The sequence below is a fragment of the Phoenix dactylifera genome, chromosome 11 (assembly GCF_009389715.1).
Source record: "Phoenix dactylifera cultivar Barhee BC4 chromosome 11, palm_55x_up_171113_PBpolish2nd_filt_p, whole genome shotgun sequence".
Taxonomy (NCBI): domain Eukaryota; kingdom Viridiplantae; phylum Streptophyta; class Magnoliopsida; order Arecales; family Arecaceae; genus Phoenix; species Phoenix dactylifera.
The window spans coordinates 14,328,721-14,441,747 of NC_052402.1; the positions used below are offsets into that span (position 1 = coordinate 14,328,721).

General features: G+C 39.3%; 11 protein-coding genes across 14 annotated transcripts in view; 7 read left to right on the forward strand and 4 right to left on the reverse strand.

Moving 5' to 3' along the window:
• The window catches only part of LOC103715140 (protein decapping 5-like), a 15,888-nt gene extending 8,827 nt beyond the window's left edge, over positions 1–7,061 (forward strand). Inside the window, exons 5-8 of the mRNA XM_008802675.4 lie at positions 2,906–2,971; positions 5,958–6,146; positions 6,291–6,401; positions 6,483–7,061. Of these exons, the coding sequence (XP_008800897.1) occupies positions 2,906–2,971; positions 5,958–6,146; positions 6,291–6,401; positions 6,483–6,629 (513 nt within the window). The 3' untranslated portion in view covers positions 6,630–7,061. The remainder of the gene's footprint in view (positions 1–2,905; positions 2,972–5,957; positions 6,147–6,290; positions 6,402–6,482) is intronic.
• Positions 7,062–17,512: 10,451 nt separating this feature from the next.
• Positions 17,513–21,426, forward strand: LOC103715141 (auxin efflux carrier component 4). The gene is made up of 6 exons (XM_008802676.4): positions 17,513–19,415; positions 19,485–19,809; positions 19,933–20,018; positions 20,392–20,549; positions 20,778–20,854; positions 20,947–21,426. The coding sequence occupies exons 1-6, from the start codon at positions 18,182–18,184 to the stop codon at positions 21,011–21,013; spliced, it is 1,947 nt and encodes a 648-aa protein (XP_008800898.1). The 5' UTR covers positions 17,513–18,181; the 3' UTR covers positions 21,014–21,426.
• A 7,280-nt stretch (positions 21,427–28,706) lies between these two features.
• Positions 28,707–31,889, reverse strand: LOC103715172 (homeobox-leucine zipper protein HOX3). The gene is made up of 4 exons (XM_017844728.3): positions 31,749–31,889; positions 31,360–31,550; positions 30,981–31,060; positions 28,707–29,377 (listed from the first exon to the last, which is right to left on the reverse strand). Exons 1-4 carry the CDS (start codon positions 31,825–31,827, stop codon positions 29,068–29,070), a joined length of 660 nt encoding a protein of 219 aa, XP_017700217.1. The 5' UTR covers positions 31,828–31,889; the 3' UTR covers positions 28,707–29,067.
• A 10,152-nt stretch (positions 31,890–42,041) lies between these two features.
• Positions 42,042–57,630, forward strand: LOC103715142 (protein transport protein Sec24-like At3g07100). 4 transcript variants are annotated; one of them, XM_008802679.4, is made up of 14 exons: positions 42,042–42,251; positions 43,624–43,700; positions 47,976–49,083; positions 49,165–49,303; positions 50,433–50,623; positions 50,780–50,887; positions 51,064–51,267; positions 51,398–51,629; positions 51,724–51,873; positions 52,002–52,158; positions 53,085–53,212; positions 53,298–53,620; positions 53,941–54,126; positions 57,005–57,630. In XM_008802679.4, exons 3-14 carry the CDS (start codon positions 48,016–48,018, stop codon positions 57,233–57,235), a joined length of 3,117 nt encoding a protein of 1,038 aa, XP_008800901.2. In that variant the 5' UTR covers positions 42,042–42,251; positions 43,624–43,700; positions 47,976–48,015; the 3' UTR covers positions 57,236–57,630. The 4 variants fall into 4 exon arrangements, with proteins under 4 accessions (XP_008800901.2, XP_008800900.2, XP_026663511.2 ...); XM_008802678.3 differs by having other exon boundaries at positions 47,979–49,083; XM_026807710.2 differs by lacking the exon at positions 42,042–42,251 and adding an exon at positions 42,309–42,561.
• A 2,266-nt stretch (positions 57,631–59,896) lies between these two features.
• LOC103715143 lies at positions 59,897–63,446 on the forward strand. The gene is made up of 4 exons (XM_008802680.3): positions 59,897–60,358; positions 60,458–60,539; positions 60,800–60,916; positions 63,058–63,446. The coding sequence occupies exons 1-4, from the start codon at positions 60,237–60,239 to the stop codon at positions 63,106–63,108; spliced, it is 372 nt and encodes a 123-aa protein (XP_008800902.2). The 5' UTR covers positions 59,897–60,236; the 3' UTR covers positions 63,109–63,446.
• A 4,754-nt stretch (positions 63,447–68,200) lies between these two features.
• LOC103715144 (mitogen-activated protein kinase 9-like) lies at positions 68,201–77,084 on the reverse strand. The gene is given in 13 exon segments (XM_008802681.4): positions 68,201–68,427; positions 68,509–68,639; positions 69,383–69,632; positions 69,810–69,911; positions 73,059–73,132; positions 73,231–73,368; positions 73,492–73,596; positions 73,598–73,648; positions 73,848–73,997; positions 74,976–75,035; positions 75,238–75,365; positions 75,464–75,872; positions 76,750–77,084. Coding segments are annotated over 12 exon segments (1,560 nt in total). The 5' UTR covers positions 76,768–77,084; the 3' UTR covers positions 68,201–68,427; positions 68,509–68,564.
• Positions 77,085–79,682: 2,598 nt separating this feature from the next.
• LOC103715173 (oleosin-like) lies at positions 79,683–80,347 on the forward strand. The gene has a single exon (XM_008802714.3). The coding sequence runs from the start codon at positions 79,711–79,713 to the stop codon at positions 80,188–80,190; it is 480 nt and encodes a 159-aa protein (XP_008800936.1). The 5' UTR covers positions 79,683–79,710; the 3' UTR covers positions 80,191–80,347.
• A 3,600-nt stretch (positions 80,348–83,947) lies between these two features.
• Positions 83,948–89,748, forward strand: LOC103715145. Its single transcript, XM_008802683.3, has 2 exons — positions 83,948–84,127; positions 89,282–89,748. The coding sequence occupies exons 1-2, from the start codon at positions 84,017–84,019 to the stop codon at positions 89,567–89,569; spliced, it is 399 nt and encodes a 132-aa protein (XP_008800905.1). The 5' UTR covers positions 83,948–84,016; the 3' UTR covers positions 89,570–89,748.
• Positions 89,749–90,603: 855 nt separating this feature from the next.
• LOC103715146 lies at positions 90,604–92,142 on the reverse strand. Its single transcript, XM_008802684.3, has one exon. It carries the CDS (start codon positions 91,984–91,986, stop codon positions 90,850–90,852), a length of 1,137 nt encoding a protein of 378 aa, XP_008800906.2. The 5' UTR covers positions 91,987–92,142; the 3' UTR covers positions 90,604–90,849.
• A 2,919-nt stretch (positions 92,143–95,061) lies between these two features.
• On the forward strand, positions 95,062–97,000 carry LOC103715147 (dnaJ homolog subfamily B member 3-like). The gene is made up of 5 exons (XM_008802685.4): positions 95,062–95,374; positions 95,454–95,541; positions 95,678–95,757; positions 95,987–96,043; positions 96,520–97,000. Exons 1-5 carry the CDS (start codon positions 95,264–95,266, stop codon positions 96,625–96,627), a joined length of 444 nt encoding a protein of 147 aa, XP_008800907.1. The 5' UTR covers positions 95,062–95,263; the 3' UTR covers positions 96,628–97,000.
• An 11,608-nt stretch (positions 97,001–108,608) lies between these two features.
• On the reverse strand, positions 108,609–109,971 carry LOC103715149 (GATA transcription factor 16-like). The gene is made up of 2 exons (XM_008802686.4): positions 109,648–109,971; positions 108,609–109,136 (listed from the first exon to the last, which is right to left on the reverse strand). The coding sequence occupies exons 1-2, from the start codon at positions 109,918–109,920 to the stop codon at positions 108,771–108,773; spliced, it is 639 nt and encodes a 212-aa protein (XP_008800908.2). The 5' UTR covers positions 109,921–109,971; the 3' UTR covers positions 108,609–108,770.
• Positions 109,972–113,027: the final 3,056 nt, after the last annotated feature.

The window sequence follows — 113,027 nt, forward strand, 5'->3', positions numbered from 1 at the left end:
CAAACTTCACTTATGCCAAACCAAAGCCTGCATGTAGAAGGTGGAGGCTTGACGAGTTGACATACAAGGTCACAAGAAACAGAGGCTGAATCAATTGAGATGAATCTTGATCGGACTCATTGATGCCCCTAAAACTCAAGCCTTGTGACAGATGAGCAATAATTAGCCAGTATGTGCCCCCATTTTGACACATTAACTTGATTGTGATAAGAAATAGGATATAAGTAAGCTATTGCAGTTCCCATAAGTGATATATAACGACATTTCTTATAAAAATGTGAGAGGGTTGGCAAGGCTGGCTCTTGAAGGTGATGTGTGGAAATGGTGCCTGATTGCAATGATAAGAGAATTTTTTCCTGGATTAGATGGGCTGATATCAGAAAAAAGAAGGCTGTTCTATGAAAGCCAAGTATATCATGGACATCATGTAGAATGTTGGTGCTCTGACAACTAGTACCGGTCTAGTGGATATAATGATGAGTCAATATTGCATGCTCGTAGAACATCTATCCACTACAAGCTTATATGTGGTAATATAATATTAAAAAGATGCATGGAAAACTTGTAGATATTACTGTGTGGAATGATAGGTTTCGACTTTGTAGCATTAGGAGTTGAGACGGGAGATAATCGTGATAATATTATCATGTATGCATGATAAGTATTACTGAAGGATACAATTTGAAACAATTTTGATAGGATCTTTATGCCCATGCAAGTGAATATAGCATGAATGTATCTACTGGTGGTTTTTAGTTGCTTCTGTAAGAAAAGTACAACAGTTTGAAGACAAAAAATACTATGAAAAGTTGACAACGAAGTTGCAACAACAGAGGATATAATGACCACAAATGCCTACAATAAGATTACATAATGACTTTAATATGTCAGTTAAATGGCTTGTAGGTTGGTTATTTTCCCTCTTAAGAGATGTTGATATGCATAAGATGTGCATAATCATAGATCATTTCTTTGAGAATCCAAGGGTAAGTGCTCAGCATGTAGCTGCAAAATGTTATGGTCTTATTGGCAATTAAGAGTTTGTTTGAAGAAATGATGAAGAGCAATGGAAAGATGCAAAAAAAACCCCACAAGGCTATGCTTGTAGCATATGAATTGTATATTAGGTTGTTCTCATAAAGACATGAAGGAACAATGAAGAGGTGCTAAATGGAGACTGAGATTGATTTAATCAGGTGCAATAAAAGTGTAGATAATGCGATATTGGTGAGGGATGGGAAGCTTAAGGTGAACTATTCTTTTTCAAAATTATTCAACTAAGATTTTAAAAAAAGGAAATAGTTTTCGAGGAATTATTTTAAGAGCTTGTTACACATGTAAAGATGATATTTTTAACTTTCGGATATTCAAAAGAAAAACTAACTCAATAAAACAATGTTGAATGTAATGTTAAAAATCCAAATCCTTGTTCCTTTATATCTTTTGTTCATCTTTCTTCTCATCGTTCACATTGTATTGTTTTGGTTTTTCAGACTTCTCTATCACATTGTTGAGCCCAGACCATCTATGATTACTTATACATTTGCCCTGTAATTGTGTTGAATTAGCTTGCCATTTTGGATTGCTTCTAATTTATATTAGTGCTTCTTAGCTTCCTTTTGTTAAATTTCTGTCTGCCAATTATGTAATATTATGTGCAGCATTTCTTATTTCAATATGTGATTTCAGATTCATTGGTCAGAATTTCACATGCATGAAATCTAGCTACATGTAGTGGTTCATGATTTGCTATTAAATTTAGTTTAAAGACTCAAGTTGTAAGGATGTTTTATTCAATTTGGTAAATAATTTATTCTTTAAACTTGAAAAAGTAACTTATGGACCCTAGTTTTGCAATACATTACTAAAATAAATACCTCTTAAGGAAGTGGACACAACAAAAGTAAAACAATTATGCTTAGATAATTAAAAATAGAAAAGTAGAAAGTTACTCATCTTAGAGGACTTGTTAGATACCCTATTTGGGGTTGCCTAAAGCGGGACAAGGAATGGAAAGTGGGGAGGGATGCAGAAAATATTGGGTTGTTGATTTTTCGGGACCATATGTTGTGATACTTTGATCATTCCTCAAGCATTTCATTTCAAGGCAGTTATTGAAACAGAATATTCAGACCTACTCTAGAAAATGCGAAGAAAATACCTCAAATATGATGATGATGCATGTGTATACCTGTTTTGACATGTTACAGATGAATCTTTGATCATTTTATTCATGCTTTGCAAGGAATGAGGGTTATATAGTTGAGGATTCTGGTGCAGTATTGATGAAATTTGATTCCATACAATGACAAGAATGGAAACATTTTAGAAACGTATCCAGTTTACTGTTATACCTGATATATTATTTTTAATGGTTTTCAAGAAAAATTAATTTCTAGATCCGAACAAAACAGGAGCATAAGTTTTATCAAAATCTGTTTAAATGGAACCATCCTATCATTGGTATGTGGCTGGCTTACTATAAAGTTTGGAGGCCAAATTTTAATAAGACAATTTCTGAAAATGGCTTTGCCGTCCAAGGAGACTACTAAAACGAAAACTATTACTTCATAACCATGTTTTTTCTTGGATTTTAACTGATGTGGAACACTAAAAGAACATCTGATGCCATGATTTACTTTAATTATACTTCTGGTACTGTTCAGAAGTATGTTTTTTATAATTGTTTGAAAAAAGGGATGTTGATTTTTGTGTTAAAGTAGTTTCCTGTATCTTTGTTTTACCTTTTTTCTAAACTGTTAGGATGGAAGACTAGTTCAACGAGGATGAACAAGTTAAACTCATTATCAATTATTGTCTTTTAGATTTTAGTGCTACACACTTGCTTTTAAAAAAATTCTTTTTTAAAATGATATGGGTTTTGATATATAAATTGTTTATCCAGCCAAATGGAGCTGCCTTGCAGACTTATCACAGCTCTAGGGGGCGTGGAAGAGGAAGAGGAAATGGGGTACTGCATTTCTTTGTTCTTTCAATTCTTCTAATTATTTGTTTTTATAATGAGACAAACTTTCTGAGTAGCTTTATAAGGCATGAGATTTCCATTACTGATCATAGGAAATGTAAAAGCAGAAAACTCAAATCTCCCACAATTTCGGTCATAAGTTTTTAGCAGGCTAAACCAAAATCCATGTAAAATTAAGTTAATAATTATTTCTTAGATAGTATTATGAATTTTTTATGCTGCTACCCAAGCTGAGCATATATTGATATGTTCATTATTTTCCATGCCGAGCTGGTAGCAACGACTAGAAATCCATGGGTTAAGGTTTTGAATATCATATAACATTGCATTAACTTTAAATCTTCAGCATATTTTTCACTTATGAACTTAGTAACTGAGGTTCATTTGTGGGTGTCAAATCTACCTTCCTTTCTTGAATGGAGTTACATGTGCTATGTTTTAACCGTCCGTTCACAAAGATATCAGCGAAGTATGGCAAGCTTTAAATGCCCTCACACATTTACTAAATTTCTTACGACCTCAAGACTTCACTTAGGATATCCTTCCTGATCCTCTAAAACTGCTGTCACCTTGCAGTAAAATAAGGAAATGATTGTCCTGTTTTCTTCATTGAAAAAATGGACAGTGGTTTCTCTCCTAATCTTCCAGTTTTCCTTCATGATATTGTCATATATTCTTGTTGGTAAAACTTTCAATTCTGGTGACATTGGAAATCAACTAACAGAACTTACTATTAAGTGATTACATAAACTTGTGTTAGGAAAACCTACCTTATTTTTCGATTCTCAACTTCTTTAAGCATTCTATGCCACATAAGTTTAAGGGCAAGGAGTTCTGTGCTGCACGAAAGATAAGAACTGCAAACTTGCAAATAGCCTTTTGATGATTCTTATGCAAAGTCTGCTGAATAATTCAATGTGTTTTCTAATGCATGTTGCAGAAAAATCTATAAAACACATTTATCTTTAGAAGTTGTATTTTTCAATAGCTAATTCTGTTGGAGGACTCTTCAACTGCTTGTGCAAAGGCACCTGCTTCTTAAGTGTTTCTACATTTCTTTTGAGAGCATTCACTTTCATGAACCAGTTCTTGAATCTGCCCCATTTCAGAAAACTAAGCTTCTGATCAAGCGAAAATATAGACCTTTTTTTTCTAAGTTTTTTATGATTTATTATTCGTGACTGTGGCAATTTTTTCTATAAGCTAAAAATTGTTCCACGAATCATTTATAATGCATTTTACTAATCTCATAAACAACTCAGGCTATTTCAAATTAGATCAACTTAATATCAATTAGATTAGTGTGACCTACATGCAATATGTATAGGCAACATGAATACATAAATTAGATGCACATAGATGTGCACTTACTTAAACATTTATGGATGGCTTTTCTTGAAGTCTTAGCTTCTCATTTGTGTCACAAACCCTTATGTGGATAATGTTATCTAACATAGTGCCACATGTTTGTGGTTGCCAGTTGGAAAGTTCCTTGATCACTGGCTACTGAATTTGATTTTAAATGATACGGCTTGGTTCCAGTTGGATAAATTAATTCTAGTTTATTATTTATTTATGCAGGACACAAACAAAAATTTGAACTAATGTTTCACCGATTTAAGATCATGTTCATGAATTTAAATAATGATTTGTCTAAACTGGATCTATGCAATTGGAATGCATACTTCCCCCATAATTCTTGCGAACAATTCTATATCTAGCATAGGTTTTGGACACCCTTTTTTAAGTGTTGTTGTGGCAGCGCATGTTTAAGAGTAGTTTTCAAAATTCAGAAGGATCTGCAGCCTTCCACATGATCATGTGGAAAGTGTGCATAAGAAGTGTATACGGACCTTATTTTTCCAGTTCTTATTTGATATCCTTGTACCTCCCTTTTCCAAACCTTAAGACATGGGATTCCTTCAATAATCTCCTTCTGTTTCATACTACCTCTGCTTGTCAAACTAAGCACTATGAACAAAAACAAGCCACAGTTCTATCAATTGGTAGCCATCTTTATGGACTTTCGCCAGAATTCCTATTTAATGCTGCATCCCCTGAATTTCGATGTTCCTGAAGTCTAATAAATCCTTATTTGATCTCTCAAACCCATGGAATGCCGTACCGGTCCGTACCGGCCGGTACGTACCGGTCCGGCCGTGGACCGGTACCGGAACGGATAAAAAACCGGTATTTCTCGGTTTTTTATCCGAACCGGCCGGTACGGGTGCGTACCGGCCGGTTCGGCGCCCGTACCGGCCGGTTCGGCGCCCGTACCGGCCGGTTCCGGCCTCGTACCGGTGCGAACCAGCCGGTTCGCACCGGTATGATTTTTTTTTTTTTTTTTTAGAACCACAGCGCCGCGCGCTGTGGTTTTTGAAACCACCGAGTACCGGCCGGTACGGACCGGACCGGTACCGTACCGGTCCGGCCGGCCACCGGTACGCCGACCGGTACCGGTACGGCGGACCTTGCTCAAACCTTTTTCTGGAACCTTTACTTTAAAGATGTTTGAACTAATTCTACCAAAGATTTTGAACGAAGCACCTAAAATTTAATGAAATCCCTAATTTTCGAATTCTATTTGTTAGCATTTCTAGTTAGCAATTATAATTGAAAAATGGGCTTTGAATGTGGTGATCTACGTGGAAGGACACATGCATGTATCTTTCATAATTACACTGGCATGCTTGTTTCCTTTGTCATTGCATCAGCATGCATGTGTCCTCCATCACTTCATTGGCAGCTCAACACATATATCCTCTTGAAGTGATCTTCCTTCGTAGTTATATCAGCATGCATGTATCCTTCCATAATAAAACACCTAGCAGTTACACAGGCACATGATTGCAAACTCAAGCAGATGTGCAACCATTATGTACCTGGCTGTAGTTATGCAGTTACAGAATGTATCCTATCTTGATGTTGTTTACTTGCATGATGAAATGGACCTTTGTCTCTGGTCTTGCAGTATCCGCGCCCTGTCACCAAATTCACCGAAGATTTTGATTTCACAGTAATGAATGAAAAATTCAAGAAGGATGAAGTGTGGGGCCATCTTGGTAAAAGTAAAGCCCAGATAAAGGACAGGGAAGGAGAAGATGAAGCTGATGATACTCTGGAGGACGATGATCCAGAGTCCATAAAATTGGAGATAAAGGTACTATGACATGTTCTTCTGAAGTAAGCATCACTTTTGCACCAGTTGGTTAAATATCAACATGTTCTTCTGACACAAACATTAAACAGTTTAAACATTTTTCCCTTATCACAAGAACCAGCTACTGACCGATATTTCCTTAAGCCTGTTTACTGCAAGGATGATTTCTTTGATTCACTCTCTTGCGACACACTCAACAATGGTGCAAGGAATGGGAGAACCAAGTTCTCTGAGCAGTTGAAAATAGACACAGAGGTAAATCGAACACTTTCTTGACCTTGACCTGTATGCTGCTAAAATAGAGATGTTGCTATATAAGTAAATTTTCCTATGCAGACTTTCGGTGATTTTGCAAGGCATCGGCCAGGTCGAGGTGGTGGACGTGGCCTTCGTGGTGGGCGTACAAGGGGTTCATACTACGGACGAGGGTATGGCTACGCCGGGAGGGGCCGAGGCCATATTTCTTCAAACCGTGCCTCTTAAGGATGCTGCTGGCACTAGGTTACTTGCCAGTGGGATCAAGTAGTCGATGATGACAGGGCTGTCTTTTAGTGTAATCTTAGGGAGTGCTGTCCGCTTACCTGTGTGATTGCTTTATAAAATAAAGAGAAGCTCAGGAGAGAACAATTGGGGGGTTTTCAGTTATGTGAAAATAAATCCCGGATGGTAAGTGAGCTTGTTGAAGCTCCTATGATCACGCAGGTGGCATGTTTGAGGCCTTGTCTTCTTATAACTATGAATGTTATAGGTTTAGATCTGTGCTGTTTTACTTTGGTTCCCGTTTTTCATTTTCTTGAAGATCTGGCCAGAAGACTATTGGTCACCATAGTTCGCTTATGTAGTGAACAGCTCTGAAATGCTGCGAAAAAATTTCTGATTCTGATAAAAGCTTATTAGTGATATTTAAAAGTAGCAGCAAATAATTTCCCTTGTGTTGATTGTGTCGAGGCGTTATGCTGTTAAGGCAAACAAGCCGACACCATCCTCCATTACCAGGTCTTTGATTTGCGAGGACCATAGACCGGCCAACCCCGATGGAAGCACAGCATTAGAAGTTCAACATGGGAACCGTTCCTCCATTGAATCAAAAAGGTAAAGAAAAATTACTCCAAAATTGTTTTGAGTAGATCCTTATATTATTATATTTTCTAAATATGTATACAAAAAAAAACAACATAAATATTGATGACATAAAAGTTTGTATAACGTCCAAATGGATTCTTGACTTTACTTTCCTTTTTTTAAAAAATTTAAGCATCAAACAAATCCTTCATTTGTATATCATCGGTTACAATCATTGTTTGCATGTTGGACCTTAATAGGTGATTGAAATCTCCTCGCTCATCTCCCACCACCCTCAAAACAAACAAACGAAAAAAAAGATTCAAGTATATGAACTATTAATGACTTCGATGATGCACGTTCTTTTAGCATCTCCTTCCCAAAATTTTAAAATATTTTAAACTCTTATACAGGTAATGAAGAAAATCTGAACTCAAGAACATAATGAAAATGCCATAAACATTGATTTTGTCCAAGACAATTCAAAAAAATTGATAAGTTATGATAATTTTGACACAGACATGCGGAAAAAAACTTTAATCATCGGTACTTATAGTTAACAAAATGACTAAATTTTAAGATTCCCTCTGTCACAGATGCGATTAAAAATTTGTGGAATTTTTTTTTTCTCAAACGCAATTAACTGTTGATTAACAACGAGTTATTCGACAGGTATCCCATAATCTCACCAGAACTCTTGACATATAATGTGAAGTGGTCTAAGATAAATTCAACCTTTAAGTAAAATCATTTTCCCTTTTTTGAACCCTGAGTATTACAAGAATGAGGTTGCTTTTGCGAGTAGATGAGATGGAGAGCCGGAAATACAATTACATATTTTGACTATATATTTAATCTATATAATAATAATCGATCGAGAGTCTTCGAACATAGATAGATTCATGATAAATTAAAATTGACTTGATTTGAGGTCAAATATGTTAGGTGAGATCTCCCAAGAGAAAATTAACAATACCAAACACTAAACAAAACAAAAATAAACACAAACCATGATATAATCCGATTAAGGCCATCTCCTTGGACTACGTGCTCAAACCCAACGAGCCCAGTTTAGAAACAAGGCCCACTACTTTCTTGCCCACGGCCCATTTAGCACCAGCTCTTTGAGAGAAAACCACCAAAAGAGCATTCAGCTTCTCTAACGGCAGCTGCATCTGGACGCAGGCCACCATCGATTCTATATCTCTTCCGAACTCCCATCTCTCGCCGCCGCTAACGGAACAAAAAATGGCCGCAGCTCCGGCGATCTGAAACGGAACAGAAAAGTATCACTCTTCCATAAAAGTATGCGGTCTGGTGTTGCCAGTATAAGAAAAATTGCTTGTCCAAACCTGATATAAGTGACGTGGCATTTTCTAGCTCCCACCGCTCCATTGTTTGGCATGTGTTAAGAGTCCAAATATATTGCTTATGAAACAATTTATGTACGATAGTCACTATCAGCATGCTGATTTATGAATCAGTTTGAAAGTAGGAATTATAAAATGATTATTAATAAAATACCATAACACGGAAATGAGAAACATAACTATAAGACTAATATTTTACGGAAAACACATGCAAAAATGCATAAAAATCATGAGAAAATCTTGATGTACCTATGATTTAGTTTCATATAGGTTATTCTCCGGAAAAATTTTGAGTACTTATATAAGACTAAGAAATACAAAAAATACCTATCGTTTAGTTTTTTGGATGATGTCCTAAGTTGTTACAAATAGTATCAGAGCGGATCCAGCCCATTGCCAAAAATACTGCAAGACAAGCTTATTGAGACTGACCACAGGCTAATCGTGGTGCTTGTAATTAGATTTAAATAGATTTAGATCCTTAGCCTAACGAGGATATTAGGATTTAAACGAAAGAAATATGTGAGAAACCATGCTGGTTTGTATTTAATTTCACATCGATATATTATATGAAGATCTGTGTGGACATGTATTTAGTCCCATATCAATTATTTGCTAAGAAGATTTTGAGTACTTATACAGAACTAAGAAACTTAAAAATATTTTTTGCTAATCTTTTTTTTTTGAGTAAGGTCTTCAGTTTTTACAGAGTTAGAGAGACGCTTCTTTTGCCGATATTTACATCTTCCTTCCCATTCTTTTCTTTTTTTTTTTTTTTCAATTCATCGAGAGCGTTCGGACCTTTCCACCTAATCCTGGCGTCTTCAAATTTCTCCCAGCTTGAGCTGGTCTGAAGTCTTCAGACTGAGGAGATGCAGACCCATTCTAACTCCATAATGCAGGCCGAGCTCAAGACCACCTTCCATAACTCATTCAACTCGACCTCCATCCAATAGTCTCGCCAACCGAAAACGTCCACTTTTACTTGCTGGTGACATGGTCTTTGTCCCGGAACACCTACGAAATTGTCCCATTGTTGCAGTCGTTGGTTCTCAGACGGAGAAGGCTTGTAATGATTTATAGATCTTTGGCATCTGAGCTCGAAGCACAATTTATTCTAGCTAATCAATTCTTGTTGTCAGAAATAAAGAGTGGCATCTTAATTAACTCTTACTACAGCTACCATTCTTTGATGCGTTCCAATAACCATTCAATCTCTTACTATTATTTCTTTGACGTATTGTGACAGAAAGATATCTCATCAATCCAGTTTATATTTGATGGGACCCACCAACAAGTTATTAAGATTCCAGCCTTCCAACTTTTATCTCACATTTATTGGCTAACCCCCAATTATGGAGTCCAAGATCAGAAGCAACCTGTCACCGCATAACAGATATTTGACAGGGATTGTCTGAAACTGCCATAATTAGGGCCTTTCTGTGTGTACGTGTCAATGTTCATCAGGCTAGACTTTCAAAAAACGATAAAAAAAAAAGTAGTTTCATCAGCTGGATTCGCGGACAGACCCGGAGCTGCACACACAATCTTTTCTTTTGAACATCTGGCACAAATAGACCACGAGATGAATAAAACAGCCGACTAGATTGCGTTTTTTTCACAGCCGACCATTCTGCTTCGGTCTTGCCCCCTTTTCTCCCTATTTTATTTTAAAATATTTTATATGCTGACTGTTTTGAATATATTCAAACTAAACATGTATAATTTATTAATTTTAATAAATAATAATAATAATGATGACGACGAGTGATTTAACAATTTATACAGTTTTATAGAAGGTCATACCTTAGGCAAGTGATGCTTCCTTTCCAAGAAGAAACTTAAGATAGGTGTGAGAAGCATTGGCCCTCACATAATAGGATGTGTGCCTAGATGATAGTGAATGATCCCTAATGCTTTAGCTGCAGAAAGTGAAACATGGGACAGCTTTTAGGTCCAAGTATAGAGTCCTAAATTATCAGAGCTTTTGAAATAGAGCTAGAGTTGGGTATTCATCAAACTCAAAAGCAAGCAGAGAATGATGAAGCCACTAAAAATTATGGATCTGAAATAAAAACTTATGAAACTCCTTTAGATGGAGTAGATGGAGCTCAGTTTAATCATTCTTACATGATATAGGAGTATATGGCGTAATCCAGTCCAACTTGTTTCCGATTACATGCATTGGTCCTAGGCATGTCCAGTGTTTCTCAGATTATCAGGTCTTAGCAATGCTTTTTGTCAATGAGAACCGAGTTAATCCAGCAACTTGTGTCTCCACATTAATGTGAACCAAAGGGTACAAGTAAACTGGCTCCGGGCCCATGCGTGACTCAAACTTGTCTAATCACCAGAAGGCATTGCAGTTTTCGTGCTTAAAGTTCAAGGGGCGACATGCATGGTTGCTTCAGAGATGCACCTTGTAACTGAGATTAGAGGATTCTATCTTGGCGTCCAAGCAAGGAAAGGCAGAAGCTTATGGACCATATATAAGACTCCAAATTCATTGCAATGAGACATTGAAGAGAAAATGTGGCGGAGCATCTTGGAAGCCCTAGGGTTTTTTTTTGTGGGGACATTACAGCTAGGGAGTTCAAGAAACTCAGTGGGAAAACAACACCTTGAGACATTGAGACATTGGTCTGATCTCTGTCTCACAGACAAGATAGTAGATTGGTGACACTCCACTAATGTTTTGTGGGGGCATATGCCCCTACGGCACCTCTCTTTTTGATGCATCTCGGGTGCTTTGGTCTTCTGTCAAAAGTTGGGGTGGCATGCCCTAAGGTGCTACCCTTAATGGATTAGGAATCTAGGATAGGGTAATAGTCATTCCGTTTTGTTACAAGCATCTAGGTCGTACCATTTTGAGTTTTCTAGCTTTGGATGCATGATAGATCCACTGTTCCATTTAACGTGCGCGGGCTTTAAGATATATACATGTAGCTTGCTAAAGATTTTTGTAAGAACTTTTTATTTTTCTTGAAAAGAAGATGGAAATTTTTTATCGATTCATTTCATAAGAATCTTGATAAAAACTTTCACGTAGTTCTTTTGGAATTTACAGAAATTAGTTCTTGAAATATTATCAATCTTAGATGAGTAGGAATATAGATGAATAGATTAGCTTGACTAATTTTTTTAAGGAAAGTCAGTAGTAACCTCCTCCTCACCACTCTCGGACATATTCTCGGTACATAAACTCTCACCCTTCTCTCAATATAGACAGGGAGACACCTTGCCTCTCTCTTCATCAAAAAAAAAAAAAAAATCTTTTTTCTGGAAAAAGGACTAGCTTTTAATGGCCAAGAAGCATGCTGATGCACCAATTGCTCATGAATTTGCAAACTGCTTCATTAGCTACAGAATAAATCCTTGCTATTATTGTCAAAAATTGCTGAAGAATGAATTCATATTTCTAAGCGAATATTGCTCTTGAAAATAATGTATGTTCCTTTGGCAGAAAAAAATAGGTCCTTTTTCCCTTGTTGTTCCCTGATGGAATCCGTAGTCTTACAATGACGTGGAGAGGACTCTGGACCCATAGAACATATTCCTTCCATATGAAACTTACCCTTTCAAGAACATACATATACATCATAGCAGTAAAAAATTCCAACTAGAATTTATTATATCTTTATTTTTTTTTCTCTAAAATTGATCAAATCCCATGGGCACCTCGATAGAAACATAACATACAAATATGGACATGTCTAGTAATTAATTATAGCATGATCAGCATCATATTGGTCCAAGTTATTTCTTAGTATTTGACCTGATAGATGGATTGGAACACGGCCAATCGGACTTGGATCAGCTCTTTGGCACCCATAGCCTTCGCGAGAGGGACCAGGTTCTTAATAATAATAGTAAAAGAGAAGATCCAAACATGGAACAAAGTCCAACAGATTCGTTGGATGCTTGACTAAGAAATCTCACGAGCTAATCAGATTCAGATGCAGTCCTACACGCAACAATGTTGGAACTCAACCCATCTAAAGCCCCACTCGATACTTATCCACTTCCTTTTAATTTCTAGCATTGGAGCTCATGAAGCCATCCTACCGAGAGAGACCGGAGACTGAAGAGACATCTCAGCAAGCTCTAGGCTAGGGAATGGGTCTCCACAATTCTTTTGCTCGTGGGAGACCCCTCCAAACATGGAGGGAGGGACCCCTTCGCCTCACCCCAACTGAACGCAACCCGAACCACCAACCCGATGCCAAAAGGGTGAAGACAGGAGGTTGGGGCATGTCATATATGGCCACCTCTCCTTTTCTCCATTCCTCCTACTGTTCTTTTAATTGCCTTCCTTTGTCCTCTTGCTTCTATCTTAACTCCTTGAAGCGCATCCAAGTTCGAAGACATTCGGGCCATGGTCAGTGATGATGTTACCTTCCAGACTGAGCATGTTTATAGAGAGACTAATGGAGTCGGAAGAGGCTCTGTGGGTTAGGAAGAGAGAGTTGCATAAAGCACTATGAGGCTTGCTGTTTTTTAACTTTTTTAGATGTATCCATACTAGAAGTACATGAGTCATCCATCACAGCAAAAAAAAAAAAAAAAAAAATCCAAGAAATGCATTTTTTGGGCTTAGGGTTGGGGAGAAGAGTTGCACTCCAAACCTAGATTGGGTAGGATCCAGGTGGATATGGATCTGACCCAGAAAAATCTAATGCTTTTGATTTTTGACATCACTATATCCTTCATGTCCCATTGCATATTTTCAGTCTGCTGCACAATGGAAACTTTTCATTCATTGCTGGTGTGAATTATGGAGTTGATAAAGACATTGGCACTTGCAGCATGCATGATGACCGTCGATATTCCTAGGTGCGTTTGTAAAACAATTATCTCATATAAATATTTTTAAGACTTGTTTGCCATTACATTTTTGCCCTCTTACTGCTCAATAAGTATGATTGCATATTCTACTGGAAGGCTCCAAATCTTGGGTCAAATATTTAGATTTGATTTGACTCAGGCCCGCCTAACCCGTGTCGCTTCATATCTACAATTTAGATCGAGATATTCAGCCCTTCACTTTGAAATGCCACATAATTCCAATTCTATGGGATCCATATTTGATCCATATGTCTTAACGTTTAGGATAGATTCGTTCACATTGGATGTGGACCAACCTTGACTAAATTCGAGTTTGTCAAAAATTTGTTTTCGACTAGCTTATAGATTCCTTGTAGAATGGAAACTTTATTTCCACTGCAGGTTGGACTTCAATAAATGATAGACTTAGACAATCAGCTGGAGTTTATTTGATCAGCAACCACGAGCTATCTATAAGTGCACTTAAAATTGGTTATATTCCACAGATGAATCTTGAAGCTTGTCTGTAGCACTCCAATCTACAAGAAAAGGAGAAATTTTGCTGCTTGATAAACATTAACACATTTACGGTTTGAAGAGACCAAATCTTGAGTCTATGATTCGGATATAATTTGACTCGTTCCTAACTAGCTTCGTTTCTGATTTAGGTTGAGATTTAACCCATTCATGTGCAAGACTTTGATGATTCCAATTACAAGAGATCCACGCAGAGCTTAATATTTGGTATACCTTTACTCAAGATCAATTCAGACATGGGTTGGATGTGGGCCTGACCGACCCAACTGCATCCTCATTTCAATATTGGCTCTGAACTTGATGCATTACATGGAGCTAAATTGGGTCAGCTAGGAGCAAGCTTTCAACTCAGAATTCAATTGGGATTTTGTTTATAGATGTTCATAAGATCCAAGTCAAGTTGGACCAGAGTCTAATTGACCCATTTGAAACTCTAAGAAGAGATAAAGAAGTCCCAGATTGAACAAAGTCATGCTCAAGTTAAGCGCTCCCACCAGCATCCATCCCTCCACAATCTTTAAGTTTTGAAAAAAGAGAACCTCTCATTGTGTTGTATCTCCTACACGAGTCGTTTTTTCTCCTTAAAATATCATACTAGATGTAGTCAAGCAAGATCTTATAATAATCTATATATTTAATTATATTTGATGAGAGAGATGTCAAAATATCTAAATCCATACAAAAGATACGTTGCTTTCCATCCAAAAGCAGAAATTTAATAAAGATATTATAAATAAAAGAATTTTCTTGGGCATTGCACATACCATCATGAGGTAACCATATATATGTAGACATTCAAAGATGAGCTTGACTTGAAATTAATTCTGTGCCTAAAACAAGGATGAAGCTCTGCTCACTTACATCCCATTCAGTCTCCATAAGCCTATACTCAGGCCAAACATGAGAGGTTCATGACTTTTTTTTTTCTGACTCAATTGCCAGCCTGACTTGGGGGTAATGTGGGCCATGGTTGCAGCATCTTGTTACAGGTATCCTTGACCAGCTCAAACCATGCATGTCATGTTTAATGATATGGGAGTACTGCATATGGACTAGTGAGAGAGCAACACATGTTCTTTCTCAACGGTCAACTCTCTCTTTTAGACAATACAAAAGTTGCTATATTAGTTACAGTAACTCCTGCACAAAAGATGCTTATGGATTTCCAAAGACCCCAGGCTTTGTTTCGATATAAAGTGAAGGTGACTACCAGTTCCCATCTGTCTCTACAGGATTACCGGAAAATAGAGGATATTCTACAGTCTTTTGAAGTGATATATATTTATAGGAAGAGAGGGGCTAACAATGCTGCAGATTGGATGACAATATATGAAGCATCATACTAGATTTATTTTTTAGATGACTTTGACAGATATTCCTGGTAAATTTTTAGATTTTTTTTTGATTTTTATGGATATATTTATTCCAGAATGGTTTGATAAATTTGGTTTTCTAAAATAAAAAGGACTACTCGAACGGTCAAATAAATCTGCTGCTGTGCTGTCAGACCTTTTAGAAATATCCATGTTCTGAAAGCATGCTAGTTAGACGACTGAAATGTTGTTTTCTCCTGTGTGATGTCACACACTGGAATAAAGAGAGGACTTATTGATCTTTGACAATGACGGATGGAAGGGTAATTCCATACTATAGATGACACTTCTGATTGAGGTGCCATCAGATTGCTTTTTAGTTGCATGGTCACAATCGCCAAAGGAAGCATGTTGCCATGCATGTTCATATTCGTTGTGAATGCTATCTGTGGTGATAGATCTTGCCTGGGTGGTCCTGTGAAGGATGGAGCAAGTGCAGGGGAAAAGCTGAATGATTTGGAATAGTAGCTTGATAAACTAGAATAGGCAACCTCTATGAGAATCTGATGCTGTAGGAGAAATAAGCAATTTTGGGAATTTCAAAAAAATCGAGGTATGTTTGTTTGCTGGCAATGGCATATTGGACAACTCGAGTTGAATTACTTGAAATGCACTTCATAGGAACACATATTAATGATTGTCTTTAAAATGCATTTGTAATAGTCAAGATTGTAACTGTTCTCTTAGAAGCTAAAATTAGATAGAAGTTTAAAGTAGATCCATACACAATATAGTTTCAGAATTAAGACAAAAAAAAAGTATGATTACAGCGCTTCAACGAGAAAGGAGTTTATTAATTTCTAGTCAAATTAACTCTGAGATAGTAAAACTTTTCTCAGCTATTACCCTTGTTTACTATGATTTCTCTTCTCGAGCACCCTGGATCTGAAACCAGAAAGTTTATAAAACGATGCACTAAGAAAAGGGGGTGCCAACCAGATTAGGATTTCTTGGCTGATTTGCTATGATCGCACATAACTTATTTTCAAGGTACCTACCAGCCTCGCATACAAGATACAAATAAATCATCTTTCATATGTTTGGAATGTCTAAAAGATCACATATCTGTCGTATAAAGAAGAAAAAAGAATAGAAGTATTCTTCCTTGCCCGCTTTGCATCAGCCCAAGTTCCATATCTCCAATTAACACCCTCATGCATTGGATATTACATAGTGAATTCCATTGGAAGTCTTCGACAGTACATAAAAATGAACGCAAACAATCTGAGTTTTTACTACATGGCATGCTCACAGAGTTTGCAATACAAATAATTCAGATTCCTGTCTACAAACTGTCATATGTTACTCACACATATGTCCCAAAAAGAGAGAGAGAATTCAATGCCGAAGGAGCTCTCAACCTATTTACTAAAAAGTTAGTGGACCAGCTCCTGCAAATGCACCAATCTCCCACTGGTGAAAAGCAAAGCAGGTGAAGACATCCAAAAGACGCCCAAGCATGTGAGAGCAAGCAGACGGCATGAGGAAGGCGACAAGGATTGAAAGGATTATCCCTATGAAAGCCGTCTCTCGTACCAAGCCCATCTTTTTAAGTTACCCCACTCTTGCCTATGGATCATCCATCAACAAAGATAGATTGGCTTGAGACACAAAAGCTAGCGTTGTCCAAAAGAAATGCAGTGCTTTGACCCTCTAACAGTTCCTAGTGGAAGAAAGCTTCATATCGATCGCATAAACACGTGAAAATGGGATGTGAATCACACTGCCACAGAGTGCAAGAAAGGCCTGTTATGGTCCAACAGATGCCGGAGGAAAAAAGATTGCACCCCATGCAGAGAGCTCCACCACTTTAGCTTCTTCTTATTCCAATCTTCTTGGTTAAAAAACTTCTTTACCCAGCTCAACAAAATATACTCCTTGAATTGATTTGACGGTATGTGAAAGGACAAAACTCTGTGGTTCGTAGTGAGCTAAGAGTATCAATCATGCCTTTTTCTACCACTTCCAGATGTAATGCTGGCAAAGCTCAAGTGCAAGGCCACAATGTACCTTGCAGCAATCGAATTCGGATGCATTGCAAGAAGCCAAGAAAGTGCCATTTGTGTTACATAAAGTAGGAGATGTGACAACGAGCGTGAGACATTAACAATATCATACAATGTACTCAAACTTTTAAGGTAGCACAATTTGGCAGGAAGCATTGACCTGCTTTGCGGTCCAGAAGGCGTTGTATTACGTTACGCTTCAATGGACTAGAGGAAAACTTGAAATTGCTAAGATTATAAACTGGCCAGCCTCCGTTGAAGTGTTGACACGGCATTGGAATTTTAGAGTATCCTTGGGACATTTCCTAGTGAGACGTACACTTCTTTTAATTAAATCTAGCTATCTGACATGGCATAAGAATCTCACCTTAGATTGAAGCTAGATCTTTGTCTAACTCGAGATAGCTGCGAGAGGGAAGCCCAACTCAACATGGATGATAGATGGCTGTTTGCTGTTCGACGCAATTGACTCTTTCTCCCTCCGTAACTCCGACTCCAAGCACAAGCGAAAGTTTCCGTGACTGTTGCTGCTCTCCTCCGGGTGTATAAATAGCCGGCAACCGGGGGGGATCGATAGCTTTGGGCACGCTTGCTTACCTTCCGCTTCCCGTTTCCGGCACTAAAAACGAAACTTCCCACCCCATAAACAAAACACCCCAAAAATTCCCCAAAGCTTCACTCCCTCGTATCAGAGCAAAGTAGTACGACTCCTCCAAATTCCAGACGGCTCCATTTCTGCCGCACCACCACTCGAACATCGCCGAATTGCCCACCGCATGCCACTGCTCCAACTGCCGATAGCACCACCACCACCACCCGATACGGCGGCGAAGGAGTAAAAAGGAAAAAAAAAGGCAGGGGCGATGATCACGTGGCACGACCTGTACACGGTGCTGACAGCGGTGGTGCCGCTGTACGTGGCAATGATCCTGGCCTACGGGTCGGTGCGGTGGTGGGGGATCTTCTCCCCCGACCAGTGCTCCGGCATCAACCGCTTCGTCGCCATCTTCGCCGTCCCCCTCCTCTCCTTTCACTTCATCTCCACCAACGACCCCTACGCCATGAACTTCCGCTTCATCGCCGCCGACACCCTCCAGAAGCTCATCGTCCTCGCCGCCCTCGCCGCCTGGGCCCGCCTCTCTTCCCGCGGCTCCCTCGACTGGGCCATCACCGTCTTCTCCCTCGCCACCCTCCCCAACACCCTCGTCATGGGAATCCCCCTCCTCATCGCCATGTACGGCACCTACTCCGGCTCGCTCATGGTCCAGATCGTCGTTCTCCAGTGTATCATCTGGTACACCCTACTCCTCTTTCTCTTCGAGTACCGCGCCGCCCGCCTCCTCATCGCCGACCAGTTCCCCGACACCGCCGCCTCCATCGTCTCCTTCCGCGTCGACTCCGACGTCGTCTCCCTCGACGGCGGCCGCGACCTCCTCCAGGCCAACGCCGACGTCGGCGGCGACGGCAAGATCCACGTCACCGTCCGCCGCTCCAACGCCTCCCGCCGCTCCGTCTCCATGGCCATGACGCCGCGCCCCTCCAACCTCACCGGAGCCGAGATCTACTCCCTGAGCTCCTCCCGGAATCCTACTCCGAGGGGTTCGAACTTTAACCACTCCGACTTCTTCGCCATGGTCGGCGGCGCCCCGCCCCCCCTCCGCCCCTCCAACTTCGGCCCCGCCGACCTCTACTCCCTCCAATCCTCCCACGGCCCCACCCCCCGCCCCTCTAACTTCGACGACGGCGGCGCCGCCGCCGGATCGCCGCGCTTCGGGCATTACCCCGCTCCCAACCCCGAAATCTCCTCCGCCTCCGCCGCCGCGACAAAGAAAAACAACGCCACCAATCCGACCCCACCGGCGGCCGCTGCTGCGACGCAGCAGCCGCAGAACGGGGCAGCGCAACACGACGCGAAGGAGCTCCACATGTTCGTGTGGAGCTCGAGCGCGTCGCCGGTGTCGGAGGTCGGCGGTCTGCATGTGTTCGGCGGCGCGGAGTTCGCCGCCCCGGACCTCGACGGCCGGCCGGACCACGGTGGCGCCAAGGAGATCCGGATGCTCGTCCCCACCGATCTCCCCCAACACGGCGTAACCAAAGGTAACTTTCGCAATATTGAACAAATCTATATTTATCAAGATTTCATTTTAATTTTATTTCAATTTAAAGGAGCGGCGATACCGGAGGTTGAGGATTACGGAGGTGCAGCAGAGGATATGAGCTTCGGAGGAGGGAAGGGATTAGAAGATGTAGAGGAGAAAGACAAGGAAAACGGGCCGGAGGGGTTATCGAAGCTGGGTTCGAGCTCGACGGCGGATCTCGACCTGAAGGGCGGCGGCGGGCCGCTCGACAGCGGCAAGCACACCCACCACGTGATGCCCCCGGCGAGCGTCATGACCCGTCTGATCCTCATCATGGTGTGGCGCAAGCTTATCCGCAACCCCAACACCTACTCCAGCCTCATCGGCCTCATCTGGTCCCTCGTCGCCTTCCGGTCCGTCTCCCAGCTAACTGTTTGTCTCTGTTTTTTTTCTATTCTTACTCCTGCCGTATTTTTAGCTGCTTAATTAATTGACGAATTCTTTCTTCCGATTTCTTTATGCTGTTATGGGTACAGGTGGCACATATCGATGCCGAAAATAATAGAAAAGTCGATCTCTATACTATCCGACGCCGGGCTGGGGATGGCCATGTTCAGCTTAGGTGGGTTCTGATGGTGTACCAGAAATACGGATCCTTTTTATTCTACAATAAGCCGTATATTTGTGTTTTTATTTAAATTCGGAAACCGGTCCCGGTTTGTCCGTCAAGGGGTGGGGCCCAAGGAGGTGTTGCTCGTCCTCTACTCCTCGATCCTTGCTTCCTTTGGTCCCTACCCGAAATAATGGCGAATGGATCGGAGCATGGAATTTACTACGATGGTGTTTTTCTTCTACTGATAATAATAATAATAATAAGATGAAGAGGAACAACATTTGTCGGGCCCATCCAGCTATAGGGGTGTGGGGGTGGGGTCCAAGGGTGTGTGGGTTTGCTTCTGGGTGGAATGATGGGTGTTGGGTGGTGTTTGTGGCAGGGTTGTTCATGGCGCTGCAGCCGAAGCTCATCCCGTGCGGGAACTCGGCGGCGACGTTCGCGATGGCCGTCCGGTTCCTCACCGGTCCGGCGGTCATGGCCGCCGCCTCCATCGCCGTCGGCCTCCGTGGCGTCCTCCTCCACGTGGCCATCGTACAGGTACATTTCGAATGGCTGGCACACGTACATTATATAGTATACGTGTCGAATTCCCAGCGGTCAAATAAGGGTCGCTACAGTGGACAAACGAACAGCTGACGGACAGGAACTGGGCGACCCGTCGCTTCGCCGCCGCCGCCGCGAGATCACGTTCTGACAACCAAGTCGGCGGGATCTCTGAATTGATGACGTTAATCTAACATTGTTGTTCGGTTTGTATAATGACAGGCGGCCCTTCCCCAAGGCATCGTCCCCTTCGTGTTCGCGAAAGAGTATGGCGTCCATCCTGCCATTCTAAGCACTGCGTAAGTATATTAAAATAAAAGAAAAAAAATAATATTTATATTTATTTGAAAAATATTTGCTGATTTTTGTTTGTTAATACTTTGGGCCGCAGAGTTATTTTTGGAATGCTGATAGCTCTTCCGATCACATTGGTCTACTACATTATCCTGGGATTATGACTCCGTTTGAAACGAGGCGAAGGAATCATCATATTGCTGCGACGGAAAGTGGAAGGAAATCCGTGATGATGGATTGTTCGCCGGCGCATGGTGGGTCCGACGACCGAGAAATTCAGGAGGACGGCATGAAGAAGGCGAATTATTTTGCAGCAAAAGAGAAGCTCGAATTGTTCGTTCTGTAAAAAGGAAAATAGAAGAGTTCAATCTTCTCTTTCTTTTTATTTTAAAATATTCGCCTTCTGCGATCTCTTTCCCTTTTTTTTCTCTTTCTTAAGACTTCTTTACTTTTTCGCTCTATTTCTAGTGTAGTGAAAAGGAGTCTTTCTCAAAATGGGGAAAGGTCTTGTTTGGCATCAAAGACGACAGCCGTCCTTTATGAAAATCACAAAAAATACGGAAAAATTCGTACTCTCTCTCTCTCTCTCTCTCTCTCTCTTGCGTTCTGTCAACTGGGGAGAGAATCCCGGCTTTCAGGCGTCCCACTGTTCTTGTACATCCTCTGTCGTAAGAATTATCGAATACGTTCATTGATCGGACGGTCACTGTTCGATCCCCCATTGGACGGTGGAACACGCTAAATTGGACCCTTCTTCTTGTCCACTATATAGTTTCTGAATTTGATCAGAGCCCGACCGAGAGTCTTATTTAGAAGCATCTCCTGGGACCGCTAGATCACGACACGTCGCAGCGAATAGTGGGCCCCGACAATTAAAGCAGGAGATCGCTGATTGGATGCCTGTAGCGCTAATCGTCAAATTTGGCGGTCCCGTACCCTTCGCGCGAGCCGGTCGGAACAAAATTAAACCCATCTTATCGCAATTAGGGTCCACTGTGCTGACGTGCATTGATGCTGGCTCGCCGTGAGGGGGAAGGCATCGTGCGGACAAGGTGGACCTCAGGGTTCGCGCAACAACCGGTCGCGATCGAACGGTCGGTGATGAATCCTTGTCTTCGCTGGACCTCACAAAATTATGGCGTGTTCTTCCTTTGTTGCATGCCCGAATTCGGGCCATATTCACCTCCTCTGATGATGGACTTCAGCGTAGGGGGTTTAATCTCATTCTTATTGTTGTAAAATTTGGCAGGGAGCAAGCATACAAGAAGTTATAGGAAGGTTTGGTGTTGGAAACCTGCTCTATTTCTTCAAATAGTGAGGAAGAAGTGGGTGGGAAACCATTGCAAGCTCTTAATGAGTCTGATAATTCTCCTCTTCTCCGAGCAAACTGCTTCAGAAATCTCTCTCATTTGTGGTAATTCGTTGGCCAAGATATTGAAACTGAGACATTCTTAATGAAATCATTTTTAAAATCATCAGATGTAAACAATAATAATGTGTTCGTGCCGAGTCCAAGTCGGGGCATTGCAAATTCAGCTTAGCACTTGAGGAATGTATAGTAGCATCTGTGTTTGTCACACATAACATAACAAGGTCAAGTCAGCTTTTTGGTCAAGTAAATCTACATTTTATGAGCAGATTTCTTTTCTTTTTAAGTAGGACCAGGTCAAGTTTAATTTTGCTAGACTCGTTAGGCTTGATCCATGAAGATCTGGTCCATAGTTTGCATCTGATCAATGATCAAAAATCTCAAGCATAGTTCTAGCCAATGATAGATCTGATAGAATTTAATTTTTTTGAAAATTAAGTGTTGAAAAATAATTGGTCTATAGCCAATCAGTAGCACCCCTACTCGACTTGACAGGAAAATCCTCAAGATCCGAATTAGCAAAAAGTGTAAAAAAAAAAAAGATTGGACATGAACCATTGACCAATCTATCTATCTAGACCCACTAAGTGGCAAAATGTGGCAAGATGCCACGGAAACAACCTTCAGTCACTTCAACAAATAAAGCTGAATTCTTAAAGCCGAAATTTAGATCTTTGTTACTCTGTGTAATAGCTGAAAGGTCTGGTATCCACCCACTGAAATCCACGTATGAAGATTCTAGCAATAAATTGCAAGAAATTGAGTAGATCATGGGACCAACTTGCTCTACTCTATACAGTTTAAGAAGTAGAGTACATTCTCTACTCTACACAGTTTACGCATCTACCATTGATTTGATATGATCAATTGGTGTGATAATACAATAAGAAGTTAGAATTTGATGAAATCAATGATGAACTTCCTAATTCTTTCAAGAAATGGAGAGAACCTTAGCTCGCAAATTAAGCAGCAGCCTAAGAATTCGTCTCAAACTTGGCCCCCTCCCAACTCTCACTGCACAAACTTCAATCCATTCAAAGCTTTGAACATACGAAAAAAGAAGAGCAAAGAGAACTCAACGAGGTGAGAGCTAGAGAACGTGCGGTCTCGGACTTCGCTTTCTCACGCCGTCCCATGCTCCCGCCCCACATGCCGGTCAGGTCACCCGTTCCTCTCGTCCACGAGCCATCAACGGTCGCAGCCGTCTGATCATCCTCGTGCGGTCCCTGATCCTGGGTCCACCGCCCAGGCAAGTACACGTGGGCCCGGCGAATAGGCCAAGGCTTGGGGGCACGTGAAGGGGCCATGCATGCAACATTCTTCCATGTCGACAAAGTTGACGGATCATTCAGCCACAGTTCTTTCCTCTTTCTTTGGGTTTATCTCGATGGGATTTGCTCTTCTTTTCAGGCCGGTTTTGGGGAGCAACAGTTCGCTATTTGTATTCTGGCCTTCGCTTAAATATAATTGCTGAAGTATGTTTGAAGCCACAGCAGATGTCTTGGGCTTCATACAATATTTCCCGGGAAATATGGCGTGGTGTCTCCTTGGGTCACTTGTCTTCTTAATCCCCGTTCCTTTGGCTTTGATTCTGTCATTGTTGTAGGAATGGAGGGGAACATACGCCATGGTGGATCATGGAAGCAAGGGATTTGCTTGAGGTGTCGGTTTTTGGTTGGTCGAGGGCCGTTGAAGAGGAGCAATCACGGATTTTTCGATGAAGAATATTTGTATATATTTCCAACCTTTTTCTTGGTTATTTCAACCAATTAGACATGTTTTGGCCCTTCAAGAAGAAATTTTGCGCACATGAATCTCCTCGAAGTGCATTCACTATCAAGTAGATTATTGTGTTTAAGAAATCTTCGAATGGATAACTAAATTTGTTTTATCTAACCACCCTATCTATATTATATATCGATCGAAGATCGCACTTTAGGAGCTAATTAAGCTAAAAAATAATTTAGGATCTCTTTTTATTATAATAGACATGCTTACAAGGAAATTGTTAGACTTTTCCATCAATCAAGCAAATATCATGATACTTGCAAAAGTATTTCGCCGGTAAGTTCTCTTTGATCCCTCCAACTAGTTGGTGCGATTAATTGCATGCTTGTTGTAAGGAGAAAAGTATTTTAACCCAATCCTCTACACATATCATGGTTGCTTTGAAGGTCAACTGAGGAAAAGATTGAAGTAAATTCCAATTAATATTAAGAAGCAGAAATAGGAAATCAGGTATATATATATATGCTTTCACAGATACCATTATCATCATATAACGTGAAACTTTTATTTGTTTTATGATGTTTTTAAGAACCTTAAAAAGGTGATTCTTAGAGTTTATCATTTAATACAACATGATAAGAAGTTTCCCGATAATATAGTTAACACTTGAACCCCCCAAAAAAAAATCTCAAAACTATAAAGAATGCTTGCAGAGTACACAAGCACGATGCAAAATATTTTTGTTCAATTTTCTTAAATCTTGAGAGGGCCTATATGATGTACTAATCTAGTTAAAACAACTTAGACATGAAAGGTTTTACAGATCTGTCCTATAGGGTCTACAAAGTTATTTTCCACGACAAGAGTACTATGTAGAATCAAATGAAGTTGGTGAATAAAGCAAGGATAGTCAAGAATTAAGTTTGTGATGGATAAGGAATTAGAAAAGAGAAGATGATCTTTTCAGTATGGTTGTAGAAATGCCTGTGAAGGCAAGCTACCAAGCTCTAATAAACTGCACCATATCTATCCATGACCGATCGAACTGAAGCACAATACTTTTATCGAAAATCATTCAAGTCTTAACTAAAACAACAACGTTGTCGAGTCCCCAGTTGCATACTTTTTAAATACAGGCGACTCACCAGATGGTACTAATTAAATCGATTCGAATACAAAGAGAGAATGAATATAGAACTAATTCATAAATTTGCTAACCTTTCTCATCCTTCTAATTCTCTTATCCTACAACAGTTTTCTAGTATTTCTTTTTGACAGTCCAAACTAGCTCATCAACAAACATACTAACTGCCATATATTTCTTTACACAACACTGTTGTAATAGTAATCACCTCCATAACTACTGTGGTAGCTATTATATATCAAAACCATGGCAGCTGATCCATATACAGGGTAGGAACGATTTAAGGGATGACAAGGACAGGCATTGTGTGGATGGGGACCGGCATGCTCCGTGCTGAAGTGAAAGCCTTCCACCCTTAGTTTCTTCTATGATGGTTAACATTGTGGAGCTTGGAGTCCGATAAAAAGTACTGGCTAAGGATCGATAAAAAAAGAAGCCACCTTCTTCCTAGGTCCATCAGACAAAAGCGTGAGAGCCAGAAACCCATGGCTGAGTTCCCTTTCACAGGTGGGCTGCTCTCCAAAGCGGGAACACTCACAATTTAAGTCGCTATCTGTAAGAAATAAAGCTCACACACATAAAGCCGGACAAAATAGAAAAGGTATGCAAGACGCATGCATTTATGTGTAATGCTTTGTGGTTGGACTAGACCATCAGCTCAGGGGTTGGATGTGATCTAACCAATAATTAGTGCACTCGAAGGTGAAACTTGATAAGGATTAGAAGAATTAAAAAGAAATAAAAAGTAAAAAAAAAAAAAAGCGTGTAAGAAACTCAGTGTGTACAAAAAGATGTCCAAAAATGATGGTGTAGTTACGTACAAAAAAGAAGTCAAAAAGTCCGATAGAGTCGCTATCGCTCTATATCCATTCTGCTACTGAAAGCAAATTAGACTTCCAAGTGATGAAAAGTCTCATTTGACGGCAATAATCCATTTCCATCCCACATACAGAGCTTGTGGCATATTGCATGTTATTTCCTCAATGTAAATGCCCCATGGAATGGTTAGGCCGCCATCAACTCCAAGTAGAGGTAGGATCCTCTCCAATTTGGTGTGGTACAGTTCAATAGCCAACAATATCACCTCAGCGGGGTCCTACTAGTTTTGTCCACTTGAGTCACATCCTTAAATTAGGTTCCGAAGAGGTCTTTAGTCCATTCAAGATTGATGGAATTAACCGACGCATGTTCGCCCGACTCATTTTTTAGGCCACCTTAATTTGATGATGGGAAATTGAACGAAACAAAGAAGAAGATCAAACTCTTCGAGGTCGGTCGAATTAATGCATTATTTTCAGCCGAAAATGGCCTCCTGAAGACTAATAAGTATTATTACGGTGCCAGTTGGATTCAGTCTGGTACCATATTACAGTATTATCATATTGTTGGACAATGAAAACTTCCCAAGACTTTGAGCAGACCTAGGTCTTATCCGATCAAAGATGATGAACCCACCAATTTGGCTCGGTCCTTGGCCTAACTAGGAATTTGATCCAAGTTTAGATTCAGTAGGAACCCCAGTTTCATACTTTGATCAGGCTGGACCATTGCTCATACTCAAACTTGCTTGAAAATCTTGAGCTTATGTGGCCTAAATAGATGGGGACCAACCTAACTACAAACATTATTGGGCCTATTTAGGTCTTAAAAAGTTCCATCAAAATCCAATATAGACCACATTTGACCACCTTCTCTTGTATGGGCCATATTTCAGCCCCTGGGGATCTAAAAGCAGTGCCATGCAGCAATCTAGCTTTCTTCGGGTATAATTTGTGGGCTTCCATAAAAGAAGCCTAGAAAAACCTACAACTCTTCGACACATCGGTTTCGGGTGCGGAGCTGTGGGTTGCTTGGGCGGGCCTTCGTCATGCCCGGTAAGTCCTACAGGCTAGTTCCATTGTCCTGGAAGGAGACTCGGCCACTGTCATAAGTTGGATTCTGTAGGGGCAACGGTTACGCCCACCCATTGCTGCGAGATATCTGGGCTATGGTGAGAGATGACGAAGCTTTTCAGGCTAAGCATGTATTCAGTGAAGCTAATGGAGCTGCAAATTGGGTGGCTTCTTATGCAGCCAACTACTCCGGTAACATTCTGTGGGCTGGTGACGGAGAGTTGCCCTTGGCACTCCAAGGCATTCTGTTTTTTGACTTTATTGGGTGCATCCATAATATTCATGTATGATTCATCCGCCTTAGCCAAAAAATAAAAAAAAGAAGTAGCTAGGCCGGCGAACACATTGCCTTTACCCCTACCGAAATGATATCGAAGCAACTGAAGCTGATGCAAGCAACTGAAGCTGATGCAAGCGAATACTTGACATTTCTTCCAAATATCCTTGAGACTAGATTACATATTCCCTTTGGAATATGTATAGAAATATTGCTGCCTTTATATCGCTAGAGATGTGCTTAGTTAACACATTTAAAGTAAAGCTTCAAGAGGGCGACAACAAATTGTCTCCAAATATACAATGTGAATAAACAACAAACTATCATTAGCTAAAACAATATGGGTGAAATCTTGTTTCCCAAAGAGAACCAATCACCGTAATGACTTGAACGAGACTTGACTTAAGACAGCCTCAAAAGGTTTGTCTAGTTTTCCAAATATAATTAGTTCATACGAAGGTTGTAGAGGAGACATACTTCAGGAAGGCCATTTGTATTAATTGGTATTGTTAACAAATCCGTAGTAAGAGCCACAAAGTCTCTGTCTACATTGGACAGTGTCCATTTCCATATATCAACATCATGATGGGAAGATGCAGATAAAATTATATCATTGTGGGTATAAGCTTATAAAAACAATTTAATGGGAATGTCCAAATTTGTAGTTGTCATCTCGAGCAGCAAGCATAAATTCTTTGGATCTAAAGCATGAACATCAATAAGAAAGGAAACATACAAGGAATAATTTAAACAATCAACACTCAAGGACAACCTAAAGAAACAACATTAGCACTTGAGTAATGAATCATGGTTACTATGCGCTTAGGTATAACCTTTCATGCAAACTAATCTTGTTTCTTTAGGGTTGTCAACCATTTTAGCATTTCCTAAAAAGAAGAGGAAATACATAAGAAATATTAAAAAAAAAAAATAGCGCTTAGTAGTACTAACACATTAAAGGAATCCCAACATTGTAACCAATTAAAAGATCCAGATTTTGTAAAAATTATAGATTCCCAACGTGATGGACCACAGTTATCATCAAAATTTATAAAAAATATATAATATATCTTGAGGCATGTATGTAGGAAAACATGTATAATAAAGAAGTAATAATTAACTAATCCTGGTATAGAAAATAGAAAATACTAGATCAATCGATTTTTAGAATTCATAATTTTATAAAAAACTGTAAATTATTTTTTCTCAAAATCTGGATTTTCGAAACCCAAGACTCCTAAGTTTATTTGTGATTTGGCTATCACAATTGAGGCTTGGATATCACATCAATTCTAGAATGTGCGTCTTGTTATTTGTCATTTGGCTAATATGATCCTGAATGCAACTCTTTAGTTAAATTTACATTATTTAATAATCCATGTTTATTATATATAGACTATTTAAATAACAAAATCTTTTGCAAATTGTTGCTCGACTCTTTCTTCGGAGTGTTGATGAACAGCGTTGTACGGTTGTACCTCGTAGGATCCAGGCCCGGGGCTCAAGGTTTGGACTTAAGTCTGAGCCAGACCTGGCCCAAAAGAACCAGGCCTGAGCCCGACACAAAACTTTCGGGGTGCGTCATGCTCGGAATTGGGCTCCACAAAACTTCTAGGCCCAAAAGTCGACTGGGTTTAAATTTCCAGGCCCAAGCCTGGCCCTTTTTCCAGAGAATAGCGTAACTACTTGCCTTTTGCACCAAAAGACCCAAAAAAAAAAAAAAAAAATCTTCCATTTACAAAATTTATGACAAAGATTTAGAAGTTCAGGAGTTCATCTTCTGGTCCTCACATGCAGCATGCGCATAGCTAACAGGCAGCGGAGGAGGGATGGCGGCGGGGGCGGAAAGGGAAGGCTGACGGCAAGCTGGTGGTGGCGGTGGCGGCGGAGGCAGCGACGGCGCGGGGAGTCGAGGTAAGACGCTCGCAGCGAGGGCACATGGTGAGGGCGGAGGCAGGCATGGGCTGGCGGGTGTGAGGGGAGAGGATGGTAGGCGGAGCCACCCGCAAGGCCCGCAGTTCCTCCACCTCACGCTGGAGACGGCGGTTCTCCTCCGTCAGCGAGCCGAAGCACCGCTTCAGGTACTCGCACTCCATCTCCGTCTGCTTCAGCTTCGTCCTGTGTCACCAATCAGAACAAAGCATCGCTACCTCGTAATTTTTTCAGAGAATGCATTATACTTTCATATAGTTTGCTGTTCAGTTGTGCAAAGAAAAATCATTAGATTCCTAAAATTCTGGAATTGGATTTTTCTGGGTTTTTTTTTTTTTTTGCCTCTCCGGACAAGTGAGTGTTACGCAGTCCTTTTGAGGTACACGCCTCGGACATCTTGAGAAGAGAATGAGATCTCCCAACTGAAATTGAGGACATGAAGTTGATGAAGGTTACCGAAGCTGATGAGTTCTGCCTACCTATCACCTTGCATCTTTCCATTTCTGAGAGGTAAACAAATATGAAATTCCAGAGGTTCTTGAGCTCTATGGGCAAATCTTTTTATTTTTTGCACTACCAAAATCAATTTGAGCTTGAGTACGTACTACCTGACTAAAAATCGAGTCAGGAACGGTTTAAGGGTATATCAAACTGTTTGAAATAAGCTTATGCTCAGCTAGGCTCAAAAGTAAGCTCAATCAGGCTCGATCAACTAGGAAATGAATCAAGCATGATCCTAAATTTCAGCTTGAAGCTACTTCAAGCAAGCTCGGTCGGATTTAAGCTCGTTCTAGCTCAGCTCCAACGTATCCCTAGTTATCACAAAATGCAAATGGTGGACGACATGGTGCCTTGCGTGGAACTAGCAAGGACTCAAAACATAAATGAAGCTCCTGCATTGCATTTGCAAAACCATGACCCAAGTATGAGGATTTATACCCAATTGTCATCTTAAACCATGCCTTTCCTACTCTTGACGACCTTTACATGCTATCCACATTAACTTCTAAACGTAATTTCTCATTACTTCGATTTCAAACCTGGAGTGCTAATACTGCGAGCCAAACAAATAATATCAGTTGCATCGTAATGGTGCTCGACCACTTAATAGGGAATTGGACACACGGTCTCGGCTTTCCAAGGTTTATGCCAAACCATCCTAACCAGGAGGCAGAGAACTACTGCTTTGCACCATCAGACCCATGGTGAACGCATACTAAATGTCAAGCACTATTTGAAGGTATTAACCATATCATGCTAATCTCATGCAAGGATTACCAACTTGTTCTTCATAATAAGGTGGCCACTAATGTGAACTTAATATTAAGTTACATCACCTCTCTATTATTTTAAACAGATCAGCCTCCTTGACCAGAAATTTTAAAGGAAAAAAAGACATTGTCAGAAAATATATCAGACGCAACCTGGCATTTTAAACCTTCGGTCAGCAAAGCATCAAAATAAAGTTCAGTTATTATATCGACTCAATATTATCATAAACTAAATTCTCACGTCAGTGACGACGGGTTAAGAAAAAGGTCGCACCAGATTTAACCATGGAAATTACACCTAGCAATATTAGTTTTTGGGCAAGCTTTTCTAATTGGCTTTCTTCGATGAAATGATCTACGTTGCGACAAAAATCCGGAAAAAATCTATTCCACAACTCATTGTCTCTCGAAAAGTCAACGGCTGACAAGGAAACAAAACAAGCATATAATAATAAGAAAACAAACCTCCCAAAGAGAGAGAGGAGAGAGAGAGAGAGAAGGAAAGGGGTTTCACGCACCTGGCCCTGCGGTTCTGAAACCACACCTCCACTTGTCGCGGCCTCAGCTTCAGCTTCATCGCTAACGCCTCCTTCTGCTTCTGCCGTTTCGTACAAACCATTGAATTTTTTTCCCAATTAATAAACCACCCAATAAATACCGAATAATATATATATACATTAATTACAATATTACAAACAACAATAATCAATAATAAATAAAAGCATAAGTACGAGAGAAGATGTTGGACCACTGATTTAAAATAAAAATAAAACCAGAGAAATTGTTGTATATATAAATATATATATCGATTAAGGGGCGAGAAAATAAAAGAACACTAGGAATATAAGGGGGCTGATTACTTTATATTGTGATGTAATAAATAATATAAGAACTCACAGGGTTGAGGGTGTGATTCTGCCTGAAGCTTTCCTCAAGCAGCCGAGACTGCTCTTTTGATAGGCGGAGCTTCTTCGGCCTGGGGGTTCCCCCTTCTTCCTCCTCCTCCACGCTTCCCATGGGGAAATCCTCCTCAGCACCACTAGCGGGTTGATTTATGTCCAACTCCCTCACATTGCAACCACCCCCTTCTACAAAAACGTGTAAAGAAAGTTAAATAGAGAGGGTGAGAGGCCTCAAATATCATCATGCAAAGTGAGCGTACAAATTAAGATCATCATCATCATCATCATCTCATATATCAAAACCATGCAACAACACATGGCTTAACGAAACTCACGAAACCTCTCATCCAACAAATAAAAGACCAGAGATTTCCTCGATCTTACCATAGCCAGTGGAGGTTCTTAGCCCAGGGACAGCGATGGTCAGCTCCAGCCCAGAAGCGCTCCCCCCAAAGCCCGCCATCGGAGGACACAGAGGAAGAGGAGCAGAAGGGAGAAAGAAGAAAGCAACAAAAAGGGCACAAGTATAAGAAGAAGAAGAAGAATATGACGGTGGAGGGGTTTTGAGGGGTTTATTTATAGGGGCAAGGAAGTATTAAAATGAAAGAAAATAGTTAATATAATTTAATTGGGGGAAGGGAGGGCGGGGCGCAGTAAAAGAGAGGAGTAGTGTGGTCCCCTAGGTGGGGTTTGACTCGAGTCGTCACGTCAAAGTCTGGGATGGAGGGGGAGGGGATGCAACGGGGCCGGAGAACGACACGTGTCCGGACGCATGGCGGAGTGCAGGGGAATAGCCGGCAGGTCCCCCGGTTGGGAGAAGGCGAGTCGGCTTGTCGGGCCTCACGTCGGCTGCCGTAATCATTGGTTGAAAAAAACCTCGCCAGCTCTCCCACACCGCTGCTTTTGCCTGCCCACACTTGCACTCCGGGTCCTCCAACAATCCTTTCCTTCACATTACCCTGCTGCTGACCACGGCCATGCCAGTGTCTCAAATATTTTCTATGACTTTGAATAATATATATATATATATATTATTGCTGGAAATTGGATCGAGGACGACCGCTGGCTGAAAAAGAGGAGCTCTGGCAAGAGTGGCGGGTGGCGGTACGTCGGCTGGCTGCGTCCTCCGAAGGATCTGCAAACAGCCGGTGGTCAAGACTTCCGGCGCCGACCTCCAATGCTTAAGTCAAAGGGGGACTTGATTTGGATAAGAAAACGAATTGTATATCGGAGTCTAAAAATTAGAATCCAGAAGAAGAATCCTCCTTTAAAGAGGAAGAAGTTCCCCTTTTATATGAGGAATACAGAATTACTTGTGATGTGACTGGACGAATTGAATGAGTTACCGTCATGATTGAGTGTGGTCATCTGAATTAATGCGTTGCCGTAGAGGATGAGACTGAAGCCAATGAGTTGTTGTGGATGACCGGACGTAGTTGAATGAGTCGATGAGTTGCTGTGGATGGCCTAAGATTTTGAGTAACCCGGAAATCCGTAGAGATCATGCGCATTAATTATTTACAGTCGTAGCAGGGTATAGTCCCTGATTGATCTGTCGTGGCGTGGCCGGCAAGCAAAGCATGGTACGGTGAGACTGCTGCAAGGCGTGACTGCAGCATGTAGACGACGAGCTCGGTCTTCTGAGCTCGGCCTGCATGAGCTCAGTCTGCATGAGCTCAACCTTCTGGGCTCGGCCTGCACGAGCTCGGTCTTCCGAGTTCGGTCTGCATGCTCGGCTCGGCCTGCACGAGCTCGGTCTGCATGAGCTCGGCCTTTTAAGCTTGACCTCATGAGCTCGGCTCGGCCTGCATGAGGTCAGGCTTGCTGTTGGATTTGGGTGCTTTAATTATACTTGTGGGGTGGTCCTTTTTTCCCCCAACATATGTATATATGTATATATGTATATATGTATATATGTATATATATATGTATATATATGTATATGTGTGTGTATGTATGTATGTATATATATGTCACAACCCATTACTGCCTGTTAGAACCAAATATATTGAGATGGGTATTCAACAATTTCTTTAATTTGTTCCATAAAATTATCCAAGTTGGCTGATGATCCAGGCATCTAACTCGTAATATATAATTTCAAAGTTTTGCATGCAAGACTCCTCTATGAAATCAACATGGGTGATCTATACATTCAACAACCCTAACAAGATTTATTATATACGTGGAGTTTAGTTAGCATATCTCTAGCACTAGTTTGGTTCGCAGAAAAAGAGAAAAAAATGTGGTCAATCCAAAAGTAAAAAAAAAAGTAGGCCTCCTATTTGGTTAAAGTGAAAAAATAGTATTTTTATAAGAATAAAATTTTTATATTTTATAAAAAAATATATATAGAAAACATAAAAAAATTATTTTTTCACTGGTTAAGAATCGATTTTTTTTTCAAAACTACCTTTAAATTATCAAAATATGTAGATATAATTTTTCTTTTTATTAAATATAATAAATATTTTATATAATTTTTTTAGAAAAATAAATGGGCAACTAAATATAAATCACTTAAATTTTTTTAATCAACCAAATATACTAAAATTATTTTTTTTAGACATTATTTTTCTAACAAATCAAACGAGTTCATTGTAAAAATATAGTTATTTATAGTTTTTTTTTTGTCAAAATTACTTGTAGCTGGTACGCTAGGTATGTCATCTCTTTTTTAGTTCAAGTACTGTATGAAGGGTCCATAATTTCAAGAAATTTATTGTCCTCCATAAAAGATCTCAATAATACATTGAATGCTGCAACAGCCTCCCTAATAAATAGTAGTTGATGCAAGTGCTACTTGCAACGTACATAATGCTACAACATTCTCTCATAAAATAGTAATAGCAGGTTTCTTTTAATTATTTCCATAGTATGTATCGCTTTAATTCATCATCTTCTGCTCTTTTATCATGTACGTATCTTTGTTCGATGCTTGAAGGGACATTTATATCTATGACCGAAAAAAATGGGAGCATTTATATTCTGCACTGCCTAATATTTATCTTCAAATATTGAAAACGATCTGCCTCCTTGTAAACCGAGCAACGTAACTTCGAAATGTTCCCCTGTATTGTCACATTGAATGATTTAATCTTTTATCAAATTTTATAACTAGATTCCGGGAGCGGGGGGAATTTGTGGACGAGATGACGATGAACTCGTCAGCGACCATTTTCTATAGACCATCCAAACAACAGCTGTACAAGTGTCATTGGAATGAGATAATTTTTCTAGAACTAATTTGATTCTTAATATATATATATATACACACATATATTTAACAAAAATTAAAAAAATATTTTATATTTGATCAAATTAAAAATTAAGATAATTTTTTTAAAAAAATATTCGAGCTTTTAAATAGAATTTTTTTGCTTTTACACAAGTTTTATATATTATATTTTACCACCAAGATGGTAGCCTAGTGGTACTGGATGGAATTTCTATTCTCATGGTCCCAAGTTCGAATCATTGCGGCGTTGATTAAAATGTGGCTTCGGCCACTGTTTAGACATGAGGCATAGGAATGCTTCTTGAACCTCTAATAGCCGGGGTGGTGCTAGGTGTGACGTACTCACACGTGGGACTCGAGCCAGACTCCAGAGGGATAGCTGAACCGGGCTTATGGGTGAGGAGGGTATGAGTAAAATCGATCATAGTGCTCAGCACACGGCCATTTCTGCCCGCATCGAATATTCTCATGGCGGGGCGGGGGTTAGTGGGGGTTGCTATGCAGGGATGGGCTTGTCCCTTCCTCCCTTCTTCTCATTATTTTCTAAGAAAAAAATAAATAAATAAATGTCCAATCAAATATAAAGATGATTCAGAATATGTCTATGATCAAAAGCTTGGATTATATATTTAGATATTAATTTTTTTAAAAAAATATTTTTAGGAGCCAAACGAGACTTTTAATTTTTGGATTTCACGTGGTAATACATTTGACTGGATTGATGACTTAATATGTGGATCAGGAGTGAGATTTTGGCCATTGGACCTTTCAAGGCCAAGTGCCTCTCGTGAATTGAGGAGGGGCATCTGGGGAAAAGGAGATGGCGACGCCTTCCCCGTCTCAAAGGGAGACGACCTTGAAACCGTTTGGATGGACGGGGAACCAACTGGCCTCTCGTCTTTTCAGATACGCCTCAAATCTCAAATCATATCAATTGTCATTTATTTGTTGCTTCTAAGTGTCGTCAAATCCTGAAGCTTCTTAAAAGTGAAATGATTCGGTCTGGAAGTAAAACCTGGCCCGCGCCTGGCCAGCAAGTAAACGGAAAAAAATGGATTGATTTGGCCCGATACAAATCAAATGAATTTGGATAAGAATTTGAATGATAAATACGTAATTACGTATATGGATCATTAAGTAGTCCAATTCAAATTCACAATAATCCATAGAAAAATATACCGTGCCTTTTCTTATGATTCTACTTAAATTTAAATAAGAAATGTTTGCTTACTCAAAGCTTCATGTAATTAATTATCATCAATTTATTTTGTATATTATTTAATTGTTATTTTTTAGTTTATATGAATAAATATGTATATATTCTTCATGGTTTGTGTACGGTCTTTTTTGATTCGATTTGACCAAAATATTTAAAAAATTGATGGAGAAAATCTTAAATGCAATTTGAATCAATATTATCCAAGTTGAACAATATCTAGATTCAAATTTTAAGTCATACAAAGTTCGAGGTACCTTGTGCTCTAATTGAATTTGATCTACTCTCAGTTATATTCCAGCAATACTCCTGCATCATAATTAGCATCAAGGATATTAGGTCTTCCACAAATTGCATCTTTGTGCTAAATCTTTTGCTACGATAATTCTAGAGGTGCCAATAGATCCCACTAAATTAACACATCATTTGTAAGTTTAACTTGCACCATGTAAATATGAACTTGAGATTAATTAATCTAATTTTATGTATAAACTCATAGATTTTGTTTGGAAACAAAAGAACATTTGAGGAAAAAGAGTTATTTCGAGGATACACATTAAACACTACACTTTTGTAGGTTGGGCCACTAATCCCCCTACTCCGGTCAAACTTTGGATGATTGGGGATCGGTTGCATTGCATTGGAACTGAGCAGCCAACCTAAGTTTAAAAAATTCACTTAAACAAAATAGGCCAAGTATATTTTATCTTTCAACTAAACCAAAAATGTAAATGTAGTGTTATCAGCTACACCTAGTATTATATACTTATTAGATAAGATTAAAATACTTTATCCAAACAACACTGAAGATTTATCAAACTCTACTTTGAAATTAATTACTCAAGAGAAAGAGAAATTGTGTTTTTTTTTATTTTAAACTAGATTATAATATATGCCTTGGCCTAAGCTCATCAACCTGAACACCATCCCATACGGGGGAAAAAAAAAGGGAGGCATCAATGATGAGTGATGCTTTTGTTAGAATTATAATCCATACTTTTGTTGGCATTGATGGTCTCATCAATCTTAACTCGTTGTTTCTGTTAAGAATTAAATAATAAAAAGATCTAAGAAAATGGCCTGACTTGACCCGGCCCATAAAATCTCAAACCCATCATTTGGAATCGATAAAGCTCCAACCTACCTGTCTCCCCTACGACCCAAAAAGGATAAAAAAAATAAAAAAAATAAAAAAAAAAACCAAAACACAAAGATTTGGGCCAACCGGCCCCAGAGCATGTGATTTCTTCGAATCGGCGCATCACCAGGCGAGACGACGAGCTTTTTATTGGACAAAGAGGTGGGTCCCCTACGTCCGAGTAAGACGGGTACTGAGGAGACATGCAACGCCTCAGACAGCAACGTGGAAGGCGTTGCACCGTTGGTGGCGGACACCTGGACCCACCATGACCTTACTTTCTCATTCGCCTTGTGGGGCCCACAGCATCATAAGGCACCGGGACCGCGTGGCGCACGAAGACTTTTGGAAAGCGGCGACCCGGGTGGCTTTTCCACTGCCCAGCCAGGGCAAGGCTCAAATAGATTAAACCCAAATCTTACGTTAAGTTAGACTTCATACATTAGAAAACATCTTTCTTCTCGGAAAAAAAAAAAAAAACCAAAAATGGAGGCACTAATCCACTAGCTCGATCTGAAATCAACTAAAAATTTGGGTCTAGGTACTGAGGATTCCGAATCTTATTGGATTAGATATGTTGCACCTAGTATGAGTGTTGGTGTGTGATGGCTCTCACCGGTAATATTGAAGGCAAATTAGGATAATGTATCATAATTTATTTGGATTTACTGCTACTTATCGGCATGAGGTTGCAAGTTGAGTGCGATTTTAGGTTTAAATTTTAAAAAGTAGTTTGAAGTTGGTTATGGTATAATTGGACCTAATCCATTATCCTCCTTACTTAGTAAGCCATATAAGACAAGGTTTATGACGTCTCAAATTCCTACTAGTAGGATGGTCTCTCACTCGAGAATGTTACAATTACACAAAATGCTCTCTTTTCTCCTATGAATTTTCTATGAGGTAACTTAGGGTGAACGAGTTTGAAGGTTTATTTGGGGGAGGTGGTTTCGATAGCTCTAATGCAGAGAACGACATCAATTTGTTGAATAATTGAATAATATGGTTGACTATAATGCAACGACCAATTGTCAGCTTCTTTCAAGTTGTTCTTTGATTATTCTGAGTTGAGCTTTTTGCTGATGTATAATTTAGATAAACTGAAGGCAGTTTTGTTTCATTCAAGATATTTTGAATCGAGTACAACTAATATTTTTTTTCAAGATTATTTAGCAGCATATAATTGGATTCTCAGTGGTTATATATTCCTTTGCTTAGCAATTAGAGATTCTAAATTCAAGTCTCTACCAGCGCATTCTCTGAGTGATTAACATATGGAGCTTGAGATAGCACGGCTAAAAAGAAATGGGCATAAAAGGGAAATAGAAAGAAGGTGTTAGCTTGCAAAGTTGGTAAGATGTCTTGATGGTTTTATCAAAAACTAGATTCAATGCGATTCAGAGAAGGTATGGAATTTTGAATGAGGGCTTCACCTTTTTTTTTTTTTTTTGTAACCCATTGTGCATGAACAACTTCTAAAGGAGCAGGCTGTAGCAGTGGAGAATCATGTGTTACTCTATTGATGTATCTTATAGTTGAGACGTGGACCTGAAGAAAAACCAAATGGTTTTGAAATAGATATGAGAGTAGTAAATAAAATAATAGGATTGGAAAAATAAGAGGCTAAAAGGTATTTAATCTTCTTTTGATTTCTATCATGCATCTATTTTTCCTCTGATAGGTGCAGTATTTTTGGTGAAAAAGCAGAGTACTCAAAATCAATCAATAGCACGGGAAATACTGAAAGATGATTGGTTCATTGGCATTAGATAATCCATGAGCTCAATTTGCTCTTGAAGAAGAGATAGGATGTTTGCTGATTCCAAGTGGAACCAGTAAGTGGTTCTTAGCTTTCATATGTACCAATGTTTGCTTTAGCCTCTAGAAGAGCAAAACTCATCACTTTCTTCTATCAGTTCAAATGAATTTAGTTTCCAAACATGCCAGGTGGCAGAACTTCCAATTGGTGGTGTTACGAAGCTAGATTGGAGGCTCTTATGATAGGAATTGATGCAACATATCAAGTTGTTTAAACACCACCATCGTCGAGTTTTGAAGCATAAATTTACTAACAAATTCGTTACCTAGACTAGCTAGACTGCAAATTCTAATTATAAGGAAAATATATGCATGTTAAAACATTTGCATATGTGAAATGTTCTTTCATTTTATTTTATTTTTTAATTTTAATTTTCTATCAAAATTATTACAGCAACAATCGAAATCCAAACATTTGACGACGATGATCCTGTTGCAGGATGTTTTTATTTCTCTTATTGATTCTTGAATAAGCTCCGTCGTCATACTATTCAACACTTACAAGTATGCTGAGGTTTCTCAACCATGATCAAATCAATAATCTTACTATATAAAGGTTTGTATTACATCAATTTGATAGTGCTATATTAACCTTCCTTTTGGAGTCGTAACCGAGCATTCGCATTATAATAGTAGATATCAGCTCAGCTCAGTCTTAATTGTGGTTTGAAAATGGTGAGTGGTGGCTACGTATCAAGCTTCGTAGCGTGCAGGAGATGATGACAAACGTCCAAGGGTACTAACTTGAAAGGTTGACACATGAAACATACCAACCTTCGGAATAAGAAAAAGGGGTTATTTATAGTCATGGAAAGGTTTTAGGTGTGGGAGAAGGTGGCTTATAGGGTGGTTTTATGGTGGCCACAAAGATGGCTAACAATTATTCTAATTGGAAAATGTAATGAGAAGTTTGGATCATGAATTGGGTTGCATAAATGAGTTTTAAAATTGATGGACCTGTGTGTCTTGGGTTGTAATGGCCATGGGTCACGGGCCTCACTAAAGAGGCTCAGGCTCATGGATGGACTTTGATAGGTCTTGGAGTTGGATAACTGGGGTTTGTTGGGTTCAGGTTGGGCATGGCTTTTTGGGTCGGGAATGATCAAGTTTTTAGTTGGGTTATGTTTAAGGTTTGGTTAACTAGAAGGGATTTAGATTAAGTTGGTTTCGTCTCAAGGCTGTGTTTAAGGGTTCGCTTGTATATAGCTGAGAAGGAAATGTTCATGTCATGGGTATGAGGAAGGGTTTAAGATGGGTGTTGTTGTGGAAGGGTTTAAGACGGTTGAATTCAACTGGCATTTAGGGTTTAGACATGAATAAGGTCTAGGCTTAGAGAGTTGTATACTTTCTGAAGAAGACTTTCTGAACGTACTAGTCTTTTTCTACTGACCTTGTATATGAAAATAAAGGGGTTGAGATCAAGTGATGCCCCCTTAAGCTTAGAATGTTAATATATGGTGCAATTCTTCAACTGAAAAATAAAAGAGAAGAACAGTTGGAAGTTCTTCATAATTGCGTGCCTTGTTTTCTTCCCTAACGTGCGCTATATAGAAACTGTTTGCTTATGTTTTCTTGTTTATTTTCTATAAGAGGCAGGATTATGAATGGGAAATTGCAAAAAAGCACAGCTAGACAGGAAAAAATAACAGTTCTCCAACGTCTAGCAACTTTTGTATGTTTTTGTATTAATTTTTTTTTTCTTCTTTCTTCTCTCTCTCTCTTTTTTTTTTTATAGAAAAAACCTCGCACCTTTTTCTTATTGACTCGGGTGCCTCATATACCAATGACCAATTTTCGAAAAGATGCTGATGAAAAAAAAATGGAGATTCTTATGATTCAAGGCATTCCATGGATGGAATAATTCTGGTACCGTACAGTAAATTAATAATGTTATCTGGGACTACATGCTTAATTTTGCTTAAAGCTTTGTGTAAGACAAACAGCTAGCCTTAGCTTGTGCAGTTTATGTTTGCATTTAATTAAGAAGAGGGCAAGTAGTCTATGGTATAGCTATGATGACGAGTTTGGAGAAACTTTCTTGAGATTCTTTTGATGAGCCAAGTGATTATGAGCGAGACTCGACACAGGTGTAAAGGTCGAGCATCGTGCTTTGGTACCAACCGGGAGTGCAACTAAGAGATCCATTTGGTTGATACGCGAAATTCAACTTCATGTTTAAGATATATTTCTACCTCTGAATAAATTAATTGAGATAGAGATTTTTCCATGCACCATATCAATTTTATAGCACGATAGAAATTTTTTGGCTGCTTATTTTCAGATGCAATATTTTAATGCCAAAAGTCAGGAAGTTACCATTCAGGTGAAACCACAGGTACAAGAAAAACGACAGCAATCAATATATAATAGTAAGATCTCGATCTAATCATAAGGACTACCATACCACAATTTTTTGGATCAAATGACCGTACAAAGTAACCTCCAAAGAACATATACAATATCATCAAAAAAAAAAAGGAACACATACAATATCACAAAAATCCAGCTGTGTAGGACATGAAAGACATAAACCCTATTGTAGGTCATCATCACATGAAAAGGAATTAAGCTATCCTAAAACTTGGGCTACCTTGAACTTTTTCTTTTTCTTTTTTTATTTCTTTGGTACGATGGGCCATCTTGAGCTTGAAAGGAAGCATGTGCACAAAAAAAAGAAGAAAAAGAAACCACCCCATTGTAAGTGCTATTTTTAATTCGAGCTAATCTAAAAAGGTGGAGAGAGAAGTTATGGGATGTAAAAATACATTGGTAGGAGAGCGGGAAGCACATGTTTAGAATCTGTGCCACTTGTTGATGTATATAAGATTAAATTATGGACCATACATATCAAATGGTTCCAAAATCGAATCCTAGATAACCGGATTTAATTTTAACTGTTAGTAACAATAAAAATAGTTTTTTCTTTAGTGAGATTATATGAGCAAATGTCTGAACCAAAATATGACGGAAGCTCGTGTTATTATAGAAGAGATGTTTGGCACTGATTCTTACAACACTGTTCTAAAAAAATAAAAAGGTTTAAATTTTTAGGGCAATTATACTATTTATGATAGAAAATCTTAATTCTTAGGAGTTCGTACCTCGCCAGAGTTGCCAAGAAGATGCCGACGACGTGGGTGGAGGCGTCATCAAATGGAGAGCGAGCCCATGACTTGCTTGGAATCCGCACCGTAGATGGACTGGGCCGAACCTTGATGACATTGGACTAGTTTTAGAAACGCTTCAAGACTCTCGCCTTACCTCGTCGAGCTCCTTCACCCCTCGCTCTCTCTCTCTCTCTGACCCCGCCCTCTCCCTCCCTTCTCGCGGGTTCTCGCTCTCCGACCCCCCGGCCGGCGAGCTCCGCCGATCGTCCGCGTTCCGAACTCCGCCGCCCGTCATTCCAATCGACAGCCCTCCCTCCATCGACGACAACATCGCTGCCCCTCGGATCTCCGCCGGTCGTCCTCCTCTCTGGTGGTTCTCCAATTCCTGTCACTGGATTCCTTTTCCTTTTCCTTGCGTCTTTATTTCGTTCTCTTCATCCCTCTCTCCCATCGTCGTTACTTGAAACCTAATCCTAACCCTAAATGGAAGGTCACCATTTTGTTGGACGCCCGGCCGATCTCCTACTTCTCCTTCGGGCTCTAATCGTAATCCATGTGCAGATCTCCGACCTCTCTTTCAAGACCTGGCCTTAACCCCAGTTGCGGATCGCCCACCTCTGCTTCATGCCTTGGCCCACGGAATTATCCTTCAAGGCCTAACCTACTCCCACTGTAGATCTGTGTGTTTGCATCTGTAATTTTTTGTTTGATTTTTAATTGTTGTTTTTTTTTTCTGATTTCTAGCTTGCTTTGATGTTTACTTCACTTGTTTCTTGCTATGAATTTTTGTGCCTCGATCTAAGTCTTTTGCTTATTCTTATATTAGGATCTTTTCTATGTGGTGTGATTATTAACGTTGTGCTCTGATGGTTAATTATGCGAAATTCTGGTCTTTTCATTGATATAATAATTCACTCTTAGATCTTACTATACTGCTTGAATTTATGCCATGTTTTGGTATTTTGCTTATGCTATGGAGTATTCATGCTTTGCTTTGATGTCTACTAATGCTGGGGTCTTTATATACTGCTGCTTAGTATCTATAGCATTGCTGCTTATTATGGCATGATGTGTGATTGCTTGTTTGGCATGCTAAACTCGATGTATAATCTGTAACATTGCTGCTTGAACTGTGCTTCTTACAATCTGAACTGGGAGGTATGCCCCTTCCAGTTAACCCTTTTGATCAGTGTTAGGATGTGCAGACTGATGATTTACTTCGTGCGGTCAAGGGACCGGTTTAAATCTTCAACTTGTGACCGTCCCCTCCTTGTGCATGCATGTTCCTTCTTCAGCCATTATCTGACCTGCTCTAGAACTTCCTGGTCTAGGTTTCTTGGATTTTGGCCAATATGTCTAGGTGAATTTACAATTCTAAATTGTACTCTCTCCTCCAATCTTTGTTTGAATTTTGACATATTCCGGGAGTTCTTCATGCAGGTACTTGCCTCATTTCCTTGTTGTCAGAGAAATATGTCCTGTTGGGTTTTGTCACCCTAGAGTCTGAACTTTAGTGTTTGAATTACTGTTCCTGTATGCTAAGTTGAGGGTTTGATGCCCGCATTGGTATGCACAAATTTCATTTTGTTGTGACTAGATATTCCGCTGTTTGATGTTTATGATAATATTTTGAGCATAATTTTTCTTTTTTGGGGTTTGTGTGCTTTCACATTATTTTCTTGATTTTCCTTTGATATGATTACAATCCTTATGTATTTTTTTCCTTTACTTATAATGTCAAGGTAATGATCTGTTGCTGTGCATATCAGATAAGGAAAGTAGACTGGCTTTCTTGTATTTTTGTCCTCACGATGTCAAGGTGAGTTTTTGCTTCAACTTTTTTATATTTTCTGTATTATGATTTGATTGCTAAGCCAGTCCTTTTTTTATATTTAATGTATCTGCACTTGAAGGTAATTTTTGCTACATAAGGTTTGCCTTCGGTATTTGATGCAAAGACTATTTTATAAAAAGTTAATTTTTCTAGTTTCCTGATTATCTGCAACAATGCTTGGCATTGTATGATGCGTGCAGCTGATCTAAAAGGGATTATATGATGGATTGCTTGTAACCTTCATAGAATAGTGATTTTTCGGGAGTTTGGTGTTTCGACATGAGAACATCTTGTGTTATGTCAATTGATACATAAAGATTTGCTTGATGTCGATGTATTCTTTTGTCTCTTTCGCTCTTAAATTGTTATCTAGAGAGAATCGGAAGTGTGTTTGATAAAGAAGAGAGAGCAGTGGTCTATCCATGTTGGGATTGCATTATATATGGGGAAGAAAGCAGTTTGATATTCTCACATATCACTAGGATATCAACAACCATCAAATCTTTTCCCAACTATTTGCGGTTGGCTTTGTGAATCCTTGTTTTTCAAGGAGTTATGACATAATCAAAATTCAAAATTAAACATAAAATAATATTAATAACAATAGTCTGGGTATTGAAAAATCAATTATATAAGATGCTAAGGTATACTCACAATTTATATCATAATAAGAAATCTTGGCTTCAGCAGCCCATAGAAGTTCAGTTTTTGATCCAATTAGAGAAAATGAAATATAAAATAGAATAACTCAAAAAAGATAACTTAGACATCATTTTAGTTTATATACTGAATTTTGGGACCTTTGTTTGCATCATTTTAATATTTTTTAAAAGAAAATTTAAAAATGTTTCACATCATTTTAAACTATAACTTATCAATTCATTGTTTGATTTCATTTGACACATGACTATCTATGTATCTTTGAGAATTGAGCTTTAGTATACCCAACCTATTTACACTTTCTCAATGTTTTTAGGAATGTTACATAAGATGCTTTCATATATTCTCAGAACCTGCAAAGTTTCATCTAATCTTGGAAAAATGCTTTGTAGAAATTGGAAAAAATGAAGAATTGACAAAATAATATGCACAAATGATCTATATGGTCAGAGTTCTGTTAGAAACTCCCAGACCAGCCCTGGTTTTGATAGAGGCCTAACCATGTCAATTTGTTTCCAAAGTTTCAGGCAAATTGAACTGATGATTATACGCATTATCTTAGCATCAAGAGAGATGTGGTACTAATGTTAAAATTTCTTAAAAAATACAAAGCCTTAATCATAGTTAGTTAAATCTTGTGTCAAAACATTTTTTGGAGAAGGGGAAGAAAGCATTAGTAACAAAGAGTATCTCATAAAGAAAAGAATTTAGAGTACAAGCATGCTTTGTACAAACAAAATTTTAAAAAAAGGGATAACAGTAAGAAAAACGTTATACCCTTTAGTTACAAGATTTAACAAAATCTTGGCCTAATATGGTATCATTCTTATATAAAATTAGGTTAAAATTACACTAGATGCTTCTGAAGAATATAACGAAATAGAGGCCCCTCCCAGTTTATTCTTCCTTTTGCCAACCATATGCATCATTCATCATCACTTTGTATCCATCTTCTTTTGGATCAACATTCTATCTTTGTGTTTGCTCTTGCTTCTATTCCAAATTCTATCCAAATTCTGAGTATTATGGAGGAAATTGTGTTTAGAGAAAGAGAGTACTAATGTACAACACTTAAAACAGAGGAAGATATCAGTAGAAATGAATAAAAGATGGAATATGAAAAAGTTACACAAGTCAAATCTAGGGTTGGGATTGGTGGATTGAGTTAACGTGTTCAATTCTTTCAATTGTTTAGTGTGTAATCATATTTGATAGGTTGACATAGTTGACTGTAATATAGAAGGCGAATTTATGGGAAAGAGTGCTTAAAGAAGTTGCCCGAAGAAACTTTAGAGATGTTATATAGTTAGGTGTAATAAGATTACCTAACAGAGCTATATATATTTTTGTTAACCAATTGCGAAAATGGGGGGACATGTTCGAATGATTTTCTCCAAATTTCAAGATTTTTTCTTTTAGTGAAGCATAGGATGTAAAAGCTTAGAAACTGCTATAATAAACAGTCGTATTATTGGTCTTTGCTTGCAATTATGATCTTTTCTTGTCATATACAAGTTGCTTAAATTATTAATAATTACTCAACCCTTTAGTGAAATCTTTCTTAAGTGAAATTCTAATATATGCCTAATTAAGACTTACTATAACATGTAAATTGCCTTACTTTTATATAATTGAATTGTTACATTTTACATGTGATCCCTAAAAGTAATGTGCAAGCATGCATGTTTTCATGATAGGTTTGACTATATTGTCATTCAAGCACATGGATACTTGGTGTGCATAAAGTTACTTCCCTGTTCATACTACACCACCATAAGTTAACATAGTTGTGTTATGCAATGACTAGATGAAACAGCTCTTGATTGTTTGATGTTAAAGTCTTCTCTCTTGCCCAATGATAAATGGCTCGTCTTACCTTGACCTTATCTTGGATTCTCAATACTTCTATTGCTCCATTCTTGTAGGGGTAGAGAACCCGTTCTCTCTCAGCTATGCTACCGGAGACTCTGGTTCTCTCTCTCTCTCTCTCTCTGTGTTTATGTGTGTGTGTGTCCTAATCCTATCCTTAACTTATAACCCCTCAAACATCCAGAAACCTTTGTTAAATGGATCTGAGCAGGTGACTCAAACAACTTATTTAGCCTTTCTCTAGTCTCTCCCAATGTTCTGATGATGTACATGAAGATTGGAATTTGATTTTGTTGATATCAATCTTCGGAGTGATGAGCTAATGTAGAGTTGTTCTTTGAAGCTGAATTGATGATGGAGATTAGAGTGGGAGTTGTTTTTTAAAGGAGCTGTTTTATTTATAGAAAGCATTGGTAGTTAGTCAAGACATATAAAGGCATATTGAATCTACTTCAGATCTGTAGGATTCCAATGCAATTAAAACAAGTTATGGGAATGAGATGTGGAAGATGATTAATTGGTTATATATATTATTAAGGTTGAGCAACATAATTATAAATTTATAAAAAATATTAAAAAATATTAGATTTTGTTTGAGTGAAAATATAGAAATAAAACACCAAGAGGTGAAACAAAGTAATAATTTGCCAGCATAAAGATCTTGTTTTTCTGCTTCCACATACCAACAATATAGGTCAAAACTTTCTTTAAAAATACTTCATGAATACACTATATATCTGCTATCATTTTTAATATTATATCAGATGCAACAAAAATTCTAAATTGGCCTAGTTTCCTTAATCCTACTAATGACTTTACGGGCATATAATTAAATGTGAGTTAGTGTTCTGAGAGGAAGCAAAAGCCCTTCTCTTGATGCCTTTCACAGACCATGAGGACCTCGTCACTATGATCCTTCGTAGCCTCTCGAATGCTGGAAGGTCCCAGGTTCCCAAAAGAATTTGCTGTAAGAGTTCAGCTTGAAGGTCAGCCTTTAATGGGGATAATTAACTGCTTGCCTGTCTGACACATCTTTATTCATCTTAGAGTTGAAAAGCCATTTTCTGCGAAGGAGTTCAAAATAACAGCAACTAATTGGGATAGTCACATTAATTGCTTTGAATATGAACAGGAGATTTGAGTGGATATTAATATGCTACTGATTGTTTCTGAATCTTCCAAACTATTTTAGCTGTGTGCATGGAGTGTGATTGGTAAAGTATTATGCATGTAAAGGTATATTTGCCAATAGTGGTCTCTGACATGGTATATCGATTATATTAGGGGCCTTTTGTTGAGCACTCAGCAAAGAGTGGAGATCAGATGCTAAATCCGTTGTGAGAATCTCATGTTGCATTTTATCACAGACTATTGTAACAGCCTTAATATGAGGGATTGAATAACAATTGTATGAAATCATAACCTTTCTTTCCTTATAAGTCAAGCATGTTGTTCATGATGTTAAAAATATGGCACAATGATAACTTGTAGATTTACTATTGGATGCATCTACTAATTACCTGGGAGGTTATGATCAGTGGAAATGTAAATCCACAGAGTTACATCCTGAAATTGATTTGATGTCTTCTTTGTTTTATTCATTATGTGTTCATTTCAGATAAGGTGGTTAATTTATTAATATAACGTGAAAATATTACATCCGTGCATTCAGTTATTTTATGTTAATGAGACTTTATATGTTAAGCTTTAAATGTTCATGTTGTGTTGTAGCAGGTCAGTCCTGCAATAAGCTGAATACTATCAAGAAAATATGCAGCCCATGGGGAATGATAAGCCAGCAAATGTTCCTGGAAGACCTGTGTTGCCCTCTCCAGCAGCTCCACAGCTTTCAACACCTTTCATATCTCCGGGTCCTGTTGTTGGCTTGGGGGCATCAGGTGTTCCGCAAACCACAGCACCATTTTTATCCTCACGACCCATTACTGGCACACAGATGTCAGATTATAGATCACCATCACCACCACCACCAATTAGGTATAATGGTCCATCCAGTCCTCCCCCTCCAACATCTTACCCTGGACAAGATGCAACTATCTATCAGCAAACACATGCTACTAGGTTTCCTCTTCCTGCTCAACCTGGAACTCCCTTGCGGGGTCCTCCTTCTGTGGGTCTGCCAGTTACACCCCCTATCGGGTCTCTTCGTCCTCAGCCCCAGATTCCCTCTGTGCCGATGGGCCCTGCACCCCAAATTGGAACCCACTTGTCATCTAGAAGTTATATGCCCCCGCCACTGTCAGAATCATCATTCTCTGCACCCAGACCACCTCCTCAGCCATCTTTGCATGGATACTCCAATGTGCTCCCCAGAGGTAACATGCCGCCCTCTCCTGCAGAGACACAGTTCCTTGCTCCTAGACCAGTTTCACAGCCACCATCGCAGCAGGCTTTTCCATCTTTCCATGTTCCTCCAGTTCATGCTTCTCCTTATCATGTTCACCAAGGTGGTGTTGTACCACCACCACCACCACCACCTTTAGGGGGTCCTCTGGGTTATAATTCAAGGGAGCAAATGCAATACCCTAACACAGGACCTCCTATGGGAGGTAGCCTTCAAGGTTTGATTGAAGAGTTCCAGTCATTGTCTGTCGGGTCTGCTCCTGGGTCACTTGATCATGGTGTTGATGCCAAATCACTGCCAAGACCATTAAATGGTGATGAAGAGGCTATTAAAATTCAAGAGACATACCCTTTAAATTGTCACCAAAGATTTTTTAGACTGACAACTCATGCAATACCAACTTCTCAGTCATTGCTTGCTAGGTGGCATTTGCCTCTTGGTGCAGTGGTTCATCCTCTAGCAGAAGTTCCTGATGGGGTAACTTTATAATTTCTTTTGCTCATGATAGTGGTTCTCTTATATTCCTGCGAACTACTGGTTAACAATTCTGTTTTTCAGGAGGAAGTACCAATTGTCAATTTTGGACCAGCTGGTGTTATTCGGTGTAGGAGATGTCGCACATATGTGAATCCATATGTGACTTTCACGGATGCAGGAAGGAAGTGGCGTTGCAACCTTTGTTCCTTGCTCAATGATGGTAATTACCAAGCTGAGTTTTTTTTTAATATAAATATGATTATATAACTCTGTTTACCGAGATGTTGGGCCCTGAGTCATGCAATTATTTGTTTTTTAATTCTATTGTAGTGATATAGATGTCACAGTTGCTAATTGATAAGGCTTTTTTCCCCTATATAATTGATTAGTTTTGATATTATCTCACCTTCCTTTTGATAATATTTCCTGCTTACTTGGTGAAGTTTATTGTAATGGTTAAGACTGCAAATTCATAAGGAGTGGACCATTTTGACAAATTAGGAGTAAATTAGGATGGTCTCTTTTGCTGTAAGGAGTATCATCAGACTACTGCAATTATTGATAAATCATATGACAGCTTTCTAGTCTAAGGTGTTGTGAATTGGGCTAATCGATATCTTAGTGGTGGTGGAGTTGGGAAAGGACAAGGAATCTTTATGAAAAAATCACTCCTAATAAGCACCAATTCAGGGCAAGGGAAGCAAGAACCAGCTAAGATGTTGATGATCTTTTTAAGTTTTAAGTGTTTACAAGTCTACCACATAGGACAAGTTTGCAAGTGCTGTATTATGGTCGTCTTGCAGTGTTGTATTATCGAGCCAAATACGAGCTGCTAACAGCTCGGCTGTTTGACAGCCTTAGGTAGGAGGCAATAAAGCAAATTAATGTTTAGGCATCAGGCAATAAGTCCTCTCATGAAAAATGAAATGCAACTAATAGTTAATTTAGGCATGCACTCACACAGCCCAACTATATGTAATCTTGTATATGATCTGCCCATCTAAGCAATGGATATAGCTCTCCTGTGTAGGGAGCATTTTCATTAACTACACATCTCTTGTTATATAAATGTTAGTATGTATGTTTTCATCATTCAGTAAAACATTCTTGCAGACCCGAGTGTTGAGTTTTATTGATTTCCTTATATATCTTGATAGGTATTCTACTAAAAACATTATTTAGTGAATCATTCATCTGTACTAATAAAATTATACTATGAAGTATTTTTTTTTACAAGCTTTGTGGATAAGATTTGATAACATGGCTTCTAGTTCATGTCATCTTGCCCTTATTTCTAAACTTTTTTCTGCCAAGTTTTATGCTAATATATATCTGTTTGTCTCATCTAGTTCCTGGGGAATATTATTGTGCTTTGGATGCTAGTGGCAGAAGATGTGATTTTGATCAAAGACCTGAGCTTTCTAAGGGAAGTGTGGAATTTGTTGCTCCTACTGAATATATGGTGCGGCCACCCATGCCACCAGTATATTTTTTCCTTATTGATGTGTCAATATCTGCAGTTCAGTGTGGGTTGCTTGAGGTAACCACTTTTGACTCTGTTAAGCTCGTCTTTATTTCTATGTCTACTTTCATACCCCTGATTGTTATATTCACTTTGTGATCAATTTTTGTGATTTTACTCTATTTCTTTCATCTGAAACATGGAATTCATGTTCATTTTCAACATATTATGCAGATTGTGGCAAAGACCATAAAGTCTTGTCTTGATGAGCTACCTGGCTTCCCTAGGACACAGATTGGCTTCTTAACTTTCGATAGTGCATTGCATTTCCATAATTTAAAGGCATGTATTATTACATTCCAATGATCTGAACGCTGAACATAGTTACTCTGTTGATCTTATGGCAATTTTCTGCTCCTATAATTCCACTTTTGCAGGTTGATACTTTTGTCCTATTTTCTTGATGATCCTTTAAGATGAGCAACCTTGCTATCAATTAACTATTTTTGTTCTTCCAGTCTTCCTTGACACAGCCTCAAATGCTGGTGGTAGCAGATCTGGATGATATATTTTTACCATTGCCTGATGATCTTCTTGTCAATTTATCCGATTCTAGACATGTTGTGGATGCATTACTGGATAGCTTGCCTAGCATGTTTCAAGACAATGTAAATGTAGAATCTGCCCTGGGCCCTGCTCTTAAAGCAGCATTCATGATTATGGTAAGATGATATCCGCTGGTGACTTATTGTTGATTATGTCAGTGCTTCTAAGTGGATTTGATAATTTTGTGTATACCAAATTATGTTATGCATCTGACCTCCCCTCCCCCCTTTATTTTGTTTTGGACAGAGTCGACTTGGAGGAAAGTTGTTGGTGTTTCAAAGTACATTACCTTCTCTCGGTGTTGGGCGCCTAAGGCTACGAGGAGATGATCTTCGTATTTATGGAACAGATAAAGAACACACTTTAAGGATGCCTGAAGATCCATTTTATAAGCAGATGGCTGCTGAATTTACGAAGAATCAAATTGCAGTGGACGTATATGCTTTCAGTGAAAAGTACACCGATATAGCTTCCTTAGGTAATAATTGGCGCAAAACTGTTTTTGCAATCATCTAGTCGAATATTGGCATTCCTTTTTTGACATGTATATCTCTCATTCTATCGTATATCAGGATCTCTTGCCAAATATACTGGTGGCCAGGTGTATCATCATCCATCTTTTCAGGCAACCACTCACCAGGAGAAACTTAGATATGAACTGGCCAGAGACCTCACCAGGGAAACTGCCTGGGAAGCTGTGATGCGCATTAGATGTGGAAAAGGTAAGTAGATAGAGTAGTTTTTTCCCCCCCAAACCTCTTGATATGTTCTTGTGAAAAATGCTATTTGATATTCTCAGAAAATTTAAAAATGCTATTTGATATTCTAAGGTAATTTTGCCGTTCTTCAGGGGTGCGCTTTACAACTTATCATGGCCATTTTATGCTAAGGTCAACAGATTTATTAGCCCTTCCAGCTGTGGATTGTGATAAAGCCTTCGCGATGCAATTATCTTTGGAGGACACCTTGATGACAACTCAGACCGTATACTTTCAAGTTGCCCTGCTGTATCCTTTCTCTTTGTAGGTGCTTGTAGAGTCCTTTTTTTTTGGTCTTATAATCATCCTATTCTCTTCTTGCTTTCTTTTCCTCAGAAATGGAAGCTCACAAACAAGTTAACTCTCAGAAGCAACACTTTAGATGCAAGAAAGGGGAGTGGGTGAAAAGTATCAGAGTAAGTAAAAACACTTAAGAGAATAGTCATCATTATGAAGCAATTTCTTAATGCCCCTTCACATCTGCAAAACACACAAGACTGGGGGGGGGTGGGGTGGGAATTACTAGAATAGACAATTACACTTGTGAATGGCATGTGGAAGTGTGAGCATGTCTTTACATGCACCTGGCAAGAGAGCAGCAAAGAGATGGAGGGATAATAGTTCTTGTCACAAAACTTGTGAACTTATGCTTGAACTATGAACATCAACAACAGCAGCGGGAGATGCAGTCCCATTGTGGTTCTTTGCCGTTTGATATGTGTCTAAGACATTATTGCAACCTTATATTGAAATCTTTTTCCCTCTTATATATTTGCCTAGCTGAAACAGTTAGATTGGGGCTTGCTTGTTACTGTTATTTGATTGTATTTTGGCATTAGTTGTTTTCCTCTTTTGGGTTTATTGTGTCATTATTTTATTCCGTCCTTTCTATTCAATTTGTTTAGTCTAGCAGTCGGTAGGCAAGTTGGAATTTAATGTCCTGGCACTTAATTTCCTTTGCTGGATTTTAAGGACCTGTTTTCCGGTCTTCATGATGATTTCAATTTTAAACTGGCAACTGTTTTTTTTTATTATTTTTCTTCAGATTTTCTTTTATGTGCAATTTGTGCCAAATGTTTAAAGAATGCATGTGAAATACATTGGCATCTCTAGGTATGCTTGAGTTTCTTCTTATGTCAGATTAAATTTTATTGTGTGTCCTTAGCATGGACAAGATATACTTCCTCTTCAGGTGAAAGACGAATTAGAGTTCATACAGCAGCTGCACCTGTAGTAGCAGATCTTGGGGAAATGTACCGCCAGGCTGATACTGGGGCCATTATCTCGTTGTTAAGCAGGCTTGGTAAGCTAAACATTTTGTGAATTTTCTAAGAATGATCACATCCTACTATACTTTTCTACTGATTAATGGTCTGAAAAACCTACAGCTATTGAAAAGACACAATCTCATAAGCTGGACGATGCTCGCCAGTTAATGCAGTTAAAGCTTGTGAAAAGCCTTAAAGAGTATCGGAATCTATATGTCATGCAACATCGGTTGGGTGGGAGGCTGATATTTCCAGAATCCTTAAAATTCTTGCCATTATATGTACTGTCTCTTTGCAAGTCTGTAGCTCTTCGTGGAGGATATGCTGATGCTTCTCTTGATGAACGCTGTGCGGCTGGTTACAATATGATGATCTTACCTATAAGAAGGATGCTTCGACTTCTCTATCCTGGTTTATATAAGATAGATGAGAACCTCATAAAGGTATTATTCCATCCGTTATCATTTCTTGTTTAAGTCAATCTATGCTACTTTCAAGAAGATACTGGCCTGAAATTTACTTGGACATTACGTATTAGAGCACTGAGTTTATTTAGTTCTAAAGAAAATTACACATTCTCCAAAAAATTCTGATTCTATTAAATGAAATTTTAAATTAAAATGAATGTTATGTTTATATCATTAAGTTCGTACATGTTTTAACTTTCAGAAATCTTTCTAAGGAACTGTTTCATCAGCATATATGCCATCTCTTTAAAATTAGTCTGGTAGTTAATTATTCATTATGAATTTCATTTTTACAGGGTCCAGAGGATTTTGAGAAATCCTTGAAACAGTTAGCCTTGAGTGCACAAAGCTTAGATCCCAGAGCCCTGTACATTTATGACGATGGATTCAGCTTCATTATTTGGTTAGGCAGGATGCTGTCACCTGATTTAGTTAATGGTATACTTGGATTCGACTTATCTGGGTTCCCTGATCTGTCGAAGGTATGGTTCTTGCCTTAAACCATTCTCAAGCTTATTCATGCTAACTTTATAACTTAGACCACTGTATTCCTGTTGTGTAGTAGGGATGTTTCGTCCGATTCAAGTATAAATTTTAAACTTAAAATTTTTCTTAGGAAGTACATATTATAACGTGTTAGTATGTTACTGGAATAGTAAATAAACGTCTGTTTGAATAACTTGCACCATGTTAGAGCTTGTTATTTATTGCCTACTTTATGAATTAGACCACCGAATGCTTGTTTTTTGTAGGAATACTTAATCCGATGCAATTCAAATCAGAATTTTCTTCAGGAAATGAATTTCAGAACATGATGTTGAAACAATAGATAAGCAACCGTTGTAATGACTTGAGGCATCTCACTTGCAATCTTGTTCCCAAATGTATTATCTCACCATATTTAGGCTTGAGTTGTTGGACTCTTGGAATTGGTAAATACCCTAAGATCTAGAAGGTTCTTTGGACTTTCATTTAATGGTCTACCATGCAGTTAAACCTACGGGCTGGAGTTCCCAGCTTAACTGTCTGTCTACGAAAAAAAAAAAGGCCTCTTTTTATCAATTCCAGCCAAATAGGGGACACTATGCATTCTCATTAGAGAGGGGTTCCATCCTTATTCCCAGAATAATATTCAGGGAGCAATATAATTGGGAGTCCATTGTTCAGCCATCTACCACATCATTAACGGGGATCCAGTAATTCTTGTTGATGGGAGTGAAGAAGAGGAGGCAGGAGGTTGTCTACCCCTTTTAAGATGTAGGGAAGACACCACCTTCCACAAAAAAGCCATTAAGCTGCAATGTATGTTCCTCTGTCTAGAGCTTCAAAGAGTTCACAAGATGCTTCTGGCCTCTATTATTGGATGTGGGTCATTCCTATGTCTAAATTCCTATTGGAAGCAGAAAGACTTGTGGTCCTACAAATAGACTCATAGACTCAGTGCAGTATATTCTATCACTGGTTGTTCTTACAAAGGAGAAGCACAACCCTACACCTCTACACACCCTCTCCTCTTTTATACTCCGACCACCCTTGCCTCTCTCCTCACACCACTCAGTTGTGACTTCTTTGGCGTGGGTCCATCCCGGGTCACCTCCATCAAAGGGTTGGGAACTCTAGACAGAGTCTGTTTGTCTCCCATCTCCACCATAGCCAGCAGGATGCTTGAATGCTTTATGGCCCAATTTAAGTTGTATTGTAAGCCTTGTGTAATTGTCTCAAAATCCAATTGCCCTAACACTAGTAAGTTGTGCTCTAATTATACTTGCAGCACTGTATTCTCTCATTAAACATAGCTTTCTGTGTATTGTTAATGTGATGATTAACACGGGGGCATTTAGTTCTGTAGCTTGTCCTCGATCCGCAGTGGTATGGCAACATCTTTTTCTAACATTTGTTCATCTAGCATTTCAAGGTCTGCTGCTTGAGTTTGTTTCTTTTATATGCAGAACTTCTTTTATGGATTTTAAGCTAAGAAAATGCTTGATATATTTTGTAGTGATGATCTCTGTAAAAATGCTTCTCAAATAAGTTCAGAGCAAAGGACTCCTTTTAGAAGAAATTAGAAAAACTAGCTTTTGCTTATTCTTATTTGTATTTGCTCCATGTTTGTTAGACATGAACTGACTGTGCTATATAGGGCAATTCTCATTACTTCATCTTAATGGAGGTTTTATAGTGTTAGCTAGACCTATATTCTACCAAAACTGAATTTGATTTAAGTCCAACAGAAACCCATTGTCTGGATATTGGATTTGGATTTAAGTGTTAAAACTTATGATTGAATTTCCAGTTTTATAGGTCTACCCCACCCAAGCTTGGCCAAATTAGCTAGGTAAGATAATAGTCAAGTTCGAGCTCAAAAATTGAACTCAAATCTAGATTATACGAGACGTACGCAATCAAAATTTTCATCTATAGGATCCAGAAGGAGTGCATGTGATTACCACAAGCCAATTGCATAAGAAGGGCTTATTTTTTAAGAACTTTTACTAAGTTGATTTAGTTTTAGGTTTAGATTGGATTCTATATACTCTTTGGGCAGAGCAAAGTTTTTTGTGTGTTTTTGAATTCTTTTTTGTGTGGAATGGTATCCAGAGTCCTATTCACATCTAGGTTGGTGTAGGAAAGGTTTTAAGCCACTGCAACTGTGGCTTTTAATTGACTTGGATGGTTTTTTGGCTATTGCAAAACATACAAACTTGGCTTTTTAAAAAGTTTGATTGAAAGTGTCTTATTTGCTTTCTTTTTTAAAATTTTTCCTCAGAAAGCATATAGAGGTGTTGTAGTTACTTGAGGAGCCTATTTAGTAAGCTTATTATATCTTTAGATACATAAGGAGAGGAGATGGTGTAAAAATCAATTTTTGTGATGAGTGAAGGGAATTAAATTCTATTCTTCTGTCTTTTCCTCTCTTGTGATATTGATTCTCTAGTGTTCTTCCCAGCTTGTAAATATGATCATGTTGGGAGCATATATTCGTTTCCCTTGCAGATTTTGCTGCACTGATCGGAATTCATTTACAGATTTTTAAATATCAACACCGATCTGCATTAAAGGTGCCTCTTGGGAGTGACTTTGTAGAAATAAAGGAGCTCCATAAATCTGCCAATGGTCTGAGTTCATCTTGTCTAGCAATTGGTGTTTGTTGCTATTCTATACAAAGATTTCATATAGATAGTCTTGGGTTATAGTGGAATATAATCGGGACCAACCCATCCACCCCCACCCCAAACCAAAAAAAAAAACGAAAAAAAGGAAAGAGAAATGGTCTTATCGTCTGATTCTATAATTTTGTGTGTTGGTATTATCGACATTCGTATGTTCTGTAGTCTAATATTTTCGCTTCTCGAGTTGCAGCTTGCATTGCTTGAACATGATAATGAGTACTCAAGAAAACTGATGAGGATAATAAAAAGATTGAGGGAGAAGGATCCTTCTTGTTTTCAATTATGCCGAGTGGTTAGGCAAGGTGAACAGCCAAGAGAAGGTTCCTTGCTGCTTTCCAACCTCATCGAGGATCAGACTGCTGGAACGAGCAGCTATGTTGATTGGATTCTCCAAATATACCGCCAATCACAAAGCTCATGAAGAGGGTAATATGGCTTCAGTCCATTTTCTCGGGAACTACTGGTCCTTATTTTGTGGCATGAAGAAGAATAGGTATTCAGTTCTGAGTTCTGAGCCTTTCTGTGTTCTGAAGGAACCACTGAGCCTGAATCAAGAGGCGACCAACAATCAAGTTTTGCCATTTGGTTTGCATTCCATTTGTAATATGAGTTGCTAGTTTTAGTATTTATATTATATTTGTTTGCTTACTTTTTCGTTTCTTTTCTCTGGTCAATAGAAATTTCTTGTTGTATCACAATATGAACTGTACTTGGGCTTGATTAAGTTGTTTTGGGCATGGGATTCCAACACCGGGACCCTTAATCTTGGCTTATTTCGACGTTGCAAGTGGACAATTCAGCTTGCAATTCTGTTTACCTGCAAAGCCCTCCGGCCATTCGATTGAGAGCTTTCAGTCTCTTTTTTTCATCTTTTTTTCTTTCTTTTTGATTGAAGCATTCAGTCTCTTGTGCCAAATTTTTGGCAGCTTCCAGATAATTTACACCACGACTGAAGAAAGTATTTCAATGAGGTAAAATTTTTGCCGCGAATCAGGTAATTAGATATGCATGGCTACGATCAAATCTCGCCTAGCTAAATTTGAAAGCGGTTAGCGTGTGACATATGAGTAGCCAAGAAAGTTATGGCAAACACCTGGAAGGCAGGGTTACAACAAAAAAACAAACGGTTAGGCAGATGCAACATTCGGGAAAAAGAAATTGGGAGCCTCTCAAGTTCGCTGTTGAACCGGAAAGGGCTGGTTTGCCCATCACGGCCGTCCATGTATAACGTGATTGGGTGGGGCCTGCACGGTTGCTACTCATGTCTACGGTGGCTTGCTCAATCGTAGTCGTTTTGACACAAATGGATGGTCGTGATTGGTAAACTGGCCCTCTCCTGTGCAATACTAAACTGTGGAGGATTCGTGAGTATGATGCTACCCTGGGACCAAGAAAATATACTTTTCAGCCAGTCTAATGCATAACACGAGTAATTGGTGCATTTATAAAATTGATGTGAGATTCATGGGAGGTTCGAGTCAAAATGCAAACTCCCTTATGATATCTGGTTCTGAAGTTTCTTTCCTCTTTTTTTTTTCGGTTCAAGGGTTAGGCTCCAATGCAATTTTATATTTAAAGCCCACACATTTTATTGTTAAAGGCAATCAGTTGAAAAGTAGTTGGCTTATATTCTCCGTCAGTCTCCAAATCGTCGTTATGGATGGAGAGATTAGGCCGATACAATGGGCCATGTGTACAGGCCCCACCACGCAAAAAAGTGGAAATTTTTGATTCCGAAATGGCCCAGCCCATTTCCGGCCGAGTGAGTGCGGTTCCAAATTAGAAACCAAACAGAGCCCAAACCAGCGGGTTGTGAACCAGCCCAATGGTCACTTGCCACGTTACGCCTTTGTATTTTAAACAATTCAAGATCAAATGAGAAGTGCCTGTTATCCACCGTACATGTGCCCCGGGTTAGGCCAGGTCCATTGGACCTGGTCCATGCAATACTTCCACGTCCATATGGCCAGAGTCGATCCGAGCCTTAGGCGATCGAGGCGATCGCCTAAGGCCTCGGGCCAATGGAAGGCCTTCGGAAGGCGAAGGGAGCAAAGAGATTGAGAGAGAGAGAGAGGGAAGATTCTTGCATCGTGACCAAAAGGAAGCAAAGTCCCATATAAAACGGGAACAGGAGCTGGCTACGAGTCTTCCCCCTTGATGGAAGGTAGGTGGAGAGTTTCCTGGCCTGCAGAGGGGCAATTTGGGAAGTTGGGGACAGTAGTTTTGTTTTGGGTGGAGAGGGAGGGAGAGAGAGAAGGGATTTGGTTGGCTTGATACACGCCTGAAGCCGCTCTTATCTTTCATCCCTTCTCTTTTTTGGTTTTGGTCCTGGTTTTCCTTCCGTCACATTACTCCTGACCCAACAGGGCCATCAGGAAAAGAGGGGGATTGGAAATGGACTTCTTGGAGGGTGGAGATTCTTTTAATTTTCTCCTTTCGGTTTCTTCTCCCCTCTTGGGTAGTAGAGAGAGAAAAGGAGGGAGGGGGTTGAATGGCTGCTGTGCTGTGATGTTGCAGTTGCTGCTTGAGTACTCACTTGAAGGGGAGAGGGTGGAATGGGACTTTTATTAATTAGATGGAGTGAATTTCCCATAATGCCCCTACTTTCTCTAGGATTCTTTCTGGACAAATTCTTTTCTTTACCGTGTCCAGGAATGACCTTTTCCTATTTTGCTTTTGCTTGACAGGGTAAAAATATTATCAAGCATTATTTTAATTATTTAATCAGTTTCATGATTTTTTTTCTAGAATAATTATTTTTTTGTGCTCCTATTTAAGAATTATATTAAATTGAAAAGACTTCTTACCTATAGATTTACATATTTTTGTTGAAATAGTATACTGAATAGTTATCTATTTTCATATATTTTTTTAAAATATTTTATATTTATTAAAAATTCTATTATTAAAAAAAATCTTATTGCCCCAAATATATGGGCCGCCCCCGCATACGGCTCCCGGAGCTCTTCAACCGCTTGGTAGGCCTGGTTAAACCTTCTGATAATCCAGTTGAATCGGCAATTCGATCGAAGCGGTCCAGTTCGAGTGAACCGGACGGTTTCGGTTTAATTATAGCAAAGGGATTCCATTGGCGTCAGGGGCTCGATCTCCCCGAAGAGGGCGTCCGCACCATTCCACCGACGACGCCGGCGGCGAACGGCGGACTGCGGCCTCGACACCTCCACCTCTCTCTCTCTCTCTCTCTCTCTCTCTCTCTCTCTCTCTCTCTCTCTCTCTCTTTCTGTCTCTAGAGTGCATGATGTTACCTATTAGAGTCACAATTCGACGCCCATAAACGAAGGTTTTTGGGGGGTTTATGCCATAGGATCGAGCGGCGCGCTCTTACCTCCCCTTCTGAGCTCCAAAGTTGAAAGAAAGAAAGAAAAATAAAAAGCCCCATTGTTTTCGAGATCCAGGCGACGATGATGGAGATGCTGGAGCAGTGGAAGGCGATTCTAAAGATCCAGAAGTTTCGGAGGGTGGCATCGTATGCCGGCTTCTACTGCTTCGTCTCCCTCATTAGCTACGCCTACACCAGCAACACGTATTATTGCGCTCTCTTGCTCTCCACCTGCTTGTTTCCAGATCTTTCTGTGAGACGAGAAGCCTCTCATCTCTTTTTCGTTTTTGGTTAATGTTACAGGACGAGAGCTGGGATGTCGAGGGCGGACCAGTTCTACGCCTCCTACCCGGCCGGCACCGAGCTGCTCGCCGATACCGCAAAGGTTCGATCAATTTCTTGCATATCTCCGTTCTTGATGAAATTGCTGTCAAGATTTGATTTCACCTCAATCTGTTGTTTAGTTTTCAGCATGTTGAGTTCCACTAAGGAATTATTAGGGTTAGGGTTATGATCATAGGATTATGTTGGGGGTTCTATCCTCAAAATTGGATTTTCCCATGTTGGTCTCGGATAGAGTTGTTTCTTTTTTTTTCTTTTTTTTTGAGCGGATTTGATGTTTGAGAGTTTTGATTTGAATGGCAGCTCTACAAGGCGGCACTTGGTAATTGCTTCGAGGAAGAGGAATGGGGACCGATCGAGTTTTCCATCATGGCAAAGCATTTCGAGCGGCAAGGCAAATCTCCATATGCATACCATGCGGTGTGTAGGAATTCTTTCTTTAGGATTTTAATTTTTGCCTTTCCAGTTGTGCGGTATGTATATGCATTAAAATGTCAGGCTTATTCATGCTTGAATATTAACCGCTACTATAACCATGCTTGAATAGGTACAAGGCAACATCTGAGTATAACAACCTTTTGTTGTTTAGGTATAAAATATAGTTTTATAAACACATCACATCTTGCAATATGAGAGATAAAATAAAAGGTTCTAGGAGCGTGACAATTAACTGGATATACATTATCTTCTTTTTTTTCTTTTTTTTGATTTAAAAGATCGTCACCTGTTGAACGTAACAAAAAGAGTGAAACTGGTACACCACAACACCAAACAACACAGAAACCATACTTTTCTGAAGTGGAAAAGGAAATCTGTCGGAGAGGATAGACAGATTTACATAAGGGTCTAAGAGGGAAAGCTCTAAACTAGCATTAGCAAGAGAATAATGGAAGTGTGATCCTATCGTTGGGGGAATGTGCTTTTTAAGTTGTAATAACAGTGGCCTTTGTGAATATATTATTAGAGAGGACATTAGGCCTTACAAAACTAAAATATTGACCTTCATTCGACCAAATATTTCTCTTATTTTCATTATAAAAAAGGAATCCTGTAAAAACTTTCTTAAGAAAAGTTCTAACCTTGATCTACAAGTTTGATTTATAGGAGGTTGGTTTGTCAATCAAGATATTATTATATTTTTGGCCCCATTCTCGATCTAATGCTTACCTCTATGAATTTGTGCTGAATTCCCAGTCAACTTTGGGTAGGAGTGGTACTTATTTTTAACTTAGAAGACTAGATGTATCTGGATACAGCTGTCTACATGCTTCAAAGTGTTCAATGCTTAGATCACCTACAACCCTAACATGAGGGCACATCAGTACAAAACAAGTACAAAATAATAATAAATATGAAAATGTGTGTGTGTGCGTGCAAGTAGAAGTGTTTGCAGACTTGTTGCTAATATTGTTTGAGAATTAGTGCCATCATCTGCATTAGCATCCTTTGATAGGGCATAGAGGTATCTTCTGGTCCTTAATAGAAGGCAACCTTCATGATTTAGCCTTAAGCAGCTCGGGCTGCATGTGGGTGTCAGAGTGATTGAGGCTTGGCAGTGCAAATGCATCGTCTTTAAAATATTTAGGAAGAGAGCATGATTTTAAAACTCATCAATCCATGCCAATTATCAGTTGATCTGGATACAATGGATCAAGAACTTCTTCGTTAATGATTTTGATCAGTAAAAACATGATTTTTTGAATTTTTCCTATTTATTGGGTTCTCAATTTCGTTTATTCTTGTCTTTCATTTACTCACCAACATATTTGAGTTTCAACAATGGAACTGTAGTCTTTAACTACAAGATGAAGTGATCGAGAAAGAGAAAGAGAAAGAAAAGAAGGGTATGTTGAGTGGAATCCAGCACTAGATTCAAATAAATATTAACTTAATTTTCGTACTAATTCTTCATTGTCTTTCTTACCACACTATATGAGACGACCTTTGTATCCCTTTACATCAATAGATTACAACTTTCTAAAGGACACATGCAATATAATTGCTTTTATAAAATCTAAGGGAGGCATGCATGAACCATGATTAATAAGGCCTGCCAACTTTAAAAGCCAAATCATGACCAAGAAAAGTATTTAGCTGTGTCTTTAGAAAACCATAATAAAAGTATTTAACTAGACTTCGAATTCTTGACTTTGTCTAAGATATAAGCTACTGTAAAATGCACTGATACAGAGGTTGATCGCAGCTGAGCTTCTCCCAGATTTTGCTGGATTACAAATTATTTCTCCCCTTATCTATTGATGATCTCAAGTTTGTATCTGTTCATGCCAATATCTTAGATATCTACTAAGACACTATGTCATGCAGTCAAGAATTATCTACTTCTCTTGACGTTTACATGCATTGTTGTACATATCAGTGTATCTGAATGCATGCCCTTTTGCATGAGGATATCAAGAAACTTTCATCTGAGAAGGATCACATGCTTGTCAACCCAAAATTTTATATCACATGCATTCAGCTTGAAGCTTTACAAACATTGGTTTGGTTATTTTTAACACTATCATGGTTCTTGAAAATTCTGAAGTGTCACGTTTTTCCAGCAATATATGGCACACCTTCTTTCTCATGGACAACTTGATGGCAGCGGCTAATGGTGAGATAAGTACCTGCCCAAACAGCATATTCAAGTGCTCTGTCTACTGCAGCTAAGAAATATTTTGGACCTCTAGGACATCAGTGAAGGTAGCGAAATTCCAGTCAATTATATAAACACAAAATCATATAGTTAAGCAGCATTGAGTGATTAAAGGATAGGAACTCCTATTGTGAATCAATTTTTGTATCGCAAAGCAATATTTTGGATTATACATTATCAACTTTACTTTTCAGACATTTTAATAGTATGGCTGGATGGAGATGTATCTAAATTGTTGCAGGACCTACTTTGTGTTTATGCATATTATCTAGAAGTCCTTTGTTTACATGTTAACTTTTATGTCTGAACATTGTTGCTAAACTACTTTTGGAGCTTGTGTCTAACTTTATTGCCTAACTTTAATCCATCTGAAATAAATTATTCATACTTTTTTATTAAAAAACTTGTATCAGTGTTACGGATCATTTCATAGAAAATATGAAATAATCACTAAGTCAAAAATTTGAGAAATATTTTTTGAAATTTGAATATAGAACCTCCTCCCAATGAAAACATGGCAACCATTGGGTTATAAATTTTCTTTTATGATAACAGAATGATTTTAAATGTACTAAATTTAAATTCTTTCCATAACTTGCAACGTGTTTTATCAAAATAAACATATGAAAACGTCACAAAATAATTTATTTATTTTTTAGGAAAAATTACAAAGACACTCTTCACTTGGACCCGCAAAGTTTAAAAACTATTAATTAGCCATCAAACTTTAAATTCGTTGCAATGTGACCCAACCATCTATCTTTGTTGTAAAACGTTATCATGTGAGCATCACATGATTATTAATTTTTAGAAAAATTTTAGAACTGCCCTTCCTATTAACTTAGTAAGGGGCTCTCATTTGGGCGGGAATTGAAGAAAAGAGGAGGAGTACTTTGAGATTTGTGCCATCAGATGAATGACAAGGAGTGGAGTGCTTCGAGATTTGTGCTGGTGGAAGGATGATAGAGGATGAAGCTTTGAGATTTGTGCAAGTGGATGGATTATAAAGAATTGAGTACTTTGAGATCTATACAGATAGATAAATGATAAAGGATAGCCTCTTTGAATCAAGGATATTGTTGTTCTTTCTTACTTTATTAACGGCATTAGGATTCATATAGACGGCTGGGCTATATTACAAAAAATTTGAAGTTTTGGTGGATAATTGATACTTTTTAAATTTTTGAGATCTAAGTATAAATGGCCCAAACTTTAAAATGTATCTCTGTAATTTTTTTCTATTTCATTGGTGGTGAGCATGCAGTTACTTAGTATGTTTTTGGATCCAAAAATAATCTCAATATGTTTATAATAATTTTTAGTAAGAAATTAATTTAAAATTAAATTACACGAATTACGCATGGATCCTGAAGCAAAACTGTATTCCTCAGTCATGTCAGATGGGTATAGGAAATTAGGACCCACATAAGTAAGCATTGTTTAACATGATTATTGAGTAATTATTTTAAATTATTTTGTAGTTATGTATGGTGGGGGTGGATATATGGAGATGCACCCTGGCCCATTAGGTTCAATATTGCAGTTACTAATGCTGTGATTTACTTGAGAGGAGACTCACGAGAGCTGCTCCTGGATGTCATATTTCCTTTTCTGCTTAACCCAATTTCGTTGATGGATTCATATAAATTTTGATTTAGATGATAAATCATTATAATCATTTGAAGCAATCCTGGCTCCGCCGGAGCAATCCCGCTCCTCCTCCCACCGGCGGAGCCAGGATTTCACTCTTAATGGGGACGGACAAAATGATATAAAAAATTATTCAATCCAATTTTACTGTGAAAATGATAAATGATAATTAAAACTTTTGTTCATCTTATCATGAAAATGGTGCTGATATGAGAAATGGGTAATCTGGAGAGAATTTCACTCTACCTTCAGCTCATATCAGTGGAGTTAGAATCCAGAGAAATTCCACGTATGTGCGAAGTTTCTTAAAATCCCGAAACTCATCCTTCCTTTCAAGAATTCCTCTGAATGACCATAAGGTACATCCTCTTCTAAGATTTTACATACAGGACATACTACAAGCATGCCCTACCTAGTGACAGATAATTTAGCAAATGGCATTTCCTCATTTTCTCAATCAAACCCTCTCTACAGAGCTACTATAACAAACATCAACCTTTCTAAAATTAAGACAGGGCTGTGCTGGTGTTTGTCCAGAACTTCCAACAACTACTATATATCTCCTTCTGCTTCCAAGAGATCTCCACAAAAACCCTGATAACAATCAGACTATTAAGATAAAGGAGCTTGTTTAGAATACTGCAGATTACATAATATGAGAAACTTTCAATGCTCCCTTGCATTATTATGAATAATATTCCTGGTAGAAAATTTTCTCGGGATGGCTTAATCCATTGTGATCTTGCTAACAAGAAGAAAGGACTCAGACAAGGTAAAGTGTTGAGAGGAGCCATTTCCCTTTACAAAAACATTCTTGGCAACAGTTCTATAGTATGAATTACATACACTAGATTGCATATATTAACTTGGAATCGAGCATTATCATCTTCACAGGCACCTGATGAAATAAGTGTTATAGTAGGACAAGCGGTAGTGAATCTCTTTGATAACGATTTTCTTTTCTAATGTATATAAAAGTTTTTTTTTTTTTTTTTTGTTTAAGGGTGGGGGTGGGATTTCAGACTGTCTACAATTTAAAGGAAGAAACAAGCATTTCGGAAAAACTCACGACAGCATCTCAGAATCAAGAAGCTCGATAAGACAACACCCAAAAAAAATAGGGCAGTAAAGTGGAATAGCTTCTTCAATCATAGAGTTTCTCAATGACGGCACTTCAAAAAAAAAAAAAAAAAAAAAAATCCATTGAGGAAATCTGCAACCCAGCACGCTAAAAAATTTAGGGAGAATTGAAGTGGATCAGGTTGAGGAGCGCACCTCTGGAAACCCTAAGCGTAGATGTGGAGAGTTAAATATACTTGGGAGTCACCGAGCTCTTCTCTTTTGCGAAAGCTATACTATCTTCTACCTCAACCTCTCTCCCTGCTGGCTAGGAGACCTTAGAGCGAGGGGCACCAGCACGACTACTTGAGCAGATGATGGTGAGACGGCGTAGGGTCAGATTGGATTTCCTCGCAAGAGCAACTAGTAGGCTGCAAAGAGGCTAGGTCAACGCTTTCTGGTCCGCTAGTACCGAGATGGCGCTGGGGTGACGTACTCATATGTGGGTAAAAAATCTAGTGGAGGGAACCCACGGGTCGGGGAGCGTACACGGAAACTTGCAGCCTGCATCGAACATTTTCTGGTAGAAGGAAAGCTCAGTGGGGGCCGCTACGCGGGTGAAGTTCTTCCTCCCCACCCACCCCCCTTATTTTGTACCCAAAAAAAAAAAAACAGGGCTAGGTCAACCCAAGGCTTGATCCGATCTTGGCCCAATTAGATCCAATCTAATGTATGTTTGAAGATTCATGAGTCAATCGAAAATTAGGCTTGATTTGAAAGCAGGGTAAGTTCTAGGGTTTATAATTTCACATCCAAATCTGACCCGACCTCTTTTGCATATGCCCAAAATCTCAAACCATATAAAGTCCCTTCTCCTTATCCCTAACCAAACTAAGAATAACTAAAACGCCAGTCCACATTGCCAAATCGCACACTTTGATCAAGAGCAGCACTCGCTCCCACTGTAACTTCAAAAATTCTACTAAAATCTTTAGAAAAGCACAAATACATCCAAGTTTTTTCAAGAAACTGGCCATCTTAAATGCATTAAAGCCCATATAGCTATACGCTTCTATGAACCCACACCACTAGAATGAAGTGGAGAGGGTTTGTAGGCACTCACCAGGTCCTGTTGCATCACAACCCCCATCTGGGGCGAAGATCAACGAGAAGAGACTGACAATGAGGGTATTTCGGCTGAGAAGAAGAGAGAGAGGTGGGGTGCGGGTGTTAGGGTTTGGGATTGACTCTTCTTGAATCCCAGAGGAGGGGAAGCAGACGGCAGCATCTTAGCGAGAAGAGACCATCCCCCAAAGGCCCAAACCCTTGATACGACGGACTTTTTTATCAGAGCCTTTGCCGAAGCAAGGCTAACATGCGGGCTATCACTACCGCGAATTATCTTCATAAAGTGAGCTGGGGTTAGGAATTACGGGTGTCGGGGGACATGAAGTATTTCCAGTTTTAGAACACAGTGGATGTTGATATCCCACCCCTGGATAAGAACATACATGACGGTCCAAGAACTATCATCAACAGATGAACTATTCCATGATAAACAACAAATAAAATGCTAAGGTGCATGGAAACACTAGTGGTTGTAAGCATAAGACACAAATGCCATGTTTCTTTCTTAATGAAAAAAAAATGTCATAGTTTACTCGCTGGTATTTGGTTCAACTAAGTTGGCAACCATGCTTGTTATCTTAATTGGTCATATGGATAGCCGATACGAGACTAAAATACACACCTGCACAGATCTTTACAGTCACAACCATCACATCATTAGTGCTCTTACAACCAGCCTCCATTGTCTCTGCCATTACTACCATCATCTTAGCTACAATTATTTTATTTATATTTTTTAAAATAAGTAGACAAACCAATTATATTTAAATTTTAAAAAAATAAAAATAAAATAGAAATAAATTTTTTTTATTTTTAAAATTTATGCAAATAAAAAAAAACAAAAATGATGCCTAATGGCACCAAAGCTTTCAATGAGACCCACTCAGATGCTTGAGTGTCACTCTTAGACCAAGCAGGTTGATATGATTGCCGGACTTTGCTCAGCATGATCAATTTTTGATCTTCCTTAAACTAATGCAATGGGAATGGAACTCAGCATGAATCTCAGGCAGTGCTTAACCTGAACTGGGGATGAAACCAGCTAAAAAAGAACCCGGCAAAACTGGGTCCAAGCCAGAATCACGAGCTCTAGTCCATCGGGTGCCAGATGGAGGCTGAGAACCATATAGAATGGTCGGTTCAACATCTTAACAATGAAAACTTAAACATCACTAGTGCAATCAGTGATTCAGCATGGTGTTTCTTCTCCATGGACCATCAGAACAGAAAATATATAAATAAATTAGGAATAATCTTCAACGAACAAAAATTAGGATCTCATGAAATTCACCTACTGAAAGAAACTTTTTCCCTCAAAATTCCAGGTATAGGAGGCGGCAGGCCCTCACAACAATTTGAACATACAGTACAGTTGACAAAAGAACATACGGGATCCAACTGATGCAATGCCAGATCATAATCAACAACCAGTTCAACCCTGTTAGCATAGCAAGTGAAGATAATGCCATGTTTGGTAATCTTAACTAATTTGACCTGAAACTTTGAGTTCGGGAATTACCTCCTAATCTGAGACTAATCTTGCACTGATTATGTATTGTCAAGACTTTCCTGTTGTTAGGTATACAATTCAGCTACTTTCTGAGATAAGCCATCAGCTGCGTCCTCTGTGTTCTCGGAAATTGGTTCCTCCTGAAACAGTTCACCAAAGTCCATATTCACTCATGATTTAAAAAGTAAAAAGCTGCCCACAGTTATGTATTTGTTTCTCTTTATCCATAGAAAATTATGTATTAGCAGTTAACTCTAAAGCTCAGGCAAGTCTACTTTCATGCTCTTCAGTGCAATCCAGGAAGTCAAAGGGGCCAAATTCTAAGTTGACTTTTAAGGCTGTTGATACATGTTTGAACTAACCAGACAGGCAAGTTTAACCATCTGATAGTGGGCCTAAAATGTCAACTGCTAATGCACAGTATTACTTTGACAGAAAGTAATAGATACTGCTTCCTGACAAGTTAGAAAATAATAGAATAGCACAGTTTAAATTGTCAAGAGCATGGAATCGGGTGGAAAGCATGAAGCGATTGAGCTTTGCTTGTATAACAGAACAATTTTATGAAGTGCTCATCATTTTTCTTTTTCTTTTTTGTCTCTCATAGCAGTTGGCTGAGAAAAATTTACTTGTCCATTAGTTCTTGGGTCAGAAATAAAGACTGATATCAATTCATCATGGAACACAAAACAAACTGCCACTAGTCCAAGGTTGTTTTGTCTTCATTTATCTCGAAGAATAGCTAGCCAAAGAGAGAATACTAAACAACCTTGACTGTGAATCAGCCATCTGTGAGAACAAACTAAATAGTTCCACCTAATGCAAGATCATTTTTTCCCTTGAAACAAGGATTAAGAAATAGACTAAAGGAAGATATACTGACATGTACTTCTGAATCCTTCCTTCCTTTGACAACTATGCACTTGGAAGCGCTGATGCTTGCACTCTTCAACAAGCTACGAGCACCGAAATTTGTCCTGTTTATGCCATCTGTAACTGATGCATGATCTGATCTCTCACCCTGCTGTGACTTTTTAGGGCTTTGAAGTGTACCAGCAACAGAATCTGCACTTCGCTTTTCGAAGTCATTATTTTGATCAGGAATCGCATCTTTATTTGCGCCCACCCTCTCCCTAGAAAATGAGCAGATTACAAGGCACGCTTGAATGAAATGAACTTGCAAGTAGCGAGAAATCAGAATCCACTACTTCATGGAATAAATTAAGAGAAAATGTTATGCTGGTGGCACATATTTCCTGATAGAAGATCTACATAGCTCATTTTCTTTTTCCTTGTTTCGTTGAACATACCTGGGCAAGGATGCATGTTGCCGTCCAAGTGGAGTGCTTCTTTCACCCTTACTATAGTTCTCTTCAAGATGAGCAAATTGTCGCTTAAAACGATCAACACCACTGTCAATATATAAATGGATTAAATGATTATCCAACTAATATGTTAAGCTCAACATGTGTAAATAGCATAACAATAGAACAATTACGACGTGTCAAACCATTTCATGGTAAAAGAAGCATAAAGCTTTCATTAGTCATGAGGATTGCTCTAAACAAAACAACATTGGCTGCTGGCATTCATTAGTCATGAGGATTCCTAGTTTAATTTGTTATTTTAACATGTTCATCTTATTTTGCAAGTATATATATACACACACATAAACAACACAACCAGGCTCAAAATTCCTTATGAACTATAGCTTGTAACTGTACGCAACCATTAAAGATATTGTTGCTGGGATATGCCAATATCATGATGCTCAGCTATCATGGGAAGCATATGTATTGCAAGTTTCCCTCATTCTAATGTTTGTTCCACCACAAAACTACGATTTTTTACTGTGAAATCCAAAGTGTGGATTAGGACCTCAAATTATTTAAAAAGGCAAACAATAAACAAGGGAGAAGAGTTCCAGGCTGTGTTAAATAAAACTAAAGGTGCTAATAATGGTTGGGCAATGGGCATAGATTTCATATGGAAAAGTAAGGTATAGATTTAAAGTGCTATGCATTAGTACGTACACTGTTGTTTTGATACATGTAATTACAGGCTGGCAGAAACAGCATAGAGGTACACCTTTGTACAGTGCTCACAATTTGCAGGCATGGTATGAATCATCGATAAGGTATAGTCCTTGAATGAAAAATGGTAAGGCAGACCACACATATGGCACAACTCTCTCTCTCTCCCCCTCCCCTCCCTCCCTCCCTCCCCCCTTTTCCCATCCCCATCACCTAACTTCAAACTATTACGGTTTCAATGTAGTAGTTGTTTGAGGTGCATGTGCCCAAATACTTGTATCGTACAAAATATTTCATCTCAACCACTTAAATAATTGCAGAATAACAAGATATCAATGTATTCACAATGCCTTTTGATGGCCCTCAATTCTTGGCAATGGTCTTAGAAAAAGACCTATCATTTACAGACCATGATGACATGAACCACCATGAGTGCAGCTATTGATTCCACACTTCTTGTTAAATTGCATGTATTGCCCCTAACTCACCTGCCTTTGGACCTCCTCTACCTCCTTCAATTCACTCAACTCATCCACTGCTTATAAAAATAGGAGAAGATTTCTCAGTTCTAAAGCATCTACCAGAGTTACTCTGAACTTGTAAAACATCTCAAATAGTTTAGTTATTTCAGTAATAGAGGGCAAGCCTTGATGCAATAGTGAGGTTGCTCTATTGTGACTTGGATGTCATAGATCCGAAACATGAAAACAGCCTCTCCATAGGGGTAAGGCTATGCACATCTGATCCCCCTCTATGCACATCTGATCCCCCTCTATTACCTATTTTTGTGTCACAGGTGAGAGTGCATACAGATTCAATGCCTAGTCGAGGATAAACATAGAAATAGTCTAATCACCTTGCTAGACAAACATGACCTAAGAGAATAGCTCAAATGCACTATTTAAGTTCTTTTAGTGAATGCATCACCCGTCTTTCCATCACACTTCTTCTGTGAGGATTTTTAGGAACTTACTAATCGAAGCCTTTGCCTTTCTGCTATTGTACAATGGTCAAAATTTAGACATCATTATGAGCAAAGATACGTTGCTTGGCCTTAAGAAAAACTTTCATTAGTTGACAATTACAGGTGGTAGTCATGGATCCTTATTGATGAAAGTTATTGAGTTCCTTATTGGATGAGATATGGCTTTGAATCAAATGATGCAAACCATTCTACTTATGCTTGAAATGGGACGGCAGTTAAGTATCTAAAATGGATGAAGGAGAAAGCACAAACATGAACACATTACATGAAGACAAAAGCTTTTTAAAAAAAGATCTCCAGTCTCTAATATAACTTTCTTATTACATGTGAATGGGCTTTTGATCTGATGTTAAGAAGAAAATGAACATGACCGAGTGCTTTCTACTTCAAATTCTGAACACTTTTTTGAAAAACTAGTGAGGAATTCAAGAAGGCAAAGTAACATATCTCTACCTAAGACAGAAACAGATGAGAGATTCAATCTTCTACAAGATAACCAAAGAAAATGGTAGCAACCAAGGGATATCAACAAATTGAAAAAAATCCTAACAAAATGAGAAATGGTCTCAGCATCTTCAGAGTAAGACAGAGGACCCATCAAGCAGCAAGCTGAATCGACACTTGCAGAAATCATTAGTTTAAAATCAACTACACGCTATAAGTCCCTGGGAGGGGTGGCGACAGTGGGGGGGTGCGGGGGGCGGAGGTGGGGCGCGAAAAGGGAGGGCACATGCTACTGAAAATGGAAACTCCGAGCCTACAAAGAGAATCTGTGCTCAAAATTCCACTCAACTTGCAAGACCAAATTCTGGAGACCACCACAGCTCTAGGCAGAATAACATTCCTAAGAGACTTATGTTGGCCAGCACATTGACATCAATGTATCATAAGTTGTAATACAACTTACAAGCTCATTCTAACCTAGATACATATGACCAGACAATGACAAAATAAATAGGCTCCCATCTTACAACAGTCTTTTAACTCCAAGCTATGAGGCTCTCATAGTCTTCTACAACAACAGATAATCATAATCATCAATGCTTTACCAAATATCAATTAACAATTCTTCAGAAAAGGTAACTTTCAGAAATCCATTATTACTAGTGTCTGTCTCATCTTTCAAAAAGAATCCCTTTTCTAGGAGAATAATATTTTCATTTTTCTTATTGTTCCATAAGAATTCATTTCAGAAAATATTACAACACCTTAATGACTTTGAGCTAAACTTGGAAATGGGACAGAATAACTCTGTAAAGAACAAGAACATAAACTTCCACATGCTGACATGACTCCACAAGACAGGCACCTTCTTCAAAAGGCAAATTTGCTCTCATATTGCTCAATAGACATTATTCGTCAATAATTCTTGCATCTTCAAAATCAAGTTGAAATCTGAGAATGCATATTCACAGGCATCCAATATTTACTTTATGGAATGAGATAAAAGATTTGCGAGCAATGTAAGCCTTTCTTGATCATTTTTCATAGTGTAAGGATTTGTAAAATTATAGTTTTCCTGATATGTATAAGTGTCTCACCTTGGGTACATGAAGTTAGTCTGATCTGCACCATGTAGATACTCCTGCAGCATCTGAGGATGATACTCCAAAATCTGTTTGCTTTTAAGAAGTAATTCATCATACATGAAACATATAGCTAATAAGAGTGAAACCATACAGCAACAAGAGTTAACAAGTTGTGCAGCAGTACCTCTCGATAAATTAACTCTCTTACATCATCTTTTGCCAATTTCCTCCTTTCGAACTCAAATTCAAGTTTTGATATAGGCTGTGTTGAAGGTTCACGGTCAACATTTGCCAGACCATTAAAGTATGGATCAGCTAGTGCCTGCAACATAAGAAAATAAAGAGTTGGAATAAATATTTACAGACAACAAAATTTTCACTTTAAGAGTTTAATCACACTTCAATTTTATGTGAATAACAAGCCATCAAGGTTACTGAATCCTATCTCTTCAGCAGTAGGTCGATCTTTAGGATCAAATGCAAGTAGGCGCTCAAGCAAACAAAGAGCCAAAGGATCTACACCAGGAAACTTCTGTGAGAAAGGAACTGGTCTTTTTTTTTCGCATATTACTTAAATATCTTCTAGCCTTTTCATTTCGAATCTGCAGGAATTAAGAAAAAATTTAATGAGTGATGTGAAAAAATTTAATAGAAAAGGTAATCATTATTCTTCATCCATAATGAGAAGCATGTATAGCCAATAGATAATTAAAAAACCATTGATCAAACAAATATGTGGGATTCCTTGGAGATTATTTTTTGCTGATGCTAACTATAAGCAAAAAGGAAGAGTGAACCAACCCTAGCGATGGATTCAGGTGAAGGAGTTCCAAGCAGATCGGTCATGAGATCTAACTGATGCACCACATTCTTGCCAGGAAACAATGGTCTTCCTGTAAGCATTTCTGCAAATATGCATCCTATGCTCCAAATATCAATCGCAGGGGTGTACTGCGAAAATAAATTACATAGTTCATAGTATCTCAAGTGATGAAGTGTACTTCACGATAAACAAAAGCATACAAGCACAGCCCGAGTTCCTCTATAAAAACTTAATCGGCAAAATTGGTATAACATGGCCAATATGTCATGAACTTGTCAAATCACTGATAAGCACAGTCCAAAATTCAATTTAAATATACAAGTGCTGCAACTAACTCTAACAAACTGTCATGATTAGAAAAGTTAACATACAGTGAAAATGAAAGCATACCATGTTAGGATGTCAAAAGCACATGTTTTCTTGATTTCATTGGTCACAAATTACAAAGTATTGTTCCTGAATGAAGATACTTCAAAATTATAGGTCTATAGGAGGCCTGCATGAGATTGTCAATATGCTTTATTAAAGAGGTCCGTGAATGACTATTCAGAGTGGTTAACTAAAAGAATACTCGGATTGAGTGTATAAGAGATTGCAAGAAGCTGCTCAAACCATTTTTGGAGTTGGTATCTCTTGAAGCACTAAATGCTAACAGGACATTACAAATTAACATACATAAGCTACAAAGCTCTCAAGGTTGATAAGCTTGATGAAACTAAAATAAGCTCCCTGATTAACTCATAAAATCGAGAATTTGATGGCCACCTTAGAAAAGGGTGTTTTTCCAAGAAAAAAAAAAGATTTTCAGTTATTAAATGCATGAGAGGTCTGGAGAACATAAAGCCAGATTTGTCGAAAGAAGCTCCACGAAAATCTTCTACTGTCATTTACAGTCCCTCTATTGTATAGCAGATTAAATGACGCTAAAATGGGTTCATTTGAATGGATACTGGACCTATACTTGGATTGCAATTCGTACAAGTAAATCAATGGACAACCTACACTTGGATGATACCAACAGACGAAGGTTGGTGGGCGGAGTGGGGTTGGGGGGCAAAGCTATCAAGCTCATTAACTCCAGGAGAAAAAACTGCAAACCATCATACCTTCGAGAAAAAGGAGCCACATAATTCAGGAGCACGATACCATCTTGTTGCCACATAATCCTAATGAAAATAATGAAATACTGTCAACAAAGTATTTGAGTAGTAAACATGTTATTATCACATATACAAGTTTACAGCAAACTAATGCTGAACTTTATAACAAAAGAAGCGGCTGCATGACCGCCACCACCCACCATCTTTATTAAGAGAAATAGAAAAAAGGGAAAAAATAGAATTATTGTATTATGAGAGAATTACATACAGTCCATAAAATAGCTGACGGGGCATCATTAAATGATACACGGGCAAGGCCAAAGTCACAGATTTTTAATTTGCAATCCGCATTGGCAAGGATATTTTTCGGTTTTAAATCCCGATGAAATACATTAGCTGCAAAAGAAACAAAAGACAAAATGGAGGCCAGGATTCATTGAATTATGAGACCAAAGTGAGATGAGAGCAAAGCCAAATCAACAAAGGACATTCACCTGAATGAATATACTTCAGAGACCGAAGTAGCTGGTATAGAAAGAACTGGTGGTGTTCAGGTGTCAGATCATCATTTGCCTTTATAACTTGATGAAGATCTGATTCCATTAACTCAAAAACAACATAAATATCTCTAAATTCCCTCCTAGATGGAGGAAGCATTATATGCTTAATTTCTACGATATCAGGGTGGCGAAGCAGCCTAAGCAATTTGATCTCCCTTAGAATGCGAGTGGCATCAGAAACATGCTCGAACACATCATTGATCTTCTTGATCGCCACCCTCTCTCCAGTATGGGTGTCTATTGCAGCCCCCACTACCCCATAGCTTCCCTTGCCAACAACCTCTTGTATCTGAAATCGGCTTGCTTCACCATACTCCGTGAAAAATTCAGTCTCAAGCATGTTCTGAATAAATTAATAATTGAGAGAGGCTAAAATCCATGCTAACCAACAAAGTGAAGATGAACAGAATATATGAAGGATTTAAAATATCCAAAAGTTCAACTGATTATTTGGAGAACAAGTAACTGGGGAAAAAAGTAGAGAATTGAAAAAACGAGATTAAAATTTTTGAGAAATTTCCAGCATGGAACTAACAAAATAAGCAGGAGGAAAAGCGTAAAAAAAGAATCCAATTGAAAGAACCAGGCAATCAAATCTTTACATAAAAAGATCATTCTATTGAATCCTAAAGAAGGGCGATCTAAGTAGAAGAAACCGAAACAGAATTTCTATAATACTCTTTGAAAAAGAGAGAGCATGGAAACTAACAAAATGAAGCGAGGCGCGGGGTGGATCAATTTTTGAAAGAAGTTGGCAGTTGGATCTGCAAAGAATGAATCTTTTTTATTATTTCCATGACATTCTAATAAAAAGTGATTTAAGGAACAACATCCCATAATAAAACTTCGGAAAGAAGACATCTTGAAATGAAGAGGGAAGACTCGTGATCCCAAGGGCATGGAACTAAGGAACGAAGGAGAAAAGCCCAAATTCGATATTTAGAAAAGAGATCTGAAAAAAAATGAAAGAATTTTTTAATCGAATCCTGATACAAGATGATCCAAAGCAGAAGAAGCCAAGAATGAAATTTTGAATAAAAAACTCATTTCGACGACAACAAAATCGTTGGAGAGAGAAAACCCTAACTTGGTATTAAACAAAGATTAAAATGCGGCCGGCATCAGATTAGAAAGCAAAGAGAGTTGACGCAAAAAAGATGGATCGGATCGGCGGAGCCTAAAGAGATGGAAAGATTTGAGAAGAGCGGAGGTGAGCGGACCTTCTTGTGGGGATCCATGGCGGCCACCCGGGGAGCCTGAATGCCTGATGAATCCAAGCCTCGAGATGCCAAAGTCCTCGACAACTCTGCACTTCTCCCCTTCTCAACGCACGGATGAGGCGATGGCGATGCGGTGAAAGCGGCGGTGGAACCAGCGACGGACGCCGTCCACGAAGGCCTCTTTCCCCATATAAAGGCAAGTCTTCCCCTGCCCTACCTTCACGCGCCGCTCGCCATCTCGCGCTCTCTTGGTCGCCTTTCCCCTGCGCGCAACAAGTAACCAGGGCTCGGTTTCGCTTAATGTTGGACGTCGGACAGAGAACAGCGGAAGGACATACTCGCAGATGTTTGTCTAAAACCCTTCACTAATGTTGATGGCTGCTGTTTGGGGCCCGTGACATTGCACGCATGCACGTAGTAGTGGAAAGTTTCAAAGCAATCTATCTTTTACGTATTTTTTATTTTTAAAAAAATTATTTAAAAATTATCCATCTTGTTATTATATATTTAAAATGAAGATTCAACCGTTATCCATTAACCAAATAAATTCCAGTATTAATAATTCAAGTACTAGTTTATTTAATCGTCATCAAAAATTTATTATTTAATATGCAATAAATATTAATAATGCTTTATTAAAATGTTCAGGCATCATTAAAGTTTATTACATAATCTACGATTATGAAATCTTCTATTTATTATGATATATTATATTACTATATTATTTTTTAAAATAATTAAAAAAATTGTACTTTGTATATTATGTGGAGCCGGTATTAATGATGATGGTATCAAAAAGAAAAATTTCTATAGGAAGACTTTTGTGCATAATCTCAATGTGTGAAAATTGATATTATTGATGCTAGTATTAATAAAAAAAGTTTCCGTTCCATATAGATATCAGTATTGATGACAACGATATTAATAATAAAAGTTCTAGTTTGTATAAAATTCACCATTTGATGCTGGTATTAATGACATAAAACTTATTAATTAATGAATAATAGAAAGTTAGCAATTGAAGATATTAATGAATTCAATTCTTTTTTGCAACTCTTTTGTGTTTCATTATTTTAGAAACAAAGATATTGATGAATTCAATCAAGCTTTATTAGCTAAGTGGGGCTGGAGGCTTCTATGAATTGATCATGAGCCTCGGAAGCAGCTCATCAACTGCTTCTACTTCAAAAAAGTCAAGCTCTCAACTTCTTGGAAACCTAAACGCTTATGCTCCAGTATTTGGAAAGTTGTAGACGGTAGCCTTCCATCTTTTTGGAACAGAATTAAGTTTATCGTTGGCAAGGGAATAAATGTGCTCTTTTGGAAAGACGCCTGGATCTTTGATGCCCCACTTTGTGTTACTTTTCCTAATCTCCTTCAGGCCTGCCGTCTAAAATCCGGAACTGTGGCCAACATTTTTTATTCCAGCAGATGTAACTCTTGGAATTTCAGAGTCCGTTCTCATTTATCTCCTGCTGCACAGGCTAAAATGCTTCCACTCTCTGATGTTTTGAATAGTTTTTAGCTTGGAAAGTTCTTCCCTTCTGGTACTCATTTTTGAGGGAGAGCTTTGAGAGCTTTGTACCAGATTGAGATGCCGTTTTTTCTCAAAATATCGGCAAAATGCAATGTTTATGCTCATATCAGCCATTGTATAGTGCTGTTGGCAGGAAAGGAATGACCGAATCTTTTTAAGAACTACTTCTAATCCTCAGTCTATTGTCTTTAAAGTGATTCATCTTCTAAATGACTGATCCATGCTACGTGTGCAGAAGGAACTTCCAGGCTTCTGTAAGCTCTAAGAGAAGATTAAATGCTTTGCTACCTCTACGTAGCTGGCTATTTCCTATCTTGCTGCTCCCTTTTGAGGCTTACATGGCTGGCAGATTTCTTCCTCTCATCACTCTTGGGGATTATACTCAGCTGCTTTCTGGAGACTATGATGGAGAGCTCCGCAGCCTTGTTATTATCCATGGGATCACTACAAATGCTACATTTGGACTGCAGTAGATACTACTACTCTTCTGAGTCTCCTTTTTGCCTTTACCCAAGATGAAGCAGCCTTCTTTTGAAATCTTATACAATCAGAACTGAGAGTTTACACCTAATCCTGAAAATTCTTGCAGTCTTAAGGTGATGTAATTCTTGATGATGTGCACTCTTTCCCTTCATTTTTTCTTATAAATTTTGGTGACTAATGTGGGCCTCATCCATTAATCTCCTCCTTCTCAAAAAAAAAATATTTTAGAAAGAAACTTGTAACAATGAACTACGTAGCAGGGGGATAACTCTGTATTGATTCACCCAATCTTTAGGTGAAATTGGGATTAATTTTAGATATCTAGTAAAACCATCAAAAGACTATAACAAAGTAGGCTAGCATCTCTAGTTTTGCACCATATGCAGTACTTTTGCGTCTCCTTGTTCAAGAGCTAAATTGAATATAAAAGCAATTCAAACAGAACAAAATATTTCCAGCGGCGATCTTTAAATCTCTGGACACTGTGCCCTTCAAACCAAATTTACTAAAGTTAAAAAAAATTATTCAAATCTAATTTCCCTTCGATCCGAAATGGGCTCAAAAGCTAGACTTCGCAACCCTAACGGTCCGGATCTGGCTTCCACCCGTTTTATACCACAAAACCAATCGATAAAGCAGCCCGAATGACCGCACACAAATCCCCACCCACGGTGTCCGCATTTCTGGCATCCGATTCCGACTTCAAAAGCCCTAAAGAAGAGGTCAACCCTTCCTCCACCTGACATCCCCCCATCTTTTCACACGTGTAATCCCGCATGCCCGTCAAAAAAGAACCATCCCCACACGTGTCGCCCCACCACCACCTCTCCCTCGTTATATCACTTCTCCCTCACAACGGCCCTCCACACTCTCTCTCTCCATACATACATACATAGAAACATACATAGCCGCGGCCATCACTCTGCTCATCACCACCAACAATGGCGGACCGTCACCCCGGCACAGGCCCACGAGCCCAACGGACCGCCCCTGGCCAAGCTCTCCTCCGCCAGCTCCACGGCCGCGCCCCCAACTCTACCCAGGTCATCGGCTTGTTGACACTTGTCATCTCCGGCGCCATCCTCCTCCTGCTCACCGGGGTGACGCTCACCGGCACCGTCGCGGGTCTCGTCTTCTTCGGCCCAATTATCCTTCTCACCAGCCCGATATGGTTCCCGATCGCCGCCGTCATCTTCATGGCCATCGCCGGTTTCCTCTCGGTCTGCGGGGTCGGCATCGCGTCCGTGGCCGGCGCGACGTGGCTGTACCGCTACTTCAGCGGCCGCCACCCGGTGGGGAGCGACCGGGTCGACTACGCGCGGAGCCGGATCGCCGACACGGCCAGCCAAATGAAGGACTACGCCCGGGAGTATGGTGGGTATCTTCAGAGCCGGGTGAAGGATGCGGCGCCGGGAGCTTGAGATCCTTTAATGGGGGTTAGTTGTTCTGATGGAGTTTTTGCTATTGAGTTACTGTTTTATTGCCGCCTTCTTTTGTCCTGTTTGGTTAATTTACTTAGTGTGTGCTACTTCAGTTGGTGTTCAGAGGACTGATTTGAGTCTTGCGGGCTTTAGTTATGAATGGTGATGATATAGTCTTTGATGGAGATTAAACACCGAAGTTTTGGTATGTCTGAAAGGCAATTTTATGTTTGCATGAATGGTATCCAATCTTATGCGTTCGGGTGTACCTTTGGCGCGAAAGAATGATTCACCTTCTTTTTCTTTGGCGACATCAACAGCATATCTTCAATCAATCCAAAATGCTTTATCAAAAGTATTTGTTTAATTATAAGAAAGAGTAAAAAGTATAATTTCTTTTCTCCTTCTCAAACAAATTCAATATATTAAGAAGGTATTACGAATTATGAACATGGATCAAAATCAAAACAACCAATGAATTTAAGTAATTATGACACGAATCTCACAGAATTCAAAATGAAACCTCATAACAGAACCACATTAATGTGATAGCCAGTCTGATGAGGTGCGGTCGTAGCAGTAAGTTGTGATGGCTTTTCATTCTTTTTTTCTAAGTAAGAGTGTGACTCGCAACGAATCCATGCACCACTGCAATTTAATCTTACTATTTCAGATGATGATGTATTCAAGCAACATAGACCAAAGTAGTTGACCTCTTCTTGCCACAAAGCTCCTAATATTCGAGTTTGAGAAGTCCCTATTAGTTTCAATTCACAGGAACCCATGGTCAAAGTTTATTTTAGCAATGATATCAGGCTAGAAGATGGTGCCAGTTTTGCATGAGAGATGAGGTTTGAACCACAGTTCCTCCACAAGAGTGGTACGAAACCATCGAGCTAAGTTGGTTGGAAAGAATATATACAACTAGTTGTAACCAAAATTTATCATCTAATAACAGCTAAATTTAGGACAGCAACTCGTGTTCTATCCGAGATACCCGACAAATTTGCACTGAAGTTTTTAATATGTAATTATTTGTCTGACTGCCCATAAAGAAATTGCCCCATAGATAACCAAGTGAGCCGTCCACTATTTTTTTAAGTCGATTGCCAGACGCAGAGAGATGATACAAGGTGGACAAGACTTGTGTAGGATTCTGTGTAAAATAGATGTCTCAGCACTGATGTGGCAGTATGGAGTGGCTTAATGGCAGCACTTGCCACCAACCTGCCCTCTGTATCTACTAATTTTTTATTTGCTGCATGGAACCAGGTAATGAAGCAAGTAGTGGAGTAGGGAGGGGTGGCACTAGTCATTCACTCATTCTCAGTTTGCTTCAAATATTGATAGATTCTTATCTTTCTCAAAATTTATATCTGCTGTCTTTTTTTTTAGTAAATCGGATATATTGTACCATGCATGTATATATAGATACATATCCTTATATCTGCTTTTTAGGTTTGGAAGTCTTTCAAATTCCCTCTTAGCGTGGTGGGGTGACCAAACCGAAGTCTCCTGACGTCAAATGAGGCTTCAAACCTGCTCTCCCTTCAACCCACGAGCTTGCATTCTGAATGATTCTCGAAAACCACTAGAAGGCCACAAAAGCTAAAACAGGAAACACTAAACGAAAAAAAAAACCAAGCATATCCAGACAGACAGAAAAAGATCAACAAAAAGTGGAAAAGAAAAAACAAACAAAACAAGATAGCTGAGTTTGTAGATACCGAGTTCAGCTAGTTGCTCTCAGTCCTTGGCCACTTTTCCGAGCGAATGGTGGCGTCATGGAAGGTGGCACTTCTTCCTCGCCAGTATTGTCCTCCTCCACGCACTCTTACTTTTCTCTTTTTTTTTTGAAACGGAAGTATTATACAGAACGTGTACGGATACAGCCAAAAAAATCAAAAAACAATACATTCCGAAGAGCACTAGGCAATTCCACCTCCCCCATCCATAGATGTACATTCGAGTGGTTGGTAATAAAGGAAGTCACCCATCCATAGATGTACAGCCATCCCATCACAAACTATGGTCCATATGTCTCTCAGCAGTGGGTGGTGATCGCTGACCCCTCTAAAACCCATAAAGTCCATCCAATGATCATCGCTGAGTCACTTTCCAAATGGACCATCCTTGCCTGCAAAGCACGTCGCACATAACACAGTCCAGAACAGACCGCTCTTACTCTTCTTCACTTGTTCTCCTCTTCCTGTCGGTGGCTCTAGACCCTCCTTGTGGCACGTTGCATGTACTTGGCGCACGTGTTCACCACGCCCATACCGTGTGGAAGAACGCCAATCGCCCTTGCTATCGGAGGCTGCTGCTGCTACCGGCACAAATATTTCTATGGGAGGTGGCGTTTGGATACCTTCAAAAATGTGTTTACGTAGCGGCAGAGGGGGAGGGTGATCGGAATTTTGACCGGGTTTCGAGGCGTGCGTTGGCTACTTCATGCGATGGCTTTCGTGGCCTTTTATTTATTCATGACATGATTCGATTTTTTAATTTAGTTAATACGAAAGTTCAAGGTCGTCGGGCTGTTTGCTTGAATTCATTTGGATTTGGAACAGTGGGAGAAAACAGTTTGATGCAGACCGGTGGGAACGCAGAAAGTCTCCTAGTTTAATCTAATCAATGTCTCTCTTATTAAAGGTTGGATAAAAAAGCACCTACTTTTATTGGGTAGAAGGCCTTGTAAACTAATTAGGCAATGAATCCAATTGAGATGGCTTTCGTTTCGCAAGCCTCTATGCTCCCTGTGGCTCGTCACACATACCTCCAGTGGCATTCCATCCATAACAACTCCGAGATTCTGGATTATATGATATCACTGGAATTTGGAACTCATGTGCTCCTCCAAACAAGTACCAACTACTTGTTCTCGGGTTAGGTCAGGAAAATATATTGCCGTATTACATGGTATGATGGGACTTAATCTTTTGTTTTTTTGAGAATGACATCTGCTTATGGAAGTTAAATGATTTATTAGTTTAAATAATAAATGAAGAAAGAAGCTAAAAAAAGTGTTCTTTAAACAGAATCCATGCTATGAGAATTCTACAAGTTGTGCTATTTAAATCTTATTTGTTTCTTTGTGCTTCTCGGCCACTAGAGGTGTTCTTTATTTGTATATGTGCTGGGCATATGTGGCATATGGGAGGAATCATGCATGGATGGCAGTGATGCATATCTAATCCAAAAAATGAAAAATCTATTAATGTAATTTTATATTTTATTTTTCTGCAGAATATCTTTACCAGCCGCGGATCTCACCATTAGGGCTGGCCCAACCCTTAAGCGTCTGACACAGTCACTTAAGGCTCCGGCCTAAAATAGGCTCACCGCAGGAAAGACTTCAAAAAAAAAATAAAAAAAAGATCTCAAAAAAAATGAAAAAAGACCTCAAAATATTTTATCAATGCTTTATTGGGAAAAAAAATTGATTACAAGATAAAAAGAAAGAGAAAAATGAAAAAAATATACATATGAAGGAAAAAAAAGCAACTATATTTATGAGAAAGAGCTTATCGGAGATACTTCTCGGCTAATTAATTAATTTAATGTTGGAAATATGAAGAACCATGTAGGAAATAGAAGCAACGTCGTTTTTTATTTCAAGAAAAATTTTGATTTTTTTTTAAGCTATATGCCACATAAAAACCACAAATAGCTGATCCAAACCTTTAATCCATTTATTTATTTATTCGTTTATTTAATATTATAATTTATATATATATATCTATTTGTTTCCCTAACGTTCGTTATATTTCTAGTCATGTCTCATGACATGTTACTGCGGTGGCTGCCCGAAAGTAGGTAACGGAGAATGGCGTTCTCATCTCTGCGGGCTTTGGTTTCATCACCTCCCCCACCGGGCGGAAGGGACTCCGTTATCAGACTGGAACATGCGGTTCGATTTCCGGACAAAGATTTCCAGGTACTGAATTCATAGATTAAAGAACAAAGATACCCAGATTCTCCGACTTGAACTTCTTGGAAATCTCTCTCTCTCTCCCCCCTGCTAAAGAAATTGCCGTTTTGATCTTGTAATAGTAGGAATGCTACCTCGCCGTTCCTAAAAAATGAGATCTTGGGTCCATTTGATCATTTCTCACAGGAGAAATTTATCGCCCTAGACTTGTTCCTCCTAATTTTTCGTTCAAACATTTGTAATTGCCATGGAGTTGAAGGGCAAAGCAACCTGATAGAGTGAGGGATCGGTATTTGCTGCTTAGAAGAAAATCTTTCGGAACACAACCATTTGTCAGTATTGCTAGTTGAATGAATTTGGAGTTTATGTGTCGTTCTTCGCTTGTGAATTTATTACTACTATATCTTCCGGTCCAATTTGATGCAGATAGTTCTGACCATTTCACTGAAGATTGGAGCTCATTTTAGTCAGAGAACTCTTCTTAGTATAGTAGAAGGAGACTGCATCAATGCTGGCTATCAATTACGCTAACATGAATTTTGATGTTCTTTAAAAATTAAAGTGAAATTCGAGGTTGCAGTAGAGATTGTTGATTAACCTTACAGACTTTGATGTCTAACATACATGTAAAAAACCACTTCGCGATGTTAGGTCATCTGTTAATCCAAGAAATCAAGGATGCATTTGCAAGCTGAAAGGATTCATGGAATTGAAACCGGCCAAATTAGCATGTTCAAGAGTTTAACTCAGTATGTCAAGGGATCATTAGTTCTGGAGCTTGTTGATCCTTTATCGGCGACTTGTTACAATGTGTGGTTTTCATTCACCATACATAAATTTAACATTTAAGAAAGTTCTAGATCGGAATATTTAAAGATGAACTTCATAGTGTTTTTCTATTATAGAAAACTTTATTTCTTTGATCATATCTTCTGTGAATTGATTATTTTGGTTATATCTTCTTTCCATTTTGATGCCAAGAGTTCTGCTTGTTTTATCAGCAATAGAAAGTAGGTTCGAATGGTGGGACTTACTTAGGAATAAAATTTGGTCTGAGATCTCTCTGTAATGTTGTAGAACGAGACTGCAGTAATGTAGGCTTCCAATGGGGCTAAAATGAGTTTTGGGGTTTTTTAAGATTGACTGGAGAAGCTTGAGGAAATTGAAGGAATTCGTGGTCATAATAGAGATTGTTGATTAACAGTACAAACTTCCGGAATAAAGTAATTTAGTTCAGTAAAGATCACTTTGAGAGTTGAAAGAGTTCATCCAATTGAAACTGATCATGTAAGAACGGCCCAGGTTTTGTTGTGCATTCTGACCATATATCCTGCTATGTGAAATTTTAGTTGTATTTGAACTTGGCCTATCTTGGGACCGTTGGTTTTGCCTTGTTTTAGTAGGTGGCTTACATTCATCAAATTTAAATTTAGCAAAGTTTTAGATCAGAATATTTAAAAATAATCTTCATTGTGGTATTCTTCAATTGCGTGTTCTTTTCCTTTACTTATAAGATGGAAAGGTATGGTTTTGCATGTAATAAAACTTCATATTATGCTCCTTTTATAAAAAAGTTTGAGGTGCAAATGTTAGCTCAACAAAATTACATGCAAAGAAAACTTCTTTAGGCTTATTCAATAAAGGCGTTGCTGAAAGATTAAAATATGACCAAGAGATATAGACCATTCACATGCATAGATTAGGATGTGTCTTATTCATTTATTGTAATCCTCTGACCTGTAAAAGCAGTTTGGTTTACTCCTATGAGAACTAACAAAAGGAGCTAACCTTGATGGCATCATTTGGCTATTGGTGAAAGCATACTAGTGCTATTCATGATGGCGTAACCTAGTTTGAGAATGGTTATCAAGGAACATGTTATTTAAGCATTGTTGTTCCAGTTGGCAAGTTGTTCGTGTATATATGAGTGTAAGTGCAACTATCAGCCATACTAGGAGAATAGGTTAATTTTACTTACTTATATCTGCATTGTAAAATTTATATAAGTTTTTTTATACCGATGAAAGCTATCTAGAACAAGTTTGGTTTATAAAAATTATGCAATTTCTAGCTCAAGGGTTGTTTGGTTGATCCAAGAGGATCACCAATCGCTTTGTGGACTGCTCTAGTTGGATAGGTCAGAACAAGGTTTAGGAGCAAGAGCCACCACATCCATGACTCAACCATGAACCAAAATTTCTAGAGACTATAACTTACTCATCTGGCATTAGCTTTCAGTATGTCAAGCGCCAAGATGAAGATCTAAACAAGTACTACAAGTGAGTATCCACCGCATGCAGTGGCCGAAGGCCTACAACAACATTTAGGCCTTTAAATAGGCTGATCAAAGTAAGAATTTCCTTTTCGGAAAGATTTTGATTGGGCATAACTCTAAATCCGAGAAGAATTAGGTGAAGCAACTAAAGATGAAGCTGATGTAAGAGTTGAGATCTAGCTTTAGGAGGATTTTAGTTTTTTGATGAGTATTTCCACCAGTCATGGCTATTTTGGGAAAGCTATAACCTCTTGTAACTAGAAGATGAATTCGACTTTGATTTTGGGACCTGGATCTTACTAATATAAATAGAGGGATCAGTTTTATTATTTAGTTAATGAAAGAAAAAGAGGATTTAGAACCCTACTTTCGCAAATTCTTATTTTTCTATTATTCTCTTTGAGAAGTCTGAGTTGAGCAGGTCGAATTAAATTTTTTCTTCTCCCCAGTCGAAACATTTATATGTCAATCAATTCAAATATGAAATTTTCAGCTAAATGTCAAAGTGTACATCCTGTTTTTTCTCCTTCATGGGTTTGAGTAAATGATTCTAGGGAACTTAAAATGTACTTTTATTTATCTTCCAACTTATTCTTCTGCATTAAGTAAGGAGATTAGCAGATGATCTAATCGCTCAACTAGATGAAATTTATGGTATGTGGTAGCTAGCATTTTTTTTCTTATTTCTGTTGGAACATTGGCTGGAATTGGCCCTATTGGTATAGTATTTGCACTTTGTTGCTTTGATTGGTTTATGGGAGAACTAATAGCTTCAATCTATTACTATTTGGTTCTGGTGTACATTGTTTAAAAGTCATATATGGAAAAATTGGTTGTTGCATGGATGAATTTCAAGCTTGAAGAAGAGAAACATGTATGAATGGAAGAAAAGGAATGAAGATAAAACAAACTATGGGAATGTGAAGGTAATTAGGAAGCAAGTATTCACATTTAAATAACTCAATTATCTTGTATTTGTTCATTATTCTTGATCATTTTGTGCTAATCGATACATATATACAATTTCCCAACCTCGTGTGTTGTTCTTTAATATCTTTCAATAACACTCTGTATTTGATCCTACAATTATCCTATTGATGCCAAATTTTGATTTTTCATTACATATTGCATCTATTCTTTTTTTCCCAAAAAAGTTCATCTGATGTTAAGGAAATATGTTTTTTTACATAATTAGTGAAAATGTTTATAGAACTTCTACTTGTATTAGATATTTGGGAATAAGTGAATGTCATTGGTGTTAGCTCTACTCATTGTTCACTCTATGAATTTCTTTTGTTTTTTGCAAATAAGATCTTTTCCCCTAAAAGAAAGTTATGCATTATTGTCTTTCAAGAATTTTCATTTTTCCACAATGTTGAGCATGCAATGCATTGCATTTGTTGTGCTATAGCTGTAACTTTAGATTTGTTCGTGTATAAGCTGAGTATAACAAGTTCTGTGTAATATGATTTTTTCTTTTTTTTTGACCGAAAGGAATTGCTAAAAACTTGTATTGCATGCAATTTAAGGCATCAAACATAAACCCATATACCGAACAGTTCTTTTCCCATCCCTCAATAATATGATCTTAGGGCAGAAAGCAACTTATTGTGGGCTTGTTGCCCAATCTGAAATGCTCTCAGACCCCATAGATATGTACCACACTTGTTCATCACCTATGATCGTGAATCCACCTAAAAACTTCCATTCTAATGCTGTTCTAGAAAAATCATTTTGTACCTATAAACATCTGTGCTGTCACAAAGTATTTTTGTTCCATCTGATATCCATGCTGTTTTGCCAAAAAAAAAAGGAAAAAAGAATCCTTAATTCCTTATGCTGTAGATCCTCCGTACAGACTGAAAATGATATCTCTAGGTTGTGAGGCGAACTTCATATCACCCAATCTTAAACTTAGTACAAATTGCTATTTATATAAACTAGCTAGTCATCAATTTTCAGAAAAATAAGATTATAGTATACATTATAAATTGTCCTACAAACTGGAAATCTTTGTAAGGAGATGTGAATTGCTAATGAAGAGAGACGTTGAAATTCTTTAAGATATGAAAATGATTTAGAAAATTTTAATTATAATTGCCTATCCAAGGGACAAAATAATTATATATTTGGAAAATTTACCTGTTGCTTATTGTGAGCTACTTTTTTTCTCCATCATATAGGAACTCTCGGAAAATCAGAGAGCTAAAATAGTTATACTATACCTAATGGAAGCTGGAGATAATTTATGGATAAGATTTAGTGATTATGAAGTTCTGTCAATGAACATGGATTTTGTATTAAAAAAAATACAGAACAAAAGTTATATGGCTTCTAGAAAGATTATTAGAATGTAAAATTGCACAAACTTATCCAGGATGTGAGATGACAAAAGGATAAATGAAAAGGAGAAGTTTTCTCAATATGGTCCTCTTTTACCACTTCTGTAGATTGCTGGCTAATTGATCTGATCATTGTAAGTATCAGCTCGATATGGAAGTATTGTATGTTCAAAAACAATCTCATTGATGCAATAATAAAAAGTGGCATTTGACAAGATAACCATTTATATTTTTCTTGGATAAAAGTTTTTCTTTCTTCTGCCTTTTGATTCTTTCCGTTGCTCTGTACAAATATATATTCTGAAGAGCTCTAACTAGGAAATAGCAATGTCTCCTTTCATGGACTCATTTTAACATGAAGAACCAATTCGTTGCTCTTCCTTTTATTTTTTTTCTCCTATTTCCATTCACATTCCTTGATTTTTACGCAAGCCATATTGTGAATCATATTCCTCATAATGTTTATACTTTTATGCAGCTTGTTAGCTAAAAGTAATTAAATTCCCATACTTCGTGGTGACTATACTTTTATTTTGCATGCAGGCAAGAAGCAAAATTAGACCAGCAAAGCTTGTAGGCAACATATCACGAAGAGATGCAATGACCTGCTTGTCTGCTACCCTGTTGGCGACCTTCCTGTGGACTGAGCCTGCTGAAGCTCGTTCTGTGAAGCCAGAGACTAGAAGAAAAATCAGGGAGAAGCTTGACAAACTTAGAGAGAAAGCAGGAGTACCAAAGGAGAAGATGGAGTCGAGCCCTGACAAGAAGGATAGACTGCCAACTAGTCCATCAAACAGTTTGAACTTACCTTCCGTCGAGGCAACCCTTTAAACCTACCTTTCAGTTTTGTTTCCTTTAGGGCTCGGTATAACCTTGTATTAATACATAATTGTTACAATTGCTAGATTTTGCAACCTATGATAGTGTTATCAACCTTTCTTGATGCTCATTGAAATCACTTTAAATGCTGATAAGAATTGCAATGAATGCAGAGTAGAATGCTTTTAGAATCTTGGAAATGAGGTGAATAGGGATGGTCCTGAATCTTATAAATTCCCCTGCATCTGTAAAACCTTCATATTATTGACAGATTGTAAATGGAGCCTTTTAGTGCTAAATAAATACGGAAAGGTATTGTTAAACCATGTATTTTACCAATGGAATCTGCTTTTAAATGTAAACAGCAAATTTATTGTCACTCAGTTATCAGGGAAAGTTTATGCTGGCTCATTTGGGGAAGGGGTAGAAACCATCAGAGGAGCCGTAAACCCCAAACTATAATATGACTCACCTGTTGGATCTTGCTCTTATATGCTCCCAACTTGAGATGATCACACAATATATAACTGGTTTTGATCTTTCTCATTGATTCCATTTCAGTATTGCTACTCTGGCCTCCAAATTGCTTTTAATTCTGATTGAACATATCCTTCTGTTTTAATTATCAATCATTTCTGCTTAAAGACCTGAGAATTAGGAGCTGGGCACAAGATTAGACTAGAATTAAAGTTATAGAGGACAAATTTAAGCTGCCTTCACGCTATAAAACTTCACAAAGCTAGTCCAAATAACTTGCATTCAATCTACATCTCCAAATACAAAACTGTTTAAGTTTAATGTAATTTATATTTCCAGATCATCCTATCTTTTGTTTATCCTTCTAGGCTTCTTTCTTTTTTTTCTTTTGGGTGAAAAAACTTAAAAACCTTCATCTCTTCCCGATTTTAGCATTTCTTCTCACACACCATTCTACAAACTTTAACCATTCTTGCAAGCTGCAACCTAATCACTTGCCAAATTCCACAGAAACCATAGCCATTTGATCTCATGGTGAAAGTAAAAGTATCTACATCCTCTTCAAAAGATAATAGAAAGCCTGAGCATGTATTCAAAGCGTAGTTCCATCCATTTAAACTCAACAAGAGGAGTGGTAAAGAAAACTTGAGAATTCAAAAGAATACATCAATCACTACCATGACATTCTTAAAAAAGATCATAAGATCATGAAAAGCAAAAATATGGAACATTCCTATCTAATAACAATAACGAAGATATGTTAACTAAGAGTAATATACAGTTGTTCACTCTCTCCTCCTTCCCCTCGAGCTTGTTCATGCCCTCTTCTTGTTCATGTTGCTGACCAGTTGCCCCATCTGAAACCTCCAGTACATGAAATAAGCCAAGCCCAATCCTAGCATCACAAATGGCCACACCGTCTCCCCTTCGCTATCCCTCCCCCACTCCACCTCTTCTATCCTATTCCTCTTCCCCTTGTACCCCCCGTCATCGCCCTTTCCCAGATTACCCCCTTCTTCTTCTTCCTCCGGCGTCACCAGGACGTATACCCTCCTCCCCTCCCGCACCACCACCGCTCTCGCCTGCCCTTCCTCCATCGCCGCCTCGTCGTACACCGCCGCCGCCGACCACCCATCCTGGCTCGTCAGCCACCGCGTCGCCCTCCCCCCGGCCACCACTGCCCCCCCGTCGCTCCTCATCGCCACCCCCTCCGCCTCCGCCGCCAGCCCCTTCTTCCCCCCGACGTCCATCACCGAGCGCGCTGCACCCCCCTCCGTGTCCACCTTGAACACCCTCCCCGTGCTCCCCTGCACCGCCAGCAGGAAACCCCGGCTCCCGTGCACCACCCCTCCCAATCCCCCCTCCGCCGTCGCAGCCTCCGGCCGATCCTCATCGCCGGGGGATTCCGGTGGGGAGTAGATCGGCGATTTGGAGAAGACGGTCGGATTCCCGTCCAGATCTACCTTCCAGATCAGGTTCCCGGTGGCGCAGGTGACGAAGGCGTCCCCGGTGGTGGAATCCACGGCGACGCCGCCGGGAACGGAGGCGGGGTCGGGGAGCGCGGAGGAGAAGATTCGGCGGTGGGGGCGGGGGGATCGGAGGTCGTAGGCAGAGAGGGTGGCGGGGCGGGCGAAGGCGACGAGGAGGCGGCGGCGAGGGTTGTCGACGGCGAGGACGAGGGCGGAGGAGTCTGGGGGGAGGAGAGGATCGGAGACGAGGGTCTCGACGACGCCAGCGTCCGAGACGGAGGAGACGGCGGGGCGGAGGCGGGAGCCGATGAGGAAGTGCTGGGCGGTGGGGTCCCAGGCGAGACCGGCCGGGGCGAGGCCCGGCGAACCGAAGGTGATGACGTGGCGGCTCCGGGCGAGGGCGGAGCCCTCGAGGAGGAGGAGGAGACGGAAGAAGACGTGGAGGAGTCTCTTCGTGGATGAAAGGGAAGAGGGGGAGAGCATGGTTTTCCGATGCCTGTAGGTGGAGACGAAAAAGTTTCGGGTGGATTTTTGTGTGAAGCCGCAGCGCAGGAATTGAGTTTGATATGGGATGCTTTTGGAGTATCGGTATGTTGGGCCTTAGCACTTATTATACTACTACTTTTCATTGGACGGCTGATATGGTGCGATGTACCATCAAACATATTAGCTTTATAACGTCCAAACAAACGTTATTTTGTTCGTCTGCCAGATTGCTATACATGATCAAATAAGATACATGCTTACAAAAGAGGGTACTTGGCATGAAAAATATTTAAAATAAGCATTCCCTTGGTATCTATAGAGTAAATTAGTTACTAAATAGGGAATGATATGGTAAAATTCAATGTCACCCAATTTAATTGCACGGTTAATGTGCTACTTCGTAATTTTTTTTTTTTTTTTTTGGTGAAAACGGCAATTCATATAGCTCTAACATGAGTACATCCTGCCAAATCAGAAAAAAGCAAAAAATACAAATGCGGCGGTAGCTCTACTGTGGATGTCCAGTGGAACTCCCCGGAGTGTCGTGCAACATAGAAGGCGACCCAGTCTGCAGTCCTATTCGCCTTCCGGAAAATGTGTATGGCCTGAAACTCGTCCATCTCCATAGCCAATCTGCGAGTCTCCCGAATGAGTGGATACCCATCTCCATACCTATCAGCACCTCGGATCCAATCTATGACTATGGAGGAATCCCCCTCAAGGTACACCCGTCCGGCCCCGAGCACCCGCCTCGCATAGGATATGCCCGCCCAAGCTGCCCACAGCTCTGCCCCAGCAACCGTGAGACCTGTCGAGCCTCGGCCTCCCACTGCAACCAAACTCCCAAAATGGTCTCGGATAACAAATCCAACCCCTTCCGACCTCCTGTCCGTCGCCACACTGCAATCAAAATTCAATTTAAGATAACCAAGGGGTGGGGTATCCAAGAAACAACGGCAAATCTGACGCTAAAACAGCACTGCGGGTACCCCAGATGTCCCTAGTCATCCCAAGTGAAGACACGGCAGTACAAGAAAAGACCTCCTCGGCCTGAAGCATAGCTCTCTCTACCACCATCCTCGCCGAGAGCCTCCTGCCCTCGAACAGTCGAGCATTCCGATCCAACCAGATGTGGTAAGCCAGGTATGCTCTAAGAATCCCCTCCTCCGCAAGCCTAGGGCTCCGCACCGTGGCCCGCAGCAAGTGTATCAGATCCTGTGTCGTCTCTACTGAGTGGGGGATAGGAGCAGGAGACGACCTCCATATCTCTCTAGCCCTAGGGCACTGCAAAAGAACATACCGAATGGTCTTCTCGGTATCCGGACACACCTCGCACCCCTAAGGGACCCTCATGCCCCGCCTGACTAGCACACTCCTGGTAGGAAGGCAGCCCCAAGCCACCTTCCAGATGAAGAGCGCCACCCGTGGATGAATCAGTATCCTCCAGATCCAACCTCCCTCAATCCGTCTAGCTGGCTCCCTACTAAAAAAGGCATGTAGATCCCTAGCTCGCACCTGTGATCGGCCCGACGGCGCCCAGATCAGCCTGTCAGACTCCCCCTGAAATGGCACCGGAAGACCCAAAATCATCTCTGCCAGTTGCCCCCCAAACACCTCTCGTAACAGCCCCCCCTCCATCTGTCCTCATCTGGATCCAACAGGTCACTGACCCTCTGGCCCGCTAGTCGCACCGAGTCCACCATGGTCGGCATACGGCTGATCGGCACAGCGGTCACCCAACAATCCTCCAAGACATCGATGGAGCGACCATCACCAATAGCCCATCTAATCTCCGATAGGACCACCCCTGCTCTGGCACACATCTCCCGCCACACCAGAAAATGGTGGCGGGCTGCTCTCACACCGAAAACCAAAGCCCCATACTTGGCCCTCATCACTAATAGCATGTACAGCATATAAGTTGTAAATCAATTGGGCAACAAGATTGTTAAGCCTGACTTGGGTTTTCAATCATTTTTTAAATTATAAAAGATGGTTTTTGGAAATCCTTAGATACCGAGGTAAATGGTCTCAACAATCCTTTTCTATATCTTCCTTTAACTGTCCCCATCATTGTGTCAAAGGCTCTTAAATTTTGCTCTCCATTCGCATACATATCATAAGGATATTAGACAGAAAAATGATAATTTTCTAAAGTACTTCCACAAAGGTAGAGAGAATGATGTTTGAGTTGAAATATTCAAAAAATAGATAACCAAAAGCATCATTGCAAAGATAGCAATTTAGTAATATATCTTAAACATGCCGAATAATTTTTCTAACACCGGTTTTATGCCACCTAGGCAGCAACATCGTATTTCAGTCATAGGCTAAATATAATACATATTTATAAAATTTAGGTTAATTGATTAAATGATTGGGTGCCAAAATGATGGAGATGGTGAATTTTATCCCTGTATATTTTTTCATCAAAAAAATTGTCCCTGTATGTCATGTTAATTTCCACTAGTTACAAAAAATTCCTAGTGCCAAAACTGGAATCCCTTAGCATTAATCTTCACAATATCTTCCTATTTAGCGCTATTTATGACGTTTGAATTTTAACTCCTTGGGATGACCGTCTCGATTATTTCAGTGGATGTCAATCGGAACTGATCAACACAAAAAATGGGCCGCAGATGGTCGCCCTTTCGGAAAGCGAGAAGGGATAAAAGCGAACGCCTGCATAAACCCTTGAGTGCATCATGATCGCCAGAAAATATCTAATCTTCACCGCTCACCCCATATCAAACGATTGTGATCATTTGGCCGGCTGTAAAGGCTGGATTTAGCTGGAAGAACCAAAACCAACCGGCGCCTGTCAAAGTTTTCTTTTTTATTATTTTTTGGTGGTCCAAAGTCCAAAACCCTGTTTTGTATTTATCCTAGCTTGTTTCGTAATCCATTCCACTATATCGCACCCAGAACGACACCCTCACTGTGTAGAAGGTGGGCCCTTACACCAACTAGACGGTTTGGTCGCGGCATTGGTGACTTTAGACTTCAATACTTCTGTACAGATTGAGGATGACGTGGCTATGACTCTGCTTCTATCCGAAAATATCTTCTGAAAAGATCCACGTTGGCAATCGTATCGTTCCGCCACGGCCGCTCCGGAACTTTCCCGACCGAACTTTCCCGGGCCTTCCCCTCCCCGAGATATCTTCTCCCCCATCTCTCTCTCTATAAAACGCGCGGGATGTGACCGCTTCAGATCCTGACGACCATCGGCGTTCGAGAACGGTTTCCTTCCACGTAACGGTTTCTCCGGCTAATGGGAAAAGAGCAGTGTAGCGGCCGGCCGGGATCTTGTTACGCCGTGCTGGGCGTCCGCCCGGACGCTTCCGCCGGCGAGATTCGTAGTGCTTATCGGAAACTCGCGATGGTACGTACCTCTTCTGCCTCTAATATCTGTTCGTCACTAGTGAGATATTAATTGAGTAATTGGTGTTTAATGGTAATAGAAATGGCATCCGGATAAAAGGGGAAGGGAGCCATGGCTGGCGGAGGAGGCCAACCGGAGATTCCAGCAGATCCACGAGGCTTACCAAGGTAATTATACATGGGATTAATTGTTGTTCGTAATTAATTACAGTTGGTAAAGTCCTTAATTTCCAGTTTTTGACGGTAAATGGATGGAGTATGAAATGTATATATTAAAGTTAAATCTTTTCTGGTGTTGTGGCAGTGTTGTCGGATGAAAAGAGGAGAACATTGTATGATGCAGGACTCTACGATCCGGTCCAAGACAACGAAGACGAAGTCGAGGTACGGATTCTATTCAGGTTTTCTCGACCCTGTTCATTATTTATAAAAATATAAGCTATTAGCCTATTAGATGATACAAAACTTAAAGGACTCCTCTGCTTTGTGTTCCCGCTTTATCAGTGTCTTTGTAGCGAATCAAACGGAGAGGAGATTTAGCAATAAACATTTCATCGTAATTTCCTGTCTACTGATACTGTTTCCTTTATTTATTTATTTTTTTTTTTTGAAGGGATTTCATGATTTCGTTCAAGAAATGCTGATGCTCATGAGGAACGTGAGGAGAGAGGTAATTTTTATTTATCTTCCACTTGATTAAGTTTTTTCAAGGATGGGGTGGCTGCTTCTGACTTCATGATCATTAAAAACATTTCTTTAGCGCAATGAAGACAGTTAAAATCACTTGTTCCAAAAACTTATGCTTAGATTTATTTATATATTTTATATTTTATTACATTTTTTCTGGGATAATTTAGGACCTCTGATACTATATTAAAATCACTACTTATTCCAAAAACTTAGGATGATAAGATGAGATAGATTTATTTATATATTTTATATTTTATATCAAGACTATTATAGAAAAAATTTAGAATTTTTAGCGGTGCCACACAACAGTGTTTTTTTTGTCAGCTGTAAGAATGTGTAACTTTGCCGTTTAAATGGAATTTATTCATTCTTTTATATTTCTTTTTCCTTACACTTTATTGCTGTCAATACATGGGCTAAATGTGTGGTCGATGATGGTGGACTCTATCATCACAGGAGAAGGAACATAGTTTGGAGGAGCTGCAGCAAATGTTGGCCGAGATGGCACGCGATTTTGCCACCCCGCTATCATCGCCTCGTTGGTTCGACTCTCCTTTAATTTAGATAGAGATCGATGTGCAAGGTTTTTCAGACTTCAGTGTAAAGATGAATTCTTTGTACACATAGGAGAGAGTTTAAGGAGACTTCTTTAAGCGTTGGTCTTATGTGCTGTTATTGTACGTTAAGTTGTTTGGATTGCTTCAATATTTGTATGGTTGCTTGATTGGTGGCCTGGGGTGTATTAATTGCACGACCTCACCACTGATTGAACTGCGACAATCTCCGACAAATTGATTGCAAGTGTTCGAGGGCTAGGTCTAAGGTGGACTTTGTACACATGTTGGACTTTTGAGTTTAAGCATCAGACATGTTAGCCTAAACTGTACTCTGGATGAACAATCCTATCATAGTCAACTACAAGCACATTCCTAATGGCCACAATCTTGACAAAAACAATCATGTTTAGAGCCAGGTTCTGATCATCATGCGTAAGAGAATAAGATGGAATACAGCTTATTTATCTTGAATTTATACCTTGCTTACATTACCTAAACTACAAATTGTGGCATATAGACGGCTCTTGCTTCAAAGATTTAATTTGTGGCTGCTTACATTGCCTAAATTACAAATTGTTGCACGATCAGTTGTAGTACCTACGGCTCTGGCGCTAAAAATATTGTGGTGGCTTACATGGTGGATCAGCTCTGGTTGGATGTTTGTTTTGGTAACTTTTTGGTGCAATATCTCTATTTTAGATAGTGAATCCTAATTGTAAAACTGATGAGGAATAAAATTGATGTTAGTTAGTCGATCTCTAAACTCGTTTAGATGCATTTGATGAGGTCATATTGATATACATCCTCATAAACCAAGCCTTCCGTCCCTCTTTTCCTCCAATTGCACGCGAGGAATATATCTTCTTTGTTCAAGTCTCCATCCAATTGCACGTCCCTCTTTTCCCCCTTCTTTGTTCGTAAAGTCCTCTGACCACTAATATCTATCTATGGCGATCTTCAAACTCCAAGGGTCATAGAGCAAGCACAAATTGATGAGGTTGTATCTGACATTCCTACATGCCTGCAGGGGAATGCCTATATGCATGTGGGTGCAGAGCAGCATGGACGCCATTTGGGAGTTGAAAACCTCTCTAGTCCGAGATTTTTTGGGAGGTAATTTGGTTCGAATTGTAGCCATCCATACATGACATGTAGCTATATTTGAATGGGTCGCACATGATGTGTTGCACCGGAGGCACACCACCATTGTCGACCCTTTCTTGGAGCTATCAATAACAATGGTCATGCATAGAGCTGATTATCAGGCGGGTCTCGAGCCTAAACTTTATTTGTTTTTAATCGGACCTTGGGTCGGGCCTATGTAAATTTGATATATTTTGTGTCCAAGCCAAGCTCATGATCAACTTTAGTCATGCATGATGGAAAGGATAATATATGTTGCATAACTTGCAACGCATGATCAAGTTGTAGATCTCCAAATACCTAAGCTGGGTCTAATATCTATGCGTAATTTGATATAACACAACACAGGAGCTAGTCATGATCTCTTTACAGGTTTCTCAGCTATAAGAATTCTATTCTTGGAAGCTAACTAGATAGAAGTAACCCCAAAATAAGGGTATATAAGGTTCGCATATTATAATTTGAAAAGTTGAATAACATGAAATAATTTAACCTAAATGGGGAGGATAATAACCTTCCATATTTCCTATCCCATGATGGAACGTGGCCACTAGCATGGTATAAAAATGAACCTGTCAGTGCATCAGGTTGGTTGGATCGTGCTGGGTTGGTTTGAATATATTTATATATATATATACATAGGTTACATTGCTTTGAACCGGTTTCCTAAAATCTCAAATTGAAGCTAAACCAATATTTTTGGGTTCAAAACTTTCTCAAACTAAAATCAAATCAAATTTTAAAAAAAATGATCAAACTGAATCGAGAAATCAATTTGATTGCGTTTGCAGTTTGGCTGATTTTCTATGCTCCTATGCGAACCTATTTTGAATATTCCTAGATGAGTTTGAAAATAAGTGTTTTATCCAAGTGCCACGTCCGGTTAGTCTCTCCTTTCCCTACGGGCCTACGTTACTCCACTTGTACGTATGTTCTCAACTCTTCCCGTCCTTACATGAACGGGCTGGCGGCGGGTCTCCCTCCTTTATCTAGATATGGGTCTGAGGAACAATGGCAGTTGGGTTGGTGATTCATTTGACGGGGTACAGCAAAATCAGTTTACTCTTTTAATCTGGAATCATTAACTAACACTTACATAAGTGGCAGGTTTGGAAGGAGCTTTGGAGAGTTTTGCAGGGGAAGACTGCATACTTATCAAGAATGTTGGTATCTAGGGGTTATTTGGGATGGAATGAGTAAAACATTGGGGGTGCACCACCCTTTCCTCATGAATGAATGGCATGCGGATGAATACTTAACACCAGAGTTTCACGTTAAGCATTATGTTTTACCTCTGCCTTCGATTTTATTATGGTATATACGGAAGAATAAGAATTTATTTGTTTCTAGTTCCAAGAGAGAGAATTTTGTACGTGGCTCTTATCAAAAAGCTAGGCTAGATGCTTGGCGTTAGCTTATGTCGCATCGTCTCATATAAGAAATAAAAATCCACAATTTTAGTAGATTCGGTAGGAACCATGCACCACCTTCGAGTTGGATCCAGGCTAACACAGATGACTGATCTTATGACCCTAGCTAGGAATGATATTGCTGATGCTGCTTTTGTTTAAGATGCTCTGATGGTTTTCTCATGAAGGAACCCGATGTCTCCTAGGCCATAGTCCCTTATACACGGTGTACGTCTTGAGCAGTTTCGGTGAGAGGAGCCCTTGGATATATAATACGTCTACTTAGCTACATTATTTGAAGAGTATAAACTTGTGCATGCATGTACGTAGAGATGTAAATGGCTAAATGCGGTGGCAAATTGACTAGCAAATAGAGGATGAATGGACTGGGCTAATGTAAATTACATTAGGTGTCATTTTATGGATCTTGATGTTGGGCTTGGCTACGTCCATTTCTATTACAGCCTGAAGTAGTGGTTGCATAACTGTTTTGTTATATATATATATATATATAAAATAAACATATAGAATCCATGTATATATATGTAGCTCTGGTTGTGTGCGTCTCACATGGAGCTGGCTGGGGTCGTGCTCCAGCTTGGATTACACCTAACCCCCCCTAAAACACATGCTTGGACGGTTGATGTCCGCATGATTAGGGCACTCACATGGGGATGCTTTCAAGACAAACTAAGATGGTAGAGAGAGCCACGTATATATAAACGCGTCGCTCTCCCATTTCTGAACAACGTTTTTCCATGCACGCACCCCTTCTCCACTTCATGCACAACACCGTACGTACGTAGGCCAAGAAAATAAAACCAAACACCACCCACCAACGCCTTTCTCTACGCTTTCCTTCTCATCCATCGTTTCCAGCCAGACCCAGTTAAGGCCTCAAGGAAATAGAAAGAAGAAGAGAAAGGCAACATCGATCCTAGAATTATCTCTTGAGAAGTCGGACAAAGACATGGGGCACAAAATGCGACAGGCTAGCCGGAAGCCACTGCTACTACTTCAACTCGTACTCCTGGTCATTGTGGCAGCTTCCAAATTGATCGGATGCTCGGCCTTGGAAAGGCATGACGAGGTCGCCGCATCTCCACCGGCACCCAATTCAGAGATGAACTGCCCGTGTTCTCCCTGCGGTTGCCCCGTAAGTCCGCTGCCACCTCCGCCACCTCCGACGCACCCAACCTCGGATTGTCCACCTCCGCCACCTCCGACGTATCTCTATATGGAGGGTCCGCCGTCAGAGAATTCGTATCCATTCGCACCCTACTTCCATATATCGGGTGGTCCTCGGAGCTGCACTGCGCTGCTGCCAGTTTACGTGATGTGTGGGCTGTTCGCATTGTGGGAGTTCTGGTTGTTGTGAGGTTCCTAGAATCATGAATAGTATGCCTTTTTTAATGCACCCATCTAGATTTGTTTTCTTTCTTCTCTAATTGTACCAGGAAATTTAAATGAAATAGATCTTGTTCTCTGGATGGTTATTATGGAGAAATATTCATGTCTTTGATACTCTCTCTCTCCTCTATTTACATTATAGCGGCACATTGATTATAAGAAAATCTGTGCGCTTAAGTAGACTTCCTGGTCATAATCAAATTGATCAGTTCATCAAAAATAATTAACTGATTTTTGCTATGCAGGCAGTTTGGACGTACGTCGCGTTCCGTCGTTAAAAAAACAGAGAACTTAGTTTTGCTCATACGGTTTGCAGAACAAATGGGAAGAGTTATTTCTGATCTTCTCCATTTTTACCCTCTTCCGAGACTTATGAGAAACATCTAAATAGTGTTTTTTTGTTTTTTTTTTGGCTTCTTTGGCTAAAACCCGGCAGGATAAGCCGGGATCAGAGCACCGAGGTCTTTTTTTTTAATCCCACGAGAAGCAGTCCATACAACCACTAAGTTCTCTCTCTCCTGCTCCCTCCTTTTCTATCCCCCGCGTAATGTTCCTGGACTCTCTCCTTGGATCATGTGGGAAGCTCCCAAACAGGCCTTTAATGGAATTCATCAAGTCAATCAGACACTAATTGTTCCAATTGAAGCAGTACAAATTCTTAAAGACCAAACATTTTAAAAGGAGATTAACATGAATAATTCTTATCAGCCATTTGACGGATCTCCTTGTTGCTGCTAATGAGTAGTAGCAACACACAAGGTTTGTTGAGATTCATTTGCAAGTTCTAATTTTATTAGAAATTTGTTGAGTATTACATCATAGTTTTAATGTTGGATTTAGTGTTGGTGCATAGTTTTAATGTTGGTGCAGGTTAGTAGTTGGGAGGATCTTAGATCCAACATATACCAGTCCTTGGTCGAAAAGAAACAAAACAGTGATTGGATGCGGATCGGTCCTTGGTTATTGGCGTGTAAACAGTATTCTATTTCTAGTGGCTTAGACCCTAAGCTTGTGTTGGAGAGTGTTTTTGTTGCTATATATCCGAGTCTTCTATGTGCGCCCTCCTCTGTTATTCATAGCCTTCTTTGAGAAAGAGTTGCTCTCATTCCATGGTCTTCTCGCTATATTAATGGCATGGAGACCTTCAAGTGAAGATTGTCCATGAGATTTTGCAGCATCTTTATTTTAGTAATTAATATTTGTTTGTAGCTCTTTCAAATTTATTTGTTCTCGCAAACTTGTTTTTGTACTTGGTATCTGTTCTTATGCTCCTGAGCTGTGAGCTGGCTAATTTTATTCTGCAAATAATCGTACCGTTTTACATACTGTCAGATAGTTTGTAAATTTTTCTGCAAGGTTCAACTGGATGGTGAGGATTATCACAAAGTATATATACAGCCATTTCCAACCCATGGACCATCAGCTCTCAAAAAGAAAAGGGGATAGGTTGGAATGGAAAAGAGTCCACATTAAGGAAATATGAATTGACCTAAAGGGAGAAGTTAACATGAAGAGGTTTCTTGGTAGACTCCACGCGATGTAAGATAACCATGTTTTTGTCTTTAATGCCTTTAACCATCTTAAACAAGCATTAGAAAACAAATAAACATATTAGCTTTCGACTTTTTCTTTATTCCAGTTTGTCTTTAAAGTATGGGTGCAACCGAGCCGAGCCGAGTTAAGCAGCTATAAGTTTGGATTTGAATTGATTCAAAATACTCTGGCTCGAAATTCAGCTCGAACTTGACTGGATTAAAAAATATATATATATATGCTTTAAAGGCATGTATATCTCTATTTTATTTGGCCCTTTTCTGCTTTACTTGAGCTCGTTTTGCACAAGCAAAAAACAAAGAGTAAAGGCTAGAGTAAAAGTACTTTTTGCCATTTAGAAAGCAAACGATTTTGTTGCAGAACACCTGTTAGTAGCGAGGACTTTAGTCCGTGCATAACTAGAAGAGTCATGAAGAGGAAGAAAAACCAGCACACCTCCATGGTTTATCAGGGGGATCTAACTCCCTTTAATGCCTAAGAAACTCAAAATCTTTGTAATATTGAACCACCAAATTGACCTGAAAGGAGACCCAAACTAAACCCATCATGTGATAAGCCATCTTCAGATCATAAAATTAGACCTAAAGTTAGACTTCTAAACCAACTCTGCCCGTTTGCAGCCCTAATAGGCCATGACATGTCGTCCATTTAAATAAGCAATTCGAATTAATTTATTAACAAACATGGGTTCAATTGGCCTTCGAGTCTAGAGATCTACCAAGTCTCTGATTCTGCTCACAAGAATCTTATGGGCAATAAGTTGAGAGTTCAAAATGTGGTCCAATTTTCATCTTGTTCCATGCAAAACCAAATATTCTGCTGATTTTTAAATCTTGAAGACACGACTAGTTATGGGGCATAGTTTTATTCTTGTTAATTTAGTAAATTGATGCTTTCATGTGTTAGGTCCCGGATACAGCTATTAACTTCCGAAACAATAGCAACAACATGTGAGGCAAACGGCGATGCCTTTCTAGTACATTACCAACTAATTATAAGATTATTTAGACCATCATACAATTATGCGGGAATCTCAACGCCGTACTTTGAACTCGGGAAGGTTCCGAAGAAGCATGGTTGGGTTGGTGAGCCCCCACGTATGACCCTCCAATAGGACGCCGCTTCTCGCTGCCTAAATCATCGAGCTGTCATGATGATGACTGCAGCTTGCAAAGAAATAAACGTGGCGAAAGCTGCTGTTTTCTCACTCTGGTGATGACCCTGATGGGGTCCCTGCATCCCTTGAGTCAGGAACTAAACTATGTGAGAAGGTCCTTTACTTCTCTCCCCCTTTGCCTCAATAGGACCCGACCAAGTGGACGTTTCTTTATATGCATTCAATGATAATAATAATTGAATGCTTGACACCCGGTCAAGAACCCTATCAAGTTCACACAACTCAAAGATTCGTGCCCCTACAATTTTTTTTTTTTTTTTTTTTTTTGCTAAAAGAAAAGGGAAAGGGGGGAGGAAGGGACAAGCCCACCCCCGCGTAGCAGCTCCGACCACTGGGCCCCCACCCCGCCAGGAGAATGTTCGATGCGGGTAGACCGAGTCGTGTGTTGGGCACCCCGACCTATTTTACTTATACCCTCCCCACCCGTGGGCCGGCTCAGTTATCCGACCCAACTCTCCGTGTGAGTACGTCACACCTGGCACCACCCAGGCTACCAGCCGACCAGTAGCGCTTCCAGACCCCGTGTCCAGGCGTGGGGCATCCGGTCCCCGAATTTAATCGACGCCCGTGCGTTTCGAACCTGGAACCACTTGGTTGGAAGCAAACGCCCCGTTCCAACTGGGCTACCACCTTGGTGGCGTGCTTATTTTAGCCTATTCTTTTGGGAGGCTTTTTTTTTTTTTTTTTTTCTGGATTTCGAAGTATTTTACTCTCATACTACTTTGGTAACTGCTCAACACTTCACCTAAAAAAATAATTAAAAAATAATTAATTTTTTTTAAAATAAGTATTCAAAATTTATCCAACAAATAATTGGTCTAAAACTATTTACATACTCTCTCTTTAAGCTCTATCATTCTTTAAATTAAAAATCTAAATCTATTCAAATTCAATTACAAATATGTATTTGGCTTAAATATATTTAAGCTGCAGTGTCTTATAATTTATATAGATTATAGACCAAATTTGTTTCGATAATACCTGTAATAATCTAAAATTTTATTTAAAAAATAGTTAAAAGCTATTATTTATATATATATATATATATTTTTTTTGGCTCTAGTGGACAGCTGATCTGGAATTCAACAAACATCTAGACGCTCCTCGCAGCTTTTACCCTTTGCCTGATAGTCACTGTCCTAACTTTACCCTCTCCCAATTATTGTTGCACCTCCTCTTGTTTACCTTCTTATCCTTCGTTCATGCGCTCCCCAACCTCTCTCTCGCTCTCTCTCGACCATGCTTTCTAAGCCCTCTAAGTTCGTCTCTACTCTTCTCTTCTTTCTACTAGCATGGAGATTTCCTCAGACGGGTTTCTCCGACAATACTCTGCCGGAATGCCCGTATCCGTGCTTGCCGCCGCCATCCACACCGGCAGAGCCTGAAGGCAGCTATCCTCCTCCGCCGCCTGGGACGCCGAATTCTGAATACTACCCTCCACCATCAGGTTCCGGGACGCCGAATTCTGGATACTATCCTCCACCGGCAGGTTATGTACCATACTACTACCCTCCGCCTTATAGCAATTTCCCTGCACCTCCCCCTCCCAATCCAATCCTCCCTTACTACCCTTACTACTACAAGTACTCGTCGGCTCCGTCAGTTATAGCTCATGTTGGTGCGCCATTCATGGGTTTGCTCACATTGTCACTGGAATTTCTTCTATGCTAGTCCATATATATGTTGTGTTTTTCTTTCTACTAGTTCGTAACTTCTGTTTTTTTAAAAAAATTTGAAGAACTATTGGTGCTTTTGGTTGATGTATAACTATAGGATAAGGGGGTTTTCTTCTGCATATTTTCAAATTACTGCTCATAGATTGCGCATTAGAAGCTAAATGATTGAGGAGGTGATCGCAGAGGGGAAAAATAGATATATATGTGTGTGTGTGTGTTTTTGTTTCGTTTTCTTCGAAGATTCTAAAACCATAGCATCTTGCAATGAATTTTAATCTAATAAGATAGGATTAATCAGGTAAAAGAAGAGAAGTTTTGATATATTGTTTTAAAGTAAAATATATAGCCAGGCAAAACTAGAGTACATATGTTTCCCAGTATTACTTATGTTGAGCATTCTTATCATTCTTGGTCCTTGGATGGGGGACTGTGGGCTGTACTCTTCAACTATATACACCAAATTCGTTTGCTTTGAACATCTTGGGGTTGCAGTTACTGATATCTACCTCCATTTGTTACCTGAATTCGTAGATATCATGCATACCTTTAGCAAATATATATGTGGAGATTGTTTTGTTCTTCCTCAAATGACAACCATATTAACGTGACAAAGTATAATAATAAGAAATGAGTTCCTTTAGTATGAAATTCTAAAAGCTCCCTTAGAGGTCAATGGTGGCGTACAAAAAATTCAATTCTTTAGCCAAACAAAGGCTATATTCGGGGAGAGTGGTTTACCACTGGCATGGCACTCATCTGCTGCCGTCTGGTGCAAGGTCACCGTCCCGGGCCTCTCGGCCATCAAATCAAGATAAAAGCAAGCCGCGCAGTGTGGCCCCCTCCCATGCTAATTTGTGGTTTCCAGTTCACTGATCGTGATAAGGGACGGCCATGATTAGGATTGACGTGCCATTTTGATGTATGTATGTCATCATGATCGTAGGCAGCCGGATTCTTGGTCTCTATATATCCGCTCTCATCCTGCGTCAAATAACTTCCCTATCATCTATATGGAACCGTTGGCCTGATCTCTCCATGCGTAGTTCTAAAATAAATAATAAAAATGGCATTATTGAGTTAGTGATATTGTAACTCCTGGTCTAAAGAAAAAATCATTTTATCTCAGGGTATATGGTTGTAACCTGAAAAGTATGGACTGGGCACTTGGAGAATTGAGGTGTCTAATTGTTTGTGAAAGATGGTTGAGCATGATAAAAACTTCTAGGGTACGCTCGATCCTCGATGAAAATTGGAATCAGAATCGAAGTCAGAATAAGAATTGATGAGAATATGCATCAAAATGGTCATATTCTCTTCTGGCATATTTGGCTTGTGACTGGAATCATACCAGATGGAAATCTGAATTAGATTTTGAAAGATTGGGACAATCTCATTTTCATTTAGAATGGGAATGAAAATAGGACTCCAACCAAAAAGCTGGAATTATAGTTATTTATTGTCATGCCCAATCTAAAGCTCAACTCCTTCGCCTGAACATACCCCTAATATGTTACAAACAGAGCTAACTCCATAAACTGTTAGCTGGCAGAAAATATAACACAAAAACCCTCCAGTTAGGGGTGGATAGCAGGGCTTGGGCCACACAAATTCAGCCCACGCTGCGCCGAATTTAAGGTATCGTACGCCCATTCCATCCCAAGCCTAGTGCTTGCTTGCTTCTTTTTTTTTTTTGGGTAGCAGAGTGAGAAAACTCACTACAAACAAAAGAAGGGAGTACTCCCTGCGTCTGCTCTCATGAAGAAAGCAAATATTAGGGAAAACTCTTCTGACTTGCTTGAACCTAGCCTTTCTCTAATCTCCAAGTATTCATATATCAGATCAGGCCAAGCTTGGCTCTAAACTAGGCCCAGCAAGGAAGTTGGATCTGAGATAGTTCATTGCATTCGGCCATCCATTTGTAGCTAGATATATAAAAATTATTATTGGTCAAAATCATGTTTTAGTAAATCTTTGGAAGCTAGTTAGTTCTATGTGGACTTGTGACCTACATCGAAGCATTAGTTGACTCAAAAACAGAAATAAACAGCCCTTCGAGGCTCGAATTTAAACACCTACCTGCGGAAAATTGGGGCACATTGAAAAGCTTAATGGGGCGGTTTGGCCTAGTGAGTACCTGAGAATTGGAAATTATCGCTTGGAGGTCCACCTTCAGCAAGCCTGCCTTTTCGTACTTGAGAGACTACATCAAAGCATGTATCCTACTATGGAGCATGACCTTAAAATTGACCATACATGATGGTTTTAGAGGCTCCTCATCAATAATACAACATACAACAGAGATTTAATTAACATTATTAAGCTTACAACTAGGCTGGATGTGGACCAGATCAATCATGATCTACACCCAACTTGGTTTTCTTTGCGGCATTGACTTTATATCCAAACCCAACCCAATTTTTGGATCCGTTAGTTCATTCGGGCTCAACTAGGTCAGTCATGAACCAGTCGCATATCAACAAGGTTCATCATATCAACACATGCCGTCCGGTACTAAACATACCATATCATACAAGTATCAAACCACACTTAGTAAGAGGGTCATGCTAACTCTCGGTATATCTAACTAATCTCTATATCAGGCATACTGATACACTATCCGCATAGTGCCGATACAGGATGTCAGGGCACGATTGGCTCTTGGATGAGTGAAGTCAGATTGAGCTGAATGGGTCCGATTAATCTAATGTTCTGCTCTTGCCCAGATAAGCCTAGTTAATCTAATGTTCAGCCCACGGATCACCTCCCTTCTTCAATCTTCCAGCTCCTCCATCATCGTTAACAGCAGGGTAGGGAGATGGTTCCGCAATACGAGAGGACTAGAGCAGGATACTGTTTATACTGGTGGCCGACTGCTTCACCAGAATTAGTAGAAATCGGAAACTTGATCACTGGTATTGGCCCTTGCGAACCATCAGGCCAAATCCAATGCCTGTGGTACGCCGACGACACACCACTATTTAGCAGCCCTTCAAAGGATCACCTGACCATTCTGAAGCTGATCTTATATTCATTACGAACTTCTCAGAAGATAAACTTCCACAAGTCTCTGATGGTGGGGCTTGGCACTTCAGATGGTGAGACAGCCTCCTTTTGGCTCGGTTCTTAGATCAGCAGCGAGCCACTCAAAATCTCTCTGCCCCAACCTATTCCTACTTGCCAAAAAAGCAGCAATCAGCCTCGCCAACTTTCTCATGCAAAGGGACTGCTACAGCAACTTCTTTTCCCCATTACCTTCAGTGGCCAGAGACGAGTAATTCATACTCATAGGGCTGGACCACAAATTAAACCACCCAGCCCATTTGCTCCCAATAAGGAATAGCTGTGGTGTGGTGAGCGAGTGCTTCATGGTAATACGGTAGAACAGAATATTCTCATTTCCAAATAACGAGTACTATAAAAACTATTTTACTCCCCTAAGATCACCCAATCATCACAAGCATTTTAATCCACAAGACCAAACACCACCCAAAAAAAAAAAAAAGGTTCATACGCAAACGATAAAAAACAACAGACTTTTCTTAACTCCCCCCTACAAGCCAAAATTCTCCTTCGCCGCCGTTGCAAGCGAAAGAGGGGGGCGAGCAACACACCAGCCAAGTACTCCAATAACAAGATAATTAATTACAATATCACCATCATTCCATTAACTTAAAAAGGAAAAAAAAAAGTTCTATTCCGTTTCTCTCTCTCTTCTGTATCAGAAAAAGACAAAAAGAAAGGGAGAAGTGGGAGAGAGAGTGGCGAGGGATGTCAGCCACTGCTATGGATGGACAAATATGCCAGAAGAGGAGAGGGACAGCAGGAGGAGCGCCGCCTCCGCCTCCTCCTTGCCGGCGACAGCGCCGCTCCGGGCAGCTCCCATCGCCGCCGCCTTCAATTCCCTCCTCCTCTGCTTCTGGCGTTCCAGTAGAAGCAGCAGCATCTTCTCCTGCTTCTCCTTCTGCCTCCGCCTCAGCTCCTCCTCTCCCACCACCTCCAAAGGATCCATCGCGTTCTCATTCTTTCCTTTCATAGTAGTCGTGGTAGCAGTCGTAGTCTTTTGCTGCTTCTCAGCACCTGCTTCTCCATTAATCTCAGCTTTTCTCCTCCTTTTCCGATACCTGATCCCGCATGCATTGCAGAGAGACTGCGGGTCCCACGAGGAAAAAAAAAAATCAAATAAATCACAAAAACACCAAATCAGTCTCCCGATATCTAACGATTTAGCCGGGAAAAACAAAAACTAACAACAGTATCCATTGATCGAATCATTAAATTTTTTTATAATAATCCTAAGGTTAGAGGGAGACCACGAGGCCAGATACTAGATCAAATCCCAAGAATTTGAGAACAGAATAGCATGGTATCTCGCCAAAAAAGGAAACGAACAGAACGGGCGACGGAATTCAAATAGGGATCTGTAGACAATAAATCGTCGAAATGCCAATAAGAGGAGAACTTTTGAATTAGCTATCTTCATGCAAGAAATCCTCAAAATTCTCAGAGGAAAGAGGAACTGAAAACTTATTAGACCAGATCTCATGTAGATTATACCATACTACGAAATCCACGATAGAATGGTAAAAGATGTAAGAAAAACTAAGAGACAAAAAGAAACAGGGGGGGTAGAAGAAGATGAATTGGAGCAGGGGAAGGACCTTGGGTCCGCTGGGGCCGCTCCTCCAGAGAGGAGTCTTCGACGTCCGGCAGTCAGCGCACACCCGGGACGAATCCGGCGAACCCATCGCCGCCTCCACCCCCGCCGCCGACTTCTCCTTGGGCTCTTCACCTCTCCTCCTCCGGGCATAGGGCTTCATCACCACCATGCAATCGTAGCCGTCGATCACGGTGGCCCGTGGGCCGTGGTGGCGGCAGTCGCACCGTGATCCCCAATTCGGGAACGACGCCTTCGCCAACGCCGCCGAAATCATGGCCGGAAAACCCCAGGTTAATCCACAGAGAGAAAGAGAGCCGGGGGAGAAACAGGTTATCTTATATCGCCTTCCGGCTTTTGCTTCGCACGTGCCAACGCTATGGCGGCAACCATTTTATTTGTATTTTATAATGACGTAAATTCCGGATGTGGGCACCACCAGTAAGACCAAGAGCGTCAGGTATCTCTGCTTCTTGGACGGGGGTCACCGGAAGGGAAGACAGGTAACTTCACCGGAAGGGAAGACATCATGTGGTTGCGATACAAAGATTAAATGATCTAACGGCGGCTGTTGTTTCTTTCTTATTTTTATGTATGACTACAGTTTGTGATTAGAGGGGATGGCGTTAGAGAATATCGCGAGAGGAATTACGAAAAAGCGAGAATATCGCGCGAGAGGGAGGTTGGTATCCGAGAGAAGACAAAAAGGGGAGGGAAATTAAGAAATGAGGAGCCGTACGAGATCACAGGACGTGGGGAACAGCGCAGGTGCGTCAGGGGAAAAGAAGCTGAGGCGAATAACTATAAATGATTAGTTATAAAATAGTAAAAAGACAAAAGGAAGTGGAAAAATTCCTTTCTTTTTGTTTTTTTTTTTCAAGCTTTCCTTTTGCATGCTATAAGTATTGAGAAGGAAAGCATGGTGATCTGCCAGGATATCACAGGAAAAAGAGAGAAACCAGCATTCCGGTATATGCATGGAATATGAAGGGTTTATTTTGTATTCATCATAGAATGCAATATTAAAAATTTACAGCTAAATTCTACGATTCTGGATACATCAAATTCTCCCAAATGTATAGTTAAAATAGCACGATGTATTGATTTTGGAGCAATTTGATGCATGAAGCAAAGACATTTAAACGGAATTACTTTTTACATAGATATTTTGGACACTTTAGATCACATTCAATTGTTTAGACATTCATTTTCCAATTACCACCATCCAATTTACACCATGCATTTATTATAAGCATACCCCTTCAGACGGGCATCATCGGGATCGAGAAATTTTTAAGGTTGAAAATTTACAAAAATGAATATAGAAAGAATTTATTGATATGTTGATGTTTTTCACTTTTAATTTGGAGAGGGTGTAGGTTTTTGTATGGTTAAGAAATCGTAAATAGGCTATTCTTTAGGTACCTTGATTTTTTTTTTCTTTTAATTTGGAAGTGGTGTTCCAAGGTTTAGGAATCTATTCCAAATGCATAAGTTATTAATGAGAAATAGTCTTACAATAGATATATGAAGAATTTTAGTGGTGCTTATATACTCGCAGGCTTATATGTCTACTAGCTTAAATTTTTGGGTACTAATCCTAATCCAAATCTAATTATAAAAGTTGTTGCAATTTTAAGCAGCTTGAAGAAGTCCCTTCACCACTTTCCGATTGTTAAAATTTAATATTAATTACTATAAATAAAATAATTCTAATGATATATTGAATTATTTATAATACCAAATCACTTTATAATAATATATACAAGAGTAGTTTTATGATAAATTAATCTAGTAATAATTTAATATTAATATTATGTTTACTATAATTATAGAGATAATATGATGATGTATTTTTAGGGATAGCCTTTTCGGATCATTTATAAAGTTATCGTAACCGTTGTACTTGCATTTACACTTTTCAATGGAAGACAACCAAATAGAAACAATTTTTTCAACTACAACTTCAAATATAGTGCAGCTTGTATTTGAAATGTATAATTGAGCTACAAGTAAACAAAGAAATAGTTGGCTCAATCATGGTGATTACCACTATACATGTGAGGTGCATCTAACAATAAACATGGAGAATTGGCATATTTATACAATCTAATTCTTTATATTTTTTAATAAGTTACCTAACTAGTAATGCACTCTTAATTTGGCAATTGCTCTTCTTTTATTTCTACCACACAACAAAAAAATAAAACTAAGGAGTGTTACTAAATTCAATTATAACTATAAAGTTGCGGAGATAAACAGATAAAGACCGGCAAATTTCCACCAAGTCATCGGGCCTCTAATTAAGGTTCAAACCTAAGCTATTGTTTTCTTGTAGGCCTAAAGTTCTTACTTTTAGTCTATTTATTTTGTGAGGTATAATGAAATTTAACCACCCATGACTCGATTATCTATGTCTAATTTTAGAAGAATTACCCATGCAAAGGTTGGAAACACGTGGGAGAGTTTAGTAAAACTTCTTGGGTCCAAAAACCGAAGGTGCAACTCCCATTGTCCAATCAAATCTATTTTCTTCTCCAATTCAACAAAGATAATTGATTGGAGAGAAAGAGGTTATGTTAGGATTTACTATTAAATATTCATGGTGCAGAGGCAAGTTTACAGATTGTGTGAAGATGTCTGGGATGGAAATGTCCTCATATATGCTTCTTTAGAGCAGTCAAAAAGAAATTTATTTTTTTACTAGCTAGCATAATTAATTCATCATCGTGAACAAGAGTTAGGCCTGTCAGCTTGAATATATTAACAAAATCATAACTGCCATCGAAAAGAAATACAAAACCAAGACCATAAAATTAAAAACCATTTATATTTTTATTCATTTTAAAAATTATATATATAAATTATCAAATTAGAGATATCATCCATAATTTTAATAATATAAACTAATTTTTATAATTTTCTCAATATAAAATAATTTTTATAACTTTTACATATAAATTGAAGATTTGTCATTAAGTGGAATAGAGGATGGTCAAGATCATTTTATGGAGTTCCTAATTTGAATTTATACCGAATACAAAGGGTACTAACGATATAATTAACTCTCAGGTATTTTCGATTTCGGATTGAAAAATTCACCAAAACCAAAATCGAAATCAAAATCGAAATCGATTTTTAATTTTTAAACCATTACCGGAACCTTCCTAATTTAATTTTGGTTAAAACAGTGATATTCATTTCAGGAATGGCTAAAATATTCATTGACATCCCCGCTAGATAGCGGTACTTAATTTCCTACTCTACTTGTTGATGATTTTATCAATACGATGAACTACTGGTGGCAGCAAGAACAAGCGTTTTGGAGACTAAATGCATTAAATATATCTTGCACTTTTAAACTTTAAAATGGTGATGTTATAT

Excerpts from the sequence above, each read along its gene's own strand:
- LOC103715141 (XM_008802676.4), top strand. The coding sequence starts at position 18,182 with ATGATCACGTGGCACGACCTGTACACGGTGCTGACAGCGGTGGTGCCG. Across the intron at positions 20,019-20,391 it reads GATGGCCATGTTCAGCTTAG|GGTTGTTCATGGCGCTGCAG; the intron begins GTGGGTTCTGAT and ends TGTTTGTGGCAG. Across the intron at positions 20,550-20,777 it reads TCCACGTGGCCATCGTACAG|GCGGCCCTTCCCCAAGGCAT; the intron begins GTACATTTCGAA and ends GTATAATGACAG.
- LOC103715172 (XM_017844728.3), bottom strand. The coding sequence starts at position 31,827 with ATGGCGGGCTTTGGGGGGAGCGCTTCTGGGCTGGAGCTGACCATCGCT. Across the intron at positions 31,551-31,748 it reads AAGAACCTCCACTGGCTATG|AAGGGGGTGGTTGCAATGTG; the intron begins GTAAGATCGAGG and ends ACGTTTTTGTAG. Across the intron at positions 31,061-31,359 it reads AGAATCACACCCTCAACCCT|AAGCAGAAGGAGGCGTTAGC; the intron begins GTGAGTTCTTAT and ends ACGAAACGGCAG.
- LOC103715142 (XM_008802679.4), top strand. The coding sequence starts at position 48,016 with ATGCAGCCCATGGGGAATGATAAGCCAGCAAATGTTCCTGGAAGACCT. Across the intron at positions 51,630-51,723 it reads CACCGATATAGCTTCCTTAG|GATCTCTTGCCAAATATACT; the intron begins GTAATAATTGGC and ends ATCGTATATCAG. Across the intron at positions 51,874-52,001 it reads GCGCATTAGATGTGGAAAAG|GGGTGCGCTTTACAACTTAT; the intron begins GTAAGTAGATAG and ends GCCGTTCTTCAG.
- LOC103715143 (XM_008802680.3), top strand. The coding sequence starts at position 60,237 with ATGATGGAGATGCTGGAGCAGTGGAAGGCGATTCTAAAGATCCAGAAG. Across the intron at positions 60,540-60,799 it reads TGCTCGCCGATACCGCAAAG|CTCTACAAGGCGGCACTTGG; the intron begins GTTCGATCAATT and ends TTTGAATGGCAG. Across the intron at positions 60,917-63,057 it reads CTCCATATGCATACCATGCG|CAATATATGGCACACCTTCT; the intron begins GTGTGTAGGAAT and ends ACGTTTTTCCAG.
- LOC103715173 (XM_008802714.3), top strand. The coding sequence starts at position 79,711 with ATGGCGGACCGTCACCCCGGCACAGGCCCACGAGCCCAACGGACCGCC.
- LOC103715145 (XM_008802683.3), top strand. The coding sequence starts at position 84,017 with ATGGCGTTCTCATCTCTGCGGGCTTTGGTTTCATCACCTCCCCCACCG. Across the intron at positions 84,128-89,281 it reads TTCCGGACAAAGATTTCCAG|GCAAGAAGCAAAATTAGACC; the intron begins GTACTGAATTCA and ends TTTTGCATGCAG.
- LOC103715146 (XM_008802684.3), bottom strand. The coding sequence starts at position 91,986 with ATGCTCTCCCCCTCTTCCCTTTCATCCACGAAGAGACTCCTCCACGTC.
- LOC103715147 (XM_008802685.4), top strand. The coding sequence starts at position 95,264 with ATGGGAAAAGAGCAGTGTAGCGGCCGGCCGGGATCTTGTTACGCCGTG. Across the intron at positions 95,375-95,453 it reads CTTATCGGAAACTCGCGATG|AAATGGCATCCGGATAAAAG; the intron begins GTACGTACCTCT and ends TAATGGTAATAG. Across the intron at positions 95,542-95,677 it reads GATCCACGAGGCTTACCAAG|TGTTGTCGGATGAAAAGAGG; the intron begins GTAATTATACAT and ends GTGTTGTGGCAG.
- LOC103715149 (XM_008802686.4), bottom strand. The coding sequence starts at position 109,920 with ATGATTTCGGCGGCGTTGGCGAAGGCGTCGTTCCCGAATTGGGGATCA. Across the intron at positions 109,137-109,647 it reads GCGGCCCCAGCGGACCCAAG|TCTCTCTGCAATGCATGCGG; the intron begins GTCCTTCCCCTG and ends TGGGACCCGCAG.